The 114,873-nt window shown below is 38.7% G+C and overlaps 4 protein-coding genes across 12 annotated transcripts; all 4 read left to right on the forward strand.

The window, feature by feature from the left end:
- The first annotated feature begins 4,299 nt into the window (after positions 1–4,299).
- Positions 4,300–30,305, forward strand: ZBTB38 (zinc finger and BTB domain containing 38). Of its 8 annotated transcripts, none has more exons than XM_054282319.1 (4): positions 4,300–4,356; positions 5,195–5,260; positions 5,928–6,153; positions 24,458–30,305. In XM_054282319.1, exons 3-4 carry the CDS (start codon positions 6,148–6,150, stop codon positions 28,034–28,036), a joined length of 3,585 nt encoding a protein of 1,194 aa, XP_054138294.1. In that variant the 5' UTR covers positions 4,300–4,356; positions 5,195–5,260; positions 5,928–6,147; the 3' UTR covers positions 28,037–30,305. The 8 variants fall into 8 exon arrangements, 7 of the variants coding, with proteins under 7 accessions (XP_054138294.1, XP_054138295.1, XP_054138296.1 ...); XM_054282320.1 differs by lacking the exon at positions 4,300–4,356 and adding an exon at positions 4,394–4,447; XM_054282321.1 differs by lacking the exon at positions 4,300–4,356 and adding an exon at positions 10,319–10,428 and having other exon boundaries at positions 4,714–5,260.
- A 3,222-nt stretch (positions 30,306–33,527) lies between these two features.
- Positions 33,528–79,003, forward strand: RASA2 (RAS p21 protein activator 2). Its single transcript, XM_054282466.1, has 24 exons — positions 33,528–33,588; positions 39,640–39,745; positions 44,897–45,000; positions 46,027–46,121; positions 50,084–50,160; positions 56,770–56,853; positions 58,653–58,725; positions 59,949–60,025; positions 61,391–61,489; positions 63,551–63,707; positions 64,839–64,987; positions 66,253–66,367; positions 66,815–66,889; positions 67,562–67,685; positions 69,054–69,160; positions 70,355–70,441; positions 70,535–70,612; positions 71,073–71,146; positions 72,373–72,479; positions 72,765–72,847; positions 73,686–73,894; positions 74,558–74,661; positions 75,249–75,438; positions 76,294–79,003. The coding sequence occupies exons 1-24, from the start codon at positions 33,528–33,530 to the stop codon at positions 76,322–76,324; spliced, it is 2,466 nt and encodes an 821-aa protein (XP_054138441.1). The 3' UTR covers positions 76,325–79,003.
- Positions 79,004–84,912: 5,909 nt separating this feature from the next.
- Positions 84,913–89,760, forward strand: RNF7 (ring finger protein 7). 2 transcript variants are annotated; one of them, XM_054282659.1, is made up of 3 exons: positions 84,913–85,104; positions 88,111–88,158; positions 89,605–89,760. In XM_054282659.1, exons 1-3 carry the CDS (start codon positions 84,927–84,929, stop codon positions 89,721–89,723), a joined length of 345 nt encoding a protein of 114 aa, XP_054138634.1. In that variant the 5' UTR covers positions 84,913–84,926; the 3' UTR covers positions 89,724–89,760. The 2 variants fall into 2 exon arrangements, with proteins under 2 accessions (XP_054138634.1, XP_054138635.1); XM_054282660.1 differs by having other exon boundaries at positions 84,913–85,097; positions 89,605–89,661.
- An 86-nt stretch (positions 89,761–89,846) lies between these two features.
- GRK7 (G protein-coupled receptor kinase 7) lies at positions 89,847–114,573 on the forward strand. Its single transcript, XM_054282658.1, has 4 exons — positions 89,847–94,736; positions 95,482–95,919; positions 107,706–107,977; positions 112,142–114,573. Exons 1-4 carry the CDS (start codon positions 93,987–93,989, stop codon positions 112,482–112,484), a joined length of 1,803 nt encoding a protein of 600 aa, XP_054138633.1. The 5' UTR covers positions 89,847–93,986; the 3' UTR covers positions 112,485–114,573.
- Positions 114,574–114,873: the final 300 nt, after the last annotated feature.

The raw sequence follows: 114,873 nt of genomic DNA on the forward strand, positions 1-114,873 counted from the left end.
TTCTACAGTATTTTAAGACATTCTCTTTGCCATTTGTTTACAGCAAATGTCAGGTGTTCTATCCCTAAAAAATTTATGTTTTATAGAGTACTAGACTGTAAGTGGCTCTTAGAAGCATTTCACAAAAAACTATCCAGTATCTCAGTGTATCTTAATACATGACTTGTTTGGGAGCCTTCAGTGTAGGAAAGCCTATGCTTTTTCCTAATGCATATTCATAACACATTGATACAATGGAGTATCTGAACACATTTCATAATATTCAGATACTTGCTATTTTTCTAGATTCTCAGTACTCGCATTTTATAAAAGGAATTGCCTTTAAATGCTGCTCTTTTAAATCAGCTGGAAAAGTCCCCATCTAACAGGAACAGCAAGAGTCCAAACTTGCATCTTAGATCACTTAGATATTATTTTTGATGGCCTGTTCATATGAGTGTGACAATTAAAAATGAAGTTGTGTAAATCATTCATAGGAATAACAAAAAACAACTGTTTTCTGTCCCAGCAAATAATGGGAGACTTCGTAGCCATACAGAGACATAGAAGGAATTGTGGGAAAGTCTGGGAAAACTGTCAGCACTCAACTGAGTCTGTATCCTTGGGGCAATTTAAGCTAGATGTGTACACAAAAGGAAGTCCAGGGCATGTTGGCTGGATCAGGCATAAATGTGCTTTACTTTGGCTCTGGCAAGGCAAACTCTGGAGGTTTTACCATCAGTCCTTTTTTTTCCTCCCCCTGCCTTGTTTTCTACATCCCAACAACAACTAGTGCAGGTTGCAGTACTGAAGAAGGCAGCTTCTTCATGGAGGATGTAGCAGTAGGAGTTTGGATGGAAGGCATTTGAGCAGCAGGTTAATTACTAGACCCGGTGTCTGGGTAAATGGATACTTTCCTGAGTGTGTTAGGTCAGAGAATTTTAGTTCATGGCAAAGGGTGTGGTTTTTGTTTTCCAAAATAACTCTGAATTTCAAACTGAGTGTTCATCAATAATGTGTTTTATGCAATGGCACTAGTGGAATGAAGAGACAAATATAATTAATGCAGCTAAATTCAGAGGCTGAAGGAATCGTTCCAAGAGCAGGTTTGCTGATAGGCTGTAGCCAGTTCTGGAATGCTCTTTTAGAAACACCCACCCTGGATTCCCAGCTGTGCTTCATGTCCCCTTGTCATTGCTTTGCAGGGATGATATGACCAAACAGTTGACTACAGTTTCTTGAGGGTTGGAGCTCTGTCCCTTGATTACTTTGTTACTCCTATGAATGATTTACACAACTTCACTTCTGTCCCTTGATTGCTGTATGCTGCTCATTTATTTGACAATTTTAAAAGCAAAAGAAACAAAACTGTAAGTACTAAGGTGGGACTGAATCCAAGTGTGTGTATGTTTGTTCATTCACTTATTAAACATGTTCACTGCTATTAAGTGAGCATAATAAAAAGTCCCACACTCCAGCTATATAGAACACATGCAGCATGTCTTTTATATAGCTGGAGGCACAGTTTAGTCCCTTGGTCCAGCTTGGGCCACTGTCAAACAAAGACAGAAGTGAGCTGATCCATATCAAATTAAAAGTGTTTGTTACTTTTTTCTCAAAATTCTCCAGTCTTCCTCCAGATATTTACTGCTACAAGGTTAGTGCTTGGCAGAGTTCCCAGACTATCAGACTGCCCTTAGAATTTCCTTCTTAGGAAGACAAGGTGTGGCAATACTTTGAGACAAAAATCAGAACAGTTTTAAGGACTTCAAGTGAGTCTTTCTTTCCACACTCTACCTCCTTTTGCCAAATGATCAATGTGGAGGACTAGGGCATTTCCTCTAAAAAGCCATATACCATGAGGAGGATGCTCAATATAAAGTAATGTTGGAATTCTTCATTCCTCACCAGTTTTGATAAGCTATAGTATGTGAGGAGAGATAAGATGATGTTGCACTGGAGTGGTGATAAATAAAGGAAGAGGAAGCATGTTTACAAGTAGGATGCTTGAAAGTGGGAAAGGCTGCAACACAAATAGCCTGTGAGATCCAGTGTGGATACTTGAAATAGGCTCACTTTAAGCTGATTGAATCCAGAACCAACACAAGCTTATAGCATGGACAGCGGTAGCCCTGACCCTGCAGACACAGGCAATTTTGAAGTAAGGAATCAAGTGAGACAGTGCCTTGGGACTATAACAGTTTTGGCACAGACTTAAATCCAAGTTGGTGACTGAGAAGTAACGTACAGTAGTAATATATGTAAACCTTGAAAAAAATGGACTTACTTTGTGCAACATACAAGTGCAATTTAAAAAATTTATTTATTTACTATGGCATGTATTGAGCAATTGTAGAAGGACTTAGAGACTGACTTCTGAGCTGAAATGATGTTGAATCTGAAGCAAAATAATTGCAAATCTAAGCCTGCAAAACTATTACTAAGCACTGAAAATGGCCCATTAAAGCAAGAGATAGGCATAAAGACTTGGACAAGCTCACTTCCCTGTTCACTGTGAGATGTTTATTCCTCTGTTGTGTTTCCTTCCAGCAGGTTTTAATGTTTCCAAAATCACACAACCCAAATCACCTTGTTGTGTCTGTCCCAGAGCACTGCTCATCTGGGTGAATGAGAATGCTGACTTCAAGAATGCAGGAACAGATATATTTATTGTGAGACTCCACTGAAATCAGTCTTTTGCTGGAAATAATTGTCTTTAAATAAAACTACCACTTGCTTCTGAAATAATAATAATATACTTTAACAAAGTGCTCCATATAGCCCAAGTCTTCTGTTCTTGAAATCTATGGGAACTTTGCCATGGTTTTAAACTAACATGACAATATACATTTGACTAAGAGATGAACATAAAAAAACCTCAAAATTAATCCATATTTAACATTCCTAAATTTGATATTTGGTGGCCTCTATATAATCAGACAGCTCAAAATCTGAAAACCTTAAAACAAACAAAAAATCTAAATAAAGGCTTGCTAAAATCCAAACTTATTTTGTAATCATGCATTGGAATAGCAGTTGTTTTTGCTGGTCTGATCTGCCTTTCTGTTGGCTGGATTCCCTTTCTGTGACAGATGTGCTATTTATGGAAGGGGATTCTGAATATTTTAAAGCACTGACTGTTAGGAACATCTCATTCCCAGCCTTTAAAATGAAAGAGAGCAAAATGCCAAATAATTTCCCAAGCAAAAACCTCCAAATTAAACAGATACCTATTTAATCATTAAAAAAATAATAAAACGGCGGGGAAAAGCAAAATAAGATTGTCTATTTTTTGAAAAGAAGTGAATACATATGTACAGCAGCCTAGTTTTTGCTGTGCAACATTTTCTGATTTAGACAATACTTGGTATTAGTCTTCCCTTTTAAAAAAGAGGTTCTTTTATGGAAAAAAAAATCATCATGTACACAGGTTTCTAGGGAAAAAATATGTGTTTAAAAATTTGGCTGCTTTCTTCCTCAGCCATACTGGCAGGTCAAATTAAAGGTAGCACTTCTCTGGACAAATCTGACCTCACAAGGAGCTGTTTATTTCTGCAATTGTTCAGAAGCCATCTAGATTTACTTACACATATGGTAAACAATGGCTACCTAAAGAAATCTTTCAGTGGAATATTTTTAGAGCTAACACAATAATCTTCACAGTTCTGTTCTTGTGCTGGATATCATCTTGTGGTATTTGCAGGTGGAGAGATAAAGAGCTGAGAGAAGTCACCGACATAGTGGGGGGGATTTTGCTCTCTAAACAGGTATATCTCATGGTTTGTTTTACCTCACCTGATGGTTTAGCCTTCTGGGAAGGTAACTCAGGTTACAGTAAACTGCAGCATGGTTCTCTCATTCTCCTTCTGGAGACAGAGTGATAATGAAAATAGCACCAGTTTTGCTTATTAGGCATTTAAAAAAAAAATCAGATTGGCAGTTTTTTATGCTTTTCTCTTTGCATATTTTTCATTATACATGCAAAGTATTTTGCTGTATTTTTAAGTTTTCCAGATGATAACCCTTTTTTGACATTTACAAAAATCTAATTCCCACAATTGCTCTTGCAGTCTCTGCAGAGGGTGATACCAATTTAACGTATGCGACTGAACAACATACATGCTATTAATCTCAGAGGGTAATAGAAATACATTAAGTAGGTGATGTGAAATTTTTAATTATCATCATTATTATTATTATCTTTGCAGCTATGGTTTTATATTTCAATTTTTTTTCTTCAAGACGACAGCACTTTAGTATCTGCATTGACCTCCATGATGTCAGAATGTCATTGTGCAACCGTAGCTAAGAAAAGCCGCCGAGAAAAAAAAACAAAGGAGCTTTGCGTCTTCCAATAACATGAGATGTGCATATACAGTACGTAGCATTTTGGAATTTATACTGTGCTAGCGAGTTGTTGCTTTCAGTTTGATTAGACAATCATTGTTTCGTTTTCCTTGCTTTGACAGTGAGTATGCTTGCACGCTGCTTAAGTCTTCTTAGTGTTATCTAGGTCAGTGTACTTAGGATAGCTTTTATGTTCTGTAAGGCTGACAGATACCATGGTCGACAGAATCAGCAGCAAATTTTGTTTTATTTGTTATATCTGAAGATAGAAAAATATCTTAAAACTAATCAGAATTGTGTACCACATAGCACCTACTGTTTCTGCATTGCAGATATATTTAGCTCTAACACTGCTTGTGGTTAACAGGGTGTAGCGTAGATACAGACAGCTGATCATGCAGTCAGACCCGGTGCTCGTGTGGTTTGTCAATACTGCTCAGGATTTTGATGGACTGTAAAAGAGAGAAAACAGAAAGGAGAGAAAAAGAAATGTTTTATTTGTCTGCACATTAGACCTTTAGCTGTATTATTTCTGCTATCATTGGCTTTTAGTTTTATTTTTTAATACTGGAACTTAAAAATTAAGAAAGCACAGCAAATGCATTCAGGATTTAATATGTGCGACGTGCAATCTTTCTGCATCGAGAGGATGTTGCTGTAGTGGATGCAGCGTTTCTCCAATAAGCAAGAAGACTGTTTTGTTTTCCTCGGCAGGCGACTCAGCCATTGCACAAGCAGATTTTGATAAGAGTTTGAAATGCCTACTACCGTATCGTTGTAGAATTTGGAGTTTGCTAACAGTGTTAGTGACTGGAGCTCATCTTGCATCACCAGTTGATGACAATTTTCTTTGTTCCCTCCCACCCAGTTGAACCAAGACTCTGTAGCTGATACGCAATGTCACTTACAACATTAATCAGATACTGCATTTAAGGTGAGCTGTCCCCTACCTCCTCCCTTACCAGAGCTGTGCTGCAGTATGTATCTTACTCCTGCAAGCCTAAAATGGCAGGCAGGATTAACGTTGCTTGTGCTGTGTGCATGCTGTGTATTGAATTCATTATACTGTGCCTAGTATCTCAAATGTGAGTATGTAAATGGTCTGTGTGCCATGTCATGCAGTAGTGAAGACTGGTTTGTGCTTCATTACAGGCTTAGATATTTGAGCATCACCTTAAGAATTCTTTTTTCATTTGCAATGTGGTGAGCTGTTAGCTTGTCATCACATTCAAACTACATTATTAGCCCTTGGAAAGGAAAAAAAAAAAGCAAACTGTGCTTCCAGATGGTGTCACCCTTTTTCTTCTTGCATTTACTGTAGTTTAAATAATGTATATTGTATTGTTAATTAATGTGAATATCGAATTAAAGCACTTGAAACTTACATATTTATTATGCAGGTAGGAGGCACATCAAATCTATTTTTAACTCTTACGCAGTCCACGTTGTGCAATGGGCTTTGGTTGTCGAGTTTATATTTTCAGCTGTGATACCAATAGGTTGATTTTCAGTAAATGTGACAAGTGGCCTTTGCAGTGGTCAGCTTCAAGCTTTGAACCCTCTGAGGAGGAGAAAAAAAAAAAGCCAACCTTGTTTTGCAGTTTCAGAAAACCTTGGATGAGGACTTTTTTTTCCCACTCCTGCTTTCCTTGTTGATAAACTCAGTTCTCCTGCTCACGGTCTATTCAAGCTGCTTCCAATCTGAATTTTGACAACTGCTTCTAAAAAATTATCAAGAAGACCATGAACAGAACTTATCTCCATCGCTTTACATAAAAATGGCTGGGTGCATTGCCATGTTAACACTGCTCTAAGTGGTACATGCAGGTAGGTTGAGATTTGCATGTTTTACTGTTTTCTTGGTCAGTGTTGCAAGAACATGAAATGGGTTTTGGAATGTAGCTTTCAGTTTTAAAATGTACTAAACTGTTAATGAAAACAATCTATATTAAATTGTAGTCTTCACATGTTGGCATGGCAATTAGTCTTATCTGGTTTTTTAAAATCTATTGTGAAAGTGGAGCAATCATGTCTGTTAAAATAATCATATGTATTAAGGGCGTGGCAACGCTTATGCAACAAAAGAATTTTTGAAAACCTTATTGATTCCATTACATTTTAAAGCTGACTATAAGCATTACTAAACTTGCAGCTAAAAGACAGAAATAAAAATTGAGGAAGATTAGAAAAAAGAAAAATATTTAAATTCTGTGATAAGCGGTTTTGTGTTTTGTGCGAAATATTAATTAAAGAATAATATGCTTTAATGCTTATATTTTCAGTATTGGCTACAAACATAAAACTGCAGCATTTCTTGTTGTTTAAAGGTAGGAGAACTTTAAAGAGAGAGATTGATATAAATGGCCCTGTCAGCTTAAACTGGGTATCAGTTCACTGAAATGTGTTTTACTTCACACACACAAAAAAATTATTAAATAAAGACTTAACAGCCTTAAGTAAAAAACCTGGAATTTGAGCATAAAGAATAACAATAATTATGATTACTATATTACTTACACCAACTCATATAATATATTTCTTTCAAATTAATACTGGGCCAGAACCAGTTTCCTTGGCAACCAAATCCTTTAAAAAGGTTCAATGGTAGAGATGTAGAAAGATGTTATTCTCTTTAGTAGCAATATCACAATGCAAATGGAAATGTCGCAGTTGTTTCCTCTTAGTTCTAACTCAGAATGTGATCTCACTTTGTGTTTCCATGCGGCTATCAGTTCTTAAATGATGCCATGTTTATAAAGCTGTACACACAAAAACCTGGTTTATTTCTGGTTTGCATTGGTTGTTCCCAGAAACGTACCCTGGCTTCTTTTTAATTTAGCCCAGTCTTGCATGTAGGTCAAGGTTTGTACTGTGTGTATATAAAGTAATAGTTTTATTATCATCACAAGTATAAAAATATGACTAAAACATTTAGCAGCTGACAAGTGTAGAGAATCAGAAGGTTTAAACCTTCTTTCAGCTTTGCTGAATTCCGCCACAGTAATGCTAATAAACCTTTCTTTAAATAGTGGACCCAGTCTGAAGTTCAGGTAAAGAACCGTGTTTAAGCATACTGCAAAAGAACTCCAGTCAGAACTGAAACAAGCCTTTAGAGAATAAGCTCACTTGTGGTCTGCGGTATTTTGCAGACCTTGTAGATTTTGCAAAATTTAAGTATTATAATTCTTTATTTCTATTTTTAGCTAATATTTTTTACCATGCCAGTGAAATTAAATATTATGTATACCACAGGTAACTGCCTACACAGATCAGATGGTACTGAATGTCTCCACTGAGCTTATAACGTAGTGTATCTCCTCGTCGATGCCCTTTGTACGTGAGTTGAGAAATTCTCACTACTGCAATGAGACTTTTGCAGCAGGGAAGCCATTTTCCTTTCATGTCCTTGACTTTAAAATGAGTATATTTTGTGTGGAAGAAGACTCAGCACTGAAAGTGAATGCAGAGGAGGTATTTAGAAGCACAGCCAATTATCAATAATAGCCCTGACAGTATGAGTAATATTAAACTAATTCTCATTTACTTCTAAATATACCAGTTCAGTGAATTCCAAATGAGCAGACTATAACTGTTCAGGAATATGACTTGTCATGTGTCATAATAGGCATATCCTTAATGATGACAATAAAACCATTAGATTCATAATTATAAGAATAATTTCATGCACTCCAGTATTCCTCTGTTCCACCTAAAGAAGCAGAACTGAAAACGTAACAGACAGCATCTCTCAAGTGACGTATTAAAGCCTGCATTTTTGTAATTTGATTTATCTCCAGTAGCTTGCTTCTGCTGATTATTTTCCTGTCTAAAATGTTAATATGGAGGGCACCATTAAATGTAGTAAGAAAGTAAATTTCTTTGTTTATTTCTTGTGTGGTTATTTTTAAAGGAAATGCTGAGCAAATGATATGTCTAATCTATTTATTGCCTCTGATACTTATCTTTAGAAAAGATGGGGCACTTAGCAATAAACTGTTTTTATTATATCTTTGTGTCTAAACATATCCACTCAAGGCATTTTTAAAAAGTAGCTCCATTACATGAGCACATTTCCCTATGGTTCTTTTAAATCCATTTGCAGATTTGCTGTTTGTTAAGGGGTGCAAGTCCTCTTGTAATGAATATAACTGAACTCAATGCTTTCATGAGTCCAGAAAAACTCATTGGCAGCCACGAACGGTAATTTCTTCTAGCGATAGAAATGGATTTCTTTATTTAGGAGGAGTCCAGTAATTAGCAAGCTGTTTCCAGTTTTGACTGCCATACGTGGGTTGCTGTACGTATTTCAGTGGCACTTACATCCAGCTAATGCAGAGTGTCAGAATGTTGCTGACAGAGGTGCCATAAAAAATCTTCTGTAAACTTCATCCATTTTATTCTTTTGCTAAGAGGTCTAACCAGGGCATGGAGGAGCAGGTGCAGTTTTTCCCACCTCCAGCACAGCCTGCAAATGCTATTGTCAGTGGGGCCTGTTAGGGTTTTTGGGTTTATTTTGTTTGTGGGTTGGGGGAGGGAGTGTTTAGTTTTATCACAGAAGTCTAATTGTTGATACTGAACCACCCTTTTTATAATTGGAATTTGTTCCTCTACCCATGCAAATCATTTCTGTCTAACAGGAAATCTAAACAAAGCATGAGTAAAAATGAAATCAAACAAAAAAAAAAAAAATTTCACTTGGACACTGCCCTACTTGTTTTTCAATGGTCTTTCTAATTAAGGTTACTTCTGCCTCTAAACTTCATTTCGTTTTGAAACTCCAGGTCCCTCAGTGGGAAACTAGTTGTGTTCAGATAATATTTGTCAGACTATTAAACAGATTCTGGTAGTAATGAATAAATACCAATTAACCCTTTTGAGGTAGTGTCTGTTGTGCTTTTTCACATAAATTGCTTCACTAAGTATTAAAAGGGCTTTATTATGGATAATATTGTATTTGAATTCTGGCATTATCAAATTTGGGAAATCTTTAGCTTTGGTAAGATCCTTAACTGTTGGATTCCTCCAAACATGATGTTTAAGCTTCCCATTTATCATATTTTGGTCATTTATGAATATGCCTTTATTGGAATTTGAGGTAATAATAATGGCTTACTGCATTTTTTTTCATTCTGGCCTTTGTTAAGGGCAAGTGTGAGCTACAGATTTCTTATTCAAATTAACATATACTAAACCAACCAATTAACATAGTCTAAACCAACAACAACAACAAAAAATTAACTCACCTTCTTACCGTTTCAAGCCAAAGTAATGGATCCTGTATTTCCTGTACAATGTTATTGCTAAGAGCATACAGTGTATTTGCAAATGGAGGATAGAGCTATGTATTCTTAATTGCTGCTCCATACTTGCTGCTGTATGAATGCCTATCAGCTGAGTCATAAGGCCTTATCTGCATGATTTTGCAATTTCTCTATAGAACAATTTCATTTTTTTCAGTATCTTTGAAACAAAACCCGGTTCCACATAATCTTTATACTGTTACAGGAAAAGCTTTTTAGTATGTTTGATACATAATAATAAAATCAGGATGTTTGACAGTGATGAATAATCATTTAAGCAGAGAAATACAGGAAGTGTATTCCAGAGAACAAGAGCTGCATAGAAATGTCATTATCACAGATCCTGTGGTGATATCTGTGACAAGAGATCAAAAGAAAAGTGGTGGAAGAGAAAGAAGAGAAAGAAAATGTCTTTCAAAATAATTACTTTAAACTTGAAAACCTCCTTACATTTCTGTCTAGAACATATCATTATGTCCAGTCTGCACAACACAGATTAAACCATAATAAAACAATGCAGCAGAAGTTTGGTTAATGCTACTGGTTTATTGCTGGCGTGTTCTAAAATTCCCAGATGTAGATTTGGAGCCCTACAGCACCCCAGGGAAAATTCTGATGAATTACACAATGTATGTGGGAATTAGTACTCGTCTAATAATTCAGTCATTAAATTTGGATTTTTCCCTTCGCAGGCTGATACACTGTAGCCACACAGTCCACCAAATTACTGAGATGGTTTTCCTGAAAATACTTGTCAATACCACTTTTAAAAGACTCTAACAGAAGAACAACCTGATTTTAGGTGGGTAAGTTTATGGGGTAATTTCACATAGAAATAGAGCTAAATTATTTAACACCATCACCACTACATTACCTGCGTATACTTTCTGATAATTTCTAGTTTATTACAACAATTTAAGATTTGTTCTCACTATGGTACCACATTGCTCTATTTGCATGTCAGTATTGTTGGAATTTTCCAGTTCCTCCCGGATTTCTATTTCCATAGAGATTGGACAAACAAAATCAGACAGAATAGTTTTTGAAACAGGTTGTTACAGCCTCCAGTGATGTGCCCAAACCAAACATTTTGGTATGCACACAAAGCTCCTGAGCATGCCAGAATGTTAGCTCTGGATCCCAGTCACGAGTGTTCATTACAAACCCGTGCCACGCAGGAGAGGCAGAGGAACTCTCAGTGCCAGTGCCTGTTTCTGACACTGTTGTGTTGGTTAAGCTGGGTAAGGTTCATAGAATCTCTACCTTTATACATGAATTTAATCAGCAACACAAAAAAACCTCTTGATTCATGAGCTGGAAAGAGCAGTTTGTAGATTCAGGTATAGTATTGTGATAAATAATCACAAAGGATATTTCAAAATAACAGTTCACATTTTGCACAGCTTTTTCAAATATTAGCAGTTTCATTTTTTCTTATTGTGAATGTCCAATAATAATCTTAGTTAGTATAAGTATGCCTGGTATCTGTGCTTCAGATTTAAGATATGCTTGTATTGAATGAACGAATCGGTGAAATTCTGACTAATTCATTAATTTTTAATGTGGTTCTTGGTACCAAAGGGTATAAGAAAGGGAGAAGTCCCAGTGATTTCAGTGGCAATATTTGCACAAATTTTGGTAAGAAATGCTTTGTTGCATCAGAGCCATTCTCGCTATGGTATTTCTAAATTGAAATAAGTATTTAAGGTCACCAGGCAGAATGTACAGTAAGGAATCAAATTTCTAGAAAACCCAGAAAAACACAGTACCACAATCCCAAGTCAAAAAGCCCTCTTCAATTCCCAGAATATCTCAAAATGTCTTCTGTAATTAAATTTACTTTTAATATGCAATGTTATGTGTTCCTTTACAGAAAATGTAAAGGACTTTCAGAGGCAATAAAAGAGCATTGCTGGTTAAAACTAATCAGTGAAACATTACAATTAGATAAATTCAGGTTACCTGCATTTACAGAAGCAATGAGCTACAAAACCCAAGTTGTATCTATTTTAAGTAAATTATCTTAGAACACTTGCTCAGTACATTTTAGACAGAATACTGGGCCATAACCTGTTTCCTTGACAACCACATAGGAATAAAAGGTACATTAGCAAAGCTGCAGATGTGTGTCAGTGAATGCTTATTAAGCAGCCCAATGCATTTACATACCATGTGCTCACAATAATGCATGCATCTTGAAAATCACCATATAAAAAGATTTCTGGGCATGGCCCAGTGTGGTTTCCTAATACTCAAAGATTTTAACCAAAACCCCTCATGCTTTCAATGAAAATATCTCTTGTGACTTTTTATTATTGCACTTTTAATTTGGCTTGGAATAGCTGGATAATACCGGCATGGTAGGCTTGGTCTGGAAATGGAAACCTTCCTCTAGGATTGTGAATACTTACAGCACTGCTATAAGTGCCGATGGAAATCATGGGTAAAGGTGTCTTTCAGAAATGCTCAGGCACTCTCCATTTTAATCTTGCACCAGCATTCAGAAGCAAGCATGATCATATTGCTTAACACAGTGACAAACTGAAGCCACTAAATAAGAATGAAGCTGGTGTTGCTTGTAGCACATTGGTTCTAGCTAACATAGGCAGGCAAAGAGATATGACCCAGGTGTTGTCTTCTGCCAGACAACAGGAGAAGGCAGGGGTTGAGAAACAGTTGAGGAAGTCAAAATCACACTTGATCATTGGAATAATATCTGGATGTAACATTTAGGCAGCCCTTACACTTTCTGTGCAAGTGCAGATTAAAAAAAAGCTTAGATAAATAAGATCAGTTCTGAAGTCAGTTTGTCTATTGACTTCAAAAAGTTTATGTACAAGTTATTTTTGGCTTTCTTCTTAAAGTATTAATTTATATATAAAATGTTTTTATATTATATATATTTTATATTTATATAAAAATTCTATATTATATATAAAAATTAATTTATATATTTTATATATATTTATATATAAAATATATAAAATATTTTATATATAAAATATAAAGTGTATCCAACACTTTGGGTTACACCAAATTATATGTTTTAAAGAAAAAATCTAAAATCCTATTAGTTAAAAATATGAGGAAAATGGAAATCTGCAAATCTCGGGTTTAAATTCAGTGGGTGTAACCTGAGAAGTTGCTTAGGTCACAAGCACCCTCATTAAATTTGCCTTGAAATCAATGAAAATATTCCCATTTACTTTTTTGGAGTGCTTAGTAAGAGAGTAGACTTCATACATAGCAATCAGATTTACGAAATTAAGCTGACAATTTTCAACATTTCCCTTACTCTCAACAGCCAAGATGAGAATCAATACCAGAATCTAGTATTAATTTCAGATAGTTTAAACACTGCCACAGGAAACTTTTCATGATCCCGAACCATAAACAATGTGGATATGTACTATCACATGCCACTTACTATTAAGGCTCCTGAGTGAATAAGAGTTTGGGAAATTATTATGGAGAGGCAAGCCAACTGTTGGGGTTTTAGTAGTAGCAGTAGCAGTAGCAGTAGTAGTAGTAGTAGCAGCAGCAGCAGCAGTAGTAGTAGTAATAGTTGTTGTTGCTGTTGTTGTTGTGGTTGTCCCCCACCTGAGTTGAGCTCGGATCTGAGCAGTTCACGTTGGTGGCAGAGCAAGCAGCACAAACCAGAGCTGGAGCCACCACAGTTTTCTTTGTACTGCAGTGCTGTCTGCTTTTGTTACAGTTCCTCTCCACTGCATGAGCAGAGGTCCTGCTTCAGCCTTTAGTTTGGAATCATGCAGTAGGATGGAAAAGGAGGAGTAGGGCTTGGGCTGGGCCCCTTTGGTCAGCACAAAATGGAGCATAAGAAATTTAAGAGCATATGAATTTCTCGAGTGTTCACTAAGTTGTCATATTATTGGCCACACTGCAGTGATGACTGAGAGAATAGCTATCCCTTGTATGTTGGTTTTGGTTTACCAAAACAACAGCAAAACCAAAAATATTTTGCAAAATGTTAAGGAATACTGGAGGCTAGTGGCGGCAAATTAACACCTTGAAGACCAGCTCTGGTTTCCAAAAGTGCTGTGTCCAGCCAGCTGGCAGACCAACTGAACGAGGTGTTTGCAGGTGCAGACTGAACTCTGTTCCCAGTCCATTCTGATTTGCCACATCAGCTGTAGTAAAGGGCAAGAACTGATGCATTGGCCTGGCCCCCACATACCTCACCCAGAAGAGCAGCCCCGAGCTGCATTGTGGATGCTGGCCCCCATATTCAAATGATGCTTCCTCTGGAAACTGGAAAATAGAGGCTGAAGTCAACTACTTTTATTTTACCTTTCTGATAACAGAACAGGCAACAGAATACCACATAGTAATTGTTCTGAATGAACAAAACCTAAATGTTTAGTTTGCTTCTTTTATTCCAAGCTATTCAAATATATTAATCACTGCATTTGACAACAGTCATCAACAGAAGAATGTCTGTTGTTGTCATTCTGCCTGTAAACATAGCTTCATGTTTGCAACTGGCCTCTGTTAGCTAAGGACTGATATGTCCTACAAGTGTAGGCAGCTAGGAAACAGCTTGCCAGCAGCACATAAAAAAAGACTTAAATGGAATATAATAATAAGATTGTTCAGAGATAGCAAGATGTCAAGTCAGCTGATTCTTAGTAGCAGTACAAGATAAGCTTTTGTATTTTGTGCAAGAGAAGAATTTGGATTTATGTTATTGTCATTGCTTCATTTGCTTTTTTAGAAAAGTATGTAGTTACGCCTTTAAAAATTGCTTGTATATGTCCTGTTTAGTGTTAAGGGGACTCTGATTAGGCCATAGCTAAATTTTAAGAAGGCAGCATTTCTTGGAGAAAGACTGAGTTTGGTGCACGTGCACAGCTCACACAGTTTGAAAGCCGGGCAAGTTGCCCCAAGTTTCTCTCCTTTCCACCAAACCTGAAAGGGCAGGGGGCTACTGCAGGTGCTGTAACTGTGTTCTTTCTACCTCCACCTGATGCTGAATAAGAGCAAGAGGGCTGCACATGAACTCCTTCCCTTGCTCATGGGCCACAAAGGGGAGCTGAAGTCACTCTGGGCTGCTGGGTCTTTGCTGTGCCCCCTCCTGGGTGAAGGGCTGGCCTGCCCGAGGGTCCAGAGGAGCTGTTTCCCTCTCAGCAGCACCCCTGGATGCTCTCACCTCAGAAGGGAGAGCACTGAAGATGACAGTCTATCCTAGCATTTTTCTCTTGGATAGGCTGGTCTAGGCACTGAGACAGAAACCAGTCAAATCCTGGCCAAACTCCTGTTGCTTATGAGGAATTTGCAAGACTGAGTAATGCTCTATATGTTGTTTTCTGCTGTTGCTTAAGAACTGAAACTGCTAGTCTAGAGAGGAATATTGGCACATTTTTCATTAAATACTCTTACAGAAAGAATACCATATGCCACAACTTGCAGAAGTGAGATTATCAGACTTCAGCAAAGCACCCCAACACCACCATTTCAGTAACCTTGGAAATGTTTTATACATTTTAAAGAGACTTGCTGAAAATTTTCTCTAGATCTTGCAGATTTACCATATGAGAAATAATCCAATGCTAAACTCCTTGGACTTCCTTCTAAAAGGAACACAGTATTTGTGTGTTGTCATGCACAATCATTTATGTTTAATAGGAATTGGTACGTACACTCTAGCAAGCTCACTGTTTCCAAAGTACATCATTAGTGTTGGGGATTACACCCTGGACTCAGGGCTGCAGAGCACATGGATCTTGTCCAGCTTCTCCCAGATTTCACTGCAGGGCATTCACAGCTCTAGCTACAGCACCAGTGCCTCCATTTTTTTTGCTTGCAGTTGGTTTTCCATGAAACATTAGAATGATTATGTAAAATCTTGGATGATGCCAAGACAGCCTTAGAGAAAGAATTACTTTTTCTGAAGAATATTTTTAACACACAATGAGCTGATGGGACTGTGAATTCCCAATAGCTCAAGTCATATATATATAAATATGTATATATATATATAATGTGTGTGTGTGTGTGTGTGTATAATGTGTGTGTATATATGTATATATGGAAATTAGTACCTTCAATTACACTACTAGTCACAGAAAAGATGATTCTTTTTTTAGTGGATGAGCTAAAGTTGCCTTTTAAACACCCTTTAAAAAAAAGAGAGAGAAAACTTGATTATTTTTTTTGTTCTCCATATCTATTATATTGTGTATAGATATTATAGACTAACATATCTATATTGTCTATAGATATTGTAGACTGCCAGAGCAGCCAATGTTTAAGTACAAATAAATTATTGTCTCTAAGTTGGACATATCAGTTATACAAATGATGGTTATGCATCTGAGTTTCAAAACAATTTAAAATAATCAATTTTAATTAAGATTTAGGGGGAATTAATAACTTAATCTTCTTTAAATTTGTTTCAAGATGCTTGTTCAGTAAGGCATTTATTTCCTTTAAGGGATTACAACAGGTTTAATTTAATCCATTTTATTGTATTGTTACTGACAACACATTTGTCACAAATACTTTTTATGGCACTTGTGTCAAAAATCTTCATTAATACATATGATTATGTAGATACATATCTAAAACAGTAATAAATTTTAAAAAAACAGCAAATAAGCAATAGGCAAAGTTCAAGATTAAAAGCAACCTACATGTAGGTATGAAACTTTGCTTATCCATTATGTAGGTTGGAATAAAAATGAATGTTGGTAAAATGCTGGGACACACTCTCCCTTTGCCAAAACCAATGTGTTCTTCAATTATTTGTTCCCATTCCCACAGCTGCTGGTGAGCAGCTACTGGTCATCTCATCACTCAGTTTGCCATGAGATTAAAGAAATTGTTTTTCGGTGGCAGAGAGCCCTAAGCTAAAAACATGTTCATAGCTTCAGTAGGTGAGCTTATAGGTAAAAATTCCAGTGATCCAGAATTAGAGAGGGAATTAAACTCTTGACAGAAATGTTCAGTGTTTCTAAGATGAACTTTTAATGTGGACTGTGTAAGTTAGTGAAAAATGTGTGTATAGATAAGTCACTGAAATTGTGACAATTTCCTGACAGGAAAAAATTTCTTTCCATAGCTTTTAACCAACTGGGAAAGCACTGATAATTCCAAGACAGAATTGGGGGAAAAAAGAAAGACCTCCCTTCTTTATAATAGAATTGGTACATTATGTTGATATTAAGCAGTTTCCTGCAATGATAAGCAGCATTTTTCATGAAGAGGCTCTACCAAAATTCTAACTTCCAGGCCCATCGAGTGTGACAATGATTAAATAGTTCGTGCTTCTTGATTTTGTTTTTTTGCTAAAATTAATAATTTCCTATTATTCATGGCTTTTAATGCATAGGTTTAAGATTTGAAAATAAAGGTTCGCTCTCCGAAGCCTTATACAGAATACTTTGTAAAAATAAACATAGGTTAGCCTTGGACAAAAGCAAGCTTTAAGACAAAAACCAAACTGTTCATTTACCTAACAATGTTTTTCACGTGCTTCAAAGCCCAGTTTTTCTCTAAGCTTTATGAGTTCTGAGAAAACAGACTTTGCTGAGTATTTGCAGTGGGAGGCTGAGACAGACAGTATCTGGGAGAACTGTTCCGAATGTGTTGAGCATCTGGACAGATGAAATCAAGTTCTAAGGGAGCGTTTGTTACTGCTTATGAAGCACTAGTGGTAATGTTGTGCTTGTTTCCTGAGGCAGTAAAAAATATCAAGAAATCTAAATTAAGAGTAAGAACACTGCTTAAAACAAAATTCCTCACGTTGAGTTTCTATATTTGCTTTTAAAAAAGATAATCAGATAATGAAAAGGGTAAATGTTACTATTATTCACTATTTAAATGTAATTTATTTCAGGGGTTTTTTTTTTCAAGGATATGTTTGATCTATGCTTTCTGAAGGGAAGTGGCAGAAGGTAGCACAGAGCTGTCTGTGCTCAGAGACACTTTCTGTTTCTTGCTGGCCGAAAGGCCTGGAAGGAGAGTCAGGCAATGAAGTCCTGTGTTAGATGCAGGAGGAATTCTCAGGGACGTGCAGAGCACTGCATTGATGGCCGTGGAGCAGGCGCTGGGTTCTGGGAGCGCAGTGTTTCCTCGTCGCTCTGAATTTACCGATTGCCTGCGAGCAGCTCGGCGGAGCGGCCCAGGCCCCCGCTGGCCGAGCTGGCTGAGCGCGGCGCGCTCGTTGCGGAGGGAGGACAGGGAACACGCGCGGCGGAGGGCGCGGGCCCGGCCCTGCCCGGCAGACCTCGGGCAATCCCATTGCCGGGATCGGCACAGCAAAATGGCGGCCGCGCCGTCCGGCCGTCGCCGGGCCGGGATCGCGGCCCCGGCCGCAGCCACCGCCCGCCTGCCGCCCGCGGAGAGCCCGCGGGCGCGGTGTTAATGGCGCGGGGACGGGGCGCTACTGCGCGCGGGCCGAGGCTGCGCCGGCGGGGACGGAGCGGCGGCAGGTCAGTGGCGGCTCCCGCGGGAGGGGCCGCGCGGGCACCGCGGCTCCGCCATCAGCGGGCGCGGTGCGGGGCCCGCGCGGGGGCCGCTCGCAGACGCACAGACAGCGCGAGGCCGCCGCGCCGCACCGGGGCCGCGCGGTGCGTGCGCGCAGCCGGCGCGGGACGGGAGGCGACGGCAGAGCCGCCCGCGGGCCCCGCGTTCCAGTGGCTGCGCAGCGCAAAGCCCGCGGCGCGGGACGGGCCGGCCGGCACTGCGCGGGGGCAGCGCCCCCCCGCGGGCAGCGGCGGCCGGGCCGGGCCGGGGGCGGGAGGGGAGGCCCCGGGGCCAGGGGGAGGCCACCCGCGGCGGGAAGGGCCGCGGCGGTGGGAACGGAGCGGGAACGGAGCGCCCGGGCACCGACTCGTCCTGCGTGTCCGAGCGTGGCGCTGCCGAGGCCGCGCGGGCTGTTCGTGCGGTGGGAGAGGTCATGGGAAGCGTAAAGCGGGGAGCGAGGGAATTGAGGTCGGGATGCCAGTAATGGGGAAGATCCCCGCTCTGCGGGAATGCTTCGTCGCGACCCATCAGAGGTCTGTTAGCACTGACATACTCTTGGGCTACATTCCATCACCCCACCGCAGCCCCCCCCCCCCCCAGCTGTCGAATTAAAAGAGGAAAACGCAAAAAAAACATTTAAAGTAATGGTCTTCTATAGCAACAGGGAAGGAAGGATGTGAGCAGCGAGAGTCCAAAGAGAAGGTCTCTCAAAGCAGTTGAAGAAGTAACATGTAGCTCTGTAGAGTGAGCGCTAAGCTACACGCTCCTGCGAGCTATTGAAAGTCATTAGACATCATTAACATTATTAGACACCGTGAACACGGCCCTGCATGCCCAAGGTTGCAGGGAGGCTGCAGCGCCCTGATCCAGGCAGCCCTGCTGCCGACATAGGACTGGTGAAGTGATTCCATAAAAACCTGGGCAGTCGCCGTAGCAGTGATGGTTGGACAGTAAGTTTCCAGGTAAGCAAGGGTCAGAGCTGGGGCGATGTGTGTGTAAGAGGTGGATGTACTTGTTTGGGGGTTTTTGTTTGTTGGTGATGCCGCCATTTCAGCTCTAGAACAAAACCTGCATCCTTAAGGAGGCTTAAGATACAGGTGAATGTTCCTCCTCAGCTGGAGAAGCCAGCTGGAAACAAAGCAGAGACTTCAGAGTGCCCTTACAGAGTGGGGTGAAACCGAACATAGGGAAGATACGGGATGAACATATTTCTGTAGTGTCCTGTTGGTTGGTACCAGAATATACTAACGCTTTGAAAACCCAGTAGAAATTCACGGAGTAAGAAAACAGGGAGAATTCTTACTACAGTTCATCTTTTATCTTGCTGGTTTTGATTTTGCCTGGGTACTAGCAACTGCCCCTAATGCTTTGGAGTTTTTTTGTTATGCCACTAGCTTGTCTTTCAAATTTAGCTGACTGAAGTGGAATAGAATAATCTGGGGTACACTCACCTGACAGTGGATTTCAAAAGATAAGCACAAGTTAAAAGAATGTTTCTAGATTGTAATAGTGGTAGTAAAAAAATTGTATTCATAGGCCAGTAAAACTTATCCTGAACTCTTTGTTGACTTCTGAGTAATGTTAATATAAAAATTAACAGTAGCTTCTACTCTTAGCTCTGTCCATGTAGAACTGGCTTATCTATTTATAATTAGCAGTGTCATCTGTGAATGTAGTCAAATTTGTGTTTGGATGCATCAATCTCTGATCTTGACATTAACTTTTAATACTACTTATTTTTATTTGTGACTGCTGTTGTGGAGTGCTGTTCTGTTGATGTCAGAAAAGGTACTGTTATAATTTAATAAACCTACTGATCATTACACTTAAGTTTTGGATTAATATTTAAATCTGATTTTTCCAAGTGATTCCAACAACTTCTAAGGACAGGTTAAGTCTGTTACTGTTTTTGCAGAAAATCTGCAAATAGTACTGTAACCCCCAATCAAAAATTCTCTTGTTCTGAACCTGAAGTTATTCATAGGTGTACCAAAGACCATTAGGTAATGCTACAAAGGTACTGTTGAGATTCCTAAGAAATTATTTATGTCTGGATTGAGAGTAAAACGTATGAAATTAACATACAGAATTGTGGGAAAAAGGGATTAGTTGGCTGAGGAGTTTAGTTGCCCTTTAATACGCCAAATCCTATTTATATATGTTTTGGGAAAAATTTACGAATAACACTGAATTTTCTTCTGTAACTCTATTATAAAAACCATACCCGAAGAGTAGTTACATTCTGAATGGACCTTCCAGTGTTTTGATGAAAAATATTTAATAGTAACACGTCTGAAAAGTTTGATCTCCATGTATATTGGTTCTTGGTAGTGCTCCCTTGGAAAGTGAAGAGCAGGTTTTCATTTTACAGGATGAACTGCAAATGGAATGTAGAAAAATTCCTAAAATATTCCATTTATATTTGTGTGCTAAGTAGGGCATTTTGATTTTATAGCATTTCAGACAGGTTTTTCCAAATGCAAGAAGCAAGACAGGTGAAATAGAAGCCAGTAGAGAATCATTACAGACATGAATAAATGGTTTGAGGTATGTGTAGTTTGAGATGAAGAAGGAAAAAGTGTTGGCTCTGAAGACTGATTTGCTCTGGAATTTTTATGTGTAACTTTCCAATGAGATATGTAGCTTATGGTTTTGCACACAGAAAGAAAAAATTAAATGGCCAAATAGCAAATGATCATTTCTACAATGTTGACACAAGGAATCTAGTTTAGTATTTTACTGAGCATACAAAATTGTCCAGGACTGCAAAAGCTGTCAGTCTATGTACATGGCAAGTAGAAATTTAAAATACTCACTTTTATCCTTAGGAAGATAAATTTTAAGATAATTAGTTGAATAATAAGACTTGTACTAAACCCCCTTGGGTTTGTATGCCTCTCAGCATGGCATTAGCAGCCTGATACACTTAGCAGTCAGTCTGTCAGATGATGTGTCTTTGAACTAAAACCAGCTGTCTCCAATAAAGAAACAGAAAAAACACAGGCAAGTTCCTGTGGGGCAGTTCACTGGGAGGTAGAGTTGACATCATTTATTTCCTATACTCAGGAAATAACCCTATCAATAGCTCCTGTTGTGAAATGTTTTTGATGTCTGATAGTTGATTTCTAATACCACATCACATGAGCAAGTCAGATGTAATCTCAGACATTGTCAGTGAGAAAAAGGAATCAATTATGGAATAGTGGCTGCTTGCTGGAAGAAAAGAATTGTCAGTATGCTTTCTGTAGACTCCATATGCCAGAAATTATCTACAGTTACATGTGAATTTTCAGATACCCAGCCAAAGCACATAACTGTATCTAACCACTGTGAATTTCAGGTTGCCATTCCAAATGAGTAAATATCACTTAGTGTAAGCCAAATTAGTGTCATAAACAAACCCATTATAAACTATGATTTTAACATTTCAAGGCACAAAACATTGCGTCTAGATTTACAGCTGCTGAGAGTGATCAAACAATCAAAATAATATTCATGTATGTTTCTATCACCATTATATTGATGAATTTGTTTCTTGACATCCATGGCATATCATGGGAAACATCAGAGGTATTTTTTGTGAATCACAGTTTTGTTCTGAATTCTGTGCATTGAAAATTCTCAGCCATCAAAGTCTACTAGAAATTTTGACTAATTGCAAAGGCAACACCTTTCCTGATAGAAGCAGTGGCCATGCTGCAAGGTAAAAGTTTTACTTCCAAGCTTCATTTGTAATGTACCAAATTACAATCTTGTTCATAGTATGTTTGGTGTGTCTTCACGGTGAAGTTGTTGCTACTTTTTGTGTAATTTGATTTGCAGGGACGTAGTTTGTGGATTTGTGATAAAAGTGTTCTGAGTGTAGTTAGATGAGTTAGAGCAAGAGTGTGTATGACTTGTATTACTTAACTTTGTGATGAAAGGCCTGTTTTCCAGAACAGATTACTTCCCAGTGTGATAAATGGATATGATTCATGCTAATTAAATCGTAACTATACCAATATTTTAGAAAATAATTGTTATAAAATAATAAAGGAAAAGTATATGTGATTAGTGTTACAAAGCAGATGGGCCCCTTTGCAAATGGTACATGTGAAAAACAGGATACAGGATGTAATACTGAGATAAGCAAGATCCCAAAACAGAATCGGCCTTGGGATGAACAGAGTTGGGACGATTCCAGAAAACAGAATCAGCCTTGGGATGAGCAAAGTTGGGATGATTCCAGGTATGAAATCTAAGTAGTGGTTTTATCTATGAAATAATATGGCTTCTTTTGGAGCATATTGCTTACTTACATAACACAAAGCTTAGTGTGCATGTACAACCTGTAAGGTTATTCAGACCACAGTGAGGAAGATGGTGAGCTGTCCTCTGAAAAGACCACCAAAAAGCCAACAGACCCCCTAGCAGCCAGTGGAGCATGTGCTATGCAGTATAGTGATGTAGATTTCAGGAGTCAAAAGTAGGAGGAGATTTCTGGGAAATATTAATGAACATGTATTGGCATACATCAGTTTGGATTCCTTTGTTTTGTACCTCCTTTGTGAGGCAGGGTGAGGAGCCTTCCCTGTACCCCAGTCAGTTTTGCTTACGCTCATATAAACCTTAGTCATAATTAATCACTGCCAAATTTTTTTTGTATATGCTTGATTATATTTAATGTACTTGATTGTATTCATTTATATAAAATTGCTGTTCAATTAAAATTGCTGTTCAATTAAAATTGCTGCTCAATTCAATTTTGTTGATTATTAAATTAGACATATAGAACTTCATTCATAACACCAGTATTCTGGGTGAATGAGCCAATGTGTTCTAAATGGCCATTGCTGTTTGCTCAGTGAATATGGGTTAAACCTTTATTTTGCCATTTGGATCAAACCTATCTTATATATTGGCATTCTTAACATAAATTATTTGAGGGTAAAAGTCATAGTAAAATTTTTAAAGCTGAACATTAAAGTTTGGAGCAGCGGATGGAGTATTTAGAAGGTAAATGCTGACTTACAGTGTTGTAATATTTTAGCCTGTCTTACAAAATTTCTGTCAGTAATATTCCTTAAGGTGCATTTAATTTCCACAAGTTTAAAGAAAAGGGTCTTCAAGAAGTGTGATTTTTTAGCACAACTATTTCTTCATGACTTGAAGTCAGAAAGGGACAGTAGTAGTTCAAAACACTACTCCAGACATGGGGAAAAAGGAATAAACCTCATTATGTGATACAGATCTGAATTTGAGGAAAAACATCTGGTGAAAACCGATTTTCACTAGATACAAAATTCAGTTGGCAAAAATTGTCAAAATTCAAATTCAACTGGCAAATTAACCAATTTTTTCTAGAATATTTTTCATTGATATTTTGCATATTTTTTCTCAATGGAATGAACCAGTACATTCATATAGTAACAGCCTGGCTAATCGAAACAGTTTTTTTCAGCATTAAACCTAATTATTATATATTAGCAGTTATTCAATGGCACTTATTGCTGCAATTAAATCTTACTATTTGAAAGAAATTAAGAACATGCTATCTAATTATAAAATGTGAACACTAAGTATGAACTATAACTGAAGAAAAAAACTCTCTTATTTTCTACTTGTTATTCCATTATTTTCTACTTGTTTTACTCAGAACTTTTCAGTCAATTTAAAGTAGTGTAAATTATTGAGGGAATTTAATCACTATACAAAAAAAAAATCTGTTCACATAAACAGTATTATAGGTACTTCACTGTTGTCTACCAAATTGTGTTCCTTGTGCATTCATTTGCTTACCCTGAAACTGAGACTCTCTTGCTGTGATTTAAATATGAGCTTAGTAAGGAGGTCAGATGCAGCTGTGCTGCGAAGTTGGTGTCTGACAAACAGCCCAGAATCAAAGTCCTCCTCTGCACACAACCTTGGCAACACAGCCTTCCCCTTCGGCTGTGCCAGATGCCCCCATGGCACGCTGGGGAATTCCATCCAGGCTTCAGGGTGTCCTTCGGGGTGACCCTGAGCAGCTGCACCCTCTGGCATAGCAAAAGGCATCGGTGAATTCTCAGTGAAAGGCTCAGGATGGATAGCAGGTTCAAGCCAGTAGGGAGTGAGAGGGATCCTCTGCCTTCTGCTGAGGAGCTACTGGTGCTCCTGCCTCCTTGATCTGGACAGACATTTCCTGCAGTAGTGTTGGCACCAGAGAATGTATGACTTAAACCTGAAATATTATGACAAAATTTTGCTCATTCTTAAACTTTAAAAGTTAATAAACTAAAAAATATATAAAAATCATATAGACTATAAACTTAATGTATAACAGAAATGGATGAAAAATGCTTTCTAATTTACTTTTTTTTCTCTTGTAGATGACAGTCATGTCCCATTCAAAGGACCTCAAGGACGACTTCCACAGTGACACTGTACTGTCCATTTTAAATGAACAGCGCATTCGGGGTATTTTATGCGATGTCACCATAATTGTGGAAGACACCAAATTTAAAGCCCATAGTAATGTGCTGGCAGCTTCAAGCCTTTATTTCAAAAACATTTTCTGGAGTCGTACTATCTGTATTTCAGGTCATGTACTGGAGTTAGATGATCTCAAAGCTGAAGTGTTTACAGAGATACTGAATTACATCTACAGTTCCACAGTAGTTGTTAAGAGGCAGGAAACTGTAACGGACCTTGCAGCTGCAGGGAAAAAACTGGGAATATCATTTCTAGAAGATCTTACAGATGTAAACTTTTCAAGTTCCCCCTGTCCCTATTCATATTGTGTTAATGAAAAAGGGACCGTCAAAGAGGAAAAACATGAAAAGCGACATGAAGATTCTGCTGTGACAAATGGACCACGAATTACAAATGCATTCTCAATTTTTGAAACAGAAAACAATTTGTTTTCTCCCCTTGATTTGAGGGCCAGCTTTAAAAAGGTATCTGACACCATACAAGCTCCCAGCATCGGCCTCGACAGAAGCGATGTGTGCAAAGATGCTGAGCCAGCCAGTACCTTGGCTGAACACTCCTATGCAGTTTCTTCTGGGGGAGATACTTCACAAGGAGCACCTTTTGTTGACCAGGACAGCAGCCCTTCATACCAGGTGGGTGAGGACCGCTATGAAAATCACCAAGCCACCCCAGTCATTCAGCAGGGAAAACAAGCAGGTAGTACTTCTAAGTCAGCCTTTAAGCCCCAGGGTACTGGTTTGGCTGTAGCCAAAGTACCAGCCTCCACTCTAAGCGCTGCAGAAGCCCAGCACGAAGCAGTTGGTGATCAGACAATTACTTCCCTTCCAAAATCTCAGAATAAAACAGGAGATTTACATGTATCCAGAGAAGAGGGAAACACTTCTGCTAATGTCTCTGCATCTGGGGCGACAGTCACTCCACCTGTTTACAGTTGTAACTATTGTACAAAATCATTCAATGACCGGGTGTTACTCACTGCTCACCTTCAGCTCCACTCAGAGCATCAGGAAACTTTCATATGCAAATACTGCAGCAAACAATTTGCAAATTTAAATATACTAGAAAGTCATGAACAAGTCTGCATGAGATCAAGTAACTTATCAGCTCACAATGGAAATGAACAAAATTTTGCAGATAACTGTACTGCTACAGAGGGACGGAATGGAAGCTCCTGTGTGAACACAGAGCCTCCTTTGTCTGAAAACAGCATCACTGATTGTTCTAATGCAAACTGCACTTTACCAGAAACGGATCATTTGGTTAAAGTCGTTGATGGGCAGATATTATACACTTGCGTTGTTTGCAAGCGTAGTTACGTCACCTTGTCCAGCCTTCGCAGACATGCAAATGTGCATTCCTGGAGGAGAACATACCCTTGTCACTACTGCAATAAAGTCTTCGCGTTAGCTGAGTACCGCACCCGACACGAGATCTGGCACACTGGAGAGAGGCGCTACCAGTGCATTTTCTGTCTGGAGACCTTCATGACTTACTACATACTGAAAAATCACCAGAAGTCTTTCCATGCAATTGACCATCGCCTGTCAGTAAATAAAAAGACCGCCAACGGGGGATTAAAACCAAATATGTACCCATACAAACTGTATCGACTCTTGCCTATGAAATGCAGGCGACTGCCTTATAAATCCTATCGAAATTCTTCCTATGAAAATGTTCCAACGAGTACCCAGGCTAATGAAACTGCTTCTACTAACTGTTTCATTCCCAGCTCTATTAGCTCTGAGCTACCACCGCTGAATTTTCAACGTAGTATAATATCAAACAACAGAACTCTGGCCTTGGATACATCTTCAGGTAATAATGCAGCATCTTCCACAAATACTCAGAATTCTTTCTCTGGAGGAGTAGGTATCTTAAATTCTGACCTGCAGAGGGACTTTTTCCCAGCTGAAAAGAGAGTTTCCACTGCTGTGAATGACTCAAGGTCACAGGAGTGTGATTCCTCAGTTGTGTCTTTAGGTAATGTGAATGAAAATTCAACCTCTGTCATCAGTTACAGCAGTTCTGCACCCTCTGTTATAATGCACAGTAGCAGAGTTTCTTCAGTAATAATGCACAGTAAAACAGTCACTTCCATAGAAAACAGTAAGACAGAATCTTCAAATAACCTACCTAGTCAGTCAGTAAGTGATGACTGTAAGTATGGCTCAGATAATTATGGGAAGTGCATGACAAAATCAAAACCTATTAAGGATAAAAAGAAAACACTGCTGTACAACAGAGCAGAAGCAACTGAGGATACGCAGCACATGACAGGATCTGAAGGTTCATGTAGCAAAACTACAAATACTGTCCAAGAGTCCAGTAAAACTGAAACATACATTGCAAAGCCTGCCTTACCTGGAACATCTGCTGACAGCAATGTCGCACCTCTTTGTCAGATAACAGTAAAAATCGGTAATGAAGCCATTGTAAAAAGACATATATTAGGATCTAAGCTGTTTTGTAAAAGGGGCCGAAAATCCAAACACGAGTCCAAACAGGACAATCTCACTGAAGAACCAGAAATGGAGGTAAAAGAAAAAAGCCCGTCTAGACTCTACAGCTCAGAATGCCTGGAACTGACAGAAATGTGTGATGATGTTAGTGACCAGGACTCCAGTGATAAACCCTGGAGACCTTATTATAACTATAAACCAAAAAAGAAATCCAAACAGCTAAGAAAAATGAAAAAGACCAAGTGGAGGAAAAAGCATGGCAGCAAGAACACTGGTATGGAAAGCCACAATACGTGCAGTCGAGAGTATGCACTCAGGAATGCTCCCGAGGAAAAGGTGGTCAGCCAGGAGGATAACACAGAAATGCCTAATCTTCACTGTGAGCTCTGTGAAAGAGACCAGTGTTCCACAGGAGAAGCTCAAGAACATGTACACTGGCATGTAGCTGCTTCAAAGCCTTACATTTGTGAGTTATGCCAAAAACATTTTCAAAGTCCATCCACTTTAAAAATGCACATGAGGTGTCACACTGGGGAAAAGCCCTACACTTGCAAAACCTGTGGTAAGTGTTTTTCAGTTCCTGGTAATCTACAGAAACACGAACGTATTCACCTGGGTGTCAAAGATTTTGTCTGCCAATACTGTAATAAGGCATTCACTTTAAATGAAACACTCAAAATACATGAAAGAATTCATACTGGAGAAAAACGCTACCACTGTCAGTTTTGCTTTCAGAGCTTCTTGTATCTTTCTACCAAAAGGAACCATGAGCAAAGGCACGTACGTGAACATAATGGAAAAGGATACGCTTGCTTTCAGTGCCCCAAAATTTGCAAGACTGCAGCCGCTCTGGGAATGCACCAGAAGAAACATCTATTCAAAAGTCCAGGCACACAAGATAGAAAAGAACAGTTATGCAATGAAAGCACTAAACTTTTGGAAAATCCACATTTCCTTGGCTCAGAAGGAAGCAAAGTGAAAAATACACAAAGTGTAACTACAGAAGTTATACTCTGAGTGACAATTGTGCAAAAGAGAAGAAAAATATATATTGGAGAAGATAAAGATTTATTGAATGGGGAAACGTATCAGCAAGGTCAAATTTCTTCATCTAAATGTGTGTCAGTATATGCAAAAGAAAAAATAACAATGAAAAACTAGTATTTGCAATAATACAAATTTAATTTGGAACACCCAAAATACTTTTGCCACAACAGACTCTAGCATAGAGAGAAAGAAAAATGGCCAACTCAAACCCTTCTACTTAATAGTACAAGAAAGTCGTCACTGAACTATTTCACAGTCCTGGTTTTGAATCAGAATTGTTTGAAGAAAAAGTAATAAGTAGGTTCATGGTGTATCCTGTAAAAGGAATTTTTGCTGCAGAAACCATACATTGCATTTCTTTTTTTTTTTTTTTACAAAAGTAATGTGTTTACAAAGGAGCTAATTGTAATCTCGTGTATCCTAAAGTGAAGGTGGGAAGTGTTTCATGGGCTTGGGTGTGCCGAAGTACATTAGAGTTCTGCCATGCTTTTCTGTAACTCAGCCTTTACGAAACATATTCAGGAGTTTAAACTACTCTTTTCCTTTCCATATTCAGTTTTGTAGTTACGATAATAACTGTTAAGTCTAAGTGGAGGTGTGAGAAGTATTCCTGATTTATATATCTCTGAGACATTTATTAAAAGTTTAGTGGAACTTACTATAGCCAGTCTTCCAAACTGCATAAATCCCCATGTCAGCGGCCTGGTGAACTCTTCAGGTGCATTGGTCTAAAGAAAATTGTTCTCATGAAACAGAAATCCTGTGTAGAAATGCCCACCTCCTGGTGGGTCTGCAACTCTTGTCTTTTAGAAATACAGTTCTTCTCAAGAGAAGGACATGTAGACAGTTTCCCTTCTCATCCTGGAATAATGCCTGGACACAAGCAATACAGCAACTCCCCGTAAATACTTTGAGTTTGAGAGGAGTAGGTAAATAAGACTCTTGCTTCCATATGTATCCCTGAGGCCATCCCTGTGTATAAACAAGTATAGGGCCAGTTTGTGGGGTTCTCTGTCATCTCCATGCCTTAAATGCAACATTTAAGGTTCAGATGTCCCTTCTCAGTGATCCCACCAACCCTTCCAGCAGTGTCCCGTGGGCACAGCAGAGAGGGCCGGGAGCGGGCTGCCGGAGGAAGGAGTGCCAGCCTTCTGCCTCCCTCATCCTGCCGCTCCAGAGGCTGTGGGGAGCCTGCAGCTGCACACGTCACTGCAAGCCGGGAGAATGGGCTTCTGAAAGACAGCACCAAAATGTTCCAGTTAATACTGTTTTGTGGAAGTGTGATTCATTTTAACTGAGATGCTTCAAAAAGTCTAAGCAGGTGTATGTCTGCAAGTTGCATTTTATATGCTAGGGCTCTGTTGTACCGTATCTGCATTTCTGGTAGTCATGTTCATCCCTGTGAAGTGTTAAAAAATTAGGTCATGACAAGGGTTAGTGATTCTTGACTTCATTCTCTGTGATGGTTCACAATTTGTTACTTAACTTTGTCTTCTTGAATATTTTAAAAGAAACTATAGCTTGGGTACAATAAAACTACAATTGAAATGATAATACGGTATTGATTGAAGTAATAATACAGTCCACTCACTTATTCTGTCACTGGTGAATGCTATGAACCCTTTGAGAAATTCTGGTTTCATGGCAGCTTTGGTTCCATTTAAATAAGGATAAAAGAATAATAAACACAGGAAAGTGTAAAGATGTTTCAAAGAAAGTACACAAAGATATCTTCTAAGTGGACTTGTATGGTGATAAATATAGACCAAAGCAAATAAGGTAGAATATTTATAAATACAAAGATAATTTTACAAATATTTTATATAACTGTATAGTTCATAAGAAAAATATTGTTAGCTTGTGTTAGGTTTGGGGGGGTTTGTATATTTTGATAAAAACACAACAACTTTGTAACTCTGTATATTCTCTACAGTTTATAGCAAAGCAGTTTTAAGATGGCAATGTCATGTTTATAGTTCAATTGTGGCACTTTTACTACAAGTAACATGTTGCAGTAATGAATCAAGTATTAATGACCAAATTAGAATTAAAGTAAGTGTAAGAGAACGTGAATACTATACGTTGTCAAAGACTGTAATTTGCTACATAATCACATCTGTATTTTTGTTTAGAAGAAAATATTAAATGCAGATGTTAAGGATTGATAAAGAGTCTAATTTTATTTTTAGAACGAGTGATTATAACTCTGTTTTTGCTTAATTAAAATAACATATTCCTATTTTTCTGTAAGTCTCTCAATTTTTTAAATTGTTTTAATACTTATATAATCTATATGATCCACAGATACATATCTTCTAACATATAGAATAATAGAACTGAAATAACTGAAAGTTATTTCAGTGGAAGATTAAGCAACACAGTTACCAAGTAGTCCCTTCATTAAGGTCAGAACACTGAATTGAGAACATGCCAGAGCTCAAGGGAAGTGATGGTATCTCCTACCATCATACAGGGTGAATGCAATACAGAACAGAATCTACCTGCTCAGTGTTTCAGAGGGCTGGAAGCACAGGTGGACTGTGTTTAATACTTTGCAACATCTTAAACGTGTCCATGAGGACATTAAACTTGAAAAATTCTTTCAATTCTGCTAGTAACCTTGTAGTATTGATTGTGTATTTTACACACTACTTTTTTGGGCTTCTGTCAAGAAATATAGCTCAAAATGCAAATAACTAATTGCATATGAAAATATGGAGATACATACAAAATAGAAGACCATGCATATTCAAAGTACTTCCCCCTTCAGCTAGGTGTCACTCGTCTGTAACCTCCATTAAAAAGCAAACTTAAGCTAAATTATGCAGGTCATTTTGGGATGGTTGTCAGGAAAGATATATATCTAAAAAAAGTTACAAGTTTGCTAATTGTAATAAGCTCTTTTTTTCTCTCTATTTGAAATGCTACTTAAAAGACAAGTGGAACATCATGAAATTTGTTCATCTAAAGAAAATGTTCATCAGTCCTCATTTATGATACACCCAGAGTTAGAACAAATGTACAAAATGATATTGATGTCTTCTGGGGAATGAGATTGCATGCAGGCAGAATCCTTTTGAAGGAAGCCACTGTGCATTGTCATTACTATTATTCGTTCTAAACTTTCTTAACGCTGCAGCTATCACTGACAGTTCAGCACCTTGGCTGTGAGGTTCTTTCACAAGAAGCAAAGATCCCCCATGGTACATCCCCATTGTTAAATGAAGAAATCTTTCCCATAAGTTTGCAGCTCAGCACAGCAGTGTTTGTTTTAACCATGTCCTTAGCTAGGCAGACCTACCTGCCATACAGATACTCCTAAAATGTAACTTTAAAGGAGGCCAAAAATTAATACTATGCAATTGAAACAGTATTCTGAATATTATTATGTTAGACTAAAGCAAAACTTTTATTAAACTGTGTCAGCAATCAGACAGTGGCAAAACTTGAATTGATAATGCATGTCAGTGCTCTAAAGGAAGCTGATGCTAAGTTAAAACAGTAAACCCCAGCTGTAGTCATAACATTTGAGAGAATATGGAGGCGGTAGAGTCACTCTGCCTCCCAAAGTGTGGCAATGCACAGTTCAAGCACACATCTCCATTCACAGGGTGCTGCCCTGCTGCTTTTCCAGATCAAAGCTCTGACTCTGCCCAGGTGAGCCTCAGTTCACCAGCCACCAGCCAGACAGGGCAGGCAGCCTAGACAGCCAACTGCAGATAATCAAATCCTCAATTTCTACTGTAGAGGAACCTCTCATTTCCAACAGGTTAAAATTCAGCTTATGCAAACTCATGTCTTTGTCAGGTTTAGGTTTTGCATTCACACAAATCCACCTGTTACTGGTGTGATGAAGCAGTTTATTCCCCACCACTGCTCTGCTTGCCTTGAAATACACATTTGTCCTTCCTCAGCCACAATGTAGAGTGTGGGGGTGAGGAAGGAATGTCACCACTGCTGAAGAAGCAGTGGGGGAGAAGTTGGATGCAGGAAAAGCCATCAAGAAATGACACATTATACGGCTCCATACCATGTCATAGTGACAACAGCAAGATTTGTGAGGAAAAGTAAAAAATGGCCAGAGCACCACAGCAGGGGACTTCGGTTAGAGACAATGACAGATGCTGGCCTTTTAACAGGAGGACAGACTGAAGAAGGCCTTTCTGTGTAGAGTGAAGAATCCATGTCCTATACTGCTTCCTGAAACAGCTTTAGCCAGCTGAACTACCTGTATTTTAGGACATGTCAGTCACAAAAGGCTTTCACCAGACTCTGTCTACACTCAGATGTACCCTCAATTTGACCCAGAGTGACACCGAAGCGGCCATGTCACCTGCAGCCGATGGCTGGATGGATTGTGAGGGCCCAATGTAGACACCCAGCATCAATGCAGGACCGGGGTAAAGTCTGGGCATAAGCCAGATCCCAGAGTTTCACATTAGGATTGGTGTCTTCAAGAACCCATGGTAGAAAACATGATGCCAAGGCCCTTTATTTCTTGAGGAAGGCGAGCTGCTGCAGCCTGCAAACACCTCTGAGCACTGTGTGACCCCTGAGGGAAGCATTGCCTGTGGCATTCCGCAGGCAGCTACATCTGCTCCTGGGGCAGTGCTGGCAGCCGAGCCATTTTCTACTTGTTTCATGGCATTCCTCACACGGCCGACAGCTGAACGTGAACAGCGACAGCAGAGGAGATCCAATGGTGCCCGTGCCGTGCTTTGCATAGGGACAGACGCTTGGCACGCCGCAGACCAAAATGGCCGGACCTGCCACTCGTTCCATTTGATGTGACCACCTGCCATTTAATGTGACCAACCTCGGCATAGAGAACACAGCGTTCAACATGCCGGGCTGCCGAGCCCTCTGCCCCGGTGGGAGGCACAGAACCACAGAACAGATTAGGTTGGAAAAGACCTCTGAGATCATCTAATCCGACCTATGACCCAACACCACCTCGTCAACCAGACCCTGGCCCTCAGTGCCACATCCAGTCTTTTTTTAAATACCTCCAGGGACAGTGACTCTACCACCTCCCTTGGCAGCCCATTCCACTGTCTAATCACCCTTTCTGTGAAGAACTTCATCCTAATGTCTAACATAAACCTCCCCTGGTGCAGCTTAAGGCTATGTCCTGTCTTCCTGACTATAGAGCAGGGGAAGGCGCGGTCAGGGCCAGCCCCGGACCCGGCCGAGCCCCCCAGCGCCCAGCACACCGCAGCCCCAGGCCAGCAGGAACGCGGGGTGGCGGACCCCAGGCGGGGCCCCCTCACAGCGCAGCGGGAAAAGACGATCTGGCGCAGGAGCCGCGCCCCCCGCCCGCCCGGGCTGGCGGTGCCCGCGGGCGGCGGGGGCGGGGCGGGCGGCGGGGCCGGGCCGGGCCGCTCCTCTCCTTCCCTCCTTCCCTCCCTCCCTCGCTTCCCCCGCGGCGCTGCACTGCGCAGGCGGCGGCGGCGCTGGCGCGATGGCGGCGGGAGACGGCAGCGACGAGGTGCGGGTGCTGCAGAACCTGCGGGGGAAGATCTGTAAGTGCGGCGCCGCGGTGGGGCCGAGCGCCCGGGGCCGCTGCGCTCAGGTGTCGCTCCCGACCCGGCCCCGCTGCTGCCGCTCCCTCCCCGCGGCCAGACGGGCGGGCACTGGCGCGGCGGCCCTGGAGGCGGCGGGGCGGGGGCGGGAGCGGGAGGGCGCGGAGGGGCCGCGACCGCCGCGGGCCGGGTGCGGGTCGGGCCCCGCGGAGGGGCTTTGTGGCGGCAGCGGCGACACGTGCGGGCCGGGCCGGGGTCTGCGCGCCCCGGGGCGGGATGGGGGGTGAGCGGATGGGTGGACGGATGGATTCACGGACGCGGCGGGGCCGGGGGAGGCCCGAGTGCCAGGGAAGCATCGGTGGCTCCGAGGGATCCCTGGAGTCAGCGGGCGACCAGAAATGCCCCCTCCCGCCCGGACCTCGGGCATGAGAGTCTGTTTGTCAGGCTGAAATTGCGAAATTAGCGATGTGCAGGAAGTTGGTGGTGAAGGGCTGTTCTGGAAGCGGTCACCAGCCCTCCCGTGCCTCTGTGCAGCGTGTGTGCGAGCGGGAGGAGGCGGAGAGAGGGGCCGGTGGCCTTATTTTGGTGCCTGGGAAGTGCTGACTGCCGGTACCGATAGCCTCGGTAACGTGGGAAGCCGTCGGCCGGGCCGGGAGGAGGGCTCGGGGAGGCGCACAGATAATGCGGTGCGGCTGGGGAGCACTTCAAAGCGAGCGGGAGAAACAGGATGTGCGGCGGCTTCCTGAGGGTACCGAGTACATTCATTGCTCTCGGACGCGGCCCGCTTGTTTCCTTTCTCACGCAGCCCATCGACTTTTTGAGAATGAAGCGAAACAAGTTGACTCGGGCCCGGCGCTGGGGCTGAGAACCGGTTGTGAAAACATGTTGAAGGATTAGGTTTGGTGGAGGAGTGGAGTCGTGTTTACTTAAATATCGTCATGCAGCCTAGATGTATTTGCTGTGTCTTCAGTAAATAGAAGACTGGGTCATGAAAACAGGAGATGGCCGGGAGTGGAGCTGGAGGTGCTCTCAGTCCGAGGTGTGAGCAATAGGACGTGGTTAGGGAGGCAAGGCTGAACACACACTGGGATCTGCTGCTGTTAGCAATTAGCACAGAAATAATACAGGCCAGCTAGCCTTTAAAAAAGCATACTGCTAGTGTTGGGGTTAATGCATGAGTTCATAGAATCATAGGGTTATTAAATGGTTTTCTTTGGAAAGGACCTTAAATGTGGTCTCATTGCAATGCTGCTGCCATGGGCAGGAGCACCTTCTGCTACTCCATCTCAGGGCTCCATCCAGCCTGGCCTTGAACACTTCCAGGGATGTGGCATCCACAGCTTGTCTGAGCAACCTATGCTACTGCCTCACCACCCTCAGAGTAAAGAATTTCTTCCATATATTTAGCCTAAGTTTCCTTTTTTTCAGTTTGTTCCAATGGAAACAATGGGAACTCCTCATTCTGTCACTGCAGTTCCTGATGAAGAGTCTCTGGCTTCCCCCTGAGATATTGGAAGGTTGCTGTGAGGTCTTCGCACGACCTTCTCCAGGCTGAGCAGCCCCACCTTCCTTAATCTGTCTTCAGTAATCTCTAGCAACCAAAGTTTTATGTATTCCCTAGGAAGCAGGTCATAGTACTCCCTGGGAAGAAGGACTCTGACCTGCTTCCTAGGAGTACATAAGAAGTTGGTTGCTAAAGATTATTGAAGCTGGCTTATTTTTTGATACTTTTCTGTTTCCTATCTTTTATTGTAACATTTTGTTAACACTGGACTACGCAACATTCAGTGAGTTTTAAATTTTGGGACATTGATGAAAGTTTTCCACTAGACATTAAAAAACAAGACAAAATGTCTGGAGATTTATGTTGAAACCAGACTTTATTTCCCATTTATGGATTGAGCCTGTGGTTGTATCATAACTTTGGATGTTCAGTTAACTGACAAAAGTGTCAGTAAACAGAGGAATGTGACCTTCTTCCTGAGAAATACATGAAAAGTTCATTGCTAAAGATGGACCTGTAAGAACCCCTTTGAAAAATGAGTGGAAGTAACAGCTGCAATAAAAGACATGTCTTGAAACAGTGTGAAAATCACTTTGTAAACCTACCCACTTCTTCTAAGTTTAAAAACTCAATGAGTTAAATATGCTGTGGAAGCTTGGGAACCCTCTCCTGGATGCTCTTTTGGCTTTCTCACATCACAAATACTGGGTTATTTTCACTTCTTACTAGTATTTTAATACTGTTTTGTAGGGGAAAACCCTCTGAATGGAGAATAATAAACAAATGTAATAATGTAATCCTCCTTGATCTGGAGGGATTAACAATAGCAGACCTCACTTTGGAAAGCTGATGTTCATAGTCTGAAGGAATTCCTTATAGCATGTTTCTTACAAGGAGAAGCATTTTTGGTGCCCAAGCTTTGCTGGCAATTAAAATTTGACACTTGCTAATTTTATGTGTGTTGCATGAGAGAGCATGTTAGTTTTAATGAGGTAATGTCAGTTCTGTGTAATTCTGCATGTATAGAAAACACCATCTGCAGAAAGTTGTTATTTATACTGTGTTTTGCAACGCATAAATTGGTGGCAAAATCTAAATTTAGCCATGTTATACAAATCATTGCACCAGATTTAGAATTGAGACATGTTCTTAAAGGTGGCTTAAGCAGCCATTGCATACCCAGCAGTGAAGAACCTGAGTAAGGACATGTTTGCAGTCCCTGATACCCTGTTTTTGTGGGCTGTCAGTGTTTGCAACCAGCCTTCTGCCTCCAGTTTTCAAGTGAGGTGAACTGGTCTTGCCTGTTGAACACCCTGTAATATTTTTGGAAAGTGTAGTATTACTCTTAAGCAGATTTTCACCAAAAATCCAGTAAAAGCTGTCTTTCCCTTTTGGCAATGCTTTTGTATTGATGGCTCTATTTTATGTGCCACAGTAATGACAAAAATGCTTTACAAAGGTGTGTGGTGTCAAGTAGCTTTAGGCATATCTTGTAGTGTAGTGTTTCAGGCTGTGCTTCTGTTTTCATTTGATGCCATACGGAAATACTGTAAGTGATTGTAGCTGCCTTGATTTTTGGAGTGTTTACTGAGACCTGCATTAGTGAACCACTTGGGAAAATGTAACTCTTGTCTCCTAGAGCTCGTCTGACAAAATTCAGGATGCATTCTTTTTCAAACTTGCTCCATGTTTTTAACAGTGTGTGCTTATCTTGGATTGTGCTGCATTCCTAGAGTGGAATTTATTGTTGCTCTATAATATCTTTAGTCCTGTGAAGCAAATACTTCAGAGTTTGTGTGCATAAATGTGCTCTGGCAGGGACCCAGAGCATAGAAATTTTGAAGATGGACACTAATTTCAGACTTTTACTTGACAGAGGATATTACATATATGTACAGAAAATGTAAACATTCAAGCAGATATCTGATGTTGTTAATACTTGATTTTTATGCAACCATTATAGCCTTAGGTTTCTCAGGAAAAGGAAGATGTAGTGTAATTGAAGACTTGAGCTTTTTTTTTATTTTATTTTTAAGGAAATAATCTTCTTGGAAGAGTTGGGTCACTGTATGGGTGAAATGTCTCTCACAGACACTAAGAGGTGTTATAAACAATGTGAGATCTCATGCTCTGTATTTTACCTGACAAGTGCTCTGAGGTTATTTTTAACTCAGGATTGAGGATCCTCTTCCTCCCAAAAGTTTGTCTGTTCTTTAAAACCAGACACTTGGGCTACAAAATAAAGGTTTTTAACTGGTTAGAAAATTAGATCACAGAATATTCTGAGTTGAAAGATACCCTACCTACAAATCCTCAATTTCAGCTCTTAAGTGAATGGCTCATATGGGGATGGAACCCATGGTGTTATTAGCACCATGCTCTAACCAACTGAAATCAAAACTTGTGTTTTGTGTGTTCCTCTGGGTGGACAGTCTCTTAAAACTGAAAAGCTGTACTATAGTATACAAAGAAATAGTGAATTATTCAGAAATATTTCATTTCTATTCCTTTTAAGAAAATACGAAACTATAATAACTGTAATTTCCTTTCAAAGTCCACTGTACTGTGCCTTTGCAGTGATGATTAATGTTGTATTTTAACTATTTTTTGGGAAAATAGGATCATGCCAAGTATTAACTAAAACATAAAGCTGTTCTCAGGAACAGCTGACACACTCAGTTCATGTTTATTAATTACAAACTTCTGGTATCAGGAGCTCTCCAGGGATTACATCCAGATTGATGAATTGATTTTTACGTGTCATATGTTTTATTAAATTACCTCATCTTTAAAAAAGTTAAGGCAGTGATAATCTGATGCTTTCCTTGATTCTCCTGCAATATCTCACTTAAAGGTGACTTGGAGTTGAGCCCTTTTTCGGAGTCTAAAGCCATTAAAACCAGGTTTTGTTCACGTCTCTTAATCTGTCATCATGAAGTGTGGTGTTTAAAAATAATGTGTATACTTCCTCCTCTCCTGCAGCCAAGCTGAGGAAAAGCTTGTTCATGCTTCTGAGAGCACAGGTTTCAACTGTGGAAGTTCCTTAAGTGTCTGTTCATGCTTTCCATCAGTGTGCATATCCCTGACCTGGAAAATGCCATGATTGAAGTTCAGTCTGTGTTCCTGTTAAACTGTCACATTCTCTGCTCAGAGACAGAGCAGCCCTTCCAGTGCTGGGCATTACTCACTTAACCTCCAAGGCTGTAATAGGTTACCCTAAATTAACCATCTAACACAAAAAGAGTGTGGAGGAGAGAGAAAGCAGAACTTTGATTTCACATCTTGCCAGCATAGAGAATAAAGCTTACTCACTGTGCTTCATATCTGCATTTTTAAAAAATAAACATGTATGACATTTCAAATCTAGTTTCATTCTGTGCTTTCTGAAAGGTCTTATGCTATTCAGACATAAAAGTAATTAAAACTTAATACTTAGATGTACTTTTCATTCTATTTTTAATATCTTATATAAATAGATAATGTTTAGATAAAGTTGATTCCACATGCCATCAGGAGAGGTATTTCCAGCAGCAGGCAAGGATGTGAGAGATCCTAATGCAATTCTGGTTGCCTGTGGTTTGGACAACCAAGTGGAAAAGGGGCAGATTACCTGCTTTGTTTAGGAGCCTCTCATGGGAGAGAGTGTCAGAAAAGCTTGTAAAGGTGTAAAGGGTCTGTGTGTTGTCTTCAGACATTCGGGGGGGAGGAGACATCTGGGCAGAAAGTCTGTGTTTAATCTAGAGAATGGTGTTGCTGTAAATTAACATAGGTGTCTGTAGAATTTGGATTTTGGAAGAGCAACTTCAACTGGTTTTAGCTGTGATTGTTTAGAGGAAACCATTTCCTAACAGATCTGCCTTACGTCCAGCATGTAATTGTAGTGACCTAGATTCAGTACCCAGCAAATCTTTGTATTCTTGTGCTGCCAATCTTTCCTTCTTGTTAGAAACTTCCTTTTATTCTTTTCCATGTTACATTGAATTAGGAGGTGATTATTTCCCCCTTCTACTAGTTAGGAAAAAGTGAACAGTACTCACGAGAGATATATTTTCAAAGGCTCAGCCAACTCACAATCTTCTGTTCATCGTGGAAAATGAAATAAAGATTTGATGGGCAAGTTCTTATTAATCAGCTTCCTTTAGCCAAAGTATTTGCAGAGAAAACACCAAGTGAGCAATAGCTGAGGCAGATCATGCCTGGTGTAATGACCTAATGCCGTATGACCTCAGGCTGCGCGTGTCGCGGATTTAGCGAGTTGTGCAGGGTCAAGCCAGAGATGAGACCTTTCAAGGGAAAGTGCAGGTGCTGCAAGAAGAGGTGTTCATGAGTCAGAGTGTGTCTCTTCCTGTCGACTCTCATTCCATGGGAAGCTGGATGTAGCAACTTCTCTGCCCTCCTGAAGCTTATGAATTGAAAATGGATATCAAAATGCATGCTGAATGGAAAAGTAAATTTTTTGAACACACTAAAGCTGTGACATTCTTGTACCTAATATTTTGTACGTTTTTTCCCTGCAATATTTACAGTAATTTTTTTTTTATTTACAGATGATGCCAAACACCTAGTACCCAACAAAATGAGAGACTTTTTCTGTACCATAAACTTGGACCAAGAAGAAGTTTTTCGTACACAGGTAGTTGAAAAATCTTTAAGGTAAGCTCAGTTTTTAAATGGATATGAATAAGCAAGACTGCCCAATACCAGTGTGGATGGCTTTTGCTTGTACTACTTTAAAATGAGAACTGACTTGTGGTGGCTACTCAGATGTTACAGCAATGTGTAAATCATGAGTGTTGCAAGAAGTCAAAATTGAGTCTTGTGAGCTTTTAAATGAAATATGCAAGAATATATTTCACAATTACATTCTTTTTCTTGCTAGGTTGTTTTCTAGGGAAAGAAATCTACTTGATACATGCTCCCCATGTTATTTCCTTCTTCTGACAAGCAGTTGAAGTGTATTGGTGGAATTCTGCTCTTACTGTATATCTGGTAAAACCAGTTTCTGGAAGGAAGGAACCGGAACTTTGCCATGCATGAGAGTTTTCTGTGCTGTGGGGTGTCCCCTAACAGGCCTTGTCCTCTCCTGTAGTTCTTGTTCTGGGAACTGTAACAGGATCCACACAGGATTCCTTGCTTTGCTTCCCTGGGCTGTAGGTTCTGCTGCTGATTTAGAGCCTTAAAAAGACTCAAACAAAAAGTCAGGATGGCACAGCTGCAGCAGTGTGAGGCTTTCATGTCTCACAACTCTGAAGTTCACAGAGGACCCAAAAAAGCATCACTGCAGCTTCATTGTTCAGAATATCTGAGTGACAGTTTCAGTTATGTGGAGGTGACGTTAAGCCTTCCTTTTGAAACCCAGATAGTCTGTTCAAACTCCTGGAAGTTTTCTTAATTCCTTTCTCCAGTGGTTTTGTTGTTAGTGTTTATTCTTTGAGCTCTCTCTCCAGGTGTTTACAAGTGAGGAATAGCTCAGATGAACAAACTTAAATAGGGAATTTATTTTTTCAGGACATCATTTGAGAGCCTCCTTATGCTTCTGCATGAATACCAAGTGTCACATTTGTACAGTCAGGAGCAAATATTTTGTAATCTGTAGCTGCTGTAGTTAGATCCATAACATTTTCAGAATCTTAACAGGCTGCAGTTGATTACCAAAACAAAATCAATGGAGTAGTCCTTCAAAGAAAAATGTTGAAGAGACTGTATTGACAAAGCAGAAACTTAGCATTTCTCCTTCAAATAGACAACAGTTTCATGAGCAAAAGACCCTAACCCATCTCTGAAAGACTTTGCTCTCTGATTTTGATGTTAATAATGGAAATCCTAGAAGTTACTATTATGCTTAGAAACAAGATCTGTTACAGTTGATGTATATGCAGACATTTTTATTATGTTCTATTTAAAAATTATTAGATTTATGTACTTTCATCACCTAATGAAAGAAGTATTAGTTGCATAATAAAATATTTGATAAAGTAAAACACCTTATATCCATCAAAAATATTTTAATAGTATTTAAGTTTTAGCTGAAATTTAATTGCCATGTCAATAATACTTTAGAGAGGAAGTAAAAAATCTCACTCTAACAAAACAGTTGGGGAGAGAGGAGTCTCAAATAACCTGCCTCAAATACAGAACTTCTCAGGTGATGACAGCATTGTATTAGAAGTTAGAATCTGGTGTTTGGAATTGCTCTTTTCCTTTCTGTCTCAATTGACTGCATAGGTGACTCCTTCATTCTCGGAATTAGGAGAGGGTTCCATACAAACCAGTGAAATGTAATAAAGTAACTCATCCCCTGTTACCAGCAACCAGATGGGTGCTTATACTTGATTGCTTCAGTGTGTGCAGTTAGGAAGGTTGACTCTCATTCCAGAAACTTAATGACAACATCTTGTTTCTCATTGCTGTGTTAAACTAGAAACCCTACTAACCTAGAGGTACTGGGACGGGAGAGGAAAGCTCCAATCTCTTATTAACCTGAAAACTTTATAAATTGCTTTTCAGTGAGGTGTAGTGCAGAATCATTTTAGTCATAGATGCAGCTTTGAATTTCATATTATTTGCTTGCTTTTTCTTACACACACAATTCACAGTCTGTTTTTGTCACTGTATTATGGGTTACAAATTTATACAATTTTTAATCCAAATTTTAGTCCTGTGCATATCAACTAATTAAATGTCTGTGGAAGTAATTATCACTAGAATTAAAATTAGTTTTGACTGCCATGATTGAAAATTATTAAGAAGTGTATTCTTTAAATGTACAAATAGGTTTGGCCTTTCACCAGCACTGGGAGAGTTGTTGGAGTGCAGATGTAAAACAAACTTTCCAAAGTTAAAAAAGCATGAAATAATACTGAAGTGAAAGAGGGATATTTTGGCTAATGACTTAAGAAATATTTCCTGACATGGTGTGGGATTTCTGTGGGTTCTGAAGAAAGATAGATACTTTTTTTTCCCTTAGAAAGTTGAAAGAATATCTGTGAGCCTCCTCAGATGTCTGTGGTCAAATATGAGGAAGGGGTATTGTGGTATGCATGTGTCTTTTTTTTAATTTTTTTTTAATTTAAACTAAGTTCAGTTTCTTTTTTTCCCAACTGAACTTTGTGGTAGTGCAAGGTTATGGCAGAAATGAATTTCCTAGTTGATGTAGCCATTGCTTTTATTAACTGACAGGCTGGGGCATTGATCAGTGTCCTCACAGAACTGCCAGGTTACTGCAGCAAGGAAGGGAAGAGCAGAGGAGTGTGTTACCCAGTGAAATTGAATCTTCTGTACTGCTGTAATCCAGTTCTTCCTGTATGGCAGTCTGGTCGTCCTTTGAATTAGTGCTATCTTCTAATTTTGTATCCATCACAGTCTTTAAAGTTCTTGCATCAAAGTCACAAATGAAAGTACTAAACTGACTGAATCCCTGAGGAACAGGATGAGCGAGTTCTCCATTTTAATTATTCCTCATTGGTGTAAACTGTTGTACCCTGCTAACCTCTTCTGTACCTACCTAAAAATTTCTTTACTTTAAATTTTCTCTCTCTGCCTCCTACTTTGCTTATGAATCAACAACTAACAACCTCTGTTAATTTAGATAATGAAAAATGTATCAACATGAGTAAAATAATGTATTACCTTCTATTTGTGCTCCTATTATTGGCTTGTTCTTTCTTGCTGAATCTGAGACTTAATGTAGCGTTGAGGTCAAAATAATAATAATAGAGTTAATGGCTGTTCATCCTTTGTGGACTGGGGGATATGGGCAGCTGCAAAGTTTGCTCTCTTAGGTGCAAGGTAAAGGTGCTAAATAGATTTTTGGAGGTCTCTGCTTATAGTCTCCATCCCAGCCTAATTATAATTGGATGCATAGAGTACCATTGGTCCTTCCAGAGTAGATATTAAAGCCCTGGCACTTGTTGGTGTGCACTGGAGCCTGCTGTTCCCTCAGTCTGAAGCTGAGCTGGAGCAGAGTTTCCCCTGACACCCACCAGTGCCAGCTCATTCCCCCACTGTTCACTCTTTCTGCTGGAGTGTCTCTTTGTTTGCACTGCTGCAACTTTTATTTGTATAGCTGCAAGGGGAAGCAGACCATGGACTTGACCTAAGTTTAAAATAAGCCTTTGTTTCATCCTTGGTTTTGGTCTGACTTACTGTGTCAATACAATTAAAATGAGCAGTGATGGTAATAAGGAAGTTGAGGCTCTTCAGGGCTGCACTGCTGCTGAAGGTAATGCTCGTGAGTTTAAACCTTCAGTCGTGGTGCTGACAAGAAGAACCCAGCCCTTGTAATCAAAGCAGAGTTTGTTGGCTTTGAAATTACAAAAAAAAAAAGGAGGGGAGCTGAAAAACCACAGCTGAATTTTTTCAACTGAGAATTCTTAAATTATTTCTCAGTGTAGTGCAAAGGCTAATACTGATTTGTCTGCTTTGAAGCCTGTGGTAAAAGGTCTGTGTTTTAACAAAAAGAACAATTTTACTAATGGAATTCCTTATAATTAATTCCTGCCCTTAAAGTTCTTGTTTCTAAAAATCTATTCTAGACATTAGAAATACTAGATTCTTTTGTCTGTGTTCTTTCCCACTTTTCAAGTTAGTTATCAGCTCTTTTTAATTTATTTAATAAACCATTGTCCTTAAGCATGGGGTGGTCTTTTTCTGTGATTATTTTGAAAGGAAGAAAGTAGGAATGGTGGCCTGTTCTTCCTGGTAGCCTTTGGGTAGGTAATAACATGAACTGCTTGTTCCAAACTTAAGCATATTTGTCATATTTTTATTAGTTTAAGAAAGTACTGTAGTAGTAGGCTCAGAATGATACTTTGCTGGGAAACAAAAAACCCCAACATTTGGTGTAACTCATATCACAGTACTTTTCTGCATAAAAGTAGTTTCATGAACATCTTTCCCTGGTGATGTTAATACATTGTAACTGAAACTATTTTCAGAGCCCATTTCTAGAATAGCAGGGTTTTTCTGTGGATCTGCTTGACTTTTGGAATTCATCACTTGCAGTAGCACAAACAACATTGTGGTTTTGTTCAGTCTTGAAATACAATTTTCTGACTGCTGGCTCTGATTACAGCAATAAGCACTCCTTAACTTTAATGAGGGTACCAGTTCTGGGAGGGAAGATACCAACACATTGTATGAAATAGGTGTAGCATAGAGGAACCCAGAGTCTTTTTCTGTAGAGGGCTGTGCACGTGGCAGTTAAATAGGGTGAACTGCAGACATGATATTGGACTGCTTTAGATGGAGAAATGTGGGGATCGTTTTGGCGTGAGGGAGATTGTGTGTATTTGAGATTAATGTTTCTCTGTTTCACTGTTCTGTCTTACCATTTCTAGTGATAACTTCTTACAGATCTGAATCTTAGAGCAGCAGTTTTGACATGGAAGTTAGAGCTAAACAAGTGCCAGTTAGTTAAGTAATCAATAAGTTTAAAATAAATTAAGATTAAATGTAGTTTAATCATGTACTGAATATCAAAATGGAGCAATACTTGTGCATGTCTCAGGAAGTCTAGAGAACCAGCTAGAATAATTTCAAGACAGAAAAATAGAATTGAAATTGCAGAGGAGACACCACTCTCTGTGTGCTCTGATTCTTACCTTTGATTAAACAAACAGAAGACATTGCCATGTTATTGTGTGTTCTTGTACTGAAATGGTTTTGGGCATCTTTGATGACAACTCAATCTAGTGCTGAGGGCCACGGGCTGGGACAGCTGTAAAATGCAGTTTTTGGATGTTCATGTTCTATATAAGTTGCATAAAGTGTTTCTCTATTTTAACTTCAAATCTTTCTTTTCAGTCCTTATTTTGGAGAAGAGTTTTACTTTGAGATTCCAAGAACATTCCAGTGGTTGTCCTTCTACATTTATGATAAAAGTGTTTTACAAAAGGACCTGCGTATAGGTAAGTGTCTGTGAGGTGCTGTCTGCATCTTGTAGAGCACTTGGTTATTTTTAGTAGCATTATCTGTAGGATTAAGGATACAATTCTTGGTGAAGCATCTTTCAAGGCTCTGTATAGTGCACTTAAGTACTCCTTTAAAGTTTGAAAATAAGGATTTTGGTTACTTGCTTCATTCTATTATACTAAAATACCTTTTGTTTTTCAGGCTAGTGGGACATTTTATAGTCTTATTGTGGTCTGAATACATTTTTAGAAATTCTTTGTTCTCCACTTTTGCTTCATTGGAATATTTGAATAATTGTCACTACTTATAGATCTTTAAAGAATAAATTGTGGAATCATTCTGCAAATAATTACAATTGTGGAATAATTCTTAAAATCATTTATAGATAATTTTTTTCCTTGTCAGTGCAGCCTTAACTTAGTGACTTACAAAACATTTGGCAGGAACTTGTGTAGCTTAAGTGAAAAATCACAGGAGGTAGATTTCTGTTTCTTTCACCACTGCATAATGACTTTATTGCAGCTGCTTTTTGGATACAGTTGCTACAAAACTCTAATAGTCTGCTGTGGAACAAGCCTTTGCTTTACTTGAATTGAGGAAGGAAATAATTTGCACCAGGATGTCAGATAATTTGATATAATAACAGCTTTGCAAATAGCAATCAGAAGAGTAAAAGGCATCTACTTCAGTTTCCTGTTTAAGCATTCTTGAACACCGTTTTTCTTCTCCCAAATCTATTATGTTATTTCCAGCCTTAAGTGTGTTCTTTATTTTACCTTCCTATTGGTAATATCCAGGATAACAAATAATAATTAATGCCATCAGGCTTTATGCAAACTATTTTCTGCTTTACTTACCCATAACGTTCCTTGTTTTATGTTCTTCATATAGCATCATCAATTTAAAGAGAAACTTAAAAGAGTTTAGAAAAAAAAAATCAAATTTCAAACATAATTAAATAGTTGTTCTATTCAGATGAAGGTAATATTTATGCTTCTCTCCCCCCTGCCACCCTCCCTCAGGAAAGGTGTCAATCAAAAAAGAAGATTTATGCAACTACACAGGAAAAGAGAACTGGTTTATGCTTCAACCTGTTGATTCTAATTCAGAGGTTCAGGTAACTATTAAATTGCACATTTACATTTTGAAAATGAAGTACAGATAAGGACATGATGGTAGAAGGTTCCATTGAGCTGTAGGAGGTAAGATTTAGCATCTGTATTTCTTGTGAGGCAGGTGTGTCTTCAGTTTGGTTAGGGAACAATGCACTGTACACCTGAGCTGGTATTGTGCCTCATGGTGCCTAAAACTGGCAGAAGACATGAAGCAACTGTTTGGAAACGTCTTAACAGTATTTTCATGTCTGGAGTGCTTGTGAGAGGGGTCATGTACTTGAGGCACATGAATGGATCCTAAAACTCTTGAATACCTTTTTTGTAGTAATTTTTGGTGTTAACTAAAATAATGACTAATTCTATGACAGTAAAATCATTAGTCTTCAAAACTTGTATGTACTTATGCTGTGTTCATGTGTCTTATCCTGAAACACTTTCTTCATTCAGTATCAAACAACTTGCACTTCACAGTTCTATTTCAGCCTGTGGTTCCAGTTCTTCAAACAGGATTGTTCTAGGAATAGGTAAAAGTGAGATGGCTCTGGAAGTTGTAGCAATTTTCTTTTTGGTTTCAAGAACAAAAAAGAATTCTTGAGAATCTCTTAGCCTTCTTGCTGTGATATACTAGTAGATTTTAATAGGGGTTTTTTCCAGATTTGCCTGAGGGCAAGTCTTAGACTTGACAGTGTTTATATTTTTTTAGCAACCTGAAAGTCCCTTTGGGTAGGGAGAATCCTGGCTGCTTTTACAAGATCTGAATGTGCACAGAATTCTCCTATTATTTCCACTGATGATTCATTTATGTGTCATAAGTTTAGCCTGCAGCTCTTGGGTATAGGAGGGCATGTGGTTGCTTTACATGAAGAGAGATTTTCAAAACATCTGAATACCACTTCCTCTTCTCTGTTGAAAATCAGTCCTCTTTCAGTTATGATCAAATGGAATAGAATGGTTCATTGGGACGGGACCTAGAGATCATCTAGTCCAGCTACACATTGTCTTCTTTGAATTCTTTCATGCAATCACTCTGAAAATTCTAGAAAGCACTTTCCAGATGCAAACTGAAAGGTAGTTTCCACTTTGACTTAAACATTGTCATGCTTGCTATGTTTTTTCTGTCATAAAAATGTTTTGAGAAAGGTATTAATTTTTGCCATACCACTACATGAGTATGTGAAAATTCAATTAGAATATTCCATTAATAGAATTTAGTGATTTTTTACATATTGGAAATAAAAAAGTTTATGGTTTTCTTTGGCTTTGTGACTCACAGCAGAATGTAAACTCTTACTTTTTTATGACTGTGCCATGCAAAGCACTGTCCTGCATGACACTTCCATTAAGAAATGACCTTTTCTGCTTAGGTGTCTGCTCCTCATATTTATCTTTTCTTGAGTCAAGGCATTTGGGTAGGTTTCTCCTGTCCTGGTTTATTTTTCCATAAAAGTCTTTAGATCATAGCTGAGACTAGCTCCCATCTGCCACGTTTGGCTGAAATCTTGTTGGTTTGGTTGTGCTATACAGTACTGAAATATATTCTGAGATGTCCAAGATGGTTGGCTGGACATGATTTAAAGTAGCAGACTTTTGTATTGTACATGTGCAGAAAAAGTGGATGAAATATTTATAAAGGTAAATCAGTTTGGAGGGAAAAAAGGTTGTTTTCTTTTCCTCATGGCACCATACACGTAGTTGATTTTTTGTTCCTTTGGTTCCCTCCATGTGAGTATTTTCCGAAATTTATGATGTGTGCAAGGCAATAGGATAGCAGAGAAGTATTTTGTGTTCCATAACTATGCACAGGACACTTTGCAGTTGCTTGGTTGGATTATTTTTGGGATTTTCATACATCTGCATTTTTTTTCAAGAAAAGTGTACTTTTTATATACATCTATTCTTCACAGGTTAACTTTGGTATAATTAGCAGCCTGTACACCAGGAACCTTAGTGGTGGAGACTTCTAGAAAGCAGCTGCTCTGCTCTGTGTTTTGATATTACCTGGTCTTTGTTTTGCTGCTGTGCACAATGTTATATTAATCTTGTTTTCTTGAAACTTTTTCCTTTCTCCACTAGTTCCTGAAAAATAAATACAAATGTGAGGATACTAAGTAAATAAACCAGCCTTCTGTACAGCCACATTTAAAGCTCAGTTGCATATTATGTCATAAGTTTTGATATAGATCTGCAGATCAGCAACTTTAGGAAATCATCACACTGCTCTCAACAAACAAAATGACAAAAATGTTCTAAAACTCTCCATGCATGTTGGGGAAATATTTTCTTAGAGCCATGTTGCTGTAGTCATCCTGGCACTAAGCTGGGAGCAAACTGCATCCACTGGTAGTTCTCAGGAGCAGCAACGTGCTGTTTTACTCCTACTGTTAAAACACAATTTGTGGCTTTTGGTTTTAAAAGCAAAAGGAAGATGTTTAGGCCATTCACAGCATCTGTTTTCTAAAACAAGTGAAGTCAGTTATTTAAACAAATGTTAATAATGGTTGTCTTTTCATTTGTCATTCAAAAACTTTGCCTTGTAAGGCTGTTGGCATGCTTCATGGTATCCTGTTTTTATCCTGTAAATCTGTTTTTGTAATAGAGTTTCTCTGCTTGACAAATACTTTCTTAATGTACCTGTGTTCCTGTCCCTGTAGTAACAGTTTGCAAAACACCTGGCAGGCATCCCAAAGCAGTTAGGTTGGGAACTGCCTTGTAAAAGAAGCTTCATTTCTCCTCCCCTGTGACGAACAGAGGGAAACGCAGCCTTTGCCCCAGGGGATTTATAATAACAACATTGCAGTTCTATGTCAAAACATAACTGCTATAGAAATGTGTGCAAGGTCAGCTAAGGGTTTTACTTCCATTTTAGCAGAAAGGCAAAGCTGTAGTTCAGATTATTACTTGCTTCCTGTGGCACTCTTGCAAATCACTTTCTAGAACCCTTCCCTGAGAATTTTGATTGTGAGCGTACCAGTATCATCTGATGTTCCATTTAGCAAATAGGCAAAGTCTGAGAATAGCAAGGAGAGCATTGTTAGAGGAAAGACTCTGGCAGTGTGTGCCTGTCTTAGATGTAAAAGCCAGCATGATCAGCCAGGCGCCCAAAGGAGTAGCAGGTGTTGTTCAGGCAGTAGCTCTTAGGAGCAAGATTTAAGTAATAAATTTTGATCATCCCAAAAAATTTGCATATGATGGTTTAAAGTTATGGAGCCTTTTATTGGGAGGGTACAGTAGGTTGGTGCTTTATGGTTTCTGACATCAATCCATGCTGTTCTATAATTTATGGATTCTTTTACTTGAATACATCCTGCCATATCAGGAAAAGAAAAGGAGGAAGCTGGGTTTGGCAATTATTGCCACCTTTTCCTCTCTTCTGGTTGTGTTTACTGTTCCTTCAGTACATCAGCAGTCTTCATGAGGTAGTTGAAAACTGCCCTGGGATGTGCAGTACATTTCTAAGTTATCTTCAGTCTGGTGGGATGGCAGGATTTCACTGTGGATATTAAATCCTGCTGGTTATGGCTATTGCATGCTATTCTAATTCTCTAGGCATACCTACCTGCCTTCAGAATCCAAGGTCATTTTAGAACTTTCTCCTGAAGTGTCGGAAATTCGTATCTCTGCAAGGGTTCATCCCATGCTTGGGACAAAATAGCTGAGACTCTTGCACTTGATAATTGCTCATGGTGGAAGAAATCCTTGTGTGTGTTAAATCTGTAGAGGCTTGACTGATTCTTGTGCTGTCTGCAGATGAGATAGTGCTTGTCTATAGCATTGTCTCAAAGTTCAAGTGCATCCAGCATGCTCTACTTGCAGGGTATGTGCTTTAGATGAGGTATTTTCTTCAAGTGGTAATATCGGAATTACCTTAAATAACTTGTAACTGTAAACTATATTATTGTTCTAATTCCTACTTTTAAAATAAATGCTTTAAAACTACTTGTGTTTCTCTCCTGTTTTTTTCCAGGGAAAAGTTCATCTTGAATTAAAACTGAACGAACTGATAACAGACAATGGATCTGTGTGCCAGCAACTAGTAGTACAGTAAGGAAATACATCAATCCTTTGATATTTGGTTGTTTGTTAGAATGTTATGGGATTTGTCTTTGCTGGTACTGAATGTCTGCACATCTTAGTACCAATAGCATTTTTATTTTTATGGGACTTTCCTTGGAATCTGCCTTATGGCGAGATGAGTAAATGTCTAGGGAACTCCAGCAGAAGTTTTTTACAGCTGATCATCTCTGCTGCCAAAGCCCTCACTTTGATTGGGACTACTAGGATTAGTGTCTTGTAATTCCAGTTGAATTTGGTGTGGTGAGAAGGGTAGGAATGAGCAGTGCAGCTGACAGCCAGAACTTGCAGTATGCCTGTTACTGACTGAATTACTGCTGCTGGTGGTATTTTTGGGGGTTGGTATGGTAAAATTTATTGCTAGTTTTGCTTCAGAATTATTTTCTTCCTGTTAACCATGATAAGAAATTCTTACAGAAAAACAAAGTACAGGAGTTGTGGTTCTGGAGCAGCACGTTTGCCACATTTCAGTAAAACTTCTTAGCAGCAACTTGAGGAGATTTCACTATTAAACCTAATTTTGGCTCTGAAGTGTAAAAATGCTACATCATACCAAAGAGCATCATAGAATAGAAACAACAAATTTTTGCTAATGTAATTTTCATTATGAATTTAAGATGTTCTTGTCTTAGTCAACTCTCTAGACCCAGATGGGTATTTGAGTTGGAGCAGGACCCAGCAGAGTGGTCTGTGTGCTGTTCTTTAGCTTGTTATGAGGGAGAAGTTATTCTGTGGTAGAGCTAAGCTAGTGAAACTGGTGATGGTTTAATGGCTTGGGCTCATCATTCAGGTAAGATGGAACTTGCTGGACATCAAGGTATCTTTATTACTTAAAGATAATTTGGAATGTTTCTGCTTTTATAGTGAGGTAGCAGCATGGTTCATTGGGAGTCCTGCTGCTCTTATTTTTGTATCCCATTTGCAGCACAAAGCAGAATTAGAGCAGTTTTTCCCCGTGGACTATTCACCACCAAAAACTGGCTGGAGCTTTATGACTTTGTGTTTTATTCCCAGCTTAATTAATTTTCAGAAAATTTGATATTTTTATATGCTAATGCACTTCATGTTAGTGTTGTGGGTTGTTTATTTTAAAAACTTGCCTGAATTTTTCATATGATGAAGAAAAGTTGCATTAGAAAGCTACTGTTGCGAATTGCAGTTTTGAGTAGGAAGTGGTTTACTCTCTGTGCCCTCTCTTAGATCTCTCTGTGACGGAGATAATTGATCAAAAGGAAGCCAGGGTTCTCTCTTGGTTGCAGCACTCGCCCACTCGCTGCCATGTGGGAGAGGACTGTGCGTTACACACTGCTGTGTTGCATCAGTGCAGTTGGCTGAGGTTAGGAAATGCACTGAGTTCCTTAAACTCAAAATGTTCAGTAGAATTGTACCGCACGTGCTGCTGCCCTTTCAATAATTTACTACATTACTAATAGATGGCACATTAATGTATTTTGCATGTATGAGAGAGTTTTGCATATTTTGCACATGTGAGAGTATGCGAAATAAGAAATCTCTCGCTGAATGTGGTATTATAGAAATGGATGTGAGGGCATTTTTGAGATGCATTTGACCTTAAAGCATGAGGAACTTACAGAAAATAGATGTGGGAGTACTAAAGAGAAAATTAAACTCTTTAAACCCTGCTTGTCCTGTAAATTTCCCATGGTAATTAGTAAATTATGCACTTCCTGCTATGCTTTTTGCTAGTCACCAGGCCCTGAGAAGACATTGAATTAGTAACTTCTTTAACAAAGCTGAAAGATAGAAAAGAGCAGAACCATGATAGAGTAAAAGAGAGACAAGGAGTGGGCACAAATTTATGTGCTGTTTCTGACTCTTCTTTATCTGTTCTAAATTGGAAAATAATGGCCAAAGGAACAAAAATCACTGAAAAAATAATTCTTGACATGCAGGATATGCTACTTGCCTTTCAGGAGTAATATTTTATTTCATGTTCAAATTAATAGTGTCTCAATGCAATGAAAATTAGATGCTTTTAAACCTTGACCAGTTAATTTTTTTCTAGGATAGAAGAATGCTAGATACTTGTGCTGGCTTCTGTGCATAGTTAAATTGCTAATGGATTTCCACTGTGTGTTCCCTGAGAATTCAGAAATTCTGCAAAGATGACAAGTAGTAGCTCCAACTTTCATTACACAAGATGAAACATGGTGTTAAGTGCACACACAATAGCAAGTAATTAAAAGGCTGTGATTCTGGCATTACCTAGAGTCCCCTGTCACCTTGAGGCTAAACCAAAACCATGACTGGCTCAGCAATGGATTCCTGTTGATTTGGGTCTGTAACATGGCTGTAGAAGCTTTTTCTGCTGGTCTTCGAGACAAGTTTTGTAATTAGGATTGTTTTAAAAACTCAATTCCAGTTGCTTTTTTTGTCATAAAGCATAGTTAATCTTCCTTTGGAGAAGGACTGTCTTAGAGCTCATGTAGAGCAGGCTAAGCCCTGATTTTACACATAATTTTTGTATTAATTGCAAACTTGCTGTTAAGTTTTATGCAGATACACTCACAGATTGTGAATTCAAGCTTTGTTTTGTCTCTGATACAAATTGCTTCCTTTTCTGATGTGTGAATGAGGAGGAGGAAAAGTGCAAGAGATTACCTGCTGACGCAGGGGTTGGTTTTCTTTGAAACCACAGTGGTGTGTATAGTAGCACATTTCACAAATAGATCCTTGCAGCTCTTGCTGGGAGTCCCTCAGAGGAGGTTTGCATGGCCACTGTTTGCGCATTTGCTGCTGCTGAAATTGATGATGCATGAACAGTTTCTTGGCAAATTAGGCAGTTGAGTGGTGGCACCTGCCTTCTCTGAGATCAACAGCCCTTCAGCTCTGAAAGAAGGTTTTGTGTATTTACAGGGTGAATACCTCAAAGCCCAGAAATGATTTGTTACAGCCAGATTTGACTTCACTGCACATACCTTTCTAAATGAATTACACACCATGCTCTCTCCAATTGACCTGTCAGTTTGTTACTGTCCTGTTTATACTTTGTCTGCTTGCATGAAGTTGTTCTAGCAAACACAGCAGTTTTTATGAAGTGTACATACAGATATCAATGGCTGCAGTTAAGAGTGTCTGCCTGTGGAGAACTTCACTTGATTTGCATGGCGGAGGTAGAGTCAGCCATTGAGGGGGTTTATTGTGGACTGGGTCTTGGTAAGGACTTAATTTTATCTTTTAAGCTGAATGTATGCCAGTTATATCTGAAAAGCTCTCATTTCCTGTATGTAACTCCTCTTGCATAACAGACTTCTGAGATGAGAATTAATGAAAACTGAATCATATCTTACACTGCACTGGAACAGGGCAGCAACTGGAGAAAAGAACCAAAGTTCTGTTGCTTAGACCGCACATAAGGATATAGAAGTCAAAAATATAAAATAAAAGGCTTCTAAGTTCCTGTCTGCTTCTTCAAAATCTATGCATTTATGCCTTTTGAATGACAGCTGTCTAGTTAAGTAGATGAAATGGTTTGTCAAAGCTGAAATATTTTTACTGTGTGTTACAAATGTATGTATTATGGTTGTCGGAATACGAGTGTATTTTTAATGTTATTTTGGTTTTTACTTGGTCAAAATGTCTGGCATTTTGTTGTTGGTGGTGGTTTTGCTGGGATTTCTTGGTTGTTGTTTTCCTTTTAAAGGAGACTGCAGTTGCAGTACTTTGCCTGATTCTTTAAGGAAAGGCAGCATTCCTATGAAATTTGCTGACTAGCAAACTGAGTGAGGTTTTTTTCGTTTCATTCATTTTCATTCCAACTTTTCCATTTCTGTTAAGTCTACTCCAGTTTAGCCACTTCAAACATCTTCAGGATTTTTAAACATGTTTACTGGAGGCTGTTTGTTTAGTAGCTTAGAAGTATCAGTAATGATTCAGTGCAGTGTGCTCAGTCCCTGGAGAGGAGCAATCCAGCTCGGTAGTGCTGAGTTGATTTAATGGCTTCCTATCCCTAATGGCTGCTTGCCTTTGGAGCCTGGGAGGGCTCCTGCATGAACAGAGTGATTCAGTTTGCCAAACTGACAAGTGGCTTTTAGGTTAAAAGCTTCCTGTGAGGGTGGTAAACAGAAGCAGCAGTTCAGCTGACTTGGCTGTGCTGTCACATAGGTGTCTAAAGCAGACTCCAGGCTGTACCTGCAGACTGAAGGGATGGATCTGACTGGCTACCTTGGAGTGAGGGATGGAAGGGAAGGAGGTCAGGTAAATTTGGAAGAAGAGAGAGATTTGGGGATATTAGGAATTGATGGACAGGGGAGGTGTTGGACCAGGACAGGCTGTCTGATAAACTGGAGGGACTGCACTTGCTGGCAGCAGAGCTGGGGTTTGGACAGGAGGTGAGGATGGAGTGCTAGAGCTGCCTCCACAGGGACACCAGCTGGAGCATGAAATCAACTTGAAGTGACAGATCCATATGATGAATCAGAGATTTTAGTTCTGCTGCAAGGCTGTGAAGTAAAATGTTGTCAGTAAAATGTTTTTCAATTTGTAGGAAATCACAAACAAGCCTTTCTTTAGTTTGTGTATGTTGTGGTCAAGAGAACAGAACAAGCTGTGTAACTGAAAGTCCCACAGACTCTTATCTGTTTGCTAGAGAAATCCAGGAGCTGGGTGATCATGTCAAAGACTGTAAGGAGACAAATTCTTGTTAAAACAGCTGAATTCTCTTCAGAAAAGCTTGGCTGATCCATATGCTATGAATTTCCTGTCATGTTCAAGCTGCAGCTGATTTATAGGTACACTCAGCACTCACACCTGAAACTGCAAAGCCTGAGGAGCTGCAGAGGGTGTTTTATGCCACAGTATGCCCATCAGTCTGAAAGAAGAGTCTCCTGCCTCAAATCAGATACCCCAAATGACTAAAAAGTCTAGACAGTTAATTTTGTTGCCACTCTTCTGTGCCACTTATGTGTTGGAGGAGGAATCAATTAATGCTTATGAAACAACTGGATGTTTCAAGAACTCATTTAAATGGTGGGTTTGAAGTCACTGTAGTGTTCATTGTGATTCAAAAATTATTGAAATGCTGAAGGCCACGTGCTTGATAACTGGAAGAAAAATAACAAATTATTGTGCAGTGGTTCAGCACTAAATGTTCCCTGAACTGGCTAAGACAAAGGGACTTTTAGGGGGGGAAAATACCATCTGGTTTATAATTGTGCATACTCCAAAGAGGGTGGAGTTTTGAGGCAGCACAGGAGTGTTAGTGTCTGTTGTTTCCACTCTTGTGTTTGAATTTGCAGCTCCTGTTATTCTTTTTAACAACATTTTTCTGCAGTACATAAAGCATTTATTCTAAAGTGTGGGCAGCTACATAACTTCTACTTGATCTACACAACTTATTATTCCACATTATGATATTAGAACATTTACTTAATTGTTCATATGAATTTAAAGTTTTCTCCTTAAGTTGACTAGGTTTTGGATTTTAGTCAAACTAGCAAATTATGACAATTGAAGTTTTCTTGCTTTAATTTAGGTAAATTCCTGCAATAGAGCTAAAAAATATATATTATTTTAAAGAGAACATGAATACAACATTCGGATCTTATGAAATTTTGTAATCTGCAGAATGTTTCTGGACTTAAACTACAGTGTGTATGGTTACATTAGAGCATCATTTTGCTAGAAAGTCTGGTTTCTGCTATGAATTTACAAACTCTTCCACTTCATTTTTGTTGTTCCATCTTGTTTTAGTTAATGCTAATATGTGGGCAGCATCTGAAGGTTAGGCAGCTTGCTGACCCAGCTCTGTGTTGCTGCTGTGGTGATTCAAAGATTGCAAGACTTTAGAAAAGACTCCAGAAAAGGTTTCTCTGTCTCCATGAGCATTAACTGACAACCATCCTGTCCCTTTTGCATCAGGGCTGATGAACAGTGTGCCTGGGTACCTGTTAAACACCAGTTTACCACTTACTGTATGAATTACAGAAGAAAACAGAATTTTTAAAAGGGTCATTTCACCTTGGTGGTAATTTAACCCTGAACATGGACTATTGTGAAAAAAGATTGAAAATAAACCTTAGGCACTATTTCAAAGATAGAGCTAGAACTATATGCTATAATAGTTTTAGGTGCCTAATTTTAAATATCATTTCAGGATTTGACTTTGCATTTCTTAGCATATCTCAGAATGTAATTAATTCAAAATTAAATACTTCAGTCTATTTCAATGCCTTCCAGATATAGTTGCTGCCATTGGTTGAGGCCAGATAGCTTTTCAAATTTAAGTTATTGAAATCTGCAATTTTTCCTTACATATAGCAGTTCATTTTACTTAGGATTTTGTCATTTATGTGTGATACTGGAGTGTCCTTATCAAAACGATTCCAAGAGTTTTGTTCTCAGAGTGCCCCACAAGTCTGACTGTGTGCTTGAGTATTATTTTGTGTTACCCTCTAGAGATCTTCAAGTATATGCAGCATGTTGGATCATTGTATAGCTATGTCTGTCTGTGTGTTATACAGCAGGACAAAAAGTTTTCAAAAAGCAAGCATTGTTTGGATTTTATTTTTTTAAGCCAAATAATTGCTTCACTGATCATTGTTTGCCTTTTCCTTGTAGCATAAAGGAGTGCCATGGATTACCTCTTATAAACGGACAGAATTGTGATCCTTATGCAACAGTCTCTCTCGTGGGGCCTTCCAGGTAACATTTTAATATAAAATGAATAAGTCTAAAAATGCTGTGATGTTGAATTAGAAAAGAAAGTCATAGGTTTTAAGCAAAATCTTTAAATCACAGACATATCTTCCAGTGCTCTCATGCATACATCACATCTCCATGGAGACTGTTCTCTCCCTTCCCTGCCATATGCTCCAGACTGGGATGGTGTTTGGTCTGTCTGAATTGTTTGCACTAGTCAAGAGCCACTTATGACTCAGTTCTTTCTTTTTTTTCTGTTTTGTATTGGATTTCTGCGCTGTACTTCTGTTAATTTATGTGAAATTCCTGTATGTCCTGATGCAGTCAGTTGCTCCCTCACCTTCCTCTCTTCTCTGTTTTTCCTGTGTGGGTTTCTTTGCAGATGTGTAGTAACTGGGAGGAGATGAGGGAGGAGAGGTTCTGGAACACCTTCAAGATACTGCTTTCAATGTCCAGACAGTTCAAATGTCTCCTTGTTTGGGACCAGTAATCCTCAATAACTGCTGGGTTTTTTCATTTAAGAAAAATCCCCCATCCCACACATTCACTATGGGCAAGTCCCTGCCCAATAAGGCAGATAAGTTTCAGTTGCTTCTTTTTTGCCACATCAGACCCTTTCCTTTCTCCTGTGCTGAGGAATTGCCCTTGTGTGCACGGGATGGGTTGTACCAGATGGGTTGTACCAGACTTGCTTGGCTTAAAGACTGTGGAAGGATTGGCCCTGAGTAAGCTCTGCATGGAGCATTTTTTTTCTCCTTGGTAATAAACAATCACATTTTTTAGGTTTGGCTTGGGGGGTTTTTTGTTTTGTTTGTTTGTTTGGGTTTTTCCTAAGGGGACTAGGGAGGCTCATCCAGTGTACTTAGGCATCATGGGGCCAAGTGGCAAAGAAGGTAAATTGACATCCATTTTCTGTTTGAGTCCTGCGTATGGATGGAAGTGGGAGAATGTTGGTCCCACAAAAGATTTATCCTGTTAGTATGGGAATATATGTGCAAATCTGACAGGAATTCCTGGTTGAGATTTTCCAATCTTATGCATGTGTGACTCATGTACCATGACTGGAATATTTATATGTCCAATGCCTGAAAATAGGTAGTTTATACTTAGGGCAGTTTTTCTTCTCCCTTGTCTGTTTTTCTCATGTATTTTATATTTCTTTCTTTTGGAAAGCCATTTTGTACTACCACAGCCCTTTGCTAAATAAATAAAACTGCATTCCTTTATAAAAGTTGTAAAATTAAAAACAAAAACAACCCACAAGGAAGTGGGGGCAGTTGTTTTGTTTGACCCTATGCTGCTTCATATCTAACATGAGCAGCAGTTGTTTTTAAAGAAAACCTTCAGTGTCTTGGGTATAAGCCCCTTTCTGTAAAGGAGTAGTGGATATTTCACCAGCAAAAGAGGATGGGAAAAACAGAAACTGCAGCTGAACAAGACAAGGAAAAGTGTGCTCATTACCTTCAGGCAGTGGTAAAGAAATTTAAATTTTAAATACCTTAGAAATTGTTCATGTATTTTAATTAATATATGTAAGTTTTGCCTGTTTGTGAAATGAAATACAACGTTTGAGTTGGATAGATGCATGGCTAGCTAGATACAGCATTTCAAATTTTAGCTCTTTAATCTGTATTGTGAAGATGAACTAATTTCATTTTAAGATTTTCTTCATTGATCAAAGTGAATTGTAGAATAACAAAAAATGTTTTAACTTAAATGCATGGGTCCTTCTTGACAATAGAATGTTTTTATAATTGTGTGTTTAAGTTGTCTATGGTAAAAATTTTACCACATTGGAACAGGAATGACCAAAAGAAGACCAAAGTTAAGAAGAAAACAAGCAATCCGCAGTTTAATGAAACATTTTATTTTGAGGTAACTTTTTGTATGCTGTTCTTCTTGTTTATCTATTTTATGCAACCCTTCAGGTAATTTTAAGCAAGCTGCATAGCAATACCTAATGCAGAAAGCTCTCTTCAGGCAAATTGAAGAGCTTTAACTGGCCTCTCAAATGTAAGTAGATGACATACTTCAATTTCTGTCTGCCAGACAATAGCATTCTCCTCCAATTGCTGTGTGAGAAATTACTTTTTCACAAGCACATATATGAAGGTAATTTTCTGTCTTGAATCACTTTATACATCATTTGTCGCCATCTGGAGTTCCGAGATAACTTAACCTGTCCCATGGACTCCTATTTAAATATTTTCAAGCTTGACCTAAAAAACCCAAACAACTTATTTATTTAATAAACTAATATTGTGATTATACCCAAAAGAGTTTATTTTATTTTTAAAAGTTTACCTTGTTGTTATTTAGGAGTTGATTTCAATTGTACATGAGTTAGCTGACAAAGAAACGATGAGTTTAAATTTTCACCTGATTTCTGTCAGTAATAAAAATCAGATTTGCATTTAAAGCATGCTGTACTGAGAGTTGGAAGGAGTACAACTATTGCATGTGCTTCAAATAAATCCTTCTGTGGGACTTGAGTGAGAAATAGTTTCATACCTCTGCATAGTTTCAGTGCATGTGTGTGTCTCAGTTGACCTGCTCAAGAATACTGAGTGTGATTTCTTAAGAAGTTAGATATTAGTAAAAATGTAAATGTGATCCAAACCACTCTGGTAACTTTCTGACTGATGATTTATTGGAGTTAAATTGACTGACTGGACAGTCAGTCAAGAAATGAGGAAAGTGTGGATGAGAGGTTACAATTGTTGTAACTAGGGCAAGAAGAGTGGGTTTCCTATTTGTTGTTTCTTTAAATATTTCAGAACTGACTTCAATGCTTTCATAGGGCTCATGCTAAAAGAAAAGAAAATTGCCAGTTTCCTGTCATACTACTTGTTTTTTTTTCTAATAGATCTATACTCTAATTCCCTCATTTATCAGCCTTCAGTAGGCTCCACCATGAACCCTTCTTGACTGGTTTTTCTCCTGCTTTCTGGAAAAGGGCAGTTTGTTTGGCCAACTGACCTTTTTCCTTTCTACAAGGAGCAGTAGCTATTTACCTATGCTAGAGGCAGGGAAGGTTTTATTTGATTTTTGTTATCCATAATACAAAAAATGTGTTAATAGGAGGAATTTACTTGCAGGTAACCAGGTCCAGCAGTTACACCAAAAAGTCCCAGTTTCAGGTGGAAGAAGAAGATATTGAGAAACTAGAAGTCAGGTAAGTTATGTGGATTACAAAGTGATTTCACAGAATCATTAATAAATTGTAATATTTTATCGTCAAGACAATAAATACCTGTTTTATCTTAGTTTAGCTTCATAGAATTACTGATCAGACTTGTAGAAGAGATGACAGAAAATGTCTTTTTTTTTTACTTGTATTTCTTACTGAAGATGAGTTTTTTTTATTTTGGAGTAAATAGTGGTTGAGTGTATCTAGCATTCCTGTGTCTGTGAGTAAAGAGGTATGAATACCTTATATCAAATTACATTTATTTGGGCAGAATATTGGTAATAGAACTTTTACTGAAGGATACCAGCATACCTGATTCTAGTCTATATTTTCAAATATAGTTGGTTAGTTTAATAAAAAAGAGGAGAAAGCCTCTTTTATGAGATTCTTACAATTTCACTTTGCTTTTTAGAGGGACATTTGTCTTTCATCTTTTCCTTGCAAATGCAAATACTCAAAGTAGGTTCCCTTTTTCTGCTGCTTTCCCCTCAGAGCAGGTCTTTGTGTATTTATGCAATGTAGTTAGAACTGCAGAGAGCCCTGTACTCAGTTTCTTGTCTTTCTTGTGCTCCTGCACATACATGCACCAAATTTGCTGAATGACAGAAAGTCTTCAAGGCCAGCATATGTTTCCTAACAGGCATCAGAAGAATAATTTAGCAGTTAACCCACATAGCCATTATAGAACTAACTTGGTATGTGTGTTTTTAACTATTAGCTTCATTAATTAAGACTGTATATTTCATTGTAGATGCAAATATATTTAGAAAAAGTCATGCCCCAACAAATCTAGTTGTCTTTTTTTTTTGTTTTTTGTGTTTTTTTTTTTTGTTCTTAACAACTGCTGTCTGTCAGAAATGTCAGAGAGGTAAGAAGTACTAGAGCAAAGCAGGGTGCATGTGTGGAGCCGGATTCCGTTGGAGGTTGTAAGCGTACGAGCTGCTGCTTGGAGAAACAAGCGCATGTCTTGGTGTGGCATTGCAGTGTCCCAGGCTCTAGCAGTTAGGTAGATATTTAAATATATTGGTTAAAAAGTTCACTGGAATTACCCAAGAAGAAATGTGCACAGTTTTGGGGGTGGAGACTGCGCAGAAGCCGTACATTGTGCCAGTGTCACTCTTGTTTACTGATGCAAGGTCTGCAATCTTAACTTTCACTGTTTGTTTCTTTATCTGTTCTTTATGGATTAATAAGCCACTTGTTTGAGTCTTCTTGGTTTATTTAGAATGGAGTGAGATTTCTAACATTTGCTGCCTGCATGCATGTGGATTAGTGCTGTAAGGCAGTTATTGTAAACTTGCGTATTTCTCTCTGGGAGAAAAGAAAATTAAGCAATGTTCTTGTTTTCAGGGTTGACCTATGGAATAATGGGAATCTGGTACAAGACATCTTTCTAGGAGAAATTAAGGTTCCTGTGAAGGTGTTAAGAAATGATTCCTTTCAAGCATGGTGAGAAATGGTGATTCAGAAGTGAATTTGCTTGTCTTGCATGTTTTTTCTTGCAACGGATATGTTTTATTCTACCTATTCATTAAACCATGTCTTCCTGTCCTAATCTAGGTGAAACATGTTTCTAGAGTTTCCCTGCTCAATAAATTAGCCTTGTCAGCAGGTACATTTAGCTCTGCTCTTCCCCATGTCTGCACCTAGTCGCAGCATAGTTGGTGTTTGAAGGGGATGTGTGGAGAGTGAAGGGAAGATGGACTGTAACTGTCTTTTGGTCAGGTTGCTGGATTTCAGTGATCTCTGTGTGCTCTTCAGCCTACCCAGCAAACCTGGAGCTTCTCAGAATTGCGTCACTCATAACTCAATTCCTAAGTCAGACTTCCAGAATGACCAATGAGGAATTGATTTGATCATTAAGTATGGCTTTTTTTCTTTCTTGGGGAGACTCTGGAAGTATCTTCTAGAACCAACCCAACATCATATCAGGGGAGCAGGCACAGGAGCTGGAAGGGTGAGGTATGAAGGGAGTTCAGGAAAGAAACATTTCGGTATGGGACATCTCAGCACCCTCCTTCCTGATGGTTTTGGAAGCAGGAGCCCATCTCCAGCTCCTTTGCTGTCCCAAATGCTTGGCAGCAGGAAGCCATGAGTGCAAGGGATTTGAGTGCCTCCAAGTGTGTAAAATATTCTGCTTTTAGTGAACCTTTCAGTACAGGAAAAAGCATGGAGGAAGCGCTTTCATATCCACACAGAAAACAGATGGGAAGGACATGTGTAAATAGGAACTAAATGTAACACAGGTCTTGGCCAGGAACCATTATGGCTCTGCTCCATGTACCCACCTCAGGCTCCAAGTGTCTTCTTGGATGCTGAACTCAGACTCTTGGTGCTTGAATGTGATCTGTAGGTGTTTGTGTTGGAGTTTCTGGTTTTTTGCACAGTGTATTGCAGTCACAGGCTTGTTCTGCCAGTGTCTCATCTACAGCTGTATGACTATATTAACATAAAAACAAGCTTCTGTCAACAACCTGCAGAGAGAAAGACTGTATCAGCATGGGCTTATTGCCTGTGAGCTGTGTTTGTGTGTAGCTTTTTGAACTGACCTAACTCATGTCTAGTTCTCTTGTGTCTGCTAATATGCATTGTAGGCACACACATGATCTGCTTATCAAAAACAGTTCTGTGATTAAAAATAACAAATCTTTTATATTATTGCTAATTTGTGTAATATGATTTTGAATGCAGCTGAAGTACAGCAGAGAAATTATCTGTCTCACTAAATATTTGGAAAATAAGCCTAGGAGTCGTGCTGTTAAGGAGAGGTTCTCCTGGTAAATCAGTTTTATTTTTTGTTAGCACACCTTCTTGGACACTGCATCTGATCATGAAAAAAAGAAGTCTGATCTCCTGATTGTAGAGGTCCAGATATACATGATTGTAAAAGAATATTTGGAGATGGGGTTTCAGTTTGTTGGGATGAGTGTTATAACTACTGTGACACCACTTAAAAGCTGTGAACGTTTTTGTAGGGCTGCACCTCCTGTTGGAATGCAGTGAAACTGCAGCCAGTGAATTGTTCAATGTATTTTGTATTAAGAGTAGAAAAAAATCAGCCCTTTCCCCATAATTGTTTCTCAGGAGTGGAGCCTGTTAATATTATGTGTTTTTTCTGTTCTCAGACAAGACCATTTTAACTCTTCACATTACCTGTTTCACCTGCAGTGTCCAACAGCCTAAATACAATCTAGATGTAAAATTAGATGGCCCAGTGTAATCTCAAACTATTCCTCCTATCCCCTGTTAACCTGCAAAAAGTATATCATATGCTACTGTTTGCAAAGATGGGAGAAAATAAATACAAGTTCCATTATGTGTTAAAGATGAATTAAATGCTGCTCATGTTTTTACTTTTGTGTCTGAGGGTTTTTTTTTTTGTGAATTTTTGCTGGTTTTCAGATACAATGCATGTATACTGAAATAGTTAAATGTGATACTTTGCTTTATTATGGAATTAGTTGAATGAAATAGGTATCTAATATTTTGTAATTGTCCTGTTGCTTACAGGTACTTACTTCAGCCAAGAGAAAATGGAAACAAGTCTTCTAAAACTGATGATTTGGGATCACTTAGGTTAAATATCTGTTACACTGAAGACTGTGTACTTCCATCTGAGTACTACACTTCTCTAAGGAACTTGCTGCTAAAATCTTCAGATGTTCAGGTACTTTTGTTGAAAATTTCATTGAAGTGAAAACTAAATTGGATTATGCAGTTGTGAGACAATATGAATTACTCATATCTAGATAATTGGTTTTGTTTCTTTGTATAAATTACTTCTGTCACACCCAGATGCTCTTACTTCTGCTCCAGGATTTTCTTCTTATTTTAGAAGAACCAGAGGAGACAGGAAAATAATCTATGCTATGTGCCTGGAGGAGATAAAATACTTTTCTCTTTTTGGTTGCTCTTTTCAACATTGTATTTTTCCATTGCCATCTATTGGCTTCTTGGATTTAGAGGTTTTCCAGGGACGCTGATTCATTATTGGCACTGAAGGGCAGATAATTAACAAAAAAGATCTACTTCAGAATTTATTTCAAATTCTACTTCTGAATTGCCTTCCCCAGGATGTTAATCAGCGTGACTGGATTTCTCACCCTGACATGGTGACAAGGAGGGAAGTGTGGTGGAGTATTTGCGTAACACTGGGACAGGAATCAAAGCGTAGTAACCAGACTTTATCTTCTTCAGTCTTTTACAGCTTTTCATCAATTCAGTGTTAGTGAAGTACTGACAGAGGAGAAGAAAGAGGAAGCAGATGTGACTCAAGTTTTTGCTGGCCCATATTCAAATACTGCTTCACTGGAATTCAGGAATAGCTGAGTATATAGGTAGCAGCAGTCAGCAGTGGTCTTTTCTACTGAAATAATATAGTTTTTGTATTGAAATTCCCAAATGTACAGTGACAGCAAACACATTAGAAGAGTAAGAATTTTATTTTAATGTCCCCTGATTGCAGTTTTAAAAGTCTATAAAGATATATGACATTGTAGTAAAACAACTGCTTTCTGTCTCTAGCTTGGGTTTGTGACAAAGCCATAGTGTAACCCTTTAGGGAGAATGAGTAGGATGAGTAGCTACTGAATTCCATTCTTGAATGTATTTATAGAGTGGATAATATTACTTTTCAATCAAGTATCTCTGGAATGAAAGCTTTTAACTGCCATGTTACGCAGCAGATATTCAGTCTTTCTGTTAACCAACTATGTTATTAGATTTGATCTGTACTTTTTCAAATACACAAAGAACATTTAACTACTTTACTCAGATTTTGTATTCTGCTTTCTCACAGCCCATTTCTGCATCTGCTGCCTACATTCTGAGCGAGGTGTGTCGAGACAAGTGCGATGCTGTGCTGCCCCTGGTACGGCTGCTGCTGCACCACCATAAGCTGGTTCCCTTTGTTGCAGCAGTGGCAGAACTGGATCTGAGGGACACCCAGTATGTATTTCATGTTTATTGATGTCATGCATTCTAAAGTTAGAGTTTCACAGGGCTTCATGATACAACACTGATGAGTAAGCCCTTTGGTTTCTTTCTCTCACATAAAACTGACTAAATATATTCATCTTTTAATGCTCATTTTGAAAAACATTCATTGAAACTATTTTGAAGCTGGGAGTCAGAGTTAAGGGTGCTGGGCAGTTTGGTAAAACTTTGTCTTAGAGTACATAGTGTTTATTTTAAATTTCTTTATTTGGCCACTCTTCAAATTTTATTGCGCATTGTATCAAAACTTATAAACTTAGATGGAACATCTTTAAATTGCTGAAAATCCTATCCTGTTTCTTTTAACATGGGGCTTAAATGAAGGCTGCTCTCTTTCTGCAAAGATGCCATGTAACTAAGAATGTGGCCTGCATGCCTTGCAGGTAGGAAGCACAGGAGTTTTTCCAAGTAGCAGCCTGTGGTCTGTGAGTTTGCAGCTCTGTGGTTAGGAGAGAAATAAGGCAGATGGGAGTAGCAACCAGTGCACTGCCAGGTCATGTCCAGTGGAGGTGTGGCAGGGATTGTGTCACCACAGGACAGTTCATTTCAAAGCACTTAGTCTTGATTTAAATAATGCAAGACAGCTTAATTGTGTAGAAAGAGGTGACTCATAGAAAATAATTTTCTAAACTGCATTTTAGTACACACATTCCATTGTAATTGAACTGTAACAAAGGCAGCTTAAACTAAATCTCTCAGATTAGAAAGATACACTTTGCACACCTGGCTGTCAGTTTTCTTCAACAACTATAATGAATAAAAATATAACCTTGGATTAAATTATCTTTTGCTTTAAGTGTCTGGGTTTATTGATGTAGTGTAGTAGTGTGCTATAGCTCAAGATTTTTTTACCATGACTACTGCAGGAGGAATTGTATATTGCTGAGGTACAATTTTCATTATTTTGGAATTTTCTCGAGTTGTTCTTTCTCATGTTCCACATTGCACTATAACTTTAATTGCATAAAATTTCTTATACTTTTTCTTATGGTTTTATTTATGTTCCTGGGTTTGGTAATTGCTGTAATAATGTTCTTGTTTATACTCTTTTTGTTACTGAGTGCCATTGGAAGCTTGGTGCATGTGTTCTGGGATTCCTGATTAAAATGTATTACAAATGCTTTAAAAATATTTAATAGCAAGATAGAGTATAAATTGAACTTTTTTACTGAACTTGGTTTTTTCCTATTCAAATAAAATAATTTCTTTTCTTGCAGAGAAGCAAACACAATCTTCAGAGGCAACTCATTAGCAACTCGGTGTGTGGATGAAATGATGAAAATAGTGGGGAAGCACTACCTAAAGGTTACTTTGAAACCTGTTATTGATGAGGTATGTTATCCTGCTGAAACTTCTTTGGGGAAGCTCAACCCCCTGTGGTATCCTTCTCTGTTGGATAGACATTCCTGTTTTAGCTCTGTGGCAGGAATAATTCGGGTAGGGGAATCCTAGAGGAAAAATTAATTGAATGATAATTGCTCAAGTTTAGTGGGAGGAGCTGTGTCTTGTTATTTATGTTCCAGATGCTTCAAAAAAAACAGTCAGTGAAAGTCATTGCAGCCTCCCAACACATTGCAGAATTTGCCCATGTGATGCTTTATGTAATCAATCCATTTGAAAAGGCACAAACAAAAGTGAGGATGGTCATTGCATGTTGTTAGAGATGGTTAGGACCTATTTAGAATTTATTCCTAAATAAAAGAATCTGTTTTTTAATGGGTGCATTTCCATACTTTGTCTGAAAAATTGAACTCCTATAGTTTTGTTTGTTTCTTTCAGATATGTGAGTCACCTAAACCCTGTGAAATAGATCCCATCAAATTAAGAGAGGGGGATAACGTGGAAATTAATATGGTGAGTTTACCAACTGGTCTTAAAATCTGAAAGAAGCATTTTTATAAGCAGTCTTTGTAATGGAAAATGAGTAACTCACAGTAGCAATATAACTCTGTTTTCAGAGTAAACAAAGAATAAGCTGTATCTTCTTACTTGTCTTTATGAAGACAGCAATGGAAAAGTCCAGTGGAAAATGGGACAGAGAGGAGAAGCTAAGGATGACAGTCATTCTTATCAGTTTTTTGGGTGTTTGGATTCCTGATGTCCTATACTCAACATCTAGATTGGTGTACCTAATTAGAAGTGCTCTAGCATTTTTCATTGAAGTTTTGCTGGCTGCCTCCCTCTTACCAGAGTATGCTGATGTTGAAGGCAACAGTTACTGCAATAAAATTAACGTTCACTTGATATACGTGGGAAATGTTCCTTCCTTGTTGTCAAATGACAAAACCAGGTATTGATAGGTAGTTTATATTGCTAGACACTGCTTACATACTTTTAAGTAAATATCATTAAACTACCTTTTAACAGTAGTAATGCCATATAAACTTTATGAGGCTTTTAAAATATGCTGTAAACTGTACTAGAATTCAGTATTGAATAATCAGACCAGTGTTATGTTTGTGCCCAGGGAAAAGGAGAAATGAATGTCTTAAAAGGTCTTAAAAATACCTTTTTTCATAATTGCAGGAAAATCTCCGCTATTACGTGGACAAAGTGTTCCGTGAAATCGTGCGGTCGAGTATAAGTTGTCCTACACTAATGTGTGATGTGTTTTATTCTTTGAGGCATCTGGCTGCCAAAAGATTTCCAAGTAAGTGTTCTCTAAGAACTTCTGAAAGTGGTGTTCAGACTGAAAACTTCTGCAGTTACCTTATGGGGATTGTTAAAATTCTTATCTTGTCCAAGGCTGTGCCCTGAACTTTGACAAGCGTTTGTTTTTCTGTCAGGCTGTACGTTAGAGTGAAACTTCGTGGTCAGTCAAGAGGCATTTTTTGTTTTCTGATCCAAAAATATAGCAAGTCAGAAACTGCAAGACAGCAGCAAATGAGAAGTCATCAGAAGAGTACAAGATAATAGTAGAAAAGCAAAAGTAGTACAGGAAGTGATTTATTTGAAAGACACTTAAAATTTAAGAGCTGTTCTCTTTGTTTCTTCTAAAGAAGCAAGATGTGAACTTGAAAATCAGTTTAGCATTTGCATCTTTACATGAACTGTGACTCTGTTAATGATGGCCCGCACATTCATAACTTCTGTGAAGTTAGCTTTAGTACTGCTATAGCTAGACTAGTTATGTGTAGTTTTGAGGAGGGTGGATAATAAAAATTATTTATTGAGTTTGTAAATATGACCAGTATTATAGAATAGCTTTAGTCTTTCAGGATGCTTTTAATATAGGAGTAATGTGGGTCTGAAGTACTCACACTTGAGCCAGTTAAAATCTGAAATGTCCTGTAATAAGGTACAGGTGAAGACTGCTCCTCATAATGTAGAACATTTCACTGATTCATGTTTATCACTGAAACTGAGCCATAAATTGCTCCAGTTTAGACAGTCCTTTCAGAAAAGCTGACTTACCAGATCAGATTGAAGTGGTCATTAGAGTAAGAATGTGACCTCACTGTATTTCCCAGTATAAAAGCAGATATACCCAAGATTTAATGAGAAAATTCTCATTTACGTCCTCAAAATTATATAACAGCATGATGCAACTCAGAATTGCAATTATATTTGTTCCTCTGTGTTGACTGCATTTGATATGCAGCATTAATGTACTTGAATTATCAGTGAGTAGCTTTCTAGGTGTAAGAATCCAGTAGCCCCAGAGTTTAGAGGCAGTGTCTGCAGTGTTTTGTCTCTGGGTGCAGCATCCAGCCAGACCTAATCAACTGTGTATGTAAATGCTTGCAGTCATCTCATTGTTTCTCCCGGTGGAGCTGATGAGCCAGTTGTATGGGAATAGAACTTCTTTTCAGATAAATTAGCAGTAAACACTCCACTATAAGGAGAACATTTCTTACCATGACCACCTTTCTCATTTCATGCGCTTCATTGATTTTTCTATTCTATTTTAAAATATGAATGTCTCCTTTGATGTTATCTTCTTAAGGATTTTTATGTTAACTGTCTTCATGGTTTCCTAAGTTCAGTGCATGTTACATTTCATGGTTTTTCTCTGCAGATGACCCTCATGTACAGTATTCTGCAGTGAGCAGCTTTGTGTTTCTTCGTTTCTTTGCTGTAGCCGTAGTCTCACCTCATACTTTTCATTTACGACCTCACCATCCAGTAAGTCTTGTGAAGCTTTGTTCTGTTTTATTCATACTGTCAGAGCTGTTGGTTTGGGAAGGCTTAAGTTACTTTCAGTAACTGGGAAATAAGATGACTAAATATCTCTAGGTGCAGTTCATAAAGGAAGTAAGATATTTACAAATCTTTAAGCATCAGATATTTCAGTCTTTATGGGGTGTTCTCAAATGATGTGGAAGAGCTTTCAATATTAAAGATTCTGTGCTTTTTTTGGGTATGTGCTTCTGGGGTAAAATAACAACATGACTGAGGGTCCTTTAAGGTATAGGCCTAAACTGCCTTGGTTCTTTCCACCAAGGAAATTAAACATCCAGACATTTATTGCCATGTGGGTCTTAAGCAGAGGTTGTAGCATTATCCATAATTGGTTGGTATATTTGTCCTGGACTCCACTAGTTGCAACGGGTTGACAAATTTTCTATGTTTGTTTGTCAAGTAGATACACAGTATAAAACAATTTCAAAAACAGGAATATCAAGATTAAAAAACCTGTATTATTTTCCACATTAAATACAGAAAATATTTGAAATCTGCTTCTCCAGAGGTTATCATTATTATTTTATTTACGTAGATGTGTGTGCCTTCAGAAGAAAAAGATACACTTACTCAAATTCATTGCCTTGACATTATCCAGATTTTTGAGTAAAAAAAAATTACAGGATTTTAACACTTGAGGGTTAAACATCTAAAAGGGAACAGCAAGGCCACTTTTGGAGGCTGTGTTTATAATTCTGTATTAAAATGCCATCGGTGAGGTAGCAAACAAACCAAGTAAAAGCATTAAAGATGAAGTTTTAAATATCACTTTTTATTATGAAAACTTGGACCATTTGTCCTGCAGTAGTTCATTATGTTTATTATTCAGAAGTTTGTTAGATGTAATGATTACAGGATTTGAGTGCTTCTAGTGTTTTATAGGTAAAAATATTTCACCAGTACTAATATTAAATTCTAGTGGTAGTGACTGAAATAATAAACACTATGCAGTAGCTAATAAACTAGATAATATTTCATACACATTTTTTTCTTTTGGGGGAAAGAAAAGGAATGCAGATGTATCATATTTACTACATTGTGTAATATACTATCTTTCTTGACATTTTCATTTTTTTAATCAGTTCTACCTGGAACTGTGAAAACATACGACTTCTGAATTTTGTTTCATTGTTTTAGGATGCACAGACTTCTAGAACATTAACTCTTATATCAAAAGCCATCCAGACTTTGGGGAGCTGGGGAAGTTTGACCAAAAGCAAACTTGTAAGGCTATTAAAATTCTTTCTCATTTCAAACATTCTGTGTACTGAAAGTTCATAAAAAAGTTTATTTATGTCAATATACTTTTCCTTTCAGTCAAGTTTCAAGGAGACATTCATGTGTGAATTTTTTAAAACATTTCAAGAAGAACAATTTACTGAATCTGTTAAAAAGGTAACTTTCAACTGTATTTTATTTTATTGTTGGTGTAGCTGATCAGTCTTCATTATTAAATGGTTGTGTTAATGTTCAGTTTGCTACTAGAGAGAAAAAGAAAAGTTGTGGTCTGTTTCAGACATTAAAAAAACCCAACCAAAAAATAATATAGCAAAACCATACACAGGAGTTACACATAGTGAACTAAGCTAATTTAGTTTAAAAAGTAAAGTGTATATTTTTTGAAAGAAGTTGTTATTGGTTCTGCTCTTTAGGAACTCATTAAAGAAAGCTTGTGTGACCTCTGGGCATCCCTTGTTACATTGTTCCTAGGCCCTGCCATATATTTTCATCTATTGCTCAAAATAACTGTTCTGTTCAAGGAGAAACTGTACATTTATATTGTCAAAATAGCTTTTGGGGTTTTTGTGTTTCTGAATATTGTATATTTATACTCCCTGTGGTTTTTTTCCTGAAGTTCCTGGATGATGTTTCCTCTACTGAGAGTAAAGAGCCCAGTGGTGTGAGCGAGCCAGTACATCTAAAAGAAGGGTGAATACACTTGAATTTATTTTGTCCATAACAAAATTGACTTCAGTCTTTTTTCATTAATGCCACATTCAGATTAAAGCTTATTAAAATGTGTGATATATTGTAGAAATTACTATATTTGTAATTTAGACAATTCTTAGTATGTAGAATTAGTTTAACAGAACAACTGCAAACTTCCATAACTCGTCTTCTAAATACTTTAAAAAAATCATTAAAAGCAGCTGAAAACCTATTGAAGACTGTCTGCATTACTGTCTCAGTTCAGTGTGTGCTCTGTGGTGGTTTTTGAGGGTTGTGAAAGTGTATTTTAAAACAACATTATTAACTTAGAATTATCCTACTTCCTGTGTAAGTCTGGCCAGCTAAATGCTCTGCCTTTGAAGTTAGGTAGAAAACTACCCTGTAATTTAAATACTTTTAAATACTTAACATTTAGTGATAGAATACTGTTGTATAGATGGAGGTGAAAGTCACTCTTCCTAAAAAATGAACTCTCTTTTGCTTGATGTTGATCGAGAATAGGTGATGATTTGAACAACATTCATGAGGAAAAACTAGTTTAATTTACTTGAGAATATTTTAATTTAGGTGAGCAGCAGGTTTATAAGAAGAAAAGATCAAATGGGCATCCAAATTTCAAACAAGGAAGAAACATGTCTCTTACTAAGATACTGAATAGAAATGAAGGAGGAAATTGTAGTAGATCAGCACTTGGTTATAGTAATAAATTGATGGCTGTTGTTCAAAATAAAAGAAAGCGTTAGGAGTGAGTACACCTAAAGTGTACAAAATGCAGTTTGTCTGCCCTTGCTGTTGAGCCATGTCCAGTGTCATTTCACTGATATTCAGTTTCTGATCCAGATAAGGCCAAGTACATTCTCCAATTACATGGAGAAAGTGGCAGGAAAGAGAGAATCTTGTAGTTAGATACCCCTTATTCCCTTTTGTGAAAATTTGGAATTCTTCCTCTGAACAAGTTACGTATCCCCTCCAAATGTACTGCTGCAAGCACTGGTCTGGACTGTGTGGTTTTCAGACTCCTTTCCTGGTTTTGGAACCCTGCACACCATCACTATAGTGGGAGCGAATCTTGAGGATCTGTTGTGAACAAGTAGTAGGTTTTTTTAAATGTACAATGAAGTAGATTTTTACATGCTGAACGATAATGTCTCAATAAATGGTTTTGAAGACTAATGGTTGCATTTCATTTGATTCTGTCTTTACAGAGAGATGTACAAAAGAGCTCAGGGAAGGACTAGGATTGGTAAAAAGAATTTCAAGAAGCGATGGTTCTGTCTAACAAGTAGAGAATTCACGTACCACAAACAGCAAGGTAAATCATGTTTATTTAACAATTATTTTTATTTTTCAATATTGTCTAAGTGTTTGTAGCTTTTTTTGTGCTTTTGAAATGGCATAATTTTTTTCTTTTCCTAAAATACCTATGATTTATTTTAGTTACTTTTGCTTTGATTAATAGAGGCTTCTGTCTGATTCATGCCTATTTTTTCCATTAAAAAATGCATATTTTTAGAGCATGAACTTCAATGTCAGTGCTCTGAAATTATAAAACAGTTCTTAAAGATTGCTTCACTCCTCTGTTTACAATTTTTTACAGATAAAGAACCAATTTTCACTATTCCAATCAAAAACATCCTTGCAGTGGAGAAACTTGATGAGAACTCCTTCAACAAAAAAAATGTGGGTCAAAAGATAGTTTATATCTAATTCTTGATATGTTCTTTAAATAAAAGATTGTAATTAGCTTACAGAGTTAACAAAACTCCCTTACTGAACACTTCAGCAAAAGGTCTTTTATGGATCAGGAATAACAAGCTTTATGCAGTATCTCCAAGTATTCTGCACATGGATATTAACCTGGAAATGTGGCTATCTGCACCAAGTTTTCTGACTGATTGTGATTTTGCCCCCCTTGCCTGATTTCTGGAATGAAGGTTAAAACTATGTGACCTTATTACCAAGCAGTTGAAAATTACATTATGTGCTACTAGAAATGTAATGTTACCAAACTTGTATTTATTCCTTTTGGTGAGAACTTCCTGCAATCTCTTCATAAACTGAGGCAGTTGTCTGTGCTCCCAGCCTCATTCTAGCCCTGGAACACATCAGTTATTTCTGTTCTTATGTCAGCCCAAACATCTGAGGCAGTGATAAAAGAGCAGCTGTCACTAAGGCCAGTGATGGCTAAAGGGGAGAGAGACTTGTGGGAATCTTCTGTGCTGAAGCATGAAGGTCATGCTTCTTGAAATCTGGGGTCACACTGAAAGATATGTGGATGAAGAAGACAGAAGATGCATCCTGTTCTAATTTCTTAGATGAGAACACAGGGAGCTGTTCTGGCAGGGCTTTTCTGCTCTGTGTAGTTGCAAGAGGTGAAAAGTCTGCTGTTCTCCCTTGTCTCACTTTCTGTCTTAAGAGTTTTTGCAATTGCCCGAGCACTGAAATCTATTTTTACATACTTGAAGTTGCTCGGTAACTGGATTTTTTTACTCAGCGGAATAATATATTTCTTCTACAGATGTTTCAAGTACTCCATGGAGAAAAGCCACTCTATATCCAAGCAAATAACTGTGTAGAAGCCAGCGAGTGGATAGAGGCTCTGTGCCGGGTAACCAGGTGCAACCAGAGGAGGCTGAGCTTTTACCACCCCTCTGCTTTCCTGAACGGGAGCTGGCTGTGCTGCAAGGCCACGGCCGAGAGCACCGAGGGCTGCGCGCGCTGCACCGCGTAAGTGCTGCCTGGGGGTGGGAGCCACTGCAGCTCACACACAGGGGAGCAGGGCTTTCCCTCTCTCATTCTGCTAAATGCCACAGAGACCTGCCACGGGGATCAGGCACAGAGTACTGGATTTCTGTTACTTTGGGTGCCACCCTGTGGAGGGAACCTGCTCAGCATGAAAAGCACAAATACCCTGTTTCTGAGATCTCTTCATGCAGAATAATGGATTTAATTCAGATGCCAGGTTGCATGAAGAAATATGACACACCAGAAAGTTCAGCCTGAAAGTCTTCTCTCCTTAATGACTTTGTCTTGTTCTTTACAACCACTTCACATACTTGAAAGGAGTGCCCTAAGAAAGTCAGCTAAATAATCTTGCATGTAGATTTGACAAATCATTTGGGTTTTGTAGGTATGTTAGAAAAACTAATAACATCTTAAAATGGTTTAATGTCTTTTTAGAAGCTGATGATTTCTGAAAACAAAGAAATGCTTTGATTTATTTTAAAAATAAATTTATCCTTAACTGGGTAGGTTATATAAACTACATACTAAGTTTTGTGAAACTGTCTATGAGTGGTAAACATATTAAAAGGCTATGTGTAATGAAAAAGAATCTGTTTTTACTTGCTTTCAAGAATTATTGATTACCTGTCTTTGTTCCCCTTTTAGAGATGTTCCTGCTGATACTCAAATTGAGATTGATGGAGACAGAGAGACGGAAAGAATTTACTCCCTTTTCACTATCAACAGGTCTAAATTACAGAAGTTGGAAGGTACCCAAATGATAATTAAGAAGAATTACACTGATATTCAGTTCTAGTTCTCTAGGCCAAGAATATAAATTTTGAACAATTAACTGGATTTAACGATTCACCTGGAAATAATAGAAAGTAGAGAAAGAGATAGAAGATAAAAATTCCAAGTGCCCTGGTGTCCGATGTTCTTCAGGCATTTCTTTACAATAGATATCAGGCTTTGTTGTAACTGAATTTCCATATGTGTAATATTTTAATAGTTTAAACTGCAACTGTAGGTGGTGCTTTTCTGCCTTTGTTGTCCCTTTCCTTACTATGTGATGAATATTAGGCATGGTTTTGCTGTAAGGAAATGCTGAACTTCTCTTAATGTGAAGAGGAGAGAGCTGGATGCTCAAGATGCTGAACAGAGCTAGCAGAACATAAGCTATAGACTTGTAGATACATTTAATTGATACTGCCTCCTGCTTTTATCTTAATCCATTTTATGTATAAGCCCAAGTAACTTTGCATTTCAGAATGTTGGAGTTACCATTTGCATGGGAGTTAGATTTGGTTTTTAATTGTTGAAATTCTAAATGAGATGATTGTGGTTGTTTTTGCAGAGGCTTGTGGAAGTATAGCAGTCTATCAAGGTCCTCGGAAAGAACCAGATGATTATTCTAACTTCACCATAGAAGATTCTGTAGCCACTTTTCATACACTTCAGCAGATAATAGATATAATAGAAAAGCTGGATGAATCACATGAAAAATACCAGAAGAAGAGATCATCTAGTGCCAAATATGGTAGTGAGTAAGTATCTTGTGTAACTTTGACATTGATAAATGTGTATTTAAAAAAAAATAAATCGTAGGGAAAGGCCAGACTTGTTGGGGCAGAGATAATGAAGGTAGAGTTAGACAGCACAGACATGGAGAGAATGGTACATCATTTGTACTAGTGCAGCTTTTTGCCAGTTGTTGAAGATGCGAGTTCTTCTGGTATGGATTCATCTGTTCCTGTTGGGATTCCTGTAAGGGGGTGCAGTGACTCTTTTGTTTCCTTGCAGCTTGGCATTTGAAGTGCACACAAAATTTATCCATAACAGTATGCCTGCCTTCTTTCCCCCCCCACCCCCCAAATTTGGTTAAATAATTGAAGTATCAAGTTATATGAAACTGTCAAAATTTTACTGCAGAAACATATCCTTTAGGTTGCATATTTACTGTTTGTATTTCACTTGCCATACTCGATGATAAATACTATTTCTTGTGAATGTAAAAAACTGTTCTTTGGAGCACATTGTTGTTCCAGAGCACATTCTTTAATTCTCTTTAATCCTGGCTTATGCCTCTGGAACACCACTGGCAAGTTTTTAGATTTTGTCTTTGTATCACAAAGGATTGATTGAAGGAAAGGAAAAATATAGAAAAGCTCAAAACCTGGTATGGTTTGCTTAGGTTAGTGTTTGACCCAAGTTTTTCAGAGAAATTGACTGTGATTTAGAAGTCCCATGTGAAAGTAAATGAGGTTTTTGCAAATCACTAAATTTCACAATTAATGGTAGAAATTGGGATTTTGCTTGATAAATTAAAATCGCATGATGAGAACTAGAAAGCAAATGTTAATCTTAAAAGTATTTACATATAATATTTTGGTTTTTTGCAGAGAAAATCCAATTGTTGGAAAAGTTTCCTAACAAAAACCAACTGGCCCACTTGGATGAAAAAAGAAACTGGAAATGTTCTAGTGTTTTGGTTTTTTGTTTGGTTTTTTTTTTAAGTTCATTATATGCATTTTTGCAAAATATTTAAGAATGAACATAAATGCTAGTTGTGTTGACAATCTATTTAATATTTAAGAGAAAAATACCTTCTTGGAAATCTGGTTTTTAAGGTTTATTCTCATTTTGCTGAAGAACTTGAAGTTCCAGGTTCTTGAAATAACAGATGTGAATAAATCTAAAGGTTGTTTTGCCATTGTTTTCTTATTGGGAAGAGCTTTGTAAAGAAATAAGCTTTTTCATGGAAGAAAATCCACACTGCATTTGTTGGTTGGATTACATCTCAGTACATACACTGCAAACTTCCATGAGTTTACCATGAGTGCCTGCCCTGCTGATATGGATCTCGAAATAGAAATCCCAAGATCTTATGATGTGGAAAAGATCTGAAGCTTCACACTCAATACATTTGACTTTTTTTTTTCCTTGTATTAGGTGTTGTCAGGACTTGATTTATCTACAGTTGAAGTTCTACAGAACCATGCAGTATGCTGCAAATAATCTAGACAGCAAATACCAGTGTTAGTTGAGTTATTAAGTACTAAAGAAGAAATCAGGGAACTTACGTTGTACCTCTTGTTTACATTTGGAGTGAGTAATATATGGAGTGACATTAGACCACTATCTGTTTTCTTTAGCAGTTTTTAAGGTACATATTTTTACTTAATCTGAAAAGAAATGCAGGGTAGTAACATTCTTGTTAAATAGGTTTGCCTTCAGATAGAAAAATTGAAGTGTGAAGAGATTGTGGCTAAGTACTGATCAATTAACATCATCCCATGTATGATTTAACTTCTTTTTATAAAAAGTAATAACTACGTCCAGCTCAACTTTTGACTACAAATCTAATAAATAATCTCTATTGTAATCACTCAAAGCACTTTAGATATCTGGACTATCCCAGATTATTTTTAGATACTTTGTAGTATCTGCTTGTTATGATCAGTTGAATGATCAACATTGTTTTGTCTTTAAACAATGCTTCAGTGAATATTTTTGTATCTTTAGTTACATAGATTTGTATTTGCCACTTAACACAATTTTAAACTGGCATTCCTGACTTCAGTAAGATTAATTTTTGCTCACTTTGTCTGAGAAGTTAGTTTTCTGCTGAGAAAAAGTATATGTATATAACCAGAAAGAAGCAAAGGTATTACTGTGGCAACTTTGCTTCATCAGTATTAAATACAATGGTACTCCTTGGAATATTATTTTTAATAAAAGTTGTATGTGGTACTTTTATTTTTTAAAGCATTTTCTGTGGGGTCTTTTGTTGTTTTGTGGGGGTTTTTTTAGGTTTTGTTTTGTTTTTCCAATCACAATTTGGCCAAATTAATTAGGAATGTAACTTAGACTAGAAATCCACAATGCTTGAAACAGTAAGGTGTTGGAATTACCACACATTTATTATACTGTTGGAAGAATGCTTTCTATAATGGAAGCAAGGTGGTAAGACAGGATTGAAATTTCTTTGGAATGAATGTAACTTGTTAAAATGACTTCATTTTAATACCAAGATATTTTGGAATATCTGAGATTCAGTACTAGGACCTGCAACATCACAATCATTTAATCACCTCAGCTGGTTTTGCCTTTTCCTTTTTTTACACATTTATTGTGTTCAACAGGACTTTTATTTGCCAACAGTTAAAAGTGAGGGAGAATACAGCAATGCAAATAGATGTGTTTTGCCAATGTAAAGATAAATTGCCATTAATCAAAAACTGCCATTAAACAAAGTTGAATGTGGTTGAGGGTCAGAATTAGGGTTTGTTGTATATGAATTAACCCTGTGGCAAACCCTCTTCCTTGGAGCCATTTTCTGTTGTTTTCAAATTAAACTTTATGAAAAATTGAGTAGTATACTCTTGCAATGTTGGGGTTTTATAATATGCACTTTTTTTTTTTTGCTTTGGTACTGGAATATTGAGGAAAAAAAACCCAGAAGTCCATTGCATATTTGTGACCATTAAGATTTGATTTATCATTTTATAATGTTTTAAAGTACAGTAGATGTTCTAGAATTTAATTAGGTACAAGTAGAATGATTAATAATAAAAGTTGCATTCATTTTGATTAGTGTAGAAAAGTGATGTTATTCAGTAATTAGTTCTGTTAGGATTGTAAAAGGTTTAATGTTATTATGATGTATTGTTGAATGTATTTTTATTTAAATTTTATTTTCTTATCAAGACATTAAAATGTTTTGTAACATTGCTTGAGAATAACTCAGAAATAAATTACAACAAACCTGAGATCAGCTGTGTGTTTCCTGTGAGGCCTGGCTGTTTAAAATGGTAGCATTTAACTGAATGAATGGGGATTACATACAGGACTTGGGTGTAAAGAGAGAAACCTAATTGATGGTGGGGGCAGAAGCCACCAAAATTGACCTGGGGGATGTGGCATCTGCAGATTGTTCCATTCTAAATTGGTGGCTGGGGAGATAAGTGCTGGTTCATCATTTAGTGTAAGAGCATCAGAGAAGCCTTGGGAATTTGACAGTGTTGAAGAAGTTTGTAATGATTAGTCTGCTGAGTTGAAAGATAGCTGGTACTGTGTTGTTAGGATTAGGTGACTCATTTTTTTTCTTGTTACACTGATTTGCGTTCCATTACCTGTGCTGTGTACCAGGACGGGCTGTAGAATTTGTCAGAACTATTTAAAATATATTGCATGTGGAAAAAAAAAAGTTTACTTTTCTCAATCTGCTTTCTTTTCTTTATGTAATCTGGGCACTTTTTTTGCCACCCACTCTCCCCTCCTGTTCTTCTTGGGCATTTTTATAAGGAAGTTTTGTACAAGTGCTTTTTAGTGCACTGAGGTGTTTTGTTTCCTTGTGCAGAGAACTGACGTGTTGTCCTTTGTTGCCAGCATGGAAGTTTTTGTCAGGAGTTACAGTGCAAACCTTCCAGCAATTTTGATTAATTTTGATTAATCTTTAGTAAGATGTATTAAGGCCCAGTGTGAGTGGTCACTACATTTGCAGAGATTTGAAAGCAGAGGAATATAAAGTTGGAAGTACAGGAGGAAAATTTTTTCAGTGAACATTAAAAATAAGAATTGCATGTGTTCTGTAATGATTACAGCAGATTGATCCTTTCTTTTCTCTGCTAATATGCTGCCATCTCTAACCATTCCACTAATCAGAGTTTTCTCTAACCTGTGACACCAGAAGGGCATTCCCATTTCAGATCTGTAGACTTGGCAGTGTTGGGTTAACAGTTGAGCTTGATGATCTTAAAGGTCTTTCCTAATCTAAATTATTCTATTAATAAATATATGATAAATGATTTACAATACATTACCTTTAATTCCTGGTCAGCTGCATGACAAAGTTTGCAACATTTACTCACATGTGATAAGGACAGATCCTGTATTATGTTAAGAAGAGCATACATATCAAATCCAAATTAGGCCAATAAGATCCCAGTAAGAAGCAACTTCTAGTAGAATGGACAAATGCATGAAATTTAGTTGATGTTCTTACTTACAGAAGCATATTTAACTAAGGTTGGTGTGATTTATGCACATTAAATAAACGAGAAATTCTTTAATAGCAGTAAGGAGAGTATATCAGTGTTACTGTGTCCAGCTGTGATGAGACTGCTGCTGAAATACTTTGTGTGTTCCTGGGATTGATCATCATAAACAATGTTAAAAAAAAAAAATTCAGAGTTGAAGAGCAAAGTTGCAAGCATTGGAAATATAGCCTGTAATTCAGCTAAATTACTTTAAAAGGCATTGTATGTACTTAAATCAGGGACAAAAATGTTGAAATTGATTGCTGTGCAATGAGAATAAGATTTTAAAAGATCCAGTGGCTACAGTGTTCAGGAAAGGCTGTGCTTTGTAAGCATTTAATTAGGTACAAAAATAAAGAATTTTAATTAGGTATTCTTGGTAAGAATATTTTGGATATTTTTTTTTTACTAAAAGCAAATATATGACCTTGCTGAAATGCTTTTAAAATATTCTTTAGGTTAATAAATGTTTATGGCAAGTAACAAAATTCATCCATCTTGCTAATAGAATTTTCCATAGAAGATCTTGTATGATCAAGATTTTTAAGTGTTTGAGTCCACCATTATTTTAGCATAATTACTACTGCAAATGCCATGGCAGTTGTATGAAAGTCTAGTTAATAATTTCACCGAAAAGAGGATGTAAATCATTATACAGATTTTAGAAACTTTAAATCCAAACAATTGGATCAAAGAATTTGTTTGTTTTAAGGGATTGTGAATTGTTCCCCACTTTCATCTTTTCTTTTTTGGTCATTCCTCGTACACAGGGAAAAAAAAGCCGACAGGATTATAGAACAGCCAGAGTAAACCTACTGTGGAATTCAAGGCTTACAGGTGAAAATATCCTACCTGCTCCCTCTGATTTCTCCAAAGATCCAGGATATCCTGTGCTGTGTGGTGGCAGACTGCAGTGTGTCAGCAGCAGGGAGGGAGGCTGGTGAGTGTATCCTGAGCAGCGGAGGCTCCAAGGGCAGCAGCACCTCCCTCCCTCCCTCCTGGAGCTCAGCTGCAGCTCCCGGGGCTTAGCTCAGCCCTCGCCTGCTGCTGTTCAGGGTACAGAAACAAGCCTGGAAAAAGCAGGGAGCAGAGACAAAATGAGTTAGAAGGAAACTCCCCTTTAAGAATCAAGTGATTTACAGTAATGCAGCAGTACAGACCTGACAATTAGCTGCATCTTTCACCCACAGACCTCTAAAGTACTTAATGAAAGAAGGGGAAGTATCTACAATTCAGTCTCTTCTTTCCATACCAGGTAACTTAAGGCACTGTGCTTTGTATAGCAATACAAATTTGAAAAGTCCAAAAGGAAAGATAGAACTTTTTGAAACGCAAACAATTAGTTCTGTGACAACCAAAATAATTCATCTAGCTTCCTCCTGAGTAGTGCATTTATATTCCAGTTGAGTTCCTCCACGCTGTCATGGTGTGACATTTATAAGTGTTTGTTATTTTATTATTATTTATATATATACTTGAATTTAAATGCATATTTTTGACACTACCTTGGCTAAAATCTAGAAATAGAAATGTAGGTCAAGGTAAAAAAAATAGTTGTGATATGGTACACAGGATATAACACCTGCAAAGGTGAATAATGAGAAGTAAAGTTCACCTGTGCAACCCCTTCCAGTAATTTAAATATGTGAGTAAAGGGAGTTTCTATAGGCAAGTTACACAGCTTCTCTTTGTAGTGTTTGTATTTTTTGTTTGGGGTTTTAGGGATTTTTTTTCAGGAGTGGTGGTCTGATGTGGATTGGAGGTCTAGATTTGCTAAGAGTGGCTTTTGGGGTCCATCCTGATACTAGGTAGGATCCAAATATCAGAGAGATGTTAAAAATAATAAGACAGACTGTGCTACCTCACAACTTTATAGGAAGTGTCTATATTTCAAAATAGGAGGGGGCTGTGCCCCTGCACAACAACAGAGCAACATAATTTGGTTTCCAGTTTTCAATTGAGAATGCAGTTCTCTTCTCAAACAGCTAACTACAGTTAAAGTAGGCAAAAATTTATCTTCACACATTTTCTAAATTAAAGAATGGATATGAGATAGACATGGAACCTGAAAATCAACACTGTTCAGAGGTAATTGTAATAGCGGAGATTTACTCCACAGTAAAACAATTAGTGAACAAAACCACAGTATAGAATTTCATAAAGCAGTCAGGGGTCTTTGTGTCTCTAGGTTTTAATCTCTGCTGCAGAAGGAGACATGGATGAGCCAGGGTGTTGTGTGAAGAATGGAGAAGTTCCAAGGGTTTAGACTTGATCAAAGCAGCTCAGCAAAGTCAGGATCTCTTAAGTGTCTTGTGACACAGGGTTTTCCATAGAGGAAAACCTTAAAGCATAGAGGTTGCTTGGCAGAAGTCATTAAGGTTTTTTTAAATAACTTCTGTAAGGATTTCCCTTCTGTGTATTATGTGTCATGAATGTTCTTTTGTTTTACTTGAAGAGTAAAGCACAATGCATTTAAGAATTGGAGTTATTGCTACTTCTCAGTCTTTGAGCTCATTCCTGGACTTTTATGAAGTTCATGCCCAATCACATACATTTATAGGAATATCAGGATCCCTTTGCTGTGCTGTGCAGCAATATATTTGTGTGATTTCCTCCCATGCAGTGAGATGCTCCCAGTGCAAAAGCACACAGTTTATTCCAATGCATTGTTTCCCTAACTCCCGTTGTGATTTCCTTTATATTTCTACATGCCTGCTACATGTTCTATTTCACAGAAGCTGTACCTATCAACATTGGAGTCTGTTTCCCATTTTGGCAATTGCACTTGGCAGCTTCAGTAAACCCTTAGGAACTGCTACAGGTGGGTTTGTGACAGGTGGTGGTGTGCTCATACACTGCTGTTCCCTGTGCTCTCTTCCTGTCTTGCAGCCCCACTGGCCATTTATAGACCCATGTAGCATACTCCTATAGGGGAAGAGGCACAGAGAGACACAGATAACCAGAGTTTAAGAAATAGTTTTGGCAGAGGAGTATGCTTAAGTTGTTTTCTTTGGCAGATAAATTGACACGGTCCTCAAGTGTTTTGATATATATTAATCTATTGACAGAACAAACAGTAAGTGGGATAATACAGTCCAGTACACGCATCAGTTGGCCAAGATAAACACATACTTACATAACTGTTCTTTGCATTATCATAAAACTGACATTTTTGTCAAGGCTTTGTTTTTAATAAAAATAATTTTCACAGAATCTCAGAATCACTAGGTTGGAAGATACCTTCAAGATCATAGAGTCCAACCCATGCTCTAACATCTCAACTAAACCATGGCACCAAGTGCCACCTCCAGTCTCTTTTTAAACATATCCAGGCGTGGTGACTCCACCACCTCCCTGGGCAGGCCATTCCAGTACTTTATCACTCTTTCTGTAAAACACTTTTTCCTAACATCCAACCTATATTTCTCTTAGTGCAGCTTAAGACTGTGTCTTGTTCTGTCAGTGCTGCCTGGAGAAAGAGACCAACCCCACCTGACTACAGCCACCTTTCAGGAAGGTGTACAGAGTGATAAGGAGATGCCTGCCTCTCCTTTGCTCCAGGCTGAGCACCCCCGGCTCCCTCAGTGCTTCCTCACAGGGCTTGTGTTCTTTTTTCCCCATTCTGCAGCACACAATTGGCTTTAATTCTAGCTGAACAATCCCTTGATGGGCTGAAAGGAACTTGGTTTGAGTTCTCATTTTTAGATATTAAATTTGGAATGTTTTCAGTGAATGAGATGAGCAAATGCCCAGTCTGAAAAATGTGGTTTTTATTTACAATGAAAACTAGTGACAATGTACATAGGGAAAACCCTCTGAAAGAGCTGTCGTGGTTTGCGCCACTGTCCCTTGTGTCACCTCCAGTCGTGTGTGGCTGCAGGGGACGGATGAATTACAGACTGCCAGAACTACTCAAACATGCCTTGGAATTTTTCTTACACAGCTCTTTGGCTGATAAAATAGCAACAAAATCATTTTTAGGTGGGAAGCTATCACTTTATTTCTCTAAGGCAGTATGGACAGAGTCAAAGGTGCCTGTGTCATATTTGCTCTACTTTCACAGCTAATCTAAGTGTGGTTTGTATTTGACTTTGCATCATGTACAGCACATGTGTGATGGTTTGACAGCACTCAAACACAATTATAATCTCTGTCATAGTTTGCTCTTAGAACTGAAGAATTGCATCAGTTAGGGATACAAGGCAATTGTATAAATCTAAAAACCCCAAAACTTCAACAGAATTTTCTTTTTTTCATCTCTATTTAGAGGTAGTAGACATTTTACATCGCAGAAATTAAATGTACCTAATTAAAAAAAAAAAGAATTTAAACTTTTTGGATTACATCTAGCCCCAGTAATTCAAATTCAGAAGTGCCATGATGGTTTTTAAAATGGACAGAAAAGAATGATGAGTTAGAGTGGAGCTGGCAAAGGGAATTGAACAATGTGGATTGAGAGAAATGTGAATCAGCCAAGCGAAAAGATCTTATTCATATGCTGTTTAATAGTGTTCAAGGTGCTTCTGAATTGATAGTTGAGTAATGTGCATAGAATCTTTAATATAATTTTATTTATTACTTTATTATCAAGGTGGTCAAGCTGCACGCCACTGCTGAACTGTTTTGCTTATTCTGTGAGTAGTCTTAGGAAATGTGTTGATTTGGAGGATTGGGCTGTCTCCCCATTCTCAAGGCAGCCCAGACCACTGGTGAAGTTGTGATTGGTTCACGTGCACGCTGCGTACGAGAACATCCTTCATGAGCACTGGCAGCTTAGCTCCTGCCAGGTGTCCTGCTGAAACACAGCAAGTGCCTGAAGGCTCTGTGAAGGCGTTCGGTGTCCCGGCAGGGGCTCCTCGCCCCGCGGGCCGTTCCCGCGCCGCCGCCGCCGCCCCCGGGCCGGTGCCGCTCTGCGGGCGGGGCCGCGCTGCCGCCGCCGCCGCCGGAGGGTGGCGCTGCCGCCCGCGCGGCCGCCGCGTCCCCGCCCCTCCGCCATGGCCGATGTGGAGGACGGGGACGAGCCCGGCGCCCCCCACTCGCTGTCGGGCTCCGCGGGCTCCAAGGCGGGCGCTCCCGACAAGATGTTCTCGCTGAAGAAGTGGAACGCGGTGGCCATGTGGAGCTGGGACGTGGAGTGCGACACCTGCGCCATTTGCCGGGTGCAGGTCATGGGTAAGCGCCGGCCGGGCCGCCATGGCCGCGGGGCGGGGGGCCTGGGCCGGGCCTGGGGCCGTGCCCGCCGGCCCGGGCACGGCGGGCGCAGGGCAGAGGCGCGGTTTCCGGCAGACGGGGGGGGCTGATCCCTCCCGCCTCCGCTTCCTCCTCCGCGCCTTCCCGGAGGAGGAGGAGAAGGAGGAGGGCCCCGCGGGGGCCGGACCGCGGCGCTCCAGGGGCCGCACGAGTGCCCCCCTGGCCGGCCGGGCCGCGCTCCCTGCGCGCCTCACGCGGGGCCTGGGCCCCGCCGGGTGCTCCGTGACCGGCCCCGGCAGCGCAGGGCCGCCCTCGTCGTGAGGGCTGGTGCTCGTGTGAGGGCAAATCCCGCAAGCACCTATTTACAGCCAGGCTGAACCGAGGGCCGCGTGCGTGGGGCTGCTCTTTATGGGGTGGGTTTTATTAAGGCGTTTTTGTTAGGACTTTTTTTACGAACCAATTACGGATGTACATAAAAATTCATTTTTCAAATCTGTTAAACCAGGGTGTCTTACACTACTCTACAAGCGTGATTACTGGTGCAGTTTAACAATCACAAATTTACTGTGAAATCTGTTGAGTAAGGGGTTAATTTACTTGGTTTTGAAATCCACAGACTGTTTGAAAGCACCTTAATTGTTGACTGATATTACTGTTTTCTGACATTTTTGTTAAATATGGTATTTATCTTGGTTCTTCAAAACCTGTTTAAATTCTTCCTTCACTGTGCATATCCCATTTTTGCTCTTGGGCTGAGTCATGCTCAGTATAACTGTCCTCTCACTTGGGTGTGCAACACTTGGGCAGGACAAAGGGCCCAGCATCCCCTCCAGAGCACCTTGCTTTTGTAGGGCCCGGAACCATGATACTGAAATGAAGTCAGCATTTGATTTGACAGAAATGAGGCAAAAAAAAGCAATTCTGTCACTTCTCATAAATGTATTTTGCTGGGAGCCTTCTGTGGAACACAGGAGGCAAAAGGGTGTACAAGACGAAAAAAGGGGAAGCGCAGGCTGAAGTAGTGGGAAATTGATCTTTTACATAAGCATGTTTTGAAGATTATTTGCTTTTTTATGGTAAGCAGAGACCACTCTGGAAATATGAAATTGCTGTGTAAACCATAATGTAAAAAATGTAACAAAATCTTATCCAGAGCTATTATAAAAGTTAAAAAAAGGTCACATTTTTTCATAGCTAGACTAAGAGAGTACTTTTAATCTGAAACTAGCAAAAAAAATCTGAAAAAATCTAGTAACCGTTTTTTGGGAACAAACCACATTGTTAGAATGTGAAACTTGATCATTTCTGACTTCAGTTTAGCAATTTTGCGTTGACCCTGCCAGAGCGGGTCTGGCTCCTGTAGAGCCACTGCGTCTGCAGTAACCTCAGGTGGGAGGCAGTGCCAGGCTGGGACTGGCACTTGTTGAAGGTTAGTTTGACTTCTGCAGGGAAGGAGGTGTTAGCTGGCTCTGTTTTCTCCTGGTTTAACTCCTTGAACCAATGTAGCCTTAGATGCACAAGGAAAGAGACAAAAATGCAGGTGTGAGCTGGGAAGCGCAGGATTGCAGCTGGACTGGCTTTGCTGTCCTTATTTCAGTCTGACCCCCTTGGGGTTGTGATGTAGGAGTGGGGACAGGTTACTTTGGTGTGGTGGCAGTGATTTCTGTCCTTGGCACTCTGTGCTGAAAACTGCAGCTCTAGGGCTCCATAGGGCAGCTGATTTATTGTGACTTTCTGCTGTGACCCCAGATCAGTGGGCTCCCACACACCATGATACAAACTGAAGCACTTCAGCTGAATCACTTCAGCTCAATCTTCCCAGCACCTTGGCCCTTAACTGCTGTTGAAATATGAATTACAGGGACAGACAACAGGAAAGTTTTGCTTTTATCTCAATGAAGAAAGGGCAGCTGTTTCAGTCTGTCCTCTTTGTTCTCTATTACCTGAGAAAAGGAGGAATGTCTGGGCAGATCAATCCAAAATAGAAATACTGGCCCTATCTGGCAGACACTGCAAAAATACTCAAATCTAAATTCCTGTTGCACATTATAGTTTTGTCCTCTGGGAGAATTTGGTCCAACCAGTGACATGTAAGCCAGATTCAACCTGCAGGACACTTGTTTAAACTAGTTCCTTTTCTTTGGAGGAGATGAAGATGTGTTTGCTCACATAACAGTTGAACACTTTCTGTTGTGCATGATTCGTGCACATGTGTCTGTGGCAGCCCGTGTTGGGGCAAAGCAGAAGCAAAGATGTTTTTCCACTGCGCTGTGTGGCACAGTGGGAAGCCTGGAAGTTGCCACTCTTGTGTCTTACTGAGTCCTGGAGCTGCCATCCAATCCTAAAGCCACAGACTGGAATGCATGAAGATGATAAATATTTTTAATTAGATATTGTTCTGTATTTATTACCATATATTATCAAATGTACCGCTATATTTGTATGTTTGTGACTCCTGTGAAAATTAGATGCAGGTACTTGTTAAGGGAAGCTACTATAAAAAGTAGTAGATGGTGGGAGTTGTGGTGAGAGATGCACAGCCTAAAAAAATCAAAATTGTGAATGACTTCCTTAAAAGGAAATGCTGACATGTGAAAAACAAAGTCCTGTAATTAGGGTTTGGCTTTGTGCTTGCTCTGGTCTTAATATGCCTGAGTGCCTTGGCACAAATCTGTGGGCTTTTATATCTACAAAATGGAGAAGGCTTTTTTTCAGCAAAAGTTATGAAAATACCAAAGCAATGGAAAATAAACAAAACATGCTGGAGAGTTCAGAGTCCTTCTGATCTCTTTCAGATATATATTTCATTGTCATTTGCACAGTTTTAGAATTGAAGGGGGCTTTAATGTTAAAGAGCTGAACTAGACATCAAAACTTGAGCTTTTTACCTCTGTAAATTTGTATTAGAGTTTATATTTTCCTCTGACAAAGCTATTCTTAAGATGGAATCCTGAGAATCAAATTGAGTTTGTTCTTGTTTACTTTTAGATGCCTGTCTTAGATGTCAAGCTGAAAACAAACAAGAAGATTGTGTTGGTATGTAGTGACTTCATTCGCTTGTTTTTCAATTGAAGCTTCTCTCAGTATGGTGCATTTTAAAGTTTGAAGGGAATACTGATTTTATTAATGCTCAAAAGTAAACTGGTGTTTTGTCCTACATTGTATCATCTTCCTACATTAGTAATACTTTATGCTTTATTTTTGAGCATTAAAAAAAATCAGTTTTCATGTCAGCTGTGCTGTAAAACAAAACAGCTTCCAATTTCCTGTCAACACATACACAGCTAAGAGGTTTAGGTTTCTTTCATTGTGGGCATATTTGAGATCAAAATGTACATTTTTGAAGTGGGTAGGAAAAAGCTGCTTTTTTCTTCAGAGGTGTATGCCAGAAAGCACAATGGTAGTACAAGTAAAAACCCTCTGTTCTGAAATAAATGTGTGTCTGAGATAGAAAGTGGTATTTTTCCTACTCATAATTCAGAGATACTGGAGGCAATGACTTGGTTGTTCACTTTTCATTTTCGAAAGTGGAATCACTTCAGTTTAAGCATAATCATACTTTCAGTGCCAATGTATGCAGAAGAAGGTCTTAATTCTGAGTGTTTAAATTGGAAATAGTGAAAATTATCTCAAAGAATTTGCTTTAAACCTTTAAGACAACTTTTAAAGCAGTGGTAAACCTTTCCATGCTGTTGACCTTTGTGTTTTGAAGTGTATCGTCTCAAAAAAGCCACTGGGGTTTTTTGATGATGGTTTTAATGGGAATAGGGTTTTCCTGTTCAAGATATATTAATTGGCTGGATAAGTATTTAAGATAGACAGGAAAAATATAATTTACAGCACTCCTTTGATTGGTACCCTTGTGCTCTTGTGAGGAAAACATGAGCTAATAAGGAAAAAAGCAAAGTTCTAAAACATTATTCGGGAGTAAATGGGTAACAGAAAACAATTTTTGTAGTGTTGGAACAGCTGTAGCCTGTGAATTACTCCTGTTGTAAAGTCCCATTTTAGACTATATACTGTGTCACACGTGCCTCCCTGCTGTCACTGCAGTTCAAACAGTGCCTTTCACATGAGAATGTGGTGATGCACTCTGCTGTGATAGTGAGTCAAAGTGCACTGGCTTTATGTTGCTACTGGGGAGGATAAAGGGAAAAACTTTCATAGTTGCACTTATTTCCTGGGTAGAACACATCCCTAAATGTGTTCATACAGTCACAAACCCTGTCACTTTATACAAGAAGGTGAGAATATATGTGTTTCCTTTTTTAATGTTTGGAAGGAAGTAAAAGCCTTGATGGTGGAACGCATTATCATCAGGATGATTGTGATAATCCAACCTCAGGGGATAAATCAGTGATGACCTGTTTTGTCTGAGGTTTCCAGTGGTTATAAATATTTGAGAGTGATAGTTTGAATCTTGCTGTAGGAGTTGATTGAAGAGCTGAGTGTGACTGGAACATGTTCTTTCTTCTCTTTCAGTGGTTTGGGGAGAGTGCAATCATTCCTTCCACAATTGCTGCATGTCCTTGTGGGTGAAACAGAATAATCGCTGTCCCCTCTGCCAGCAGGACTGGGTAGTCCAGAGAATAGGCAAATAAAATCTGGAAGGATTTCTTTCTGTTGCACTTCCTGGAATGGTGTGTGTGTTATGGCCTATGCTGATGCAGAACAGAAGGTGTCCATCAGGTGACTCAGTGGCTTTGCCTGCTCCAGGAGCAGGGTGGGTTTGGGGCAGGCCTCTGGCTGCTCCCGGTGCAGGCCATGGGCAGTCAGGCTCACTGCAGGGTTCCACAATTCAAACTGGAGATGCTGCTTCAACAAATGTATCTGCTGTGATTAGAGTGGTGTCTGCATCAGAGCACAGAAACTTAGTGCTGCAGATTATACCCTAAACACAGAGCATTTAATCTTTTTCCATTGATAAATGAATCAAATTGAAAGGGTCACCTTACCTGGTCTGAGACACTGCATCGTTTACTTCCAGGATAAAGAAAATGTTTCCTAAGTACTATTGTATGCAAAAACACAGTCAGTGTGTTTTTTAAGAAATTATTCTGAGTTCCAATCTAAAATTGACAGTGTATAAAACATTTGCTATGTGCTTTTTCCATGACACTCTATTAAACATTTCTTATTTAGGGTTTCTTTATGACTTTTGTTTTCTTGTATCTCTAAATATGTTGCTCTGTTATATTCTATACATGATTTCTACAATCATAACATTAAAATTTAACCATGTTAATAACTTCTCTTATTTGTATTTCTGTTAGTGATTATGGAGACATGTATTTTTAATCCAAAGATTTTTTGTACAAAGCCATGTATTTGATATCAGTTAACTAGAGGTGTAGACAATCTTGCTGGGTAGCTAATTAATATAGGAAGCAAACAAAAGTGATAATTTAAATAACCTAAGGAAAGGAGGCACTAATTAAATCTAGAGAAAAAGGCTAAATTGTGATTTAATGAAAATTTGGTTAATAGAAATATCTTTATTATCTTTTTATTGGTTATAGTGTTTTGGAAGCATTTTTTTCATTTTTGTGGAAATCCTGAATGTATCATCTTTGAATTTTTTCTTACAGTTGTTTAAGTGCTTGCCTTTAACTTTGTCTTTTCCTTAAATATCCAAATTACTATGAATCTGAATATATGCTGTGGGATTTTTGAAATATATTTAACAGAGAGGTAGAATTATTGCTTTCAATCTGTAACAAATTCAGGCTTAATAAAATGGTCAATCAATATGGGTAAAATTGAAGCAATGTATTATGCATTGTTTACTTCAAAATTATCATCTTTAATGTTTAATGTGTTTCTCATTAGATATGTTTCTATCTAATTCTAAGTACATTTAAAGAGGTTTATCTTCACTGTATGAAGTAGTTCCAATCTCTGTATCATCAAGCATATTGCAGAATTTACTGTGGGTTTGTTTATTATTGTAATCTTGGTTTTTAAGATGTTGTGAATTTTTAAATGTAGCTTTTGTTTAATTACATACTGAGATAAAAAAATCCTGAGTCACTGTTACACTGTATCACATCAGTTGTTACTATGCCAGATGATGTGTGTCTTAAAACTCAAAACAAATGTAAACTATATTAACAGTAGTAATGAAGTGCCTCTAGCATTTACATTGTTGTGGAGTATTTCTGTTTGTGTAAAAGTATTCCCAAAATTCTTGCTAAAAAAAGAAATCAGAGTGGACATGAAAATAAAGTTTAGCTGTGGCAGTCAAACTGTATCTTACCTACCGCCTGACCTCTGGTAATGCCATCTAGTCCCATCAGAGGACTTTATTCATTTTTCTTTGGTTTATAGGTGAGTATGGAAAGTACCAAACCCTGCTTTTAGTTCATGTCATGTGCATGGCAAGAGTAGCTGAGAATTACAGCTGTGGAAGAGTTTTTCTAAGTGTCAGCTCAAAGGGGTGTTGACACTAATGAGGTATTAGGAAAGTTAATGTTGAAATCAAAGCAGCTGATATTTTTGTGTATCTGTTTGCATATTTTAAGTATCTTGTTGACCAGTAATTGAGGTTCATCCAGAGCATAAGGTGATGAATTTTAAGTCCTGCATATTTTCTCTGTGATTTAGTGGTTAGCCTAAGTCCCAGTCTTACTATGAGCTCTCCACCAGAGCACTTCTCCAAACCACACCCTGAGATGGCTGATTAGCATGGTGGTTAGTACATCCCAGTACATCCCCGTGTCCAGTTCTGCAACTGTTCACCTCTTGTAATGAAAAATAAATCAGTTTTGCTTCTCACCCAAACATACTGTTTTATGAGCAGGTAACACTACCTTAAATAGCCATTGTCAACTCATAGATTAATGCTGATCTGCTTTTCTCCAGTGTTTAATAAATGCTGAGCAGATTTGGATAAGTCAGCAAGCAAATCTCAAAAGTGACTGGAGTAATGAGTATGTGTTGAATCATCATATTGTTTGATTTTGCTTTTAATGAAGTTATGCTATTTTAGAGAAAATTTATGTTCCATAGAAACCGGGAAAGATTCTAATTAATTGAATACAATGGTCTTTGGAGCTGTAAATGTGTCTTATGCAGGTGCCATAAACATCAGGAATTTTCTTGATTTGCTTAGGCATGAGTATACCAATAGCTGGAGTAAGCTTGAGTTCAGCCTTAGGGCCCCAGCTACCAGCCATTTGTCCTGCTGCTCTTGAGCTGTGGTGGATATTCTGGCCAAACATTAAAAAGACCCTATTGAATTTTAGGAAATTAAAACCTTTATTTAAAAAAAAATAGCTGAAATTAATGCTTTGTTACCTCCTTTCATGCCTTTCTCTACCCAGGGTATTATAGGAATGTGTTGCTGCAGGCCCCATTTTCAGGGCAGCCAGCAGCAGAATTCCCCATTTCTCCTGCTGGCTCCTTGCAGTGTTGCCCACACTGTGGCTGCTCTGCTGAGCTCTTTATGTAACCTCCCACCCTGGGCAGAGCTGGCCAGGCTTTCAGGTGTCTCCTTCCAATTCCCCCTGTTCTCATGCACACACAGCAGCTTGCAGTGGATGGCCCTCTCCATCACTCCTAGAAAAACACACCTCCATGGGAATTCCGTAGAGTGCAAGCACGAGTTTTATGTCAAATGGATTCAGTGTGGACAGGATTAAGCATGTAAAAACAAAACACTGCATGGTTGTAGAATGGCAAAAAGCAGCCAAGTAGGGCTTAACACTTATTATAGGGAGTCTGAAAGGTGCCTGTTATTACTCTTGATGTTTAGTTTTTGTGATTCAGCTCTTCAGCTTGCTGTAAGATTGTGAAAAAAGAAAAAAGACACTTGACCTTGACCTCAAGATCACAGCTTGACCCCAGTGTTACTTCTTTTCTTGTTCTCATAATACTTTCCTTATATTTAAGGAAAGTTTTAACAGCCAAACCACCTGACCCCACAGCAGAAGGAGGCTTAGCCTAGTGAGTGCCACACATAATTTTTATTCTTTTGAAGGGAAAAAAATGCCTTCTGGTAGGCAGCCAGCAAGTGCAGGTGGAATTTGCCTTCACTTGATTATAATCAGCTTTGTCCCTTTGTTGATGTCACCTCAGCTATATGTTGTTGCCACCTTCTTATCCAACCACTTTCTGTCATAAAGCTCAGCAGGGAAAATAAACTGAGGCCAAAACAACATATGGAAGTGTCTTGGCAAGGTTTGGCTGTTCATTTGAAGTGTTTTTCTTTTTTCTGTGGGTAGGAGATGAAGTCAGAGCCATGTTGTTTCATGTAGAAGGATCATTATTTTTAGACCAGTGGCAGTTCTTAGCCTCTGCGTGTAATCTGCTCAGACAGAGCCACGCAAGGCAGCAGGGCTTGCATGAACTGTCTGTGGGGCTCAGTCACTGATGTTGAATATAACTTGAGCTTTGGAGGTGTGAATGCTCAAAGCATGGGTTGTGTGATTCATCTATATCAAGATCTTTTAGGCATGGCAGATTTGTGATAAAAGCTTTTCATAAAACCAGTTGATAGTCTGCTGGTGTTTGATATCGACCAGGGGAGATCCAGGCCTGTCCTGCTGACTGTGGCCAAAGTGCTTCGAGTTGGAGGGAGTGCATGTATTATTGCAGCCATGAGTCCCTGCATGTTCCCAGCAGCCAGGGACAGTGCATGTAGAGGGAATCTTGGCATATTTAAAGGTTATCAGGGCCCATTCTGAAAAACACCAGCTGAACCACGTGCACTTGGTACTGCCAGTGGGAAGGTTTGCCTAGGGTGTCATCCCTCAGCTATACATAGCAAACTCAAAGCTTCTTACAGAGAAACCTCTTACCAGTCACTTTCCACAAATGGTGCCTATACCTAAAGGTACTTAGTGAAAATCCTTGAGAGGTATTTAATGCAAAAGCAGTTAGTTTCCCTGGTGTTTTTCAGAAGCCCTCACACACCACTATCAGGGAGAAGTGCAGTGCAGCTACAGCACAGCTCCTGGGCCAGTTACTCATTTTGTCTGAACCAGGCTCTGCCACCCCAAGGGCTTGCCAAGATGTGTGACATGGGGGGGCTCGACAACCTGATTGCCAACACTGCCTACCTCCAGGCAAGGAAGAGTGGAGAAGGAGACACCAAGGAAATGCAAAAGAGGCGTAAGAGCCTCTCGCTGCCCAAGATTGAGGACTGCAAAGAGCACAGAGAGTCTGTTGCTGGTGATTATGACAGTATCTGTGAGCAGCAGCCCATTGGCAAGAAATTCTTCAGAGACTTCTTAGAGACAGTGCCAGAATATTTGGTAGCTAGAGACTTCCTGGATGAGGTGTCAAGCTGGGAGTTGGCAGAGGACAATATCAAGAGCAGTTGCATGGAGATTATGGTCACCAATTATCTTAAGGAAGGCGGCAGAAACTATCTGTCTTTCATGAGCTCTGACTTGGTCAGCAAATGCAAAGCAGCTACTGTAAAAGACTACGAGAACATCGTGCAACTGGCCAAGGAGGAAACCAAAGTCTTCTTTAAAGATAAGCCTTTCCAGGACTTCCAGAACAGCCCCTTCTATGACAAATTCATCCAATGGAAAGTGTTTGAGAAGCAACCAGTAACTGATAAATACTTCTCTGAGTTCCGAGTGCTGGGCAAAGGTGGCTTTGGAGAGGTAAGAGCTTGTACTTTTAAGGATGTGAGTCATCTCTCCCCTTTCAAGACTAGCAGGTGGGTTTGCAAAGAGCAGTGGATTAAGCCACTCTATGAAGAGTTGTAAAATGTGCCTCTCCAGACTGCCCATTTTCCAGAAATCAGGCTGGGTTATTTATATTGTGATAGAGGCGCTTGTTGGTAAAAAGCTACTTTAACATTTTTATATTCTGTATCTATGCTAGTTAAAAAAGCAGGCTTCTTTACAAAAACTTGCATAAATGTTCATGTAGTGAGCTAAGTCTGCTCCTTGACATCATTTTAGCCTGTGCTATCTCACACACTCCCAGATAATTCCTAGCTGCAGTTTAGGGAAAAGCACACATCAGGATCTGTTCCCAAACTTCTGTATGAAGGTTTTTTGAGAGTCAAGAGAGTTTAACTGTACAGATGCCATCTGTATATGCTTATTCTCATGGTTACAGATTTTTTTTCTTGTCCTTGTTCCTCTTATTTGCTAATACATGCCTACTAGTGGCATCCTCAAGAACTTTGCCTCAGGGCCACAATAAACTACTGGTCCAGAACAGAACTGATTGTACACTTGTTTTTTCTTGTTTTCTGTGCTAATATATTCTTCATAAAAGTTAGCATCAGCAGCTACTGATAGGCATAAGTGATTTCCCAGTTCCTGTCTGTCACTACCCTTAATATTCCACTCTCTGTGTAAAATTCCTTCATTAGTTTTCCATGTGCATCTTCTCTAGGTTTGTGCCATCCAGGTCAAAAATACTGGCAAGATGTATGCCTGCAAGAAACTGGATAAGAAAAGGTTGAAAAAGAAAAGTGGAGAGAAGATGGCGCTGCTGGAGAAAGAGATCCTGGAGAAGGTCAACAGCCCTTTCATAGTCACACTAGCTTATGCCTATGAGACCAAAACCCATCTGTGTCTTGTTATGAGCCTCATGAATGGAGGGGATCTGAAGTATCACATCTACAATGTGGGAGAAAGGGGTTTGGAAATGAAAAGGATCATCTTTTACTCAGCTCAGATCACCTGTGGGATTCTGCATCTCCATTCCATCAAAATTGTGTACCGGGATATGAAACCAGAGAATGTCCTCCTGGATGATAATGGGAATTGCAGACTGTCTGATCTTGGATTGGCAGTGCAAGTCAAAGAGGGAAAGAGCATCACCCAGAGGGTGAGTACAAATTCTTTAACGTAGGCAGTGGGAAGTGCAGCCATTCTATTTCTAATGCCTTATGAGACCAAGACTTAATTCCCCGGAACTGATTCTGTGCTAAAGACCAAATGTAGTCATTTCATTCTGAGAGACAGGTCCTAAGAAGATTTGGTTTATTAACTCTTTAGCTGCTGCATGTGGTAAAATAACTTCTTTTGTACAGAAACAGTAGAATCTATTTGACCTTTTTCTCTTAAGTTCTCGAACCAATGACTGTAGAGAAGCAGATGCTTTGTGCTTTATGGAATACTGCGTAGTCAGGGATTTAATTGATTGTTTAATGAGCAGCAGTCAAAGATATGGCTCCTCTGTATTCTGCTTTTGCTTCTAGGAAAATATAGTTTCTTACACATTACTCTTAAGTGATGCTACTTATTATTTATTGCAGGTGTGTGTGGTGCTGCATGATAAGTTATTTCCAGCCCTCCTTCCCCACACAAATTAATTCCTGAAACAGTTAGCAGACTTGACAGTTTGTAAATGTCCATGCCTGTCTACATGTAGGAAGAAAAACATGGATGACCAAATAGATTTTTTATGAATTAGATTGTGCATCACTTCAGCTGTGCCTCTGGTCATCCCAAACTAGCTTGGACATGTAGTAATGTCAGGAGATTTACACAAAAAAATATGTATTGCTTAACTGTGAAAAAAACATATTTCTCTCAAGGTATCTGGAGCTTAAAGATGTGCATAATGAGAGAATGTGTTTGAAATACACAAGGAAAATGAAGAAATGAAAGCCACATTATAAACTGGTCTGTGTTAAACTCCCCAAGTTCACATTAGAAATTCAGTGGAAGAGAGGACCCACTGATGGCCTTCTACATCATGTTTGAGTGCACATCTTTTGATGTTGTTAAATTCAGTACTTTTGAAGGATCTTTTCATTCCCTGGCAATATAAGAAGTTTGTACTATGAGTGGTTTTAGTTCTTGACGAAGGAGTATGTAGACATTGCTGTAGGTATAAATAGTAAATAATTTTAAAATTAAACTGCATGGTGTTTTAGATACAAAAATACAGCTTCTGTGCAAGCTAAGGCAGGTTTTTCAGTAGAGCTTATGTGAAATGAGAATGTTGTTTTGTTTGTAAAGATGGCATTTGCATCAGTGAACCCAGAGGTGTAAACCTGATTGGGCTTTGTAAGAGGCATGCAGTTACTAGGATCAGAACAAATAGTTTTGTCAAAGGGCAATTTTTCATGCTTTTAAATATGTGGGGTTTGGCAAAACGAAAAAACCTCAAAATTGAAGAGTGTATTTAGCAATATGTAACCACTTCTGTTGGTATTGGGGTAGAATCTCAAAGCAATATTGGACAAGGTGTTATTCTGCCTTACCTTCTGTGAAGCCATCAAATTGTTAGTGCCTTTTCTTTTGTCATTTTTAGAAGCTCTAGTCACCATTATACGGTTGCTTTTATTAAAGCAAAAACTGCAATGAATAATGTGCTACATGATTGTAATGTTTTTTAAGGAATTTCAGTTAAAGGCAGTTTTATTCATACATTACGTTGAAATAGGACATGGAAGAAAAAGATTTTTTGTGTATGTGTTTGTATCATAACTATAAACTAGTTAAATGAATAATTCCCTTTTATTTTCATTTTTGTAAAATAGTCATATTTGAAAGCTTCTAAAAAATGTTATATGAGAACTGGATATTATTATTATTTATACTCATGTCATACACAGGAAGACCAAAGAACACATTTACAAAATTTACATTTACAAAATTTGCATTCAGCTTCACCATGTACTCTTGTAAGAAAGGAAAAATGGTGTTGTTATTTTTTGTCTACTAATTGTAGTTACATTCTGACTTAAAATTATCTGAAAAATTACATCATAACATGCTGTTTGAGTATGACTGCCAAATCATTATCACTTACCAAACCTATACATGTCACCTTTTCATTTTTCACCCAAAGGAATGTATGGCTCCAAGGTTTTTCAAATGAAATTTAATCAGTTGCACCATTTTGTGGACACAGCTTTATAAGGGCATTTTTATAAGCTAAAGCAGAATATATATTCCTTGCAGGCCAAATCTGTATTGTACTGATGTCTGAGTGCCTAATATCATAAAGCTGTTTCTAGATTTTGGATGATGGTTTGAACTGACAATTTAAGGTTTACAATTTTCAGTCACTAATTAAGGGATATTGCTACTGATCTCTATAATATAAAAATTTATCTGTGCATTCATTTCATTAAAGATTGCAAAAAATACACTATTTTGATGAATTCTGAAAGTTTTTTGAACTCTCATAGCTGTATAAGCCATTAAAGATTAAATTTGTTCTGCTTTCAAAGCAGAAAAAAATTCCTGTCTGGTCATGTATGAATAAATGCACATCACCCATACATCAGCTGGAGGATCCATTAATCCCTTTTGTAAATCTTATTAGGTGATTATGTTATCACATGGCACAAGTAATAAGCTTGTTAATGAGTTCCTGTTTTAGACATTTTCCAAGTTTTCTCATTGAGGATTTCTAGAAAATTATAATGTTTATGTACTGTTCATCAGCCAAAAAAGTGTTCTTTGTGGGTAGAAAGGTTTTTTGAATTTTAGATGGATAACTTCAAATGGTCTTAATAAAAAATAAAGTGTGTTTACACTTCAGAAAAGCATTGTGCAACTGATGATTCAATACTTATGTAATTGAAGCAGTAGCCTTGGTATCCTTTAAGTACTGCTGTTACATACACTCCTTTTGAAGGCACCTGTGTGCTCCATACCAATTGGTCATAACTATTAAAAATAAAAATACCTTGCTTTCAGAAACAGTGCTCCTTACAAAGATCTTGAAAGAGTTGGATACCTAGCCTTAGTTTTCTCCCTCTCTTTTCAATTGCTAAAGCAGCAAGGAGAAACATCCAGCTTTCTGTGTGAATGTACTTCAAACTTATACTGTAGTTGTAAGTAAATGATACAATAATAATTTAATTTTACAAAGTTGCTGATTTGACTTTGTGAAGTGCCAGTTGTCCCTAGAAAGAAGAAATCACAAGAATAAATTAAAATACACAAGTTTGAATAATAACAGTCTTGAAAATAAAAGTAGAAAACATTTTAAAGCTACTTACAATGTAATTTTCCTTCATTATTATATTATAAGGGACCCTCTCATGATAGCTACATGCACCTGTGCAATCTACCAGGAAATGTGTATAGGCACATTTAGTCAGGCAGAGCTCTTACTGACATTGCTGGAAACACAAACTCCAGTGGTAATAAAACTATTCAGGACTTTAAATGTCATTATGACTTCCTATAAATGTGCCTGTTGCATCTCATCTGATCTGATCAGATCCTGCAGGAACTAGTTTGTATCTTAAAATTATGACTTTTTAAATATTGTTATTTTCTCTGTCTTACATAATTGAAATAGACAACAAGGAGAAACTGAGAGCCTGCAAAGATGGCTTTTACACAGGCAAAGTGTTCTGTCTCTTGTGTTCTAGTTTGATTCTAGCACTAGGGGTTTTTTGCATATGAAATGAGGAGCTTCCATCCCCAGTTAATTCCATTTTCCCAGAAGTTAGTGTGTATTTGCTGTTTATTTAGGGAAGAATTTTCTGCCCTTACTGGGTATGGCTTTTGTGAAAAGCAACTGTTGCATGTAAATTGTGAAGAACTTTTGTGCAGAGGCATGTGCCAGCCAGAGAGCTTAAATATTGACATAATAACTGTGAAAAATAACATAAACATATTTTTGTAGTATTTATAAAAGTGCATTCATATCTTCAGAGGTTTCGGGCTTCTTCACAGTTTTCCTGTGCTATGCTTTATATATTTGAAGGACATCATAATATTTTTATAGGAAAAACATGTTTTGGTTAAAATCTTACTCAAAATGTCCTTTTGCCCTCCTGTATGTTTGTTTATTATAAGATTCTATTTCTTAGGAAAACACAAGGAAATCTATTTAGATGTTCCTGAAACTAACAGTTTAATTTCCAGGCAGCTGAAAAGCAGGAGGAGGGTTTAGACTTGTGAAATAAAAAATAACTCAGCAAGCTATTCTACAGTTGACCTTTGTTCACTATCACATGGCATTCTTATTGGATAAGATTCTGTAAAAATTTCTTCTTCGTTTGCTCTTTGAAAAATGACAGCTCTTCATTTGCTCAGAATTAGAAGAACTTGCAGCTGTTTTTCTTACACATTTTGAAGTGTGACATGTAAAATTGATGATATTTTTACTAGCAGAAATGGGTTCCTAAAAATGTTGATAATCACAGTTGTTATGAGGTGCGTTGTCATGCCAGGTGTTTGAGATTTTTGTCATCTCTGAAATGTACTTTACAGAATGCAGCCTTACCCACAAAGTCTGTAGGGTCAGTTGGGATCTGTGCAGGGTCCTGAGGGAGCAGGCAGAAATGCTCACCAGGTCACTTCCCATCATTACTTCCCCAGCAGCCCCAGAGAACCCAGGAGGTCCCAATTGGCTGGATTTAGCAAATGTGATGCCAATCCACATGAAGGGCTAAAGGAGCATCCAGAAAACTCCCAGCCTGTCAGCCTGACCTTGTAGCAGAGAAGATCCTGGAGTAGATCACTCTGAGTGTGGGCATGCAGCACATACAGGACAGCCAGGGGATCACACCCAGCCAGCGTGGGTTTAGGAAAGGCAGGTCCTGTTTGAGCAGCCTCATCTCCTGCCATGACAGAGTGACCTGCTCTGTGGATGAGGAGGTGGCTGTGGATGTGTCTGTCTGGACTGTAGTAAAGCCTGTGTCACTGTTTGCTCCAGCATCTCCTGGAGAGCGTGGCTGCTCATGGCTTGCACAGGTGCTCTCTCTGCTGGGTGAAAACAGGCTGGATGGCCGGGCCCAGAGACAGGTGGGGAATGGAATCGCATCCAGCTGGCACCTGGTCACTGCTGGGGTTCCCCAGAGCTCAGTCCTGGCACCAGCCCTGCTTTATGTCCTCACTGATGATCTGGACAAGGGGAGAAAGTGCACCGTCAGGAGTTTGCAGACAGCACCAAGTTGGGTGGGAATGCGGATCTGCTGGAGGGCAGGAAGGCCCTGCAGAGGGATCTGGACAGGCTGGGGTGATGGGCTGATGGCACTTCTGCAGGATTCAGTGAGGCAAAGCAGCAGGTCCTGCACTTGGGTCACAACAACCCCCTGCAGACTACAGGCTTGGGGAAGAGTAGCTGGAAAGCTGCCCAGTGGGAAGAGGGAGGTGTTGGTCAGCAGCTGGCTAAACATGAGCCAGTGTATGCCCAGGTGGGCAGAAGGGCAGAGGCATCCTGGCCTGTGGCCAGCAGGGCTGGGCAGTGACTGTTCCCCTGTGCTCAGCACTGGTGAGGCTGCTCTTGAATCTGTATTCAGGTTTGGGCTTCTCACCACCAGAAAGACACTGTGGTGCTGGAGTGTGTCCAGAGAGAGGCAGTGGAGCTGGGAAGGGTCTGGAGCACAAATCTGGTGAGGAGCAGCTGAGGGAACTGCAGAGAGGAGGCTCAGGAGGACCTCACTGTTTTTTACAACTCCTTGACGAGAGGTGGTAGCAAAGTGAGGATTGGACAAGTGTTTGTTTGTCCTAAATGCTCCATCCTATAATATCTGATTGCTTCCCTGTCTGTGAATGCCATCTCATGTCTTCTCATGACACATCACTGAGGTTGGAGTCTAAGCAGTCAGGATCCAGTCAGGATCTGAGGCAAAGTTTACGTGTGATCATGCAAGAAGGGAGTGGGGAGCTGCTCTAGAATCCAGAGTTAAGATTCATGCCTAGTTACTGGATTGTCCTTTCTCAAGCCCTTTGACTTCCATACAGCATGAATCTAAACTGAAACCATGTTGTACCTGTGTCTATTTCTCTTCCCAAGGAGGAGCACACAGAGAGCAGTCCCTACTGCACAGAGTGGCTTTCTCTTTTGTTGTGCAACTTCCTTCATTGCAGTGATTACTGATGACCAAACTTAAAAGATTAAAAACCAATTCTGGATTTTTTTACTATTCCAGTTAGTGACTTTGAATCCAGGGCCATTTTTTCTTTTTTTCTAATATAGCAAAAATCTGGTTTGTACCTTTTGTGCTTTTGCCTGTGGGGGCTTTTTTTAAAGCACGCAGCTTTCCCGATGAAAATTATGTTCTTATGTGAAAATCAAAAAAAGTTTGATCTTGAATCTTACATAAGCATGTGGGATTCATATGCTTATGTAAGATTCAAGATCAAACATGGGATTGGAGCTCCTAAGCTCCAATATTGTCTTTCTCATTATCTTCTCCTGCTACTCTGAAGAGTCCTCTTTGTGCTCTCCTGAATCAGTAGCCCAGCAATTCATGATGGGCCATCCCATCAAAAGATCCTTCCTTCTGCTAAGCATTAACAGTCTGCATAAGGATCTTTATTGTGTGACTTTCCCGAGTGCCTTTTGCCCTATTTAGATTTAATTCTATCTTCTTTAAAAAAAACCAAAACCAGTTGCCTACTGATTGGGTCAGCTAGTTTCTTGTTATTGTATGAACATGTGGTGAGAAACTGGAGGAGCTGCAGTCCTGTGTAACTCATTTAAATTATGCTCTGTTCCTCCTCACAGTGACTTGGGAGAAGAATTAACATGGTGAAGTGAGTGACACAGGCAGATCAGCGTTCTCCACATCTAGGGCCTGCTAGCTTGTGTGCAGGGAAGAGATTTCTGTGGTCTGTTCCTGCATTCCTGCAGGGTCTATTAAGGCCATTGCTGAAGGAGTGGAGGAACAGCTGGACAAGAGAACAAAGCAGGCAGTGGCACCCCTTGGAGGAAGGAAGGACCGAGCCCCAGGAAACAGCTGATAGAGCTAAACTCAGCTTGTTTTTTTTCCTCTGTTCAACAGTTCTTGTGCCATGGCAAACAAAAGACATTCTGATTTGCTTTACTGTTTGGTTTGTTATATCAATTGAGTTTGTTTTGCAGAGATCTGTGGGAAAAGGTAGCAAGATCTAAATCCTAAATCCCATTTCTCCCCATTTGCCTGTTTCTGTGCTGCTGAAAGCTCCAGAGAGTTGTGTCTTTGCTGCCTGCACCTGCTGGAACTGGCACAGGGCGCTGTGGAAGGGCTGTCCCCTGTCAGAGGGACGTGTGAGCTGCTGCACTGCAGGCCTGGTTCTGCTCCCAGCTCTGCTGTGCCAGGTGCCCCTGCGCTGCACTGGGGTCTGAGTGCACTTAGTGCTTCTCAGCATCACATCTTGAATTACTAAAAGATTGTAATTATGTGACCTTTGAAAAATTTATGCAGGATCGCATTTCACAAAAGAAACATTTGTATACTTTCAGATGAGTCATTTCTACTATGCCCTGTCAAATCACTCTCAAAGCAATAATTCCACTCAACGGAACTTCTTTGCTAATGTAGCCAAGGGCAGCATGTGCTCATTACATTTTAGAGGATTACTGAAAAATTATCTTTGGGTTGTTCTCAAGGTAGTGAAATAAAGGGAAAGTAGATCTGTGAACCTTTTTCAAAAGCAATTAAAATTTAATTGACTTAAATTTATTGACTATTTTTATAATTCAAGCAGCATATGCAAGTAAACTGTCCTGCTTATCACAAAAGACAATATTAGATGGACAGCAAGCAAAAAATAGCTAGTGTTGTATTGACTAGGCTTTAAAAAGTTCTGTGCCTCTACAATGGCATAAGAATTCTGTCTCTAGTAAAAAGTTGGGATAATATAACATTCTTTGTCATCTTTGTGATATTTTTATAAGATGTTGCCAGGTCAGTGAAGGTGTAATATCATGTGTTTGTGTCTCTGTAAGATCCCTTGATTAGTTAACATATATGTTCAAATGGTTCCTTGTGTTACCAGGAATTATACAGGAAAGAAGAGAATAATGTGCTTAGTCTCAGTCAAAACCCACTGAATGTCCTAATAGTTTAGAGTTGATAACAAAGAAATTAACTTTGAGTATGGGTTTTTTATTTCCTCTGTTTCCATTAAAAGAGTGAAATTTGTCCATGTAAAGTAAGATCTAGTAAGAAAAAGTGGATTTTGTTTAATATACAGCTTCTGAATTCACTTGTCAATTGTACAGAATGAAAACCTCTGCAAAATCATACAAACCTCCTGATTTTTTGTATGATAGACATATCACTATCCCATACTTGGAGATATCCATCCTGAGGCATGGTCAGATAATTCTAACTGAATTAAATACTCAATACCAGTCTGTGGGAAATAGACCCCTTCAAAAAATAATGCATTTATCTTTTGTGGTAGCTTTTAATTTCTTTGCTTTCTGTCCTTTTTTTTTTTTCATTTTTGCATTAGAATATAATTTACAGTATACTTGTTTACTCCACACCTGCCAAGAGTAATTTACTTTCCTTCACTTTTGCTTTGGGAATCAGTGGATAAGTTTTCCCCCTAATACATTATTTTTTGTTTCACTGCTAATGATAGTTGTACAGTTTAATAACTCCCTTCACAAAACTTCTGTTTTACCTCCTTAGATAAACCTCTCCTGAGGCTTTCCTGCCTTTCCTGTTGCCCTGGGATCTCTCTGTTCCTGGAAAGATGATCTGATTTTTACATCTTGTTCTCCATAATGATTAGTGTAGGGATGTTAGGTATTACCTTCCCTCTAATGCTGCCTACTCTCCAAAGATAGAAATAAATCTTCATTTGAAGGATCTGTGTCCTTCCAGGTGCTGAATAATTCCTTATTTGTGTTCTCTAATATGGCAAATGCTAAAGGCTTTAGCATCTTTCTCCGCAAATCATTTTGCCAAAACTACACATATAGAGAAATAGGTAGAAAAGACTAAAATTTAAGCTCTTTTCTTCCTATCTTCAAATTCCTGCTGTGTTAAAAATAGAGTTTTATGTATTTCTCCCTCCTTATTGTTTTTTTTCCCCCCTTAAAAATCCCTGTTCACTAGCGAAATGTGTTTCCTTCTGCTATAAAATTGTCATGTTTTAGTGCATTTTAAAAATCTCAAATCTTACAAGATCCAGTTTAGATTCCTGCTTCTTGGCCTGTTCCTTCATTGTGAATAGAAGGACAGCTTCAGGGTTGGGAGAGCTTTGGTTTTAGATTCGAGTTTGGATGATATTCTATGAGAAAACCAGCACATTAAATTCTGAATTGAAATGGTTTGGCATATCAGAGGAATGATATGTTTCTAGACTTCCTCAGAGGGAGCTGGATCAGCCCAGTAACAGCTCAAGATTCCAGAGTTACTAATTTAGAGTGTAGAAGTTTAGTTCTTGTTTACATGTAAGCTCACCCACAGCCTGTCACTTTAGCCTGCAGGGAGGCTGTTGTTGGTCCATTCTGTTTTCTGTTAAGTTGTGGTTGTGCTGTCCTTGTGGTCTGTGGTGATGGCCTTGCTTTCTCTGTTCTTGAGAAACACAAGCACCATGTCAAAGCAGGGTGTTCTTCCAAATGGTGTGTCCTGCTGGAGCCTGCCTTGAAAATGCCCATGGAACAGACTGAACTTACTTGGCAATTACTTCTTTTGAAAAAACAGCTGTGGAAGAGAAAATACAAGTGGAAAGAAACAGTCTGAGAGGAGCTGCCTTGAGACACATCTGTGACAGTAGATTTCTGACTTCTCCATGTCAGATGTATCCAGGTTCTGAGTGATGATGCTAAGTTGCAGCAAAGTAATCTCTTATCAAAAGGACCATATTGTGCTGTCAGGGCACATTTTGATAATAATGTGATTCAATAGTTCTTCAAGGCATTAGTGCCCTAACTTCATCTCAGTAAAAATAAGAATGTTTATTGCTTCCCAGAAGGAGAAAAAAAAAGCAAAGAAAAAAGAGTTCCAGAAACCTATTTAGAGCTGTGTTTACTAATCCACAGTGAGCTCTGTGTGCAAGCTTTTGTATCAAAGTTTCTCTACTACTTTCAACTTCTCCTCTCCCTTCTAGGTTTTCTGAGGCCAGATGGATCTGGGGTCTGTGGTCTGTATTTGAACATTTGTCCCCTTCTCTGAACAGAGCAGCAATTATACCTAAAAATGTAATACTGTCAGGGTATCTCTCAATATTTTAGTTAGAGAAACCCACTGTAAGCAGGGCAAATTGCCTGTGGGATGATGTCAGCAGCTGCAGTGCCTGTGCTGCTCCTCTGTACTTCTGTAGCTTTAGTGAGAGAGGCAACTGTTCGCTTTTAACCTTTCCTTTTGCTTTCAACCTGACTGATACTTCTGTTCTTCTCATCTCATTTCTATTTTTCACTCATATGGAGGATTTTGTTCTATATCCTTAAAAGCAAAACAAAACCCCAAACTACAAGGAGAGAAAATAAAGTGCATTTAATTTTCTGTCTGTTAGGCTTATGTTTTACTTGATGCTAAGATGTTCCCTCTTGCACACATTGTTCACAGTAGAGACATATGTCATAATGTGTAGTGACACAAGCTGAAGTTTGTGGGGAGACTTGACTTGGAAGTACTGTGCCTAAATTTGCAAAAATCAGAGGGGTTATCCAACCCCATAAAATAAAATTCATCTGTTGAGCTGTACTTTTTATAAATACAATTTGTCCAAATGAGCTTAGCTTTACCTTTTTCTAACTGTTTTGCTTTGGAGTGAATCTCTGTCACTGATTGTATTCTGATACAGTAATAATGACCATCTTGAGTAAGCTTTAGTGGGATTTTGCACAGACATAGTTTTAAATTGTTATACTGGTAATACATCAGTCCCAGTATTTAAATAATATATGAGAGGTTCAAGCAACTTCTGACGTGGTTATCACTGTTAGCTGCTTCTGGGAAATAAATCATATAGAGCATGAGACACAGCATTAAATGTGGGTTCAGCTGAGGAAATGCTGTTGTGATTGAAATCCCACATCCTCACTCATGTAACAGTGCAGCAGAGAGAGCTGATCCCCCCACTTCCCTGCCAGGTGAATCAGCTCCCTGGGGCCAGAGGCAGCAGGAGCTATTTCAGTCCCTGCAGCCTGTCCCCCAAGGGAAGGTGGCAGGGCTGGCTGGGAAGAAAGCAGGCACAGGTCCCTCTCAAAGAGTGGCCATTTCTTCTCTCAGAGAAGGGGCCATTTGTGCTATGAATAGTCTTTATTCAGGCATCTTTTTTTAGTTGGGAAGTATGAACTTGTTCCTTCACCTAAATGTGTGTAATTTATTAATTATAATTTTCATAGGTTTACTTTCTTAGAGTGGTTTTTAAGAGTTTTCCTTGGCCCTTGGTGGTAGAACATTTATCCAGAAACCAAGAAGGTGGAAGCTGAGAACTTCCTCATTGCAGCTCAGCTACTGGCTTGATGAGAATTTTCTCACTGGCAGCAGAGCCCTGTGTTGGACCAATTACATAACCATTGCACAGGGTGGGAATCAGTGACTGTTTTGCCTGGGTTTTGTATTTTTTTAAATCTTATCAAGTTGATATTGCTACTCGTGTTTACACAACAGAACTAAGAATATCTACCATGAAAAAAAAAAATAAAATGGAGGAAGGAAGCAAGCTAGCCATGAATTTAAAATTAAACCACTTTTAGGTAGAAATTGCACTGATATTTCAACTTTGAAAAGCATCTTTAAGACAGTTCTCTTATGTGCCAAGGTGTTTAAAGAGAGATATGGTCCATGTCCTAAAAAAGTTATACCTCACCAATTCTACATTAAAAAATAGGTCAGGGATTCTAGATACCAAATAAATCAGTAGAATTACTAATATTTTGGAAGAATTATAGACTAGTCTGTTTAACTGTATGCATTTCACTCCTGGCATTGTGAAGTAAACCTGTCTGTGTGTTTGCCATAGGCTGGGACAAATGGCTACATGGCTCCTGAGATCCTGAAGGAAGAGGACTACAGCTATCCTGTGGACTGGTTTGCTATGGGCTGCACTATTTATGAGATGGTTGCTGGGAGAACACCATTCAAGGATTTCAAAGAGAAGGTCAATAAGGATGAGGTTAGAAGAAGAACTCTGGAAGATGAGGTGAAATTTGAACATGCTGGCTTTACAGAGGAAGCAAAAGATATTTGCAAGCTGTTTTTGGCTAAGAAAAAAGAGGAACGTTTGGGAAGCAGGTATGCCTTCTCAATCTCAGTGCAAGGGAAATTAAAGCTGCAAGCAATATAGTTATTTCACTCATTGCAAAAATAGGTTAGAACCTCACTTTCTACAGAGTAATGGATTTTGATTTTCCCTTTCACTTCTAAGAAGAAAGAGGTGGAAAGTATTGAAGATAATATGGAAATAAGGAATATTGTTGCAATAATGTGATGATCTGTCTCACTCCAAATGACTCACAGGAGTTGTCTTCTTGTTATTTTCTGTGTTAGACTCTATATAGTTTTGGGAGAAAGAGTCAGAAGGGTTTTTCTTACACATTCTTTCCTAAAGATAAAAGGATATTCCAGTGGCCACCTGCATCCCTGCTAGTGCAGACTGAATGCAGATATTAGGCTGTAGTGCTTACTGGAATGATGTGGGCAGAAATCCAGATCTGCAAAGTGGATTCTCTTCCCTGCAGATATCTAATTTGCAAGGCTGCATCATTGGCTTCTAACTGAAGAGACCTTAACCCCTCTGTTTTGCTCAAGTGCTTTTAAAAAATGCTGTAGAAGTTCTGGTCATCCTGACTCATCCCAGGGAGAAAAAGAGTATTTGGCACAAATTCCTATAAAGCAAAACATTTCTGGGCACTTCAGAGGTGGCTTTGGGTTGATGAACACTAGTGGATTTGTCCATGACTTAGCAGTTTCAAGGAAATGTTCAATAAGAAGAGAATTGCAAAGCTAAACCTTGTAATATTTAACTTGTAATAGCTCTGATCCCTCTGATATGTGCTTGTGTGTGTGTATAAATAATTTAGTGCATTTCTATTTAGACAGATTGCAGATCGACATTTGCAATATAGACAAATTAAAGAAATATAATAAAAATGGGAAAAATTAATAGGAAACCAATAATATCTATCTTTAGAATACACCATGATTTGAATAATCTGTAAATAGAGATGTATGTATCAGGTGCTTTTCCAGTCTAAAGGTGGAATTGACAAAGCATCTCATTGAGAAAGCAGAGATAGTCTTCTAAATTTATATTTCATAGCAATGTGAAACAGTTTTTCAAAATGTTAGGCAAACATTTGTCTAAAAGAAATAAATCTAATGAAAGATAATAGATCATTAATACACATATTCTTAATATTCTGTTGCTAAATGAGGACAGCTACTCTTGTGCCCGATGAATTTTCCCAGCAACTGTGCAAGGCAGGAGAAAAAAGTTATTTTCATCATATGGAGTATGTTTAATACAAAATCTGTATTATTTTTGTATGTTTTAAAAGTTTACTTTAACAGTAAATTTAACACAAAAACATTCAGATCACTCTAACTTAAAGTCAGCATACTTTGCAGACATTTGGACTTACAGCACTTTGTGAAGTAAACAAATTTCAGAGTAGGGGAAAATGAAATTTAGAATTGTGTCTTGGTTGAGTTCATTCAGCAAGTCTGAAACAAAACCAGTAACAGACTATTGACTTACTGTAAGCACGTTGCCTTTCCCAGGGGAATAATTTACAATCTTTCTGTCTGCTTTTTCTTCCATAACTTCTCAGCAAAATGAGAAATGCACACAGAAGGGTTAATGCACACAGTATCTTTAATTTTCTGCTGTTTAAGATATCCTTCCTCTGATGTGTCATACTTGGACAAGGCAGGCAATAAATAGGATGTATACCCTGGGCATGATACAGAATAAAAGCATGCCTGAACCTCTTAAACAGGGTGATACTATTCAGGACAGCTGTGTGTTATGTAAAGATTAGCACTGTAATTCTCCTAAGGACAACAAGAGCTTGGGTTATCCACAGCACTGCCTGTTGCATAAGTTAAAGCTGCTCAAAGACAGCTTTATTTTGTACACCTGACCTTTTAAAACACTCCACTCTTCTATTGAAGATGTGGTTTCACTAGCTAACTCAGGGAAGATGTAGCCCCTTTTCTCCACTCAAGCTTTTTGAGATTAAAATCTCAAATCCTGAACCTGTAAAGTGATTTAATTTTTTTTTAATGGAAGAATACAAAATTGACCAAGTTCATTTGCTCTTCCTATTAAAGTTATGTAAAAATGCAGTTCACAGAGGATGAGCTCAAGTTCCTCTCCAGCTAGTTGGAAGATGTCTCAGTTCCAGTAGATGGCATTCATGTAGCTTTACATTTTTTAACTTTTTATGGTTTCAGGACAAGGAACACTGCAGCAATCCATTTTGCTGCCTCCACCAGTTTCTTGTGCTCTTTGGTTTATGTTACAGAAAGGAAAAGCAAAATAAGGGGAGATTTTTGTGAGTGCCTCTGCCCAGTCAGCACTCCTGGTTTACCAGTGTCCCAGGACACCAGTTAATTTGAACAGCAGCTGAAATGCATTTCAGGCTAGCAGTGAATGTAAATAAATAATTTCATGCTTCTCAAGTACTTGGTTATCACTGGCTGGGTAAGGTAGGAGATGATTATGCAAGCCTATGGATATGCAGAAATCAAGATCCTTAATCTGTACATTCATAATTTTGTTCATATGGTGCTTTGGAGTTGAAAACATAATATTTTTCATTGCTCAGCATGCCTGGATGGCAGCATCTACCATTCTTCATGTTGTGGCATCCTGCTTATTCATGGTGGTGCACAGTGGGTAGTGGCTGGTGGTGGCTTGCTCAGAAGAACTGGGCAGCAGAGGTGCAAAGTAACAATTTTCCAGCAAGGGGCTGAAAAGAGCAGCTGGTGGTTTCATCTCTGCTGTGCCCAGGGAGCACCAAGGCAGGCCAGAAGCACAGCAGGCAGCATGAGGAACAGGCAGTGGTGCCAAGGTGGAAGAGCTGTTCTGCATACATGGAAATTAAGATTTTAAAAAATAAAGATTTTTTCCATAATCACACAAATCTGCTGCTTCTGTATGGTGCTTCTGCACAATTGTGAAGATAAAAACACTTGCCAAAGGTTTGCATTACATTTTATTCATAGAACATTGTCTACAAATACATGAGGGCTTGCACTTTGCTAAGTTTGATTTTGTAAGGAGATTGGAAAAGAAAAAAGCTGTGTTAGGAACTACCATTTTCTGGGGCCAAAACACAGACAAATTTGATTTTCCTATATTACTGTTTTCAAGAGCAGTGCATCCATAAATATGTTAAACAAAGAATGCATAGGTGTGGAAAAGACAAAAAGACAGGGCTCCTCTCTGCTCTGCCTTTGTCTAGATTCCAAATTCAGACTTTGCATGCCTTGACACTAGAGGCACAGTTCAAAAGCTGTGGTCTTTGGTCATGTTTCAACAAGCACACGTTTGAGGCTCAGATGATTTTTATCACCAGAAAATATCCCACAAGTCTCTCTACAGGTCTGTAGTGAAACAATTCACTAGTTCTTTTACAGCTGAAGTTCTCCCTGAGGTCTGTAATTGTTTTTTGTAAGATTTATTTAACTTAAGCATTTACAATTATTTAGTCCTTTCTTGTTTTTATTATTAGGTTTTAACTATATTAATAAAGGATTATATTTGTGACAGTGGCACATCTACTTTTGTTAACGTCATCATCTGTGAATCTCTTGCCTAAAAAAATCTTTGTTAATTTGTAAGAGTAGTTACTTTGAATGAACTGTCATTATAAGTGGGATTGTTTATTTGAGTGACATAACTGAGTTTTAGGATATAAATGTGTAGATGCTTTGAATTAAGATAAAATGAGAATTTGCATTTGTCACCAGCTTCCTATTCAGACTGTTGCTGCTCAGAGTAGATGTATTGACCCAATATATCCCATTCTAGAGTTTAATACATTCTTACCCTCTAGTACAGATACTCTTATCCCATAGATGCAGAGCCAATCATTGAACTTCCCTTGTGGGACAGCAGATCCAATACTCCCCCTCCCCTCCCTGCTGTAGGTTCAGTTCTGGTGGAAGTGTAGCTTTGGGTGGGGTGTCCCAGATGCAGCACTGCAGCTCCTGCCTGGGCTGATTTACCCTGAGAGGTGCAGCAATGGCATCAGAATGTTTTCAGCTGCTCAAATTATGCTGTACTATGCAGCATTCCTTGGTTAGGAAAAAAGGAATTGTGTTGCATGATGTATATATATATATATCTATATATGTATGTCTAAAGTACTGTCATGTACAAAACACAGACAGCCCTGTATCTCTCTGAGAGCAAAACACACTGATGGACAAACTTTTGCTTTGTTGCAGGAATGAAGACGATGATCCAAGAAAACACAGCTTCTTCAAAACGATAAATTTCCACAGGTTAGAGGCAAACCTTGTTGACCCTCCATTTGTGCCAGATCCATCAGTTGTCTATGCCAAAGATGTTGCAGACATTGCTGACTTCTCTGAAATACGAGGAATTGAGTTTGATGACAAAGACAAGAAGTTCTTCAAAAAGTTTGCGACAGGTGCTGTCCCTATACCCTGGCAGGAGGAAATCATCGAGACGGGACTGTTTGACGAACTGAACGACCCCAACAGAGTCGTTTCTGGAGGTTACGCAAATGGAGGGGAAGCTAAGTCAGGAGTTTGTTTGTTGTTGTAATTATATCATTACCAAAAAGAGTAGAAACCACCTCAGAACTTTCCATGTTCTGACTCTGTTTCAGAAACTCAGTACACCTGTTTGAGAAGAGCCAGCCAGTGTAATGTGACATTGACAGGCTGTGTAGGACCACCAGCTGAATAGACTGTATTATTTTCCTTTGCTCTAAGAAAGGAGATATTTTTGTGTTATTGGATATGAATCAAATGAAGACCCATATTTCTCCAAGAAGCTTAGAATAGAAATTCTGAAATACAAAAAAAGCATTGTTAGAGTGAAGAGGCAAAGCTTTTGCAAATGACTGTTATTGCTTTCAATACAATGAATCATTGGTTTTCTTTCTTTTTTTCTTGTTATTTCTACTAACATTTCCTCTTTATTCCACAGTTTTCAGGAAGGATTTTTAAATTTTCAGGTAATCTTGGACAGTGGAGCTCATATACCCTGTCAAACTTGGAATCTTACTGGCTACCCAGTCTTTCTGTTAAATTCTGTAGGTTTTTGGTTTATTGTAATATGTTCAAATTGTCATAAGATATAAAGAAAGCTCTACATATCACTTGGAAATAAGAACAACAGGATCAAACTCTTTTCAAAAGTGATTTTAATGGGGTGAAGATAAGATTGCACCAATGTAATGGAATAAAGCATTTATTTATTATTATTATTAAGTGTATTCTTATAAGTGATAATACTGTATACAAAGAAAACATATTTACAAGTAAATACGCATTCCTTTTGGCAATTTTAAAGTTTTATCAGATTTCCTGATAATTTTTCTGTATTTTGGTGATAAATTAAGCTACAGATAGACCAAAGCAATTTGTAATTGATTTTTACAATACATTTATTTCAGTGTAATGTAGATTTTAATTCAAGTTGCAAAATGCATTATACTGTTGAGTGGTGTAATGGTGAAAAAGTTATGTATGCAAGTTGAAACTATCTTCAAATGTTTATTGATTCTAATGCAAATTTTGAAGTGTTTTTATTTTTCAATTTTATGACAACCTAAATTGAATTACTTGGGAATATTGCTATGAATACTTGCTACTGGTGAAATGTATTACTCATGAGATGCCTCCTGCTGATTTTCTGTGATAAGAAAATAGGCAGTTGTTCTTTGCACAACTTTAAAAACCGAGCCTGCACATGCTGGTCACTGTCATCTCTCCAGCCATAATTTCCATTGACTAAAGTGGAAGTGGAAGCTGCTTCATTCCTTGGAGACCTGGAGGCTGCAAATGCCCCATTTTCTGTTTTTCATACAGCAAACTTCCTACTGAACTCAAGGACTTCTTTTGGCTAGACACTGGTATGAACTCACATGTCTGTTTCAGAGGAGGAAAACCTGTATATACAATGTCTTCTGTACTCCGGTCTGTCATGTGGAGCACTGGTATTGGTATTTATTTATATCCTAATAGCACATCCCAAACTCTTAAGTTTTAAATACTGTAAGTATTTTAGTCACAGCTAAGTAATACATTGGTAATACTTTGTGTTGTTCTGAGTAGAAAAATAATTGCTCTTTTTTCCTTTTGAATTTACTTTTCCGGTGCTTTATATACTTAATATTGAAGTGAAAAATCAAGAACAGTTTTACTTAGGATTAGTGGGTAATTCTGTTCATGAATTATGAGCATAAAATTGTCTGCCTTTTGAATGGAGACTTTGACTCTGACAAATAATTTAAAACAATATAAGCTGAATTCGGTTTTTTTAATTGAGAAGGATGATCCTGAAAGATGGTGAAAAGCAGAGGAGGTTGAGAGAAGAGTGATGTCATCCTGGCATGGATTTACAAGAGTGCTTCCACTATTGACGTCCATTGATTTTATTTCTCATTGCTCCCACCTGTAGAAAGCTCTTACAGTGGTAGTAAATATACTAGAGTAGTATATTTAAGAAGCCAAGACAGAAAACTTTGTTATTACATGCATTTTAAAAAGCCCACAAAACACAAAGTGACACAAAAAACCCACAACCACCACCTGATTACAGCTAGGAGAGATGTTAGTGCTAGTGGCATCAAACCTTTCTCCTGAATTGATATACCTCAAATCCAATGAAAAAGCTGTTTCAAAAATCCTCCAGAACCATAAAGCAGAACCATAAAGCAGAACCATCCTCTGAAATGGCCGTAGGTTTTCCAGTGCATAACTGAGTTTTAAGTTGCCATTTGGAAAGAGGTTATGTATAGACAGAACCAGAATTTAATGTCGTGTTAGAATCACATATTCCCAGTGATAGTGGGTGCTGCAAGGCTGCATTTTTCAAAATGTGCTACAATACTGAGATCTGTGAATTTGGGACACCATGTGGGCATAACATTGGGTTATTTGGTTTTAGAAATGTTGTGGTGTCAGTAATCCCAGCAGGATGTGCA

This window comes from Melozone crissalis, unplaced genomic scaffold, assembly GCF_028551555.1.
Source record: "Melozone crissalis strain CALT ecotype California unplaced genomic scaffold, PUWL_Pcris_2 ptg000034l_1, whole genome shotgun sequence".
NCBI lineage: Eukaryota > Metazoa > Chordata > Aves > Passeriformes > Passerellidae > Melozone > Melozone crissalis.

Bases quoted from the DNA above. Each gene is read 5' to 3' on its own strand.
- RASA2 (XM_054282466.1), top strand. From the start codon at position 33,528: ATGGCGGCGGGAGACGGCAGCGACGAGGTGCGGGTGCTGCAGAACCTG. The intron at 39,746-44,896 runs GTAAGCTCAGTT...CTTTCTTTTCAG, and splicing joins GTAGTTGAAAAATCTTTAAG to TCCTTATTTTGGAGAAGAGT. The intron at 70,613-71,072 runs GTAACTTTCAAC...TTTTTCCTGAAG, and splicing joins TTACTGAATCTGTTAAAAAG to TTCCTGGATGATGTTTCCTC.
- GRK7 (XM_054282658.1), top strand. From the start codon at position 93,987: ATGCAAAAGCAGTTAGTTTCCCTGGTGTTTTTCAGAAGCCCTCACACA. The intron at 94,737-95,481 runs GTAAGAGCTTGT...CATCTTCTCTAG, and splicing joins GCAAAGGTGGCTTTGGAGAG to GTTTGTGCCATCCAGGTCAA. The intron at 95,920-107,705 runs GTGAGTACAAAT...TGTTTGCCATAG, and splicing joins GAAAGAGCATCACCCAGAGG to GCTGGGACAAATGGCTACAT.
- RNF7 (XM_054282659.1), top strand. From the start codon at position 84,927: ATGGCCGATGTGGAGGACGGGGACGAGCCCGGCGCCCCCCACTCGCTG. The intron at 85,105-88,110 runs GTAAGCGCCGGC...GTTTACTTTTAG, and splicing joins TTGCCGGGTGCAGGTCATGG to ATGCCTGTCTTAGATGTCAA. The intron at 88,159-89,604 runs GTATGTAGTGAC...CTTCTCTTTCAG, and splicing joins CAAACAAGAAGATTGTGTTG to TGGTTTGGGGAGAGTGCAAT.